Genomic DNA, 144,179 nt, shown 5'->3' on the forward strand with positions numbered 1-144,179 from the left:
AAACCGCCGGGTAGATCTGTTATGTCTGCTCATTAATCCCCTATGCCTTGAGTGCCTCCAGAACGCTCATAGCAACTGAAATACCAGCAGCAAGAGCCCAATGCCTGATGTACCTGTCAATTGCAACGACTAGAGGAAGAGTTCAAGGGAAAACAGCAACATTTAGATGGATGGCTCGAGCAACGTTCCTGTATGAAGATAATTACATAAAGACTCTCGACATGATGAACAACTACTGGCAGTTAGACAAAGCAATATAGTACATAACTGATGGGCCTCAGAAAGGGCACACACAGACTATAATGTTAAAAGAACTGCCCTTCCCATGGACCGGGGTGAAGGAGATAGGAGGAGAACCTGGGTGCTGGGAATGACAAACAGATGCTAGTGTATGGTCAAGTATACAAGACGGGGTGGATGGAAGGATGGAGTGGTTGGAAGCAAGGTGCTCACCCTAGCACAATCGCCAGTAAACAAGGTACAAGAAAAAAATGACAAGTGCCTGCAGGAGTGGGATGCGAGTGCAAAGTTGCTCACTTGTGTGGAAAATGAAGCTGGACCAATGCCTATAATACCCCTTATAATGTCAGCACTCTGTTACCAAAATGTTGGTGAGGTGGGAGTGGGAGAAAATACAGGATACCAAAGCAAAGAATACATGTGGCGATGAAGACAGGCACTGCAGTTCTGATGGATCATTACTGGACATGCAGATCCAAGGCATACGAGAAGCTGCCACCCAACTGGGCAGGGGTTTGCTCATTGGTACACAACAATATGCCCTCAGTGGTCATGCCACAAAAGGATGTGAAGCTTAACGACTTCCTGAAGATGGACACTAACAAAAGGAAGAAACGGTCTGTGGAAGAAGAACAAACAGGCAAGAGGGAAATGCCGGCGTAAAAATGTAGAGTGAAGAGAAGCAACTATTTCTCACTGAAATCAGAAGCAGCTTTGGATGAACTGCCAGCAGAACACAGGATGTTTAGCAGAATGGTAATGTTCTTTGCATCATTTGGTACAGCTGTACAGACATATACAAATGCGAAGGGGCTGCAGATTACCCGATGGGAGCTGATGATGACGATACATTCCACAGTGAATGGGTTCAACTCAATAAAGGAAGTGCTCCGAGCAGTAAGGTTGATGGCGCTACAGAATAGATATGTTCCAGGTTTACTGACAGCAATGGAAGGAAGAGTTTGCGTCAAAATTGGAAGTTCCTGTTTCACAGTTATACCTTCCAATGACAAAGATAAGGGCACACTGACAGAGGCGGTAACCATGCTGTCCCAGATGCATGCAAAGATGGAGGAAGATGCCAAAGGGACTGGAAAAGACCATAGCTGGAGAGCATACATATGGTCATGGATGCATCATGGCTATCAGACAGACTAAAGGTGATGCTGGGAGCACCAATATTGGCAGGAGTGACACTGTTTGTGGTGAAGATTTGCATCGCCCAGTGTCGAACGTCAGCAGAAGAGACCATTGGAATGAAGGTCCTGATGGATGTGAACATAGGAGGAGCAAATGACAAGATAGTGGAGGAGAGAGACAAATTGAGAGAACGAATACCAAACTGTCCACTATTCCCACGTGAGGCAATGAAGCTATATAACCCATTTGATGCAAAGTACTACGAAGGGCAATGGGTATGGAGTAACTTGGAAGGAGTGTGCAGCTACATGGAGTGGAACTTTGACGATCATGTGAGTTATTATGGAGAGTCTTTCCCTCTCTCCCCACCAGCGCCTGATGCCTTTCGATCTTGCTTGCACTCTATAAATCCCAGTACAATACAAGACCCCGGAGGAATTACACAATTATGGCAACCAAGAGCTAAAGGGCTAACATATAAGGATGTGGTTGACAGGTCGATCAGAGGATGGAGTGAAGACAAGGTCCCGAAGATGCCCCTCCACACCCCCAGGCTCATGTCAGGACGAAGAGCCAGAAACACTCACTGCTATTCATCTTATGCTGGACAAGTCCCACGTGTACCAATGATTGACAAGTACACAGAAAGTTATCCTCTCAGCCAGCCATATAGGCCGAACGCAATGCAAGTGTTTACGTGTGTAGGAGAAGAACTGGAGATCGTGGACAGAGAAACCTATATGGACAGCCTTGAGTAAGCACCAAGAAGCCATGGTGTTGATGTCACTAGTGACACCACGACGTAACAGCGTTAGAAATGAAGCACACTCGCAGTCCTGCACTGCTTCACACAAACACAAACTCATATACATGAATAACATAATTGCACAGTTCTATAGCTAGAGGACGGATACATACCCATACTGTCAATGCTTTTATTATTTTTGCCATTAGCCAAATGCAGCAATGCAGAACCGCAAGGCACAAGAGATCCTGAGTAAACTTGCTGATGCTTAAAGCCAATAGCAGCGTGGACTTACAAGAGTATATGCGGAGCCTGATCAAACCACGTACAACTAACCTATAGGGAAGGTAGCATAACATGGACAATGTAGAAACAACATTATAAGGTTTAGGCAAACTACAGCAGGCCTCAAGCCACAGAGCATGAGATGAGGAGATGCTGATTCAGGCTGCACAGAGAGCAAGATGTGGTGCAAAACAAGCTCACAGCCAAAGTCAGAGATACAAGGACACATTCCAATCTCCAAATCACAAGGGGACCAGCTGCAGAAAACCAGAATAAATCCTCATAACGTGAGCTGAGGAGCTCCAATTTGTGGTCTCTAAACACCTGGTACAACCAAACGAGACAATGGACAGTCATTCGTGGTGGGAAAGCAGAGCCGATCCCAGCAAACCAGATGCAACTGCAACAAGTGTTGCAACGTGAGGAGCATTGTCTAATAGGTAAAGGTGGTACACACAAGTCACAATACAGACACATAATTATTCACATCACCTTGAAAAGGTGCACAGCGAGCTGAGAACTCGATCGAGTCCCAGGCCTGGGACAACAGCTCTAACTAATCACATGTCTGGTGCAATTAAAGGCCCCCTAACAGAAGTACCTTTCACATGAATAGCAACATTTTAAACACTGAAACAAAAATGGCCTGGCATTTGTTTTCGTTTTTTAAGTAAAATTAAAGAGCAATGCGGGAAGGGTCCTACCTGTCATTACCAATGGATAAGCAGCATTTTAATTTACAAAGTAGGAGGAATCAAAGATCCCCCTCACATGGAAAACAGCATTTTTAAACATTGAAAACAAAAACGGCCTGCACATGTGTGTGCAAGTAAAAACGTTTTTCGAAAAAGTAAAAGTGAAAAAAATATCACTGCTCACAGAAAAATGGGTTGACAAAGAGGGTTCTAGGTCATATGGTCGAAAACAAAAGGATCGAATGCCTTTTGATCGACAGTAAAATGATCGAAAAAAAGGGTCGATTTTTTAAAAATTATTTTTATTTTTTTATGGGGGTTCCCCCAACCCCCTTTTTTCTTTATTAAAAACATTTTTTTACTAACTCAAACTAAAATATATATATAAATAAATAAATTAAAAAATTCAACCTTTTTTTTCCGACCATTTGACTGTCGATCAAATGGTCATTCGATCCTTTGTTTTCGACCATTTGACTGGACACCGACAAAGAGCAATGTATATTATGTTTCACCCACAAAACTCCAGTGACATTTGAAGAGCCACTTTGTCTTTATGAAAAAATGTCAGCCCAAGGCAGACCCACTAACCTAGTGGTTGTGGGCAAAGCTTCACAAGGACATCCCCCACTTCCAGCCTGGATGTCACATCTCCCATCTAATGACCAACTGCGATAAAAATGTCCTGCTGAAGGTGTCGAAATTCAGGGTTCTCCAGACCTACTGGCTCTGGAAGCAGGGAATTCAAGAAAAGTCATCATTGGCTGGAGCACGACTAATATGTGTGAAAATGGGTGCACCCACTTCAAAGAGCAAGCTTCCAACACAACGGAGACTGATTAAGGTACAGGCTGACCCAGTGAAAACAAATGGTCAGACGCAGGAGCATTTGTCCCACATGAACATTCACAATTTATTTAAAAGGACAATTATCATTTAGGCCTTTTTCTCAGCCATCATAAGGTGGATGGATTTCATCTGTGTACCATTTTTTATGTAATTTCCGGGCGATTTTTGGTACATACAATTCATATTCTTGTGACTCCAGGAACTGTAAGGGTCAGTTAAACTAGGTTTCTGGCTGTTCTGAACATGTTCCAAATGTGAGAGTTGCTGAGTGGTGGAAAATGAAATGAGGCATATGCTTAATAACTTACATATTCATAACTGTTGTGCCTTTTATGGAAACGGGAGAAAGGTGCAACATGACCGTTCTACATGATACAGATATGGAGGTTGGCTTATGTCGTTCCCCAATGATTAGCTGAAACAGAAAATATGTTTAGTCTGGCAGTGACTAGTAAAATTATGATGTTGTGATACATAACTAGTTTATGCCAAAAAGGAGAACAAAGGATGATGACAAATGGGAATTGCCATGTGTTGCTCCCAACCCCTAAACCAATCCTGACTTGGATGCTGGGTTTGGGAGGAGAGAAAAAGTTAGCTGTCCAATCCTAGTGGCAGGAATTATTGCAGAGTACTTCCCCAAGATTGTAAAATTGGTTGCGTCACTGCTGCTCTATAAGGGGGACTGCACCAGGAAAGATGGACAGAAAAAGGAAACACAAAGACAGGACAGAGAGAAGAGACAGATCACCGGGAAGGCTGCTGAAACTTACCATCTGACAGCTGTAAGGAGACACCAGAGGAGATTGCTGAGAGTGCACCTGGGTGGAGCTATCTATCCCTAGGAAGGCCTCAAGCTGACTGGGTCCTATGGTGGAGAGTGGAGTCACCGGACCCCTGCCCTATCTATCCAGGGTGTCCAGAGATGCAGCTGGCATTCGTGAACCTTGAACAGAGACGTGCTATGTAAGTAGAATTGAGCCCTGGGAAACCAAAAGGTGTGGAAGTCTGCTTGCCTTGAATCCTTTCCCTTTATAGTGGGAGGGGGCGGGGGACTGTGTAGATCCTTAGCCTATGTAACCAGCAAAATATTAATTTAATTCATTCCCCATTTGGCAGAACACTACGGGGTGAATTTTGTTAAAATTCTACATTAACAAAGCACACTATAGCCTATCATTTAATTGGGTAATCCTTGTTATCCAGCTGACCTCGACTTCTTTAAGGAAGAGGGGTCTCTTTGTTCTTAAATCAGTGCAACCTTTTTATCCAGCTTCACCAAATCAGGTTTTTCAGAAAGAGGGGTCTGAAATCCAAAATTCCCCAAATCATTCCAGTTTTTTTGTCTGACTTCCCAACATAGACCAAAGCAAGGGAGGGTCTGAAAAACAAACCACTAAATCACCCTCTGTTTATTTTAAACCAAAGGTGTGGGCGAAATTATAATTTTCATATGTATTTTTACCAATCTTGAAATCCTACTGCTACCCTTTTAAGCCTGCAGGAAAATCAGAAGCTCACAACATTACATAAATGCCTTTGTTATTGATCAGTGTAATTATTTTGTGAAGTGAAATGTACAGAAAGGGAAGAATTGTGCTGGTGTTCTTTTTAACTCATTTTTTTGATTTGTGAGAGAGGTTGATTGCGCTGTGCCACGGATATAGTGGTGTTTTGAACTTATTTATGACAATTTCAATTACTTTTAATTTCAATATATACCAATATATTTCCCGTACACCGGCCTGGCTCTTGACTCATTGTTAGCTCAGGGGAGAGGGATCCAAGCGGCATGATATGTGTCTGAGATGAGGCTTAAAAAAATAATCTGTTAAACAGTTTGTTGCATAACCACTTAACTTGGGAGTGATGGAACTCCCTTTGTTGAGGGTGGCTTCTCAATTAACCGTTACACACAGCTTAGAATCCGAGGAGTGGATGGCAAGGGACACGAACCAATGGTAATCCCACTACTCTGAAACAATGTAATAGATAGTTTCTTGGAGATGGGACAGGCCAGCCACCTGACATGCAAGAGCCAGTAGAATAACATTTGTAGGAGACTGTATAGGTTATAGAACTCTCGATAACCAATCCCTCGTTCCCATAGGTTTTTTGGGGAAGGACCCAGGTGATGATGCAATATCACAACAAAACTGAGGAGCACACATTGTAAAGTTAAGATGTACCAGAGAATTCCTGTTTTCTTGTATTGATCTCTGTTGGTTTTATTTGTAATTAACCACAGTTTGCACTTGCCATTGGCTGAGTCCTCTGTTTGTTCTGGGGAGGCTGTTGGGCCCTCAAAGCAGACCCCCAGCCTCGCTGTGGCATACCTAGGAGTCCCTCCTAACAGCTGTGTCAGCTCTCCTCCCCACGTTGGACAGCACGGAGTAAGGAGGTCCCCGTAGACAGGATGACACTCTGGCTCAGGTTCTAACAAAGCAGTTCAAAACGTGGATCGAGGCTCGCCTGGCCTTCCATGTTAAAGTCACTTTTCCAGCATTCCAACGTTCTTTCACAGTTCAACAAAAAGGTTTGCCATTCAACCAAATGTTCACGTAGGTCTCCCTCGATCGGGCTTGGACCTCTCAAAGAAAAGGTTCACGCAGATCTCCCTCAGTCGAGCTTGGACCTTTTTAAAGTAAAAGTAAAAGTTCACATAGGTATCCCTCCGTCAGGCTCGGAGTTTTCAATCGTAACACTTGCAGGAGTTCTCTTCCCAGAGCTTTCTCCACATACGTTACAGGTTCCCTTCCCCTAACTTAGCACACTTCCGGTCTCCCTCAGTCAGGCTCAGCCCTTTTCCTGATGTTGAAGACTTTTGTATGTGCAATGCTTTTACTATAGACCTCAGCAGGACCACTTTGACTTTCCCTTCAGCTCGCACTCTTGGTTTATTTTCCCCAGTGTTTCTTGCTCTATGTAGTTCAATATCATAAGCACAAGAGTTCAATGTTCACTTTCCACTTTCCCTCTGCCAGGGTCAATCTTGATCACCATGCTTTGTTGTTTTACAACCAAAAACATTGAACCATTGGCGGAGGCTTTCGAGTGGGCTTCTTTCTTTCGCTGGACCACTCCGCTACTATGTATCACTGGCTTCACAGTTATCAGTAATTTTAAACTTCACCACAGCTCTGCCTTTCTTTGTTTGTCGTCCACATGCGTGAAGCCTTCAATTGTTTGATATGTTGTTCAATCTTTTCTTAACACACACCAGTCTTTCATCTCGCTCGCCAACTCACCATCTGTGTGCATTCCTTTCTTGTCTTTGTCATTTCTCGATTCAAGGTTAATACCACAGGCTTGGCCTCGCCTTCCTAACTCTGTCGTTCACCCGGGAGGGTCACTGGTGCATTTGAAACACAATGCAGTCTTCTTGTCTGGGATTTGGCCTTCTCCATGGATCTCTTGTGATTCTTTGGAGGCAATGACCTCCTGTTGGGAACTCCCAAGTTTCTCTACTCTTTACTCTCGTCCCTCTACGCATCGCTCTGCTCCAGTAGGTTTGCCTTCACCCCGGAGGTTCTGCTTCTCGTGTACCACCTTGCTCAGAGTGTGTCTCTATGTTCTACCTTTTATCAGTGCAGGGAGAGATAATGGCTATCAGATATATGTGATTAAAGTCAAGTGCCTGACCCGAATTGTGGGACATCTCCAATTAGATATGTACGTGTTAGCCTTTTTTCTCTAAGTCACCCTCTTCCTCAGCCCATTGTTTGTGTAGAAGAGGGGGGATGTTGGGACAAATCAGAGAATCCTATGAAAAAGGGGGGCTCATGAGTACAGGAAAGGGGGAAAACCGTGTCTCACATTCAGTCGCCTCATCCCCAACCCCCGAAGACCCCTCACCCTGGTGATCCTCCCACACAGGTCCACCTCCAGGGTCTGGATCCAAAGGCGATGGCTGTGTCCTGGCCACCTGAGAGATTGTTCCCCTGGGACTAGTAGGTTAGACACCCTTTGGTTTCTCACACAGAATATATATATATTTTCCAATTCATATAATCAGGGGGAATTTAATAAAACAGCAGCCGGGTCCGCACCATGTTGCACAGCCGTTTGGCAATTTTCTGCCATTTTTACAAAAAGCATGACAGTTAGGATTGAGCACGACATTGGGAGCATTCCTCTCAGAGTTAATACCAACTGAGATGTGGAGTCTCCCAAGGTTCAGCACTCTCACCTTTGATCTTTATCCTATATATTAGACCGCTGTTTGATATCTTGAGGAAACACGGTCTGCGATTCCATTCGCACACTGATGATACTCAGATCTATGTGGAGACAGATAATCTGCCTGAGCCATTTGAAAGGATAGACCGGTGTATGCAAGATATAAAAAAATTGATGGCTTGCAACCAGTTACAGCTTAACGCAGCCAAAACAGAAGTAATACTATTTAGATCAGAGAAAAAAATAAACATGAGGAAGAAACAAACATAATTCCACAGATTCTAGGTGTAAACATCCGGTTTTCAAGGAGAGTGAAAAATCTCGGGTGTATCTGGCAAGAAAATCTGTCCAGTGAAGCCCAGGTAGGGGCAAATGTAAAAGCAGTGTATTACTCCCTGTGTTTGCTTAGGAATGTACTCCCTTTTTTAACACCTCAAGAACATCCAGTGGTTGTAGGAGCTCTGGTAAACTCCCATCTCGACTACTGTAATAGTCTTATGTCAGGGATTCCAGTGAAACAAATATCGAGACTACAGAAGGCTCAGAACGCAGCATTTAGGCTAACTGCCCATCTGGGTAAAAGAGGCCATGTTGCCACATCCCGGAAAGCATTCCACTGGCTGATGGTGGAGGATCACATCAAATTTAAGGTGGTGTGTCTTGTGTACAAGTGTTATCACAAAATCGCACCCAGATACCTGAATACGAGAATCCACCAGTACTACCCAACCAGAGACCTCCGATTAGGAGACAAACTCTTAGTATACGTCCCCCGGACAAAACACACTTCTCAAGGTGACAGGAGGTTCTCTGTGTTTGGTCCTAAATTGTGGAATCATCTGCCCATTGGTATACGTTCATGCACTACATTGGCAAGGTTCAGAAAAGAATTAAAAACCTTCCTATTTAAATACATCTAAGTATTCAGGGCGATTATAGGCCATCACAGCAAAATATTCTACATTTAGTGAACACCTGTGCTTCAATGCAGTTTTCTGCCTGGTGCGCGTATGAAATTACTCAAATCAAATAAAATCAAATTAGGATGGAACACAGAATTTATTACCCATATTCCTAATTTTTCTCTCCACCAGAATGCCAACTCTCGAATTTGGGACATGTTAAAAGCAGCCAGGAACACATGTTAGCTTGCCATTACAATTCCCTAAAATGCCGATGGAGGAATTTTATATCACCAAAATCACCTTGAAATTATAGTTTCTGAGGAAAAGACACAATTGTGACAGTCCATTTAAACAAAGGGAATCTTCATGTGTGCAAATATGAGGTTCCCTTCCTCCAGGCCATTTGTCTCTCTGGGCCAACCTGTTTGATTAGTCTCTTTGTTATTTGAGGTTTAGGGCACAGGTCGTAAATGGGGGCTGCATTTGCTACAAAGAGATTCCCCACTGCAGACATCTAGCATCCTGTTCTCTTATCTGAAAAGCTTCTATTTTCCTGTATTCTTTTCTCCACAGATCAGCCTTAATTATAGCCCATGTGTTCACACCTCCCCTCTACTTTGGCCATGCGCCAGCCAGAGCATTTGGCCTGCTCAGAACTGTCATCAGACACAGTAGGTCCACTGAAATTCTGTTTTCAACACCTCTTAGCATCAACACTTTATTGCAGTTGTAAATAGTTGGGATGCACAAACCAGGCTCGCAGTGGGGGAGTTCTTTGTGAATTCTGCCCAGAGCCCCACCATTTGCACTTGGCTGAAATTAACTCACATATTACATTTTCTAACATCAAACTTGATTCCTTGACATACAGTGTTTTTTCAGGGTCTACTTTGCGTTTTTGCTGAAAGTACAGGGCTGTTTCTTTCAGTCATTAATAAAAATAACTTTGAATAATCTGCTGTTCATTTTCCTGATGAAAAGTGAGTCTGAATTGTCACAGTGCACCACCTTTTGATGGACGGCAGTTTTAGTGAAAATGCTGCATTTATTTCTCACCCAATAATGTGATGTGATTTTCCAATCTGCACTTGGATTGCATTTCATTTTGTTTTAGCCTTCTCTGCATTTCCCTTGCAGAAAGACACCCTCATAGTCTGCCTAAATCAGCATATAGGAACTTTTCATGGCAACCAAGCAGGCTTTTCTTTTCAAATGTTTGCCGGTATTTTGCATGTGAAGCATAATCTACCTTACTTTTTTGTCAACACACATACCATGGCTTTTCCCTGACTCCTTTCGGTTGACAGGGGAACATTTTTCTCATGTCTTGCTTTAACTTGCAAGCACACATGCAAAGCATGTTTTGGTGTCAGTGTTTAAAACGTCTGTTTTTCACGTGAAAAGGACCTTATAATCTTTTCTGCCTTTGTGAATTAAAACGCTGCTTTTCCTTTGATAATGACAGCTAGGCCTTTTTACATGGCGCTTTAGATCTGTTAGTCTGGGGCCTTTGATTACACCCCACAAATTGTGTTTGGGGAAGGAGTGGTCCTTTTGTTCACTTCCTACGTGCATTGGTTGCACCTGTGGCCTCATTTCCATCACCTGCATTTACCACCTGCATTCAGGTGTAGGTATCTCTGCCTTGCTTTTGCCAGAATTTCCAGCAAAAAACAGCAGTGTTACCATCATGTCCCAACTCTTAATTGGCCAGTAATACTGTGGTGCCAGTAATACCAGCGCTGGTTGTTCCGCCGTTGGATATTCCATGGCCGGTATTACCGGCACCCGTATTTCCAGAGCTGGAAATACCGGTACCGGTATTGCTGCCAACTCGTAATTCGCCAGAACGGTAAAAGTGCTGGTAACCGGATTTAACACCACTTTCAAAGTATAGCGGCAAACTCGTAATCATTGGGCCTCATTCCGACCCTGGCATTAACCAAGGCGCTAATAGCGCCTTGGTTGACGCCGTTATCTTTCCGACTCTGCCATGGTGAATGGCGGAATTACCGCCCCATTCCAAGGTTGGCGGGGTCGGTAATTCCCCATTCACCAAGGGCCCTTCCCCATTCCCATTTTTGCCCCATAGGGCTCAATGGGAATGGGGAATGCGCTAATTACGGCACCGTAAATTACGGTGCCGTAATTAGCTCCAAGGTCCCTTTGCGGGTTGGTTTTTTAACACCTGCAAAAAGCAGGCGTTAAGTACCAACCCGCAAAGGGAACTCGGAAAAGGGCGGCAAGGGTTTAACGGCACCGGTCTCGTTAACGGTGACCGTTAACCCTTACCGCCCTACTCGGAATGACCCCCATTGTCTGATAGGGTATGGGTATTTGTTCCTACGAATATCCGTGTCATACATGCCCCTTCCAAGGTGATAAACTTCCATTGATCAGCTGAACCAAGTAACATCAGAAATAGGGCATAGGTGGCATAGCCTAAAGTATGCCTTGTGAATGGAATACACCATGTCTTGTGTGTCTTTCACCCACACCTCTAGAAAAAAAAAATATTGTGAGAAAGTTCTCCAGAACCTGGAAAGCCTGGAACATCCCGGCAACCCTCTTTCAACTATGCATGGTCTTGCTGCCTGGTTTATTGCTGGTGTTGTGCCACTGCCAAAGGTAGGCAGGCTTCACAGTCGGTAAATCGGGATCCTAGCTAATCAGCTGTAAAAATCAGAGCGTGTTCCCTGTGGCAACACAATACCCAGGAATCAGAATTCCTACCATTGTACTATGAACAGCACAGGCTGATAGAAATGAAGGCATTGTTTGACAAAGATAAGGAGATTGAGTGCTGCAAAAGTCTCAAATGTCTTTCTTAACGACAAATAACATTTTGGCCTAGCTAAATGCCTTATAACAGTCAGAAGTGAAAATGGCATTAGAAACCATTTTAATGTTATTCCACTAAGGGTAGTTACAGCTAAATTGACAGAAGCAGCATCCCAAATGACATTACTTGCGTACTGTGCAGTGGAGGATCCAACGATTTATTGCATTTTATGTTTTTCTGCCCGGCATGTAAAACATTTCACAAACTATAATCTCGCTATTGCAAAACTTGAATTTCACACAGTTTAGACCTGCTTTGCATTACATCTTAATGGCATATACTCACACCTTTGCTTGGCCTCTTATTTAAGGGCCACCATTAGAGTCAGATGGACAAATGCTTCTTTTCAGTGTGTTTTTAAATATGTATTTACTTGATATTCTTCTGTATACCTGTGGTTCTTTTTCATACTAATTGTATAATCTCTGTGTATTTCCAAATAAACTATTGTTGAATCAACATCTATTTAGATATCTTTGTCCTTTTGTTCTCGTTGTTTAGTTCTTTCGGTTTACACCAAAAGTATTAAAGAGAAACATCACCTTTTAATTAAAAAAACAATCCTGAGAAATGTGAATTAACTGAAAACTTGAATGGAGATATAGTCCTGTTCACCTTTCCAAAATCATCCAAAGGTCTATGCACTGATTGCAAAGTTTGTAACAACAAAGGGCATTTTGTATATATTAAAAGGGAAGTTAAGTGAGGTTCAGTCACTTTGTTATAATGAGCCATTGTTTATTCTTACAAAAGTGTTGTCTCTCGATTGATTTTCATCTTGTGCTTAAATAATGCTAGATTACATATGGTGATATTTTTTTCATGTTTCTGGTCCAAGCCCTCGTGATTTCACAGAAGGAGACATCCATGACTTTGATGAATGTTGAGCATTGTAGAAGCGGTCTGATGAATTTACAATTTTTGGGCTGCCTGATGGGGCTGGAGGAACTGCGAAGGCCGGAGGCCTTCACACACTATGTGATGTAGGACTCTGAAGAGAAAAAGGTGGGTCTCCTAGATCTCCCAGCCTCACAGCTCATCACCCTACTAAACGATATGGCTGCACCAATCCTAAGGATCCCAAGATAGAGAAGAGGGACCCCTGATAGGAAATGCGACAGATCAATAAACAGAAGCCGAGGTTGCAGTTAAGGGTAACAATCCATTGACTAGGGATCAAGGGAACAGCCCATGGGTTAGAGGGAATCAAGGACAGCCTCGTAAGCCACCTCGTCCCCATAATGATGTTCCCTAAAACCCCTGGTCACCATGAAAAGTCCTTTTTGTTCAGAAAACCACGAGAGCAATAAGGTTTTTCCTAAGGCTGACCCTTCCTTTAATGCCCATTGCTGACAAGACATGCTAAAGTCCCTACCTGCCCAAAATCCCTTTGTTTGTCAAAGTCTGCAAGAGTTACCATGCCCTTTTCGAATTCGGCCAGTACAATTTGATCGATTAAAATCAATCAAATTGGGTAATCACTACCAAACATGGGCAGCGGTGGTCCCCCGCTCTTCATGTTCGGTATTGATTACCTTTGGGGGCGTTGGGGGTTTCCCCCGCTTCCTGAGGATTGCAGGCGGGGGACGGGGAAACAAAAGAGAGAAAGGGGGACCCTGCAGCATTGGATCCGACCCGCATAAGAGGGACGGTACTGATGCTGCAGGGTCAGAACGAGACAGACATGCAAAAGGCAAGTAGGGTGGGGGTGGGAGCATAGATTTGTGGAGTTTGGCCATGGAATATTTATTTTTGTGGCAAAATTGACTTTTCCGCTGCAAATGATTCTGCCACGGCCAAATCACACAGATCCTATTTATTATATGCTGACACGAGTGTGGCAGAGTCTGATGTCATTATTCCAAGGCCCGAATACGAAGCTTTCTGGCTGTAGTGAGATCTGGTAACACATGAGACAGTTGTGTCAAGACCTGAGGCAAGCCTGGGTCCCACGAGTCTTTTGGGTGGAGAGGCCCCCCTACAGAGAGAAATCAACATCCAGTCTACAGCAATGACAGTGTAAACCAATCAAGCCAAGGGAGATGTGCAGGTGACACCTAAAAGCCCATTGACTGTGGCGATTGTTTGACCGTCAGGAGATGCATCTTAGGGAAGTGAGGGACGCACTAACGAATTACGCTCCTTAAGCAAGCTGGAATGGCACCCTTTTGATTTATTTTGGAAATCACTCACTCCCTCACTTACCAAGCCAATTGAGCCCGTTTGTGTTGTAAAATAAACCTGTTTGAACCTCATATTTTCGGTCCTGAGCTATCTGTTGATCTCCAGACTGTGATGAGTCTCAGACTTAGACTTCGATAATGCGCCAATGAAGACGGAAATATTACTTTATACATGAGTCCAAATGCTGATAACGAAGATCTGCTGTGCTGCAACTTGGAGCATTTCCCACACTGTATTCAACATTAATGCATTTGCAAGGGGCCGCCAGACGTACCGTCAAGTACTGCAGCATGGCACTGATGAGCGGCAGCTGAGCATGGTGATATCAGTGGGCGAGTGGGATAAAGGTCATTGTCCTGTTTTTAGGCCTATACTCCCTATCCACCGGACCGACTATTCTCCTAGTCATCTCTCTCACCACCTATGAATGCAAAAGATAAGCAATACCGATTTGGCAGTGATCCTCACATTGCAGTACATATGTATTGCAAGAATGAACCAAGAAACATCTGCTTCATGTGGTCTGCCTTTAATTATGGCGCAGATAAAAGGGGGGGAGGGTTGTTGTTTGATTGGTTCTTATCTGCAGTGAGACATAGCTGTGCCAAAGCAGGCTGAAAGGGTGGTATCAAAAGCCATGGTATCTGCAGAGAATACATTATGCTGAGGATATCTGCTCCTAGAGGGAAAGGCCAAGGAACATCGCTACTGCTTGCCCAATTGGGCCAAGGTGGATTACTGAGAGGACGGACACGGGTTGCTAGAGCCGAGGGCCGCTGCATTAAAGATATTAAGCTGATGGACAGCCAAATATGGTTGGCCATTGTGTATTGCTGTAGACGTGTACATTACTCTTGAGTATACTACTGCTGCACTGTTTGCTGACGCGAGGCATTGCTTGCAAAGAAGGTGACTGAACCCAACGTTGCAAAGAGCAAAGTCATTCCATTAGTTGAGAACCTTCACATTTTCAGGAGCGGTGTGGCAACAGACCTTTCTCACCTTGGTATGAGCCTATTTTTGAGGCAAGAAACATTTTCTTTGCTAGGTCCACCCGCGCTCTTGGCATTCACAATACCCAAGAATCGAATTAATCCAGATCAGGGGTTTTTCAAATGCCCTTAAACAATCAGTAAACAAGCGAGTCAAGTCAGTCTATCAATCACTCAGCCAGCTAAGGAGATTGTGTATTTCTTTGGAGTGTATGGCATTTCACTAATCCAATCCTTAAAGATTTTCCCAGAATGCAGACATTTGAGCTGGCAAGACACACAAGCACTGGGTGGGCAGATGGATTTCACTTTGACTGCTCGAATTTAAAATGAGAGCTTAACCCGGGTCGCTCCCAGCCCGTTTTAGATTGTAAAGGTTCTCTTGGCTAGCAACAGGTCTAAGTTATCCCCACTGTGTGTTTGTTGTGCGGTGTTGGAATGGCCGCCAGGAAATTTTGAAGATGTCCTGGTGGGCATCGTTGGTGTGGATACCCTGGTTCCCTGCTCCCCTTTCCCTCCCTCCTAGTACCCCATCCTCTTCTTTCCATCTCTCCCCTTCCCCCAAATCCCTTTGAAGCCATTCTTTTGTTATAAAGTTTCCAGTAAGTTATTCCTCACTCTCAACACCTGTTGTATGTCTTTTATGTCCAACTACTTTCTAATCCACTTGCAGGGCCAAATGTGCTTAGAATTGACTATTTTTACACATTTTTCTTGGGTGAGGAGCTCCACAAACCCTACTTAGATGGGCTGGGTCTGCTTGCTTGCTTTGTTCCCGCAGTGTAAAATAGGGGGCCACTTTGAAAAACATTTCCAAGACAACGTTTGGTTCCCATTCGACTCCTGGTGCTGTGCTCAGCAGCAGCATCGTCTGACCTACCTCTCACATGCCAGAAGTCTGGACTTAAAAAACGTACAATCTACCACAAGATCACCGTACAAACTATCACGGGACAGGCAGCCCTCCTCGTGGACTGTGGGAGCAGCCCTTAACTGTACTCTAGGTTGGGGCAGCTCAAGGGTAACTTAAATGCGTAGCCTCTTTCACCCTGTCTTGTTGACAAGCAAATATAGTTTAGTGATCTCTGCTGCATTCCCCTGCACGTCCAGCCCTCTGGTCCAAACTCTTCCAAGTATGAAGGCTAAAGGTGGGAAATGGTTTACTTTATCCAAAGCAGTTGACATTCACTACTAAGACAATCAGGTTCAGTTCAGGAAATCAATTAAAAGTTGCCTCTTTAGTTTCGGCTATTAGGTGGCACTAAAGTACTACTGTATGCCAAAACGCTTGCAGTGGAGTACAGCTATGGAGGAATTGCATATATGGGGGGGGGGCACAATGCTTGCAGGTGTTGTTTGGCTATTTACCCATCCATTGACTGCCCATGGCCATGTGAATGAATACCTGTGGTAATTCCCACTCACAAACTGCCGCTCGCAACCCACAGCATATCCTCTTCGGATCTCTTTGAGCCAGGGACGTCATTTGGGAGTTGCAACTGTGACCCCTGTGGTCTCCCTTGCTACCCCTAAAAAATAAAAAATTATATATATATATATATATATATATATATATCTTTTTTTTTTACAATTGAAGTTCCTGTGTTGTGTGTGGCCAGTGCCATGTGGCTCTTTCTTTCTGGAGTGGCTGGAATTTATGTTGAGGCCTCTTAAAAAACAGGGGGTTCCACAAGTGTAACACTTCGAGCAGTGACGCTAAATATGAAAGAATAAGAATAAAAAATAATTTGTCTTTCTGGAATTCTATACAATAATTTCTAGACTTATTAAAGGGGTGAAAGGTCATGATCTATCACTTCCCATGTCACTTCAGGGTGGGGTCAAATAACATCACTTCCTGTGATGTCACCTGAGATCAAGGGTCATGTGATGTCACTTCCACTACCCTTGGCATTTTGGTGAAATGGCGTCCCTGCTTTGAGCGAGCTTTATTAAGCCTTACCTGCTCAAAGTGCTTGCCAGTGTTTTTCCAAAGCAGTCTTCTGGGAGTTAATGACTTAATTCGAGCTGTAAACATGCTGCTGGTGTTATAACAATGTCTTAACCAGGTCTGCCTTCAGCCACAAAATGTAAAAGCACTCTGCCTGTCCTTCACCAAAGTCCTGTTAAAAGCATGCATTGGCAAAGCCAACAGGTTTGGCTTGTTTATAAGTATTCAGTATGTGCCAGGCACTGGTAATTTATGCCCAGGTACTTGCACCATTTTGCAGATTCTACCATTGAGGACCTGTTAATACCACTGCGTCATTGCCTGGAGAATGCATTTCTCATGCTTGCACAAACGCCAAAATGGTTGCAGTTTCTAGTGACCTCTTTTTTTTTTTATCCTTGTGTAGTTTTGCAATGTGTTCTGTCAGTTGTCACTTTCCACATTCCTTGTGTTCCTCCTTCATATGCTGCTCGTACGTGTGCGCGTGGGTGGAGTGGGAAGCAGAACTAAAGCAAACAATCCCCACAAGGAGTAACGTGGCCATTTAATAGCCGAATGCTATTCAGATCGCCTGGCAGCTCGTTCCTCTCGCAATCTGAGTGCAAGCCATCCATTGCACTACATTCCACAGCTCCCCTTTGACACAGAAGCAATGAGATTCGGATAAAATAGTAAAAACATCTTTTGTTGATTTATTGATTTAAAAATATTCTCTACAGGCGACAGGAATACATTAGGAATTTACTATACAATACGTGTTTCCCTTTGAAGTATCGAAACATATCTACGGTGTAGAATGTCTTAATTTTAAAATGAGCCTTGGCACCTTGAAAACACATACATGTACAAAAGGCCGAAACTCAGAAGAAAACACTGGCTACCAGCAACAGCTCGTTGTGTCTGCAAGAATAAGAAAAATGAAGACTTAAGACCTTCAAACTTGCCCTTTTGGGTGCAGTATATGCACATCTGCATAGTCTCAGAGGAGCATTTTAGGGAGGGCTATGCCATGAATAAGGGCGATGGGCTAGGTTTCTGAAAGACTCTTTAGTGTCCCCTCTCCCAGTGGCCGTACAACAAGGAAAACATCTCCAGCCTAAGGAAGTTTGGGAGCCTCGTTACAGACAGCAACACACACACACACACACATACATACTCTCTCTCTCTCTGTTAAATGTGAACGTACGGTGCTCTTGTTCTGCTGGCTCATTCTCGCTGACTGCTATATGTATTTGTAATCAGCCGTGGGGGGCATTGCCCATCTTATCTATTGTTGCTTCCTGATGTGCATGGAGTCTATCCTAGCAAGCATGCCACTTTATGCATGCATGACACATCTGTGAACTTGAACAGTGGTGCTAAAAATGGCAACAAGTGTGCTTTGGAGCCATACTCATCACTGGCTGGTATCCCCATTGCTAGAGGTCGAGAGAGCATGCGATAACTTTGCCAAATCATGCTGCCCTAATGAATCCTCTGAAAGATCAGCGGCTTGGTGTGCCACCCGCTAGGGCAGAGGAGCTGCATGGGGAGTGGAAGTTGGTGGCACGGGCATGGAACCTAATATGTTCGCCCTCTCGCTTCATGGTGGTCTAGGGTGTGGATTGGTGAAAAGGCCTCTTCCAGGGGACTTAGTCTTCACCGCTGGTGTTCTGTGGTTTACCATTGGCCTGTATGCAGGCGCTGCTTTGTGCCCGGTCAGCATTTGGAAGCAGCAGGGTTTGCCCAGATTGATTTAGCACCAACTGGCATAACTGCCCTAATGTGCTACAGTTGATTGACTTCATGCCTTGCCAACTGTGTAACCCCAATGCCCTGTCCCTCCGCGTTGACCACAAAGCTGCTGTTTGCAGAGGTTTCATTTCAGACATCCAATAAAACAATGAGTTTCCAACAAGCCTCCTCACGCGCCAAAATAGCCAAACGCGAGCCAGAGATAAAGGAGATGGCCTGCTTTCAATATAAATACATCCCTTTATAGCTCTCAAGCCCGCGGAATGGCAACGATATTGACTCCGAGTTGTAATCAGACTTTTGGACTGGCACCAGTTGGATGAAGGAGGCGGGACACAAGTTGCCCATTGTGATTGTGCCACTGGAAGGCTGCATGAGCCAGGCTGTGGCTCCACAGCCTGCCAATGCTAAAACATGAATGCGTTTTGGAGGGCAGGAGACGTCTCAGAAGCATGACCACTTGGTGACAGTACCATGTAAGCACTCACTGGCCAACGCCACACCATCTGGGCCAAGCCCACTCTCCTGTGAAGACCAAACAAGAACATTTATTCCATCCCTTCTCCACTTACACTCAACGAGACAAGCAAATCTCATGACGAGAGTCAAGAAGGGCCCACCATGTTGTCCTTATAAAGGTTGGTGTCGCATACATGAAACTGCTTGGATTGCATCAGTCTCCTCAACCGTACATGAACACACAAGCACAGTAAAGATATAGGGCCTCATTACGACCCTGGCGGAATGGGTTTAACGGCGCCGGTAATGGTGCCAGCGCCGTTAAACCCATTCCGCCCTATTACGAGGTTCCCTCGCGGGACCCGCCCTGGACGTCTGGTCAGACCAGACAACCTTTGCGGGTCCCGCGAGGGAACTAGCATGCTAACAAAGGACCCGTCATTAACGGGCCCGTTGTTAGCATGCTCCCCATTCCCATTGAGCCCTATGGGGGCTCAAATGGGAATGGGGATTGTCCAGGTTCCCTGAATGGGGAAATACCGGGCCCTCCAAAGTCGGAATGGCCCGGTAATTCCCCATTCAGGGAACCCGGACACGAGTTTGGAGGCAGCCATGCCCTTATTATGGGCACGGCTTCCTCTAAACTCGTAATTAGGCCCATAATATTTTTAAACATGCAGAACAAAAGTACCAAGACAGTAAAGCAGATCATAGGACATTAGATGCTGTGACGCTGCAAGAGGAGGTACTTATTAGTCTGTAAAGGAAACATCGTCGTACATCAACTGATTTTTTCAAAAACAGGGCAGGCACATCTTTACCTTAGAGGACTCGTCAAGACACTGTATTTGATTTTTTTAATGCAGATTGTTGTTTTCGTGTTTATGCATCAATGATACCTTCAGTTGGGCTAGCTCCCTATTGTGTATGCTAGAGACACTTCCTCAGGAACTGCGCCGCTTGGTTGGCTAATACAATATTCCCAACTCTTCACTTTAAGCACTCGTGAGGTTTCAAATGCATCACCAGTTCTCGCTGCAGCTTTGCAGGCAATCTTATTCCCTGTAGGAAATACTTTGGTAGAGAAGCCTTAGACACCTCTGTTTCTACGGCACAAAGCAAAGCATTTTTTAAATGCATTTTAAATAACTATGGGCCTGATTTACAAAAGTGTTTTGCAAATGGCACAATCCCATTAAAAAAGACTTTGTAAACCAGGCCCAAAGGGTCTTCAAAACATCCAATACAAAAGGTGGGCCTGTGGCCAAAAGTATCCAATGTTTGGCTTTTAGCTGTAGTTCCCCTTTAACTTGTGTGAGTGCAAGGCCAGAGTGGCGCTCGTCATTTGTTGCAGGAGAGCCCAGCCAATCCTCACCCAGGGGCGGGAGGAGTACCTAGACGCATTCTTAACCTCAGAAGAATTAGAGAGGGAGGAGTAAAATGGGCAGGTGACTAAACAGGATCTCAATGAACTACCAATGGAGATGCGCGCAAAGGGGGGGGGGTAAATATAAAATCCAAGGGGCGGAGGGAACGACGGCACGGGGTTGGAAGGATAAAGGAACGTTACACATTAAAAAAAATATATATTAGAGAGATGTATGAAAGGAGAATTAAAACAGAAAACAAAAAACAGGGGTGACAGAAACTACATGGAAGGGCCACGTGAATGTCTATAGAGGGATTAGAACATATTTTGTTGGAGTTAGAATTTAAAAGATTTGGACCAGTTATCATACTCACACATCTCCCAAAGAAAATTCGAGCTAACAGTATACGTTTTCAACATACAAATAAAAACACAAGTATATATATATATATATATATATATATATATATATATATATATACACACACACCAGATAACAGAAGGTGGAAGAGGGCCGCAGAATTATAAGAGAAACATACGGCAGAATGCTCAGAACCTTTTGCAGAAACTCTGTGTGAAGTGCCGCAGGATTAGCTGAGAGCCCGCCTACGGCTGTGTCGCAGTTACACCGGGAAATCAGGTGAAATACACCGCTTCCCTACAGCAGAATGGCTTCTTACGAAGGCCCCCAACACAACCTGCAAAGGTACATTCGGACGACCTACTGCGCCCGACTTTGCGCCATTTGCTGGCCTTCCAAACGAGAACCACGCAGCAGAGAACATGAACACGACAGGCCTTCTCTATCAAAAATAATAAAATAATAATGTGGTTTCTGAAAAGAACCATTAGATTTCAAAAGCTACATGAAGGCCACGAGGCCTTGCAGAATGATTTGCCATGATGGTAGAAAATGCCCGGCAGACAGTAAACGATGCACTGTTTACCCTTTCACGGGGTGTATATTTATGTTTTAAGGTGCTTTCTATTTCTAGGTGCCATTATGGAATGTTACTGTACTACATATGTCCAATATATATATTAAGGTAACATTTTCCCATGTTATTCATTTCTTGGAGTTCTATATTATTTTTCAATTGATAATAATGTATTAAAAATAATCCATGTAGCAAATATACAAAAATATATTATACAATTTACATACAATAAAAATATTGCCAGGCTTTTTGTTTTTTACAATGTTCCTCTCAATCTGGCCGCACTGGCGTGTCCCGACTTTTTCATAAAGATGCCATCTGTACCAAGGAAAGTTTGAACAACTGCGCGTGATTGGATAGTTCAGTGACTCGGTCCACCATTTCCTGCAAGGCTACCGTGCTCGGGTAGTGCAGAGCGGCCATTTTAGTGGCAGCAACAATAGTCTTTAGCAGCTCACACAACTGGTTGCTGGAGTTCATGACCCGGTTGCGAATGTCTTGGGTGACCACCTGTCGCGAGAGGGTGTCCCCGATGAACACCAACTTATGGGCACTTAAAATTACAAATTTGCTGTGCGCCACAAAGATCCTGGGGGGCTGCGACGTTCGGACGCAGTTGAAAAAAGCATCAATGGCGTTGAGAAGGCAAATGAAGTGGGTTTCGCACTGGTTGGAGTAGAAGAGGAGCAACTGCTTGTCCTGGGACGCCAAGGAGCTGCTGTTGCCAGGGTGGAGGAGCTCCGGCGACTCCCATTTTGAGATGTCCTGTTCCACGGGTGCGATAATTTCCTTCTCCAGCTGCTGGATCTGACTGACCTAAAAGACAAGGAAGAGAAGCCCTTGAAATGTCTGCACGCTGTGAATGTTTAAGAAGCCGTGCCATTGGCAAGGGGCCGCTCACCGCAAGCTTCTCCGCTGCAACGCTCTGTTCATTGATAAAAAGGCCATTGTCCTCAGATGCCTTCACTTCAGCCCAGCCAGTTCCAGGCACTCTCTCTTTCTCTATCTCTCTCTCTCTCACACACACACACACACACACACATTCCACACGCGCGCTGCCACGCAGAGGAAGGAGACAAAACACAGCCTCTCGAGGAAGCACTGCATTCATACGAGGCCACTCGGAAGACAGTTTGCGCATGCTAATAGAAACTGTACGCAGCCTGTGAAACCTGGCAGAGCCCCCCCCCCCCTCAATCATGATTTAAAAAAAAGCCCACCAATGCAAGCGCCGCATTCTATAGCAGGGGCTCTCAGGTTGCCCGGCAACTCTATAACTGGGTTCCCTGCTGGTTGCCAGCGGCAGCCGCCTTGCACAAACTCCCTAGGCATTCTGCATCAATGGCAACACATTTCAATGGAGTTTTATCAAACAGGGGAAAGGCACGCCGAGCAGAAGCCACCAACCCAACCCAGAAGCTACCTGGGCAATGGCCGAGAAAAATTCAGCTCCTAAAATGTGCAACTGCTAATTCGGCATTTTTAAAAAAAAATATTTCTTTTTTTTTTTTTACTTCTGGCGGAGGCACTGCTTCGTTTAAAAAAAATATATGTTCATGGAATTCCTCTCATCCCACGCTTCTTAAAAGGTTTTTCCGGTCACGCGAGGAGATAACAAGCTTGGAGTCGCCTTTGAACACCAGCTGGCACTCAACATTAGGCCTACTTAGGCATTCTTCCTTGTCTGTCTCGCATTAAATCTTGTGGCATTGACAGGGGGGGGCGGGAGTGGCAGGCACCAGAACGCACATTTTTAATGTGAGGCAGAGAGAAAGATGCCCCTAGGGAGCCCCGGTCGTAGCAGCTGTTCACGGGATGGTTCCTATATGATTATTCCCTCACCAAGACCTCAGATACTTGGGAAAGGGTCCCATGGTGGGCGTGTGATGGGAGCTGTAGCACTTTTTTTTTAATGTATGACATAAGATTAGGTCATCCTAGGTTTCTGAAACTCAAGCATGGTCGTGTGCAAGGTTGGGTGCCGTTTTGTATATGTAGGTAAGTAAAATGCAGTATGATAAATTATTTAAAAAAACATTTAGACCCTGCGTAAAGCTTTGTTTTTGTGTTTGCTGCAGGCCATGGACCACTGACTGGTGACTGGTAGGCAGCTGTACTTTTTGGTACAAGACAGTTAAACTCCTCGAGCTAAATTTTAATTCAGATTTAAATCATCCAATAGACTTAAATTTTACAACGGGAAGAAAGTTAAGTGGCACTCTATCCGGCATGAATAACTGCTAGAAGCGGATAGGTGTTCAAAGACTGGCGCGTGCCCTCAGTGTTCAAGAGTCCGCAAGCTCATGGCTCAGTTCTTTGCTGCATGAAGAGGAGTGGGCGAGGAGGCCGCAGAGGCAAGGAAAGGGAGCGGGAGGGTGTTTGACCAGCAATTTCTCGCATTTTTTTCACCTATTTTGGCTAACTCGTTCATGGAGGCAACTTTTGTTTAGTTTTTGTTTCCTAGACAGAAGACGACATTGGCCAAGTAGATCGTTTCTGCCATGACATGGGATTATCTCCGAATGGAAGAAAGGGGCAAAAGTAAAAAAGAACAAGAAAGAATGCGGGCACTGCCGTTTCCCAACCACCAAAAATGACCCTATTGCAGATCACGGATGCAAGGACAAGCAGTCTGAGCACGAATGCCAGTTGCTGTGGATTTAGGGTCGTGCAGTCCCCCTTTTATACAACTTTGAAAAGACGAGGCTCCTGGTTGAGATTCCATCCACAAATTAAAATTCTGTTGCATTAGAATGAAAGGTGAATTCCCGAATTCTGAACACTATAAGACCCAAAAACAAACTTGGAGACTGAAGGAGAGCACACCCGTCCCAGATTCTAGGATCCGTACATGGAATAGATCAGGAGATTTGGAAGCTACAATGGTTTGGCACAATTTCCTTCTGTGGCATTCAAATACAGAAGAACACTACTGCCCTGCATTGAGAAAGACAGCCACCTGGTCAGATCTCCTCCTTCCTCTCAGAGTGGGCAGACCACTCCGCTTCCCTCCTGGTCTCAACTACATCAACTCCTCTTGCTTGGAGATTTCAACATCCACCTGGATGCCTCCCGTCCTTCCACTGGACTCTTCTGTGACCTCTGTGATTCTCACTCTCTATACTCGCCTCTGGCCCGACTCACTCTGCAGGGCACACTCTGGATGCTCTGATCTCCTCAGACCATCCCCTTTCTATCCCTCTCAGCACTCCTCTCTCTTGGAGTGATCACTTTGTCATTTCCTCCCACCTCACACTTTCTACCCCTCCGGCCAAGCCAACTTCAGCACTGCCACCTACCTTCTCGGTTATCCAACCCATGGAGCGTGTGTCAGTTGAGGCTTTCGCCTCCACTTTCTCACCCCCCCACCACCCTTGGCTGACTCACACCCTGACTCAGTCCTTTCCATGCTCCACTCGGCTATATCTGATACTCTCGATGTTCTTGCCCCTGTCACGAGGATGCACTTGAAGCCCAAAGCCAAGTGTAACTCTTAGTACAACTCAGACCTCATCACTCTTAAACACAAGTGCAAGGTGGCTGAGAGGAAATGGTTTGCTTCCGGTACATCCTCAGAAAAACTGTCCTGCAGCCTGCTCCAAAGGCAGTACTTGCTCTCTGTCCGCACCAAGAAGAGAGCCCACATCCAAGCATGCTTCTCTGCGGCATCTAACAACTTGGCCGAACTCTTAAAAATCTGCAAAGAGCTGGCCAATCCTGCTGCAGTCTCCACCTCTCCTGTTGCTGCCCAGGCCCTCTGCACAGTCCTGGCTTCTCATTTAATCTCTAAAACGCAAGATAGCCTGTCCTCTCTTTCTTCCTCTCCCCCACCTCCCTCTACTCCCTGCTTTTCCTCTGGCCCTTCTTCGGCCACCTATCCTCCCTCCTTCCCTGCCTTTCCCCTGTTCTCTGCAGATGAGGTTGCTAGACAAGTCCGATCTATAAAAGTCTTGTCAACACAGGTTCACACCTGTTCCTTCGAAACCATCAAGGACACATTGACACCCTGGCTCCTGCTCTGGCTGACTTCTGCAACCACTCCTTCTCCTCTGGAGTCTTCCCCTCCCCCCTGAAGCACTCCCTTATACACTATCTTCTTAAAAAGCCCTCTGCCGATCGTTCCTGCCCTGCTAACTATCGTCCAATCTCCATCACGGTTTTCCTTGGCAAACTCCTGGCAAAGCTGGCTATCTCTCAGCTTAATCTTCACTCTGAATCTGTTGGCTGTCTCCATGACCATCAGTCTGGCTTCAGAGCCGACAAACACGGAAACTGCTCTCCTGAACATCCGTGAAGATATTCTCTACAACCTCGATTCCAGCACCCCTGGGGTCCTCATCTCACTTGATCTCTCTTCTGCTTTTGACACAGTCAACCACGCCATCCTGCTCAACCGCCTTTGTGATAACCTGGCAATCACCGATCAGGCCCTGGCTTGGCTGACCTCCTTCCTTTCCGATCGACCCCTCCCAGGTCCAACTTTGGTCCTTCCTCTCCTCTATCTCCATCTATACCTGTGGTGTTCCCCAGGGGTCTAACCTCTCTCCCTGGCTGTTTAACCAATACCTGGCACTTCTTGCCCACTGCATCGCCACTCTCTGCCCCAACTCTCAGTGCTATGCGGATGACACTCAACCTATTTTCAGGCTCCCCTCTGCCACCTCCTCACCTTCTCTCAACTCTGACTGTCTGTCTGCCATCCAGGAGTGGTGTGCCGCCAATGATATCTGCCTTAAGGCTAGTAAAACCGAGATTCTCCTCATCGACACACATACCCCCACCTTTCCTGTCAATCTATGGCCGGCCTCTCTTGGCCCTCTTCCTGCTACCATGTGTGAGGCTAAAAACCTCTGGCTCATCTTCGACTCCACACTTTCCTTCTCTCCTCACATCTCTGACGTCTCTAAGAAGTCACACTACCAGCTGCACCTCATCAAAGGTCTTCTTCCCTTTCTCTCCTTGCTCCAGAAGCTCATTGTCTCCAGAGCTCTGGTTCTCTCCAGGCTTGACTACTGCAACAGCCACTTTCTAAATCTGCCTGCTTCTACTCTTTTCCAAAACAGGACTGCGATACTTGTCCTTGGCCTCAAACCCAGGGATCGTATCTCTCCAGGACTGAAATCTCTGCACTGGTTCCCAGTGGTGGAGAGGATTAAGTTCAAATCTCTGCATTGTCCACAAGGCCTTCTGGGGCCTGGGACACCAATACCTCCAACTCTCTCTTGCTAAAAATCTTCCTTCTCGAGCTCTCCGCTCATCCGCCTCCAACTCCCTCGGAGTTAGTTGCTTCTCCAAGCAGCGAGTTGGTGGTAGATCTCTTTCTTCTGCTGGGGCCTCCCTCTGGAACAGCCTCCCTACCTCTCTGAAACTTGAGGAGAGCCATCTCCGGTTCCGGAAGCAGCTCAAGACCTTCCTCTTTGCTTCTGCTTTCTCTCCATCCCTCCCCTGCTGATCTCCTGGCTGAATCTGAACTGGATACCTGGCTACACAGGGCTGTGCCCCTCCAGTTGCACACCTGCACTGCCCCCTGGCAACCCTTTGACTCTGGGACGGATTCTGTATCCTTACAGCCCTTACCAGCACTTGAAACTGATGCCTGTACTTACCCCTGCACTGCCATTGGCTGGCACACTTTTATTTATCGCCTTTATTTATTTATTGTCTTTATTTCTTTCACTATTACCTTATGTACTGCACTGTCCCTCCCCTTTATCCTGCACTTCTCCCCTCCCCTGCACGCGCGATCTTAATGTCACTTGGACTAGTAGGATCGTTGTCTCTGTATCCCCTCCGTTTCCCCTCCCTTGCCTCGTTGCGCCTTGAAACACTTGTGTATAGGCGCGTTATAAATGACATATCATATATCATTGTGGAGAGTTAGTGAGGATGCCATTTTCCAACGCTACAAAAGCATGGCAGTGGTCAGAGCTAGAATCCGAATTAATTTTAATTCATCTTGAGCACAACACCAACACATCAAAGGACGTTACTGAATAGAATTAGAAAAAAAGACACCACAAGTCAATACCTTGAAGAACAGGCTGGGGAACTTACGTTATGAGTGGAGTTTCAACCAGATTGGAAATATGTTTTAAACAGGGCAGAAGGTTGCAACCTCCAGCTCTCCATATGTTTTGGACTATAGCTACCATCAGCCTTAGCCTGCATAGCCAACAGTGAGATATCTTGGGAGTTGTAGTCGGAAACATCTGAAGAGCCATAGGTTACAGACCGCTTGCATAGAGGAAAGGCAGATCAGTTTCTTTACCCAATACCTTTTAAATACCCCCTACCTTATACTAATGATCTATTTGAAGATATCAGAAAGCAATATTGGAGTCTTCAACCCCTTTCAGGAAAAATGTTTGCAGTATGATTAGGCAGGCTAAGAAATAGCCTCTCTGAAAATGATACTGTTGCAGCCGCCATTAATATCTTTAAAAGGTCAGTTGGATGAGTTTTTACAGAGACAAGGCATTGGTCGATACTATATTTAGGTTGGAAGGATTAGAAAGTGGAGATGCTGGGATTTCTGTAAGAAGGCTGGCTGAGGATACAACAAGAATACAATATATTGCCATCCGTGCACCTGGTGCGGTTTTCATCATCTCTGGCCAGCGTTTGACTATGAATACTGTTTAAAAAGCACCACGTGTTTGTTCTGGGACAATTTCTTGGACCAATTCTCTGCCATACTTGATGTGATCTAGCTAATCAGCGGCAAGATTTAAGCCTCACATGGACCTTCCAAACTAATCTTTTTCTTAATTGGTAGAAGCTTCTAGATTACATTTTGTAATATTAAAAGATATAAGTAACCCTAAAAAATCAATAAAAAAAAAAGATGTTTTACCTTCCCATAATCCAGATTGATAATTAGAAGTAAATTGATCAAGATGTAACTTCTTCCAACTATAAGACATGCATAACTCCCTCAGAATGTTGTGTCATGTCGGTTTATGGTATTGCACTTATGAGTGAGTGCTTGCGGTTCGTCCTGCTGCTCCCTCACCAATCTACAAGCACCATGCAAAGCACCAGTTGGCCATGCATTGCAAAAGAAGGGCAGGTCCGTGTGTTCGAAAACAGCTGACAGAAAGCAACAGTGACACAGGGGTAAACATGCACACTATGTAAAAGGACCAGCAGGTAGTGACTGCTGTAGCAGGTGTTTCCATCCAGCCTCTAACACTCACACTTTGCAAAGAGAGCTTTTTTTCCCCAACTATGCACCAGTTGTCCAAGCCGCGACACTCATCTCCAACAGGGCAGGGGGATACATATAATTACAGCGCATACTCTAGTGAGTGATCGCACTGATGATCTGTATCGAGGGCTTTGCGTAGTTTTCTCAGTTAAATGCAACTGTGAATAGGATTCAATGTATTATTATTATGTACAATCCTGTTTGGAGTTAGGTATTCCTTTCATTGGATTTATGTTATGTTTGTACTGGGTCTTGCTATCTCACAATTTGTTTTTATTTGAGCCCTGCAAATAAAACTGACTGGGTTATGGGTGAGTTAGTGGCGACAGAGAAAGTTTTGCTTTATGTGTGAGCTGTTTGAGACTGGTCCTCTGTGGGTATTTCTTTGCATGCAATAGTGTGCATTAGGGGTTTGCTGTGTGCTAGTGTTCAGATGTGCATATTATTTATTTTTTATTTTTAAAGAATTGATAGAATTTTTTTAAGAAAGAGGATTATTTGAAGATTACATATGGCATTTTTAATGAATTATTTAAAAAAAATTTACTTTAATCATTTTTGTAGGTCACATTTTGAGAAGGCAGGTAGACAATACAAAGCACATTTGTAACCAAAATCGGCCCAAATCACCTTTGAGTGAATTACATTTATCAATACGTGATGGTGATATGAGCTCTCATAGAAAAATGGGATAGAAAGGATTTACCCCGTAACATATAAAAACTCAAGTCGGTGTCCAATTAAGACATAAATATTGAGATGGTTTGAACTCCATATGAGAATACAGGGCAAGCAAATCTTACTCCCTATTTTGGGAAGCTGGGAGTAAACGTACATTTTAAGAGGAATAAAACATTGCTCTCATTTCCTACTTCTGTAACTTTATGCACATAAAAATCTTATATTAATTTAAAAAACAGGTATTTTCTTGTAATCCAAACCTTCCTTTTAGTTAGCAATTCCGGTCAACAAACACAAGAATTGATTATTGTTCCCTTCTTGGGCAAGCTCTTGGAAAAATCAGTACCTGTTCAGCTGAGCGATTGGATTAGATCACAAGACTTATTAGCTGCCTTCCAATCAGGCTTCCGACCAGGACAGTACAGAAACCGCTAGAGTGCAGATTTTAGATGACATTCTGAGGATTTCAGATGAGGGGGCCCACTGTGCATTGGTTTTATTGGACTTCACAGCAGCATTTGACACTATTGATTATTAGGCCTTCCTAGACATTTTGCAACAAAGATTGAGAATCAATGGCACAGTACTTTTTAATGGAATGAGTCCTTTGAAGAAGAAAAAAATAAGTTACTAATACATTTTAATAGATCAGGTACACGCATCCTGTGCTTTTTGGAGTATTGCAGGGGTCAATGTTATTATCAAAGCTTTCTACCCTTTATATAAAGCTTCTAGAGGATAAACCTATTGTCTAAAGGCATCAATAGGCAGACGATACCCAGCTTTACTTGACATTATCATCCAATGGAGATCTAACGAGATTGGCCATGTGCCTACGGGATATTGAGGCGTAGATGGCTTTTTTTTAACGTTGAATCTCCTAAAAACGGAATTTCTTTTACTTTCATGTGCAGTTTGCAACAGTAGTAAAATCCTTAGGTTTTTATCTGGATAAGCCGCTGTCCTCCTCTACGCACATAAATGCTATGGTAAAATCTGCCAATTTTTTGTTATTTTTGTTAAGAAAAGTGAAGCCTTTTATCCCGGAATCCCACTTTCGTATATATTAGTCCAGTCGCTGGTGCTTTCTCGGATTGATACTGGCAACTCCTTGTAGACTGGACTTCCAAAAGAGACCTTGCTTCCACTAAAATCAGATTTTAATGCAGATGCCCGGTTAATCTCTGGGGCTCGAAAATATGACCTCATTTCCCCGATTTTAATTAAATTGCACTGGTTACCCTTGATTTTGATTTTTTTTTTATTTGTTATGCATGGTACACAAAACACTTTATGCTCGATCACCAGAGTATTTGGCGCGAAAACTAAAAATCCATGGGGTCCTAAAAGGAGTGTCTGCAATTGGAGGTTCCAAGGTTCAAGTGATTGTTCACCCCAGAAAAGATAATTTTCTGGGGTGGCCGTTAAATTCTGAAACTCACTTCCCAAACATATTGCCTTAAGTTCAGGAAGAAAGTAACAGCATGGTGCTGGGTACAAGCCTTTTAGATCTGTAGGATGGTAGTTGATGCCTTCATGAATTGCGCTATTATAAATGTGTATAAGGTTATTTAAATCCCCATCCCTGGGACCAGGATTCGAACTTGCGTTGCTCTGAATTGTTTTGCTTGCAAGATAGACGCGTTGCCCCTGACCTATCCTCCCGGCCCTTTGTTTCTTTCAATTTTTTTTCTTTGTTGGGAGCATTGACCTGATTTTATGGAATAAAATAGGCAGGAGGTGCACCACTAATCTGAAGCCCTGTGTATGTTATTAATTACTCATCAAAAAAGGCATACAAACTGCCAACTAATTGTTTACTCCCTTTGAGGTAAACCCACAATCTCTATGTTGGCCATTTGTTGCGTACCAAAAACGTACTCAAAAGTGAAATATTTCTTTTAAATGAGTACTGACAGGAGTTTCATTCATGCTTTTGTGTCCATTGATTTCTGTGGTCAAATGGGTCAAATTTGTAAAACCCTATTTTACAAATGTGAATTTGTATTTACTTGTATTTTATTTATTTTTATTCAATTGGTTTTTTATAACGCGCTGAATGCAGAGTCCGGTTTCTAAGCGCGGATCCGGGATTGGAACTTGCGTGGTCTTGCTTCCAAGACTAGCACATTGCCCATGTGCTATCCACCATTCTCTAACATGTACAGTTGATGTTTCAGCGTTCCCTGTACGCACCTGATGCTGCTCCAGCAGAGCTTTGCTCTGCTTGACGAGGTTCTCCTTTTCTAGAAGCTCTCGCTGCTGCCTTTCGAAGTCTTCCTTACCCTGTGTGCAAAATATAAGAGAAGCAAATGAGAAAAGCTTCCATGTCACCCACGCATGAGCAGACAGCCCAGGACAAAGATTTGATATCTGCACCCCCAAAGAAGGCTAAGTGGTAAGACTGACACACCGAGTGAGAACTATTCCAGAACGTGCGTGTTCACATACTTCTCGGAAAGACCAGCTGTGCCTATGCCGAACTCACTGGAGCAACATTCCCTGAAGTTAGCAATGAATGTTCCAGTGACATCACAGTGCAGGCGTGAGTGCTCAACAACTATGCATACATAAACTTGACTTACCCACTCAAGCATCATAGGTACCCAAATGTGCAAAATAAGTTTTTTCTGAATCACATTTTGCTATGTATACTTAATAAATGTGTTGGCGTGTGTATATTCCTTTTTGTTTACGTGCATTTTGTTATTACTGTTAAACATAGCAAACGAAAATGAACATAACATTCACGTAAGCATGGAACCCGAGCATAAATCGGTTCCATTCATTAAAGGATCTGGATGATCTCTCAGACAACCAGTGCATCCCTTGGCCAAGGGAACTCTGTAAAGCCCCAGCCCCATTGTCAACCATAAAAAAATCTGGGAGTCCTGATGGACAACAAACTTACTCTAGAGCCACAAGTAAACGCTCTAATCAAGAAATGCTTCTTTCTCGTGTGAGTGGTAAAAAGGATTGTACCATTCCTGCCATTCTCCAACAAAACATTTACCGTCATCGCTCTCATCATGTCCAGAGTAGACTACGCCAATAGCCTTTATCTGGGTATGCATGAACGACTTCATACAACGCATACAAAATTCGGCAGCCAGACTGCTCCTCAAATTACCCCGAAGAGAACACATCACACCAGCGCTGAAAACACTACATTGGCTACCAATAAAACAGCGAACCAAGTTCAAATCAATGTGCATCACGCACAGACCAATCCACAACCAAGACGCAGAGTTCCTGAGACACAAATTAAGCCTACATCGCCCAACAAGGACGGTCAGATCAAGCAATGACATCCGCTTAGAACCAAAATCCTACAACAAAAGAAAATTCGGAGGATCTTCTTTCTCTCTCCTCGCACCGAAAACCTGGAACGATTTACCAAAGAATATATGTAACACAAGAAATCACATACTAATCCTGGCTCTTCACCTCATAACTAGAAGAACGTCCACAAGGGCATATACACAGCTGAAATTATAATGATTAAAGAAACTGATCCCCAATCCCCTAAGCCATTGTCTATAAACAAAATCTAAGGAAAACAATCTACGACATACCAACGTATCAACTGAGGGACAGATATGATAGGACAAAACTATGGGTTAAACATAGCTAGATCGGGACGGAAGGACAAGGACGATTCATCAATAACACCCTGCCCCCAAATTACACACAAACCTCAATAGACCACAGACGGAAATAGATAGCAAGGGAGTAGGTGACTACAAACTTACAACACCAATACTAGAGGAGGGACTAGACACACCCCGACCCATTACACTAAGTGCAAATACAATACAGCCAGGCAACGTGCTGCGCCATCACTCCTAACAATTATAGGGATTAGAAAGAAAAGTGGAAATCAATCCTACATACAAGGCAACTGAATACATAGAACAAGATCTGTAAGTACTAGGATATATAACCCACTAACCCTTAACTCCATTTCTTCATGCCTAATGCACCCAAAAATGTACACAACCATTTTCTTGCTCAGCAAACCGCACGCACTTCACCACACTGCAACAACAAAACACATCAACCGCACCAATAGCACACGAGGTCTCGCATCATTCCGATAACCACACGAAAGCTCAGCAACAGCCAACAACACACCACTTCTCTCACTATCCTACGCCCTCTTCACCGGACTAACCTATACCACCTTCTTGTTTACAGATCCGCCTCAGCACCTAGGGATCAACTCCATTGGTGACGGTGCACGTATAATACCTTTAACATTTAACATACATAACACTTTATGGTAAAATCTCTGCGCAGGCGTGTCTTGGTCCAATTACAACCAGACTCCTTAGTCTACTAGTCCCACCCCCACTGAAGAGTACAGTGAGCCAGTTCTGGGTTTCCAGACCAGGGCGCTGAAGAGCATGGCCGGCTGTATGTTCACGTTAGTGCAGACTCGCGTGTAGGGTGAGGCGGGGGGGGGGCTTTTGTGCAGAAGTGGGCGATAAAACTGGCATACGCTCGTATTATCTGTTCCTCCCTATTAGTGGGGTACAGACAATCATTTCTACTGGAAAGGGAAGACATTCTGGCCACCAAATCCCAGGAATTGTCAAAGCTCATTTGGGGTAGCTGCTCTATTTGTGCATGTATAGTATGCTTACCTAATTCTCATGCGCCCCACATACTCATGATGCATCAGGAATGTTTAGGAATGCACGCCCCCAATACCCATGGTGATCAGAGATGCTAACTAAACATTTGCTCAACATATAGGACCCGATTCATGGAATTTTGTGCACGGTTCAAAGTGACTTGGCAGCTGCTGAAAAGTGTATTTTTGCAGTGCAAAGTCCATGCAAAGTCAGTGCATAGTCATTTTTGCAGGACAAAATGACTTTGCACTGCAAAAAAACAGTTCCACGAATGTTGGTTTGTGTCGGCAGTGCAAAGTCACTTTTCAGCAATGCAAACTCACTTTAAACGGTGCAAAAAATTCCATGAATTGGGCCCATTGTGTTGATCTACGTTTGAATTCATATTTCCATATGCTAAGTAACACGGTTTGCAAATTGGACCGATTTTATCAAGCAAGACGACTAAGGCACGTGAAGATAAAGTGATTTTCAAAGAGTACCACTCGGAATTATGTTCGCTGGTTTTGCTATCTAACAATGTATACATGCACCTTTTACGTTAGACTACGACATGTGAATGCTCAGAAATGCTGTGGGCAACCATTCGCATGCTAGCCGCTATTTCTGGAATATGGTGGACGAGAAGGGGTCAACTCAGTATGACACTCAAAAAGGAAGCCCCTGTTTCATCATTTGGAATCCCAGACTCAAATTTGCTTTGCACACTTACCTGTAAATGGACATAATCGTAGTCGTCCATCCAGCTTTTCTCCGAGCTGCCGTTGCCATTGGAGTGCGGATACTTGTTCAGTGGCCTCAACTGATTCTGAGGTGAATCTGTGTGTATCAGCTGGGTTTGTGGGCTGTTGTAAATATAATCAACACGGCCCGGCGAGTTTTCCAACGAGTTCTTCAGCCCTAAACTCTCCGGAGTGCGCTTGAATAGCAATTCTGAATTGGCACTAATTGTGGTGGTTAACTGCTTGGCATCGTCTGGGACCGTCCTTGCCACCATGACAGATCGATCCAAATTGTCACTTTTTTTGTGTGTGTTACTGGCAACCAGGACATTGAGGGACCAACTACAACCGCTCAGCTCATGACCAGTCTGTGTGAGAATCTGATGGGAGTCCTCCAGCCTCTGCAGTTCCCGTCTCATTTTATTGTGGAGGCTGGGCTCCGACAGGCTGCAAGCGTTCACTGTTGCCCCTTTTGCAAAATGGATATAGTCCGTGAGGGATTGCTCCACCTTGTCCAATGCCGCGTGGATCTCGTTTACATGTTTTTCCATGTACATATACGAGCGCCATTCGGAGTTGACAAAAGCAATAAGTTTGGCGATGGACGCTTCCACTGCCTGCTGCAGCCCATACAGCCTCACTATGGCGGTGTCAGGGTCGAGCAAGAGCATTTTGTCCGGGGATAGAGAAGCAGACAAAGAGGACTCCTTTGATGTTGTGGATGATGTCGACATGTTGCTCCGGCTACTTCCTGTGCTGGAGAATGACAACCTGTTCATCCCATCAGTCACATCCTGGATCCCTGCTCTGCCTTGCAGAACCTGCTGCGGCACGTCATACACCCCATCTTCTCGTTCTGGTGTCAACCGTTCGCTGGTGCCTCCTGGGTGCCCATGAAGCTGAAGACCTCGCGGGATATCGTACACGTCCTTCTGGGGAGAATGGTCTTGCTCGAACAATTGCTTTCTTGATGCCCAGTCGACAGGTACCTGTGTTTCAAAACTGTCTCTCCGGCTCTGTTCCATTCCGAAGCACTTGCCAGGGGAAGGAGAGACATCGTTTACACAGTCAATCTTTTGCTTCATCGACGGTAGAAAGTCATAGGCCTTTTCCTTCATCGTGAGGTCTTCTCGGAATGCAGGTGGTGGACTGGCATATATCTGCAGAATACAGAGATGTGTCACATATCAGTAATACAAAATACACACTACACCAACTAAGGGTGTGATATAGCAAGATTTATGTCTATTAAAGAAAGAGAATTGAGGGAAAGCAAGCAGATCCATCATTGACACAACAAAAAGACTCTGCGCGCATGTCAGTCTGGAGAATGCAGGACTGGTTTCAGGAAGAAAACGCTGTCAGAGGGATGAGATAAGAAATAATGACACAAGGGATTCACGTCACATCTTTTTTCTTATGGCACATGCATTGAGATGCAACATAAATGGATCGGATGAGAGCTTGTGATAAACCCCACGGCCCGTTACTGAGGGTTGGAACATCCTCTGTTGTGGTTTTATGGCAGCAGGTGAGCAGGGTGGATGCTGAAAGCAGAGACTGGACACCATCTCACTACCTGCAATCAGATTACTTTCTCTTGTAATCAGGATTATTTTATGTGCGGAGTAAAGGACTTCCCTGGATTACTTGAATGAACAGTGCTCTGTCAAGGAATAAATCATGAACATTACAATCTCTGCCATTTCTGCCACTTGTCCACACAAATACCAATGAAGTCGCTGGGACTAGGATAACTGTCCAAACATATCTACCCAAAGGGAACTGGTTGGGCACTCTATCAGATTCTCATCTGCAAATGAAGTTAGTAATGATTTTGTAAATTATTATGTCAAATCTGCTCAATCAGTGGCCTGTTCCTGAAGAAGAGCGCCTGGATGTCCGGAGCTATAATGCAGACAACCGGCATGGGATCGGGAGGCCGGGCACTTTTCACTCCTTTCTGGTTATGGCTTTAAGGTGCTGCTTTGGACCCGTTACATGCACCCGTGTATCCTTATTCCATGGCACAGAAAAGACACAGAGGGTCAAGAAAATGGCTTCATGTTTTCCTAGGCAGATTCAGCCCGTATTGCGCCCCAAGACCCGTCGTTTAGGTCCATACAGCTGAACATTAGAAATGTTTAAAAAGAGGGACTGAAGCTGTCCCTTGGATATTTAAGAAGGATACAGGAGGATAATGCACAACAAATAACTACTTCAGTCCACAAAGATATGTCAATCCCTCTAAAAGAAGGACAGGGCAGCGCTAAGGGTGTCACTCTGGCAACGTGGTCTGTCTGAGACCCAGAGACCCAATGGTAGTCCATGCAGGCTGCACTGCCTCAGAGAATTACATTGACATTTGGAGACCATCCCTGGCCACAATTAATCCTTACTTCGAGTCGCGCACACGCACGCCCGCACGCGCACACGCCGCCCGCACACACACACACACACACACACACACACACACACACACACACACACACACACACACACACACACACACACACACACGCCCGCTCCCCCCCTCCGCCCTCGTTCATTGGCATGGAATACTTCACAAACCATGTTTATCGATTATAGCACTGGACAAAAAAGAAGTTCTTTGTGTTCGATTTTGGAAGAATTATGCATGCAGAATAATCAGCGCCCGTGTGCAGCACTTACCCCTTGTAAAGGAGGGATGTCGTAGAGCCCTTGAGAAGGAGGGATGTCATACACGCCTTGGGAAGGAGGAATATCGTATACTCCTTGGGAAGGAGGTATGTCGTAGACTCCTTGCGCTCTGGATTCCCCCACAGGGCTGGAATACCGGGAGCCCTTGACCGGTGGCATGTCGTAGACCTGCTGGGATAAGATGAATAGTTCAATGAGCCCCAATGTGTACATGCTAGCGGCAGCTCATTTATAGGAGCAAACATGTGTAGACCATGACTTTAGTGGCATTAAGGCATGACCCGGGTATACACAAGTGGAAACAATGGCAGCATGAGTCTCTGGGCAAGGCGCGTTGCTACAGTAGGTACATTGACAGGCGGTGGCAGTCCTGCTCGGTCATTAGCAACAATGTCGCGAGAGTGTCAGGCTTTCAACAGAGCAGAACAGAATTCGGCCCTTCCTCCCTAAGGACTTTTTTACTTTTGACAGATAGGCGGGGCGCTCCCCCCAATTGCTTGTGGCTGTCTTGTACATGCTAGTGGGCCGAGTAGATCGACTGAAATCTGTGATGCAGTCCGAACATTCCACGCCGTGCGCATCCTTTGGCTTGCAAAGTAGGGTGTTGCAAACCGATACACACCGCACAGAATGCTGTGTGATGCGTGCTCCCCATGGTGGGATGGGAACTATAGGAGCTCTTACAGCAAAAAAGACAGAGGTGTGCTCCAGCTGCTAAGGAACTCTTTTAGCTGGCCGCTCTACTTCACAATATGAGTATCTGGGCATGGAGTAGCAATAGCTGGCAGACTGTCACCCTCATTATGAGTTTGCCGCTCCTTACCGTTACGGCAGTAAGTTCCCATTCCATGGAGTCGCATAGAACTCCATGGAATGGGTTTGCCCCCATCACCAGCACCGCTAGTACCGGCGCCTGTGATGGGGGCAATTCTCTGCCAGTAGGGGCATGAACTCCCGACAGGTCAGACCTGCCAGTAGTTCACTGCCCCTACCTGCAGACTCAGAGGGAGTTGGTCTGGAAATCAGGCTGGAGCCAGTAGTACCGACATTATTCCCGGACCGGCTTACTCCTAATGAGGGACAATGATGGCCTGTAGTAACACCGAACTATGGACCATGCAAGTACTTGTCTCTTAATATGAATGCTTTTAATGAAAGGTGTAACGGAGAAGCAGATAAGGGATATAGATTTCTTGTGATATCCTTGGACCAGGGATCGGTTTACAGTAGTTTTAGTGGTGATCAGCTGTGGTTGGTCTGCAGTGAAAAATTGGCCTACGCTCCAAGAGCCCAGTGGCAATTGATTGATTGATATTTTATTTCTATCGCGCTCGTACACAAGTGTTTCAGAGCGCGACAAGGCAAGCGATCTTACTAGGCCCAGTGACATTGAGAACGCGCAAGTACATGGGAGAGGAGGGGAGGGGAAAGTGCAAATCAATGCCACAGTCCATTACAAAAACCTCTTAGTCCTTTGGTAGCTCCTGCTTCCCAAAGGGGGTGAGAGAATCTGGACTCCTATGGCTGGCCCTGGGCATCTTCGCTGACATGTATTGGCCTTTACATCACATGTTCAGCATGTTGCTCTGGTTGATTTGACACATGTTAATGCAGAGCGCCAGCTGCTAGGTTTCCTCATAACACCACGGATGATATGGAGGCAAACACACTTTGAGGAGCCAAACCCATGCCCTTTTGCGCTAATCATCTGACACCTGGGGTCCCATGGGAGTTGGGGGAGGGAAGGAAATAGTTGTGTACCTCTTTATATTCTTCCTGGATGCAAGTGGAACCAACACACACGGAACCGTTCTTCGTGTCAAAGGTGTTATTATCTGTTTTCTGAATCCTCCATTCCACTAGTGGCAAACATGCCATACTTGCCACTTCAAGCCAGTCCACGTTTTCATTGCCCATGGAAACCTATTCTTCATTTCTATCTTCTACTCGGAACAGTGCAAGTAAAACAATCCTGCCCTGAGGTAACCAGGCCAGATTACATATTGTGAAAAAGAAAACAGACACTACTGGACAAAACCATGTGTTTTACTAGGTGCGGACTTTAGAATGCAATAGGCAACCTCACGCGCCGCACAAGGGAATAATACATTAACAGGGGCCAGTGGCTTCCAGGGTGGATTGCCTTACAGCAGGGTTCTGCAACCTTTGGCTCTCCAGATGTTTCGGACACCAACTCCCATCATCCCTAGCCATCGGTCAACGGTAAGGTGTAAGGGGAATTGTAGTCCAAAACATCTGGAGAGCCAAAGGTTGCAGAACCCTGCCTTGTGGTTTACAGTACCTACCCGCAGAGGACGTGCAGGGGGGATGTCGTAGGTGTCTGCTGGGTGCTTGGATGGGAAGTCGTAGGCGTAGCCTTGCCCTACCCGCATGGGAGTCACCACCTACAGTTTGAAAGAGAACAAGGGGGAAAAAAGAAACAAAGAAAAGGGTCAGCACTTGATGCACTATGACGCTTGGAAGCATCTTCTGCTAGCGGTGCACGTCCTTGCATGGTTACAACATAAAAACAAGCCTCCAGACACAACACTGGGCCACCTGCAGCTGTACACCAGATTATAATTAAAGGGTGCTTGTGTTGACATCTGCTGCGCAGCCATGAAAGGGTGGAGAGAGAGAAGAGAGGAGAGAGGAGAGAAGGAGAGAGAGAGGGAGAGAGAGAGAGAGAGAGAGAGAGGGGTGTGTGTGTTTTTCCTCCCAGCCTAACCAGTTCGGGAAACCCGATGCATCTTTTCTATTATTTTAGGTCGGTCACACGGTTCAAAGGAATGCAGCAAAATGCTCTCCCTTGCATTTACTCAAAAATGGCAGCCTTCCTCAAGAGGGCCTCTGGCGACTGATGGGCGCGCTTCACTGGTACACAGGGATATAGGCCGATAATTGACTCCCACATTCTTCTTTTGGATCTGAACTTGGCCGGAGTTAACTGTGCCGGGCGGTAGCCCTTGAAAGTTATTTGCCTATTGGCTATACATGCAAATTCCAGATGGCTATTGAAGTGGCGGGCAGTGACATTGTGGCAGCCAGCTCTCCTACATCCATTCATTGAGCACCAACTATACAGTAAAGAGATAGGATACTTTCATGTGTTCAGCAATTAATCTCCAGCTTGGTTCTTTAGGATACGTTTCGGGAGGATAGCTCAGGAGCAACGTGCTCGCCTTGGAAGCAAGACGACGCAGAGCCCCACAGGTTGATCCCCGGGTCCGTGTTTAGAAACTTTTGGGTATTAAGCACGTTATAAATAACCTTTCATCATCATCATACATGAAGTGGCCTAGCGTGACCCAAGTTTTAACCCAAATAGAGCGTGCGGTCCTTTTGCTTTGGGTGGCGGGAGGTGAAGCGGAGGGGTGGCAAGCCGGGGCATGACACAGAATAAGGGGAACACTTTTAATAAAACAAACACGCAAGAGAAATGGGGCGAACGCCCGGCTTGAATGAGTGCGGCCTGGGGGCAGGCTGCTCACGCAAGGCTCAGCGCGCACTTAAGGGGTAAGCAGGTGGTGCGAGAACGTGATGTCACTGGGATTTACACTGCACGTGGCTGCCATTTGCATGAGGTGGGAGACACGACAGAAGGACAATGGGAACAAGAAGGACAGCATGTGGACTACAAGCACAAGACGAGGAAGGGACCCGCTCAACGGCCAAGGTGTCTCATCTAGAAGATGGAGGACAGACAGTGGCTGCGTCCAATCAAGGGAACGCAGACCGTTTAGAAGCAACTTTTTAGGCACGCACCTTTGCTTTCCTGTGCCGACTCTGGGCCCAAGAGGTAAGCGGTTAAGGGGTCTCTGGAGCTTCTACCACAAGACCCACGTAAACATGTGATACAGAAAGCCCACTATGTACTTTCAAAAGCGACTCTCCTTGTCCCCTGCCCCCACATCTTCCCTCAAAACGATGAAGGGACATTCCTGTTGTTGTGCTCGACTCGCAATGTAACATTGAGCAGAGCTGAGGAATGTGTGCCAAGAATGCGCAGTGTGGGCCCAAACACTCTCAATGCCAGAAGGCCCAAGCAACGGGAGGAGAGCAAACACTCCCACGACGACCTTTGCACATTGCGGATTATTCCCGCACGCGCCCTCTTGCACGTAGTGACGGCGGAGGCGTGACGACGCTGGATGAAGGCGCGCTCGCGGGGGCTGGTTAGAGAGTGAGGGCAGGGCCGGCGCTACACTATGTCAATCCTAGGCGACTACCAGAGGTATCACCTGTGGGGCTAGGGTGGCAGCAGGAGGAACCGCCATGGCCCTAAAAAAAACCAACTCTTGCCTGTATGTATGGGGGAGGCCGAGGGAGATGTCTTCTGGGGTAGGACAATCTCCTTGCACCGCGTCTGCGGGCTCTGCTACCCTGCCAGGCAACGATGCACACAAAAAAATATATATTGGCACGTTCCAGTTGTTAATATGTTTGAAGACACCCTCCTCTCCTTCCTAACCGCTAATTCATGTTCATGTGTAATAGGGGCATTTCCCACTGCCCCCTTCCCCCTTTTATCCTGCTTTTCCTGAAAACATAGATTTCTTTTAATATTAAAACAACGAGGCATCCCACCCCCATCCTCACCTGACCGCTTCCTCCTCGTCATTTTACTGGTTGCTACTTTTTATTCAATGGGCCTGATGCACAGAGCTTTTTTCAATGGGGTTGCACCATTATAAAATGCTTCTGTCAATCAGGCCCACAATGTTTCCCCACTTTTTTTCACTTTCGTTTTCCAAACATTTGCATTTTACTTTTTGTGTGTGCAAAACTTCAATATTTCAAACTTGTTAACGAAATTAGCTACATAGACCTGCAGCTGGATTTGGCATCAAGAACAGCACATTGCGGTCTTGTGGCTCTAACTCACTGCCAGGCTGGGAGTTGCAACTACCACCCAAAAACCTGTGGCTATAGCTGAACCCTCCTTTGCTACCAGGGCCTGCTTAAAAGTACAATCTGGGGACAAGATAGACATGTCATATCAGACATTAACTTGCTGTGTGGTGCTATGGGGTGGATTTCTGCAGCAGGGCGTTACTGACAATAGGACTGATCGTTGTTCACAGCTGAAGGAATACACAATGCCTTTGCCTTTCAAGAGCACGAGTATGTATACCGATTATGCCAGAGGCCGCGGCATAGCACTAAATAAGAGGGCCCTCCAGCAGAATGTGGCGAGCTACGCCCCTGAGCAGCGGCTGCAGAATCAGAAGATGTACAGTTAAAAGCCACAGTAGTGCAGCTAATGATACCCTGAGTGAACTTCTATTTACACCATCCCTTTGTAATTAGATAACAATAACAGGCTACAAGTTTCAGGGCAAGAGGCCTAGAGATGGGGTCACATCCTGGAGGGAGGGGTGTATTTACGAAATAATTAATACGTCGCAAGAGCAGTAGAGAGTAGTTGCGATCAGAAGGGCCTGGGGCAGAGCTGGCTCAAGGGGTGACAAAGTCGTGCCGTCACACAGGGGCGCAGCAAATAAAGGGCGCCACCAGCTCACACAATGTAAAGTGTCAGTCAATGACTTTCTATTAGTGAGTGAAATAGGCGCGGCACAGGCGCCTATTTAAGAATCATGCCGTCCCGGGCACGGCCCTAAACACACTTTCAAGAGCAGCAGGGGGCTTGCACAACTTCTTTTGTTCAACTTGTTCTTGATAGGCTGGCTTTATTAGTGCAAGGCAGTGTTCAGCGGGGCCCCGACGGCGGTGACCCTCCAGTCCCTGACACAGCCAGGTACCGAGGCCGCGTACCCGCCTTCATCCCAGCAGGCAGCCAGCCGCGCACGCATCCGGCACACATTAGATCTCTAGATATTTTGGACTACAACTCCCATGAGCCCTCACCATTGACTATGCTGTTTTAGCCTAATGGAATTTGTAATCTAAAACATCTGGCTAGACAAAGGTTGCAGATCCCTGACCTACTCAAAGGTATACTGAAACCCTGCGCCAGCAGTAACACACTACCAATGTTCCCCTCTTAGATTTGAAAAAGGTCTTCAGTAGATGCAGCCCCCATGAAGTTGTGCCGCTGGCCAGGGCATATTGCGTCCACCAGGTACATTTGCCTTCACCCGACATCGCTTACATGACTCACTTCTTCCCCTAGGCCAAGGTTTACTGTAGCCCTAGGCGGAGCAATAACACGTAGCCATAATACCACACTCAGGAGTCGAACACGCATGGAACTGCACTATTGGGCAAGAAACCTTGCAGTCTATCAAGCGCAGAACTTTCTTACTTCCTCTGACGTATGGTATGATATGTTTATTTGTAAAGCGCCTATACACAAAGCAAGTGGTTCAAAGCGCTCAAGGAGGGAGGGAACAAGGGGAAAAACAACTGTCGTTCAGAGCCCTTGAAATTCTGAAACGATAATAGTCTGCACAGGCAGAGTAAGTGCATATAATACAATTAACAGTGTAGATATCAGCATGTAGGCCTGACAACGATTCTGCAGTTTTTCCAAGTGCATTAAAGCGCCACCATGCAGGGAGTGAAGACAAGGGGGAACAGACAATCTTCAGGCATGGTGCATTTGGATTGTGCAAGTGCACAGACAGTTGCAGGGGAGGGGGACCTGGAAGGGGAGGGACAAGTTCTTGGGGTGGTGAGGGTCCAAGTGCACCCAGTCGGTGGAGGCTGGGGTAAATGCAGAGAGGTACTGTACACCTCCCTTTTTGAACTCCTAGACTAGACCAATACATAGTGGGACCTGGACCGGCACGAGTACACACTCCCAGCTATGCAATCACGCAATGAAGCAATTTTTTGCTATCAGAGGGCGCTATAGGTATCACAACAACATCACACTGAACATGTATGCCAAAAGATGAACCTCGTGAATTTCACCAGAGAAACTTTGCCTATGTATTGCTCATTCTGAAAAGCGCACTAATTTCGGTGGTCCGGCGCCCGCAGCGCAATTTACAGACATCCATGTTCTCCAAGAGCCGAAAGCCAGAACTCTGGGGAGAACTGGGAGAAATAATCCGAGAGCCCTTTTCCCAGGAGCTGCCAGCTCTGCCTTTGATGTGTAAGAAGGGCGTGTCGGACTTCGTAGAAAACAATGAGAACACATTTTCCCCGCAGCAGATTGGAGGAGGCCTGGAGCCAAGCCAAACACACAAGAACTTTACTCACTTAAACCAGAAGACACAGCGGCAGCAGTGATGGCGACTGGGCTGTTTAGCAGGAGGAAACAAAGCGCCGGTTGTCTCGAGTCTGGTTTAGCCAAACGCAGGCGTTCCTTCATGTTTTGGACTTTGGGCTGAGCAATTTCACCAGAAATCCACGACGCCCCTGCTCCTCGGATCGGACTCATGGAAAGTATTGAACACGTTCCGTGTACATCAAGGTCGTGGCGTTTTCGAGTTTGTAACAGTTCACTAGTGTTCCAGGCCAGCCTTGACATTTCAAGTGGCCGCTTTGCACTGTTTTTCATGAGGGAAGTGGTAACTTGCACATACAGCCGGAGCCTTGCGAAGTGGCTTTTTTTCAAAACACCGGTGTCAATAAGGCCGGCCGAATTTGGCCGTTGTTGGTCAGATCGTGGCTGGAGCAACGGTGCTGGGTGGCGTCGGAGTGGCCAATGAGGATATAAAGTCCAGCACTGGGTGATGATGTGATGGTGCCGTCATCAGACACAGCCATCCGGAGCCCGGCGCAGAGTGGTGTTGTGGGGTCCGATGCAGGGTCAAAAGGAATAAAGGGAAAGAGCAGGAGATGCTCGCCAAGATGCCTCCAGGCCATAGCGGTACCCCACTCGTTCTCATTGAGATCCCCACTCTACCCTCCCCCAGGCCCTAATAATTAGACTTAAGGGGTAGGGATAGCGGGGGGGAGATGTTAACATATTGAAAACAGCGTAGCCTGAACTTGGAAGAATGGGGGAATTTTTAAGCAGGATTTGTTTTGCTCGTAGTCGTGGACCGAACAAGTTGACATGGTCAACATGTCCACAGGGGCAGAGGGTACAGGTAGGTCTGATGGATCGCAGGCTCATGAAGGTCTCCTCATCTCCCATGGATCATACCCAGGTCATGGAGTGGTGCATGGCAACATGCAACCCTTACGTCCATTTTGAAAATTTACCCCAAGCGTCCAGGGCCTACAGAAAGATTTGTTACATGTGCAGCAATGTTTCGACCATACATTTTTCTTATTAACTTTTTATAAGCTGTCATTCTTGATCTGTTGCATTTTTTGTATTAGCCCCCAGGGAGGGGTCTTGTGTGGCATCTCAGCCAATCAGGAAACTCGGAATGCAGGCTATACCCCCTGCTATAGCCTGTGTTCCAAACTCCTCAAAAGTGGGAGGTCGACATCTTCCTTTACGGGCCGCAGGCCCTTGCTGCCTGCCCCATGCCTTCTTACCCCGTTTGAGCACCCCATCCATCTCATCCCCTCACCACCTGAGCCCCACTTACCTGCAGTTACCTCGTACCTTGCTAGCTCCAGGAACACTTGCTGTTTTGGCCCTTCCCCTCCGCGGCAATAGCCACCATGGAAAGGAAGAGGGGACTACATGTAGTTAGTTCTCTTCTCCCGACTTCCACGGCTGTCATTTTGTCTGGCTCTGCATCCTGTGCTACTTATTGTTTCTTTTTTTGTTTTGTTAACCTTTTCCCTTCTGATCAATATGCTTTTTAGGTCCACCCTATAGAGAAAGTATTTTTTCACATGTTACCCTGTCTCTAAAATAGGTGCATGTGACATTCAGGCACCAATGTTTTAGGTCATGTTAAAGAAGGTAATTGTTAAAGAAAGTCGTCTGTATGCCACCTAAAGGCCACCTTGGAGCACCAAGTGCAACTTTGAACAGGGAGGGGAGCAACTTTCTCATTTTGCTTAGTTATATTTGCATTGTTATATGAAAGCATGGCATTGAGGTGCAGGCAAACAACAGTGTGGATCAGAGCAACAGGGGCTAGTGGAGAATCCGGTAGAAACCAGTGTCATTGCAGAGGTACCTGAAGTAATGTCTCACTGTTGTATGGAGCTATACACTAACCAGTGGTGTTACTGCAATTTAGAGCGAGAAAGGTTCATCCACAAAACCCAAGTGGCTATGCCTTTAATGTAGCACATACTGCAAACTAAAACATGTCCAGACATTCGGGCATTAGAGCCAGTAGAGATGAAAGTCCGAGGGCAGAGAAGCATTCAGTTCCACGTCAGAACATGAGATCCGCCAATCAATGTTCCACCTGCTCCGACAGGTGACGTGTGTATATAGTGCTGAGTCACTGTCAGCAAGAAAGCATTAGAAAGTATAACTCTGTCCATCCAGGAGAAGGCAGTGGAAGCCGGCTGCCCTCTCTGGCCGCCTCCCACGTGTTCATAAATGCCCAAGCTCTAAAAACAGGCTAGCGGGCGGCTTTTGGATCTAGCCGGAAACCGGCATTCCAACATGACCAATACTCATGCAGTACGTGCCGCCTCTGAGAAACACAGATTCCTCTGTACATTTGCAGCACCTTACTGCTTCAGCATCTTCATTGCAGCAGATAGAGGCGCAGGGAAGACCCAGGTGTTGAAGACACCCTTTTAGGGCAGGCTTTAACACCATGTGCACTTAGCAACTGACCACCCAGCCCGCTTCTCTCGGCCTCCCTTTCCCTGTAGGCCCTCTCACCTCCCTCTCTTGTGGCTGCCACCTTTAATGCCTGCCTCTCTTGCTAGTCTGCACCCCCCCCCACATCCTACTAACCTGCAGCCGGTGCAGCTTTCCAGAACTTGAACTGGGTCTGAAATTAAGATTTTAGGATCAAGAGCTGCAAGCACCTTCTAGCTATAAGGCGTCACCCAGTGAGCAGGAGGCACCCCTGGGACACCAGGAGCTACTACAGAGCGCACCCCAAATCTGCCGGGCTTCCCCGATTGCACTAGGTCCTTGCCCCTCCAGCCAAAGCAAGCCCTTCGGCCTGACCTTTCGCTTCACATCTGGGCTAACCTTTTTGAAAAGTTGCAGGCTTCTACTTCCCAACTTCCCATGGGAGGAAGTTGCGGGTTGGTTATCCAGGAAGTTGTGGCTCTGGGTAGTCAACAGCATTTGGTCAATACACTTTAAGATGTCCTTTCACTGACTGGGCGGACTTCTGTATTCCCCTCTGTGCACCCTTTCCTTCTTTCCCTCATGCAGGACTGGGAACCAAAAGAGGCCCTGGAAATAATGTTAATGTTAAAGAAGGTGGCCCATACTACACATTTTAAGCAAGCCCAACCATTTTCCTATGGGAAAAAAAACACAAAAGAGAGGCCCACGGGGTGCTGAGGCCTATGGGGAAATCTTCCAAGTCCCCTATAGGCCAGTCCACCCCGACCCTCATGCAGTGTGAAACTGACTTGTTTGCATTTGTTCACTTTTACAAAACACCAAATAAAATAAAAATCAAATTGAAGCCGGTGGGAAAAAAAAACAACTCATACATATAGAAACCCCCTCACACTCCTCCAGCCCAGAACTGGCCCACGATGACTCTTTCGGAGGCCATTTCCTGGCCAGTCTCAGAAAACTGCAAGGCAGGCCTCGCTATGTTTGTCTGTGGTCACCATGCTTTGAATAAAACCCAGCCTTTCAAGCTTAGTAATTTTCCCTTGTTTATGCATAGCAAGAAACAGATGCTGTGCCCGCAGAAACACTGCCCATCATTCCCAGAAAGGCCAGTGCCAATGTTATCACCGGGGAAGGAACTAACAGGAAACAGCGTCTCCTGCCGGAAACTATAGCCCAGACGCCACCACCTCACCTGCAGGAGCAAGGGGCGTCTGCTTTCAGCCTCACGTGGCTTCAGCCGTCTCTGTTTTCGCACTGCGCTGTTGATGGCTTGTGTCATCGCGAGCCGTTATGAGAGCAGGCGAAACATGTCGGTGCCTGGAGGTATCCTTAAACGGCCACTGCCTGCCCGATCCTAGCGGCAAGGCCTAGGAGCGGGCATCTGCTTCCTCGGTTGCTTCTTGCCCCGATGGAGTGGCCACCTGTTCTGCCTTTTCTGCTCGGCTGGGGTCAGGGAGAGCATGTGCAGGGGCCAGTATTGGGTTACCCATTCGGCGCGAGCTTCGTATAAAGTATGGGTCAGGCCTTGCCTGAGCAAAAGGTGAGAGGCCCCATCTGTGGTGACGCTCCCACCACATCGGCTCCGCACACCGCCCAGAGGAGTCGCCATATGCAGCCCGTTCCTTCCCCCACAAGCCGGTGCCATTGGGGGGTACGCACAAAAGGACCATACCAGAATGAGAATGGAGCACACACGTGGGTATCGTAAGTGGGCGACGAAACAAGAGTCCTCTGCTCCCTTTTCCTTGTAAGAATACACAGTGCACGAGGCAGGTTTTCGGGGACACAGCTCCTCAGGGGGGGCACCAGTAAGAACCATTTCAATACTTTGTGGTGATGGGAGGGGCAGCGATGCCTGAAGGGTGGCCCGGAGATTGGTGGGCAGTGTGCAGCTGATGGTTATACATTGGGAGCCATGTCATTATACGTGTTAACCACACTAAGTGGAATACACAAACCAACAAAGCGAATGCTGTGTTGAGAAAAAAGAACAGGATCAAGTTACCAAGCAACACAAAGAACAGCAACAATAACAACAATGTCCTGCAGCACACAAGTGAAAGAGAATGCACAAAGCAACAATCAACGACTCTCTGCCCACCTTAACTGGCTTACACACAATTGCCAAAACAATGACAAAACGTTCAACGTGCTGCCTGCTTTCTGTATCGCAGAGCAGACGATGGACACCGGGCCCTTCTACACGCCACGCCAGACAGACGATGGACACCGGGCCCTTCTACACGCCACACCAGACAGACGATGGACACCGGGCCCTTCTACACGCCACACCAGACAGACGATGGACACCGGGCCCTTCTACACGCCACACCAGACAGACGATGGACACCGGGCCCTTCTGCACGCCACGCCAGACAGACGATGGACACCGGGCCCTTCTACACGCCACACCAGACAGACGATGGACACCGGGCCCTTCTACACGCCACACCAGACAGACGATGGACACCGGGCCCTTCTACACGCCACACCAGACAGACGATGGACACCGGGCCCTTCTGCACGCCACACCGAACAGACGATGGACATCGGGGTCCTTCTACACGCCACACCAGACAGACGATGGACACCGGGCCCTGCTACACGCCACACCAGACAGACGATGGACACCGGGCCCTACTACACGCCACACCAGACAGACGATGGACACCAGGCCCTGCTACACGCCACACCAGATAGACGATGGACACCGGGCCCTTCTACACGCCACACCAGACAGATGATGGACACCGGGCCCTTCTACACGCCACACCAGACAGACGATGGACACCGGGCCCTTCTGCATGCCACACTGAACAGACGATGGACATCGGGGTCCTTTTACACGCCACACCAGACAGACGATGGACACCGGGGCCCTTCTGCACACCATACCGAACAGACGATGGACATCGGGGTCCTTCTACATGCCACACCAGACAGACGATGGACACCGGGCCTTTCTACACACCACACCGAACAGACGATGGACACCGGGTCCTTCTACACGCCACACCAGCATCTAAGCTTAAACTCTTAGCCAAAGCTACATACGCGCAACCTGCCCATTTCAAAGGATGACTAAGAGCAGCACACGCCTCCCCTTGTTTCACAGTTGCCTCAAGAAATAGGGGGATTTTGGAACCTTTTTCTGTAGACTACATCTACAGAATTATGATCGCTTGAACAAGACTCACTAAACGAAATCCTTTCTGCTGTAAAATCTCCAACTCTACTTATTGCCCGGCCAGTCCAGAGGGTGGCACCATTTTACTGACTCTCCTACTCCTCCCGTACACTACTATTGCCTTACTACTGCTCAGTGACTCCAACAACATGCAGAAGGTGGGGGGTGAGGTACAGGACAACTCACCTCACTAATCCAGCTTGACTGGCTGCCTTTTTAATGCCAATTGTTGGCTGCGTGTTTTATTTACTTTAGTTCTTATCCGACCTCCAGTCTCAGGAGCCACTATGGTCAAGAAGTGCTCCACAAAAAACAGCTCTCCAAATAACATCCGCTCGATTGTCTGTTACCCTTGTGGTTTAATTTATCAACGTATATAATAACCCATTAAATGTTAAGCCTCGTGTAATGGCCGCTGAGGTGAATGGCCTGAATCGCCCGGCGAAAACAGCACATGGGTGGAGAAACTGGGCTAACTGTGGCGGGCCATTATTGACTCTCATTTAACAATGAGACAATACGACTAAGGGCCCGATTCATGGAATTTTTGCCAGGTTCAAAGTGAATTTGTACTGCTGAAAAGTGACTTTGCACTGCCAACACAAACCCTGATTCATGGAACCGTGCAAAGTGTATTTTGTCCGGGCAAAGTCATTTTGTACTGCAAAAACGACTATGTGCTGACTTTGCACACCAAAAATACACTTTGCACAGTTCCAAAATGACTATGTGCTGACTTTGCACACCAAAAATACACTTTGCACAGTTCCAAGAATCAGGGTTTGTGTGGGGAGTGCACAGTCACTTTGAACCGGGCAACTATTCCATGCATCGGCCCTGTGGGTCTGTTGGAGATGTCAATCACTAGGCATTTCAGGGTCCCGCTTCCCTTCAATATGTTCTATCAAAGCAGGCAGCCATACTTTGGGCAGTGGGCACCCAACTGCCACATTTTATTATCCCGTGAGCGAAATGCTGACTTGCTGAGCGAATTACTTTCCCCACCTTAGGTCTGACAAATGCCTTTTGCCTAGAACCCACAACAAAGCCGGGCAATGGTATGTTTCATTTCCATCTCGAAAAAGTCACAGATCGCAAACGGGGAAGTGAGGTATTGAGCAGTCCGAAGGTAAGAATAGCATTTAAGCAGCGGTGAGGTCATTGTTATTTTGGGCGGCATGAAAATACCTTTCGGGTGATGCTGGCCTGCTTCTCTGGCGCGTGTGCCTTTTACAGGAAAGATGCTGTGTTAACTGGGCTGCGAAGCGTGCACTGCAGTGACTCAGAGACCATCTCCATTAGTAGAAATCCATGCCCCAACTCCTCAAGCCGTGCGCCAGTACAGAGGGAGCGGGGCGTGGGCCTGGCGCGGTAAAGGCCCGTGAGTCAGAGCGAAAAAAATACAGTAGGACTGTCTCAACGTGTTACAAACCTCTCTTTTTTTTGCAACTTTACACAATATGTAACGTCAAGCTTTGGAAATTGACAACTTCTGTGTCTTGAGGAGCTTGAGCCTGTCACTTTCCTGAACGCGGCGGGTCTGTGTGTATGCATGCATGTGTGTGTATGCACCATGCATGCGAGTATGCATGTGTACCAGTCAGAAAGGTACAGGATGTGTGTGCGCGCGTGGTTAGGTTCTTTTTGCACTTGGGAGGCACCGATCATTCTTTACTGGGGCACAGTACGGGGACGTACAACAGAGCACTGTCTAATTAGGCCTCTGTCCCAGATACTCCTGTGAGATCCTGTTTTCCTGCCTTCTCATTGGGTTGGTTTTGTATTTTCCACTGGTGGCAATGCTGGTCATTGGCCGGGATTTTCCCGGATCCGAGATCCGGCAAAAAAAAGTCTCCCTACGTCTCGGATCCAGAAAAACTACTTGTGCCCATTAAGGTAAATGATCTGCTTTTGCGCCAGGGATTCGAACTCGGATCACGTCGCGTGACTTACCCACTACGCTACAGCAACTTCTGGGCACACTGTGTGCGAATATTCCTGTCAGGAGTGTACTCTGCAGAAAATGCTCAAAACCAGCTTTGTAAAGATGCGCACCTGTTCGAATTTGCTCGCAAATTTACAGGAAACTCATGCTTTCTTTAAAAATGTAGTCATTTCCTGAAATGTAAATGTTCAAATATGGGGGCTGGGGCGGTGAGAAAAATCACACGAGTTCTCCCTCGCCTTAACTTAGAACCCCCACGCGTGCTCATAACCACCCCGCCCTCCCTCTCCCCTGACCACACCGCAGCTGGTGGGATCCCACAGTTAGTCATTTCCAGCACTGACTAGTGGACTTGCACTTATGCCGAGCTCGCATGTGTCACTAGACCATGCGAGCAGGTGCAATTCATGTGCCCCTTGCACACATGTGCTAATTGCACCGGTGAACCTCCAACACCAATACCAATATACAAATATACACTTCGATACCTGGACAACATGTTCCCGTTTTCCAGAAGTGTCAATATATTTTTGTTTAGAAATCTCCGTTTTCTGAATTGCACATCAGCAGGTTAGCCCCGTCTACTGTACACTCCAGCAAGTCCCTCAACCAGGCCGACCATGCCAAGCTAATGCCAGAAAACAAGCATCCAGATCCGTGATAAAAAAAAAAGAAATGTCCAGTGTCCTGGGTATGGTAGTATAGCTAACACACGGTGGCATTGGAGTCCTGGGTTTCCTTCCACTGTACCCCAATCCCGTGTAAGGAGGCAAGAGAGGGGCTCAGCCTGGCTAGACCCGGAACCCTGCAGAGTCTGGCAGCCGGGGAACCGGCTGCAATGGCTTTGAGTGGCTTTGAGAAGAGCAGCATATGGCGGAAGGAGTGCAGCAGTGTACACTAGGCAGCGGAATAGTCCGATCATTTCATCCTAAACCGGCAATGGTCCTGCTGTCCCGGGCAGAACTCAATGTACCGTAGCTCCGTCCTCAAGGTGTGTGCGCGCTTTGACACTAGTACTATGGGGGTGAGATGTGTGTGGGAGGTTTGAGACCCATGCCGTCTGGGCAGGCAGGGTCGACACATTTTCCCCTAGAGAGTGTACACAATTTGTAAAAACGACAGACTCATCCCCTAGGTAGAGTAGATATCCTGGCCACAGAGAAAGAGCACATTGTGGCATTTCACCAGTCTTTGATCTTCAGCCGTTCTTTCCCACCCCTGCCCCTCCTGAAGGTTACAGCCATGGTGCCACCCCGAGGGTCCTTTCTTTCTTTTGGAAGAAAAGCCCTAATGGGAAAAGGGGCCACACGATGCGAGAAAATTGCCATGACGCCAATTCTTTCTTTCCACCCCTTAACTCTTGTTTGACAGGATGGCGTGAGCCGTCAGCAGGGGCCGGGTATGGAGCATGCACTGCTGGCCGGGCCTCTATTTCTACCCCCATTATAGACAGAGGCAGGTGGACCTCGGCCTCGCTGTGGACAGATGTCCCGCTAGTGCCCAGGAGAGGATCAAAAAAGGCTTCCTGGGGCACACGTTTCTTATTTAACCTGACCTTTGCTTTCACGCACAATATTGAGAGTGTCCATTGGAAACAAAATACTTTGGAAAGCGAAAACTGCACGTGACTGACCTCTGACATTTTCTGGGACTTATTTAGCCGAGCCAGTGAAAATGCTCAGGTGGAAAAGCATATAGCCGGTGGAAAGAGGAGGGTGTGTGTTATAGCCGGCGGAAAGAGGAGGGTGTGTGTTATAGCCGGTGGAAAGAGGAGGGTGTGTGTTATAGCCGGTGGAAAGAGGAGGGTGTGTGTTATAGCCGGCGGAAAGAGGAGGGTGTGTGTTATAGCCGACGGAAAGAGGAGGGTGTGTTATAGCCGGCGGAAAGAGGAGGGTGTGTGCTATAGCCGGCGGAAAGAGGAGGGTGTGTGCTATAGCCGGCGGAAAGAGGAGGGTGTGTGTTATAGCCGGCGGAAAGAGGAGGGTGTGTTATAGCCGGCGGAAAGAGGAGGGTGTGTGTTATAGCCGGCGGAAAGAGGAGGGTGTGTGTTATAGCCGGCGGAAAGAGGAGGGTGTGTGTTATAGCCGGCGGAAAGAGGAGGGTGTGTGTTATAGCCGGCGGAAAGAGGAGGGTGTGTGTTATAGCCGGCGGAAAGAGGAGGGTGTGTGTTATAGCCGGCGGAAAGAAGAGGGTGTGTGTTATAGCCAGCGGAAAGAGGAGGGTGTGTGTTATAGCCAGCGGAAAGAGGAGGGTGTGTGTTATAGACGGCGGAAAGAGGAGGGTGGGTGTTATAGCTGGCGGAAAGAGGAGGGTGGGTGTTATAGCTGGCGGAAAGAGGAGGGTGTGTGTTATAGCTGGCGGAAAGAGGAGGGGGTGTGTGTTATAGCTGGTGGAAAGAGGAGGGTGTGCGTGAAAATAGGTTCTTCTCACAACGCATGGTGCCAATATCATGTTCCTTTGCTGCTGGCAGATTTTTACAAAATGTGTTAATTGGTCGTCGGTGTTAGAGGGGCAAACAGACCGCCGCCACCCTCAGAAGACCTCCCACCCGTAATGATATACCCACCATATTGGCAATCACGGGATCGGTTCCATTCCTTTCGAGGGAGCGCCCTCAAAATAATCACTTTGCATGCAGATCCACACCTATCTTAATGAATCAGGAAAGTTTAATGCCAATGACAAAGGTTCCCTGGATAGTGTGGAGAAACTTACCACAACACTGTCCTATAACACAGGCCCCTGTTCCAGCACCGATAACTCTGCCAAAGCGCCTTGCAGTGGCCTACAGCTCCTCTGATGCAGGCCCTCAACTCTCACTCACTAAGCGCATGGTCCATGGCAGCAGAGAGAAGCCGGAAGCAGTCACTCTGTGAACCCACCCACTCACATACACGCTCGCTTACAGTGAATCAACACTGGGCCTGGAATGCCAACACATCAAAACAGAAGAAAGACTAGGAAAAGCCCATTGGCAAAAAGACCGGCAGCAGCGCCACGGCAGGCATATTTAAAAAGGGCCATTTCCATTCATTCCAAAGTACCTTTTGGACCCATTTTCTAAACACAAATTCCAACGCTGTTCAAATTGCTCTTCGTCGACTGGGGAGACTTCTAGGCTGAAAATTGAACGCTTACATTTCTATCAGCAAAGTGTAGCGAGAATTTCAAGAGCGAGCTTGTATACAGAGTATGTATGTACATACATCAATGTCCGATCAATATCAACGAGCTAGTGAAATCAATCCTGCAACATCTAGTAGAAGGTTTGCAAGAAGTTTTATTTACTTTTTAAGAATGTATTGTATTGCATTTAATGCACTTAACTTCATGATTTTTTACCTCTTTTTCATTTTGTGTTTTTATATCTCTTATGTAATATTTATGTATGTTGTTTGTGAAAAGTTCGGTTTTTGAACTATACACAATAAATAATAATAAGCAAGACAAGAGAAATAGTTGATCATTTGCAAAAATACTTTTTCTGCTTTACTGTGTGGGGGCAGCACGCTTTACTGTGTGGGGGCAGCACGCTTTACTGTGTGGGGGCAGCACGCTTTACTGTGTGGGGCAGCACGCTTTACTGTGTGGGGCAGCACGCTTTACTGTGTGGGGCAGCACGCTTTACTGTGTGGGGCAGCACGCTTTACTGTGTGGGGCAGCACGCTGTTGATATTGATTACAGAGGACAGGTTTACATTTTCCAGTGTTACACATGGAGGAATAATGATTCAATTAACTCTTCCCCAAGAGTAGCCCACTGTAATTGGTTACAAAGGAAACTTCGCTAGAAGTCTGAAGGTCCCAATGGATCCCCTGGTGGTGGTTTTGGGGAACACGGGGGACAGAGCACTCCTGTTGTCAGGGTCTATGGCATTTTTAAGAAGACACCTCCTGGTGGCGGCTAAGATTACAATCGCCGAAACTGAAAATCTCCCGCTGGGCCAATACTTCATATGTGGTGGGTGAACGTATGGGACATTCTGGTGGCCGACAAGATTACTGCGGTGCGCGAAGGCAGATATGTAAAATATGTCTTATAGAATATGCAGAGCGCTGCCCAGCTAGAGTCGTTAAGCTGCCATTGCTCAGACGGTTATCGCTGCTATAAACAGGTGGGGAAGGGAAGTGGGTTTTAACTGGCAGTATACTTTTTGGTGATATAGGGATTTGTCCTATTTCTGGTCCAAGGGGGTTTGGGAGTGCGAGATTATTTGTACCTAAGGGGCTTCACCCGGAATACAGTGACACTGTTATTTTTGTTGTGCACATACTGTTCCTCCCACAGGTCATTAAGGGCCTAACTCACAGAAGCGTTTTCGAATGGCAAAACGCCATTGGAAAATGCTCTGTGGATAAGGGCCTAAGTGCTTTCTGAAACTTCACAAAAAACGTGCTGCTGTTGCATCTCTGCACAATACGACCAAGGAGATAATCGGTCACTGCAGCAGTTGTTCGATTTCTTACTCCATTGCAGAAGACGATCACAAAGTCAGGGCAGAAAATGTGCAGTCGCCACTAGCCATTTGCAAGTGATATTTGATCTTGGCGAGTAAGAAATGGCGTGCTGTGTGTATGTATAGCATTGAGGGGGCGAGTCGCTTTTTCATGGCTGGCTACTGGCGTGCAAATTGAATATTTGCCCCCTGACCAAGTTGAACATTGTGTTGCATACTTTTCCATTGGAAGGATGAACCTGAAGGAAAAATCACGGTAGCCTTACACAAATTCACAAACCCCACAGACAGTATCATTTTGGCCGGCATTACAATCGCTTAGTAAAAACTGAAAAGGGTACAAGCCAGACTGCCCTCATATCACCCACCTGACATGCGTATACGGACTGTCCACCTGTGGCACAGAGGCGCCGCAAAGGGATGTGTGGGAGGGTGGCTATTTTATCAGCACAATACAGAAAATGGAAGATCAGCCCCAAGCACACCTCTGCAGATGAAGTAAGCAAGCAGACTTGCAGTAGGAAGCAGCCTGGGATAACTTGCTGCCAGTACTTGAAAGGTCTTGCCCTATTAGTGCATGGCAGCAGCATTTCTAAAAGAAACGATCAGATCAGAACCACCGCAACACAAAAGAGAACACCAACAATCCACGCAAAAATATGTTATTACGCAAAAAAACAATTGAAAAGGATCTTCTCCAAATGTGACCAGCTGGAGCTTCAGCAATTCTCAAGGTTCACTTTTCAATTTTCCAAGCAACCGGTGGGCATGCAGTACTAACGTTCATGGGACTTCTCACAGCCACATACCCCCTCCTGCATTATTTATTAATCTAACAACCATCCTTCGATCACTTCGTTTATGAAGGAACCGCTAGCTCAATTAGTAACAGACCAGTTAGCCACAGTCGGGGTAGGCCAAAATGACTGAGGTCAAAAGGACCGAGTACCAAAAGTCCAACCCCCATTTGTTCGCATATGTATATGTGGGTGTGGGGGGGGTGAAGTTAATAGAAAATGTATAGGTGTAAGGTGGAGGAGTCTGAGGGGGGTCTCCCATATATATATACAAACAAATGGGGTGGGGGAGAAAAAAAAAACAGACTTTTGGTAGTCAGACTTTTCAACTCTGTCCTTTCATCCTTTCACGCCGATCCCCCCCAGTCACACTGATATTTTCTTGTATGATTCCAAAGCCATAGCAGCACATGGCACAGGACACACAACCTGACCTCGGAAAGCGGAGTCCACGCTGCAGGGAGTCAAGCCTTTGGAAAGCAGATTCAACACGGATGTCTTTGGTTAGGGCTTAATTTGTGCTCTCTCCATCATAAGTCTACCAAGTGAGAATGAAGTCCTGTCCCTACTACAGACACACACCAGAGTTGCGCCCAAAGGATAAGTGTGTTATTGTCAAAAGAAGTCTGGCAGTGTTTCTAATAATAGTGGCTGCTGCTTCCTCTGGGTCCTCTGCAGCTTCCACTGCCCAGCACCCACCACTTCTCAATCGTTTTATTTTGAAAAAGAAAAAGTATATGTCTTTCTTTTCAAGGCAATGGAAAGGAACACATTGGGGCAATAAGCGATGTGATTTACTATATACAAAACACAGTCAAGGGCACCCTGGCAGTGACATCTTGAATGAAATAAAACTGCCTACCGCCTTTCTTTTCATATTTGTTTGTTCCTGTGTATTCCATGACATCTGCCGTTGCAATTCCTCCTCGTGAAACCTCAAAGACCATATTTCAGTATTTTACATTACAAGCCAGAGCTGTTCATAACAACATTTCGGCTCTGCCCTTCATTACAAAGTATGTGTGCAGTGCACAGACTGTGGGTTTTGCTTTATTTTGGAGTGTGGCTGGCCCATTTTGGGGGGTGCTTGGACTTCTGTCCTCTGATGGAATGCATTTGGCTGTACGGATGGTTGGTCCACTTGAACGATTTTGTCCCCTGCACTGCTAAGAGCCTCCCCACCACACATTTTAGGATGGATATTAATTACTATTCTTACTCCAGTCCTAGAATATCTGCTGACAGTGATTGATTGTCCTGGGAGTGCATATTTGGGGAAATGTTGCTGCCCCCTCACCAAACTTTTCCCCAGGCGACTTTATCATTGGATATCACTTGAACCTGCTCGGACATTGTCAACTAGTGTGACATACTTAAAATTCACAGCACAAGACTGATTCCAAGACTTCCTTATTACAAGTAGAAACAGTGAAATTGGACTGGGATCTTTTACATCAGAATTTCAATTGCTTTTTCAGAAAGCCAGTTGCATGTTTAGTTTTGCAAACCCCAGCTCCACCAGTGCAATTTCTGAATTCGATGCATCAGGGATGCCGGCGTATCAATTTCTCAGGGGCTGGGAGGGGGCCAGTGCACAGAATTTATGAATGTATTACAGGGATCAGGGTGCATGCCTGGCTCAGGATTGCCTGCGGGGTGCCGCGCACCAGAGCAACCGCGCCCCCGCTATGCCCACCTTCAGGGCTATGGATCCTCGCCAGCGGTCTGTGGTAGGCAGAAGATTTCATTGGTGTGACTAGATGTGAAAGTTAGTCACTGTTCGGTAAGGCCACGCTGTCTAGGCAGAATTCATCCTTTCTAAAAAAGGAAAGTGCAGACAGAGGCCGCGTGTCAGCGCTGAGCTCATTTATTTACGTGCATAGCAACCGCCTGATGAAAAGGGGAGCATTGGCTTAAGGAGAGATTCTTCCAAATCACTTCCAGGTCGGCGCTGGGCTGGGAGAGATTCTTCCAAATCACTTCCAGGTCGGCCCTGGCGCTGGGCGGGCTTGCGCCGGGGCCTGGGGTGTTGTTCTTTGCTCAGTGGCTTAACTCGTGGAATGACGGGTCGGGATTAGCCGAGCAGCAGCCTGAGAACTGCTCACGGGCTCGGTTTTACAACCCTTTCCAGCAAAAATAAAACTAAAAATGCGCCATCCTCTCAATGCACAGACCAGTTTCATCAAGAAATGGAGCAATGATCATAAAAAGCAATTGGCCGTGTTTTTGGGAAAGGTCTTGGCAGACTGTTTCCGTATATTTGGCGGGCCAACTCTCATCTTTTATTAAGATGGAATAATAGAGTTTTGCGCCTCACTGTAGGGCTCGGCCCAGCCAACGTCACGATGGTGGCTGGTGCCTTGTCCTAGTTTAATCTTAGGTCTCGGTCTCTCTCTCGGTCTCTCTCCTTCTCTCTCCTTCTCTTTCTCCTGTGCCACTTCCTGCCCAATGCCAGTAGTGAAGAGAGAGCAACCGACAGCCAACGGCAATGAAATGGAATCTTCCCCATCCTTGTTAGACAACCCTGTGCATCCTACAAGGCTTTACATGGCTTCTGGACAGAGGAATTAAAATATAAACAGCCAAATATAAGGTAATAGCCAGCCCCACAGATAAGCGGACACTAACTTCTAAAAAAACATGCTAATATCCCCAGCATAAAAATAGGGAGTAAAACTAGTCGGCTTAGGATGCATTGAATGCTGCCCAGGGACAGCATAACCTTACTCGGCTTAGAAGGCATTGACCTCCAGCCCAGGGACAGCAGGACCTTAGTTGGCTTAGCAGGCATTAACCTGCAACCAAGGAACAGCAGGACTGTAGTCTGTTAAGGATGCATGGAGTCCTGCCCAAGAACAGCAGGACCGAAGTCTGTTAAGGATGCATGGAGTCCTGCCAAGGGACAGCAGGACCTTAGTCGTTTTAGGAGGCATTGACGTACAAACCAGGGTTTAGGAGGCATTGACCTTCAGCCCAGGAACAGCGGGACATTAGTCTGCCTAGGATGCATTGAGACCTGCCAAGGGACAGCAGGACCTTATTTGACTTAGGAGGCATTGACCAGAAGCAGGTGTGATGTAAGGAGAGATGTGTTGATGTAAAACTTGGTGCGGAGCATGAGAAGGTGTGAAAGCGAGTGATCGGTAGGTTGAAATTGCTGTATTGTAAATGAACATTTGTAGAGTCTGGGTGTGTCAGGGCCTGTAGATGTGCTCATTCTATCCTATGTTATTGTGGGCATGGTTGGCCAGGGTCATCCCAACTGATGGGCGGCTCTTTTAAAACATCTAGATAAATAGGCTGCCTAAGGCCGAGGAGAAAACTTATGTACACGGGTAATCAAAGATGGACGATATAAGGAAGGAAAGAGGAGTAAGGGTAAAAAGTGAAACCTTAATTAAGGTTAAAATGCACCTGATAATTCATGAAATTAAAAGATGCAAAGAAGAATGTATTACTGAAAGAAATCTCTTTTGAAGTATATTTTTACTTTCCTAAAAATACCCCATTTGGAATGGGAATAACTATTCCACTCCCTAATAAATCCTTTTGCTCCCAACTTGAAAAAAAAAACAGGGAGTAGTTGACAATTGCAGCGTGGTTCAACCCCTCAGAAAGGAGAAATACCAACCTCCATCCTGCAAGTACACCCCAGATCCTTCCACAGGAAAAGCATGCGGGCAGATGTAGATGAAAATTAGAAGCCATTTACTGAATATAGTCCGAATCTCATGGCTCATTAAATAATGCTTGCTTATGATAAATTATTTATAACACGCTTAATACCCAGAGGTTTCTAAGCACAGACCCAGGGATTGAACCTGTGTCGCTCCATGTCGCCTTACTTCCAAGGCAAGCACGTTGCTCCTGAGCTATCCTCCCGAGGCTTACCACATGTAGGGGTCCTTGGACCACTGCCCTCCCCTCTAACGGCAAGAAAAAATGAAATGCTGCGCTCCAGGGCCCAAAGCTCTTGAACTTGCTGACTTCTGGTCTGATAGACCGTGCGCTTAGCAATTAAGGGTTGCTGTGGGTTGTCTGTTCTTGCCCAACACCTGGAATGGCCTACCTTGACACATTCGCTGGGAAAGGTGGTATGACAGGTTAACAAGGTTCCCTTCTTCCCCCGGAAGCTTGCACCGCCCTCTGGTTGCCAGGAGCCATCTAGCAGAGTTGCTCCCACAGATGGCTTGCTCAGTTCAGGGCGCTGTGTATTTCCTCCTACAGGGCAATCCCTGTGGTTGAAAGCACGGAGAAGCCACAGGTTTGCTTGAACTGGGCCGTTCCCCCTATAGGAAGACGTCAGAGATAATAGGCTCGCAAATGATAAACACCTCGGTCTGCGGCCTGCATGTCGTCTGCGCCAGATCTTGCTGTTGCAGCACGGGGCTCAGCGATTATGACATCTTCCCTAAAGACCGAAATGATCAACAAGAGAGGATATTTGGGATGGCGAGCATTCTTGTGGGTGGAAAGGGTGGGATGGGAAGACGGAGACTCGCCTGAGCGGCCAGACAGAGCTGGAGCCCGAGCCAAGCACATCGGGCCACATTGTCTCCAGCAGGGAGCCAGGAACAAGTGCAAACCATATAGAGACACGACCACCAGGAGATGCGTAACTGTCTGGATAGAGCAGCCGAATAATGGCCGACTTGTTTTTTAACAGAGGCTAACAAGTTGGGCACATATTCCAGAGTTCCGGCACTACCTGATGGGGTGGTGCACCCTGCCATTCTGCCCACTCTGGGGGCTTTTAATGAAGACTTTGAAAACCCACCACTGAAGTGTTTGTGCACCAGCATTTACGAAACATGACTTCCTCTGCCATGCCATGCCAGGGCTTAATGGAAGCCCCAGGCCTGCCGGCCATCTTGTTTGAAATGCTAAGGGGGTGGAAGCCACACACGAGTCCTCCCGCCGATTAAAGAATTCTAACTGAAGGCCATGGCAGAGCCAGAAGTCAGAACAGAGGGCAGCGCCCCAAGCTCCCAATTTGAAAATAATTTTGAGGAATAAAAAGTCAATTGTGGAGTTCATAGATCCACTTTACTTTTTATAAAAACGAAGATTCAGTTCCTCTTTATACAGGGTGCAAAATGTGCACTCGCCACAATAGAATTGAGGTGGTGAGAGGCCTTTTTATGGCAGGCTACTAGCGTGCAATGTGATATTTTTCCCATGACTTGAGTTACTAGCACACAGACCTGTGTTGCGCCTCTAGACAGAAGAAACGTGCGCGTTGTTGTGAGGAGGGCGTGCAGAAACTGTGTTTTGGAACTGAATTACAGGTCAGGCTTATTAAATCCAGACTTCGCGCCTGCTTGTCGTGGGGTAGAGAGCGCCCAGTCCCACATCTTGGTCAGCAGGCATCACGTCCACGTGCCTGGCCAGGGTCTGTTCAGTCAGCTCCAGAAGTGAGCAAATGAATTTGAAAGCCGTTTCCTTCCCAGAAGTGGTCTTTTGCTAAGGGGAGAAAAGCTGACGCAGCAACGTCCTGGCGTCCCAGGAATGACTGCGCTGGCCATAATTACCTGCAGGCCGCCACAGGGATGCTTCCGAGCCCACTGTGTAATTTCAATGGAAACAACATGCTACCTCAGCAGAAGGCCTGTTGCTGCACACGGATGGAAAGCAGAGGAAGAGGCTTGTATGTGTCCAACAGCCGGTCCCCAAGCTCCAGGCCAGCATTCCTCCATGCTACGCTCAACATTATGGGTTCCTCCACTGCGACGACGTACATAGATTTCCACTGTGGATCCAGAAGCCATGCGCTGCAGTGCCGGCCTCTCAACTTGGCCGCATTGTGTGATTCTGGCCAAATTACATCATATCTCTTTGTTGCTCAGTTCCCAGGTCTGTTGCCACTGAGAATGCTCAGAGACAGACTGCATGCCCGTAGAGGGCATTCTTTGAGCAACTGGATGTTACTTTTGATAAGGGGTCTCCTGGTGCAAGGAAAACATCTCGGAGCACAGAAAAAAAGTGATTGTCCTTTCCTAGAAAGAATAGAGAAGATTAACCCTTTACTGCTTCCCTAATTTCCATTATATTTCAGCCATTACCACTGGAGAGAGACTATCAGCCTCATTGCGAGTTTGGTGGTAATTGGCTGTAAATCTGCTGAATTACCACCAAACCTGCTTAGGCCACATGATTACAAGTTGTGCACAGATGGTATTACTCCCCATTTTTGGACTGTAAGGGGGATTTCGCAAGCATTGCTGCAAACGGCAAATCCACCTATAGTTGGGCTTAAAGTGGTGGATCTCTACCTCCAGCATGATGTGGGGGGGGGGTCCTCCACTTTAAGGCCAAACTTGCAGTACGGCGCTGCAGTAAAAACAGCAGGTATTCTGTTACTGCCCTAAAAAAGTGGGGGTAACAGAATTACCACTTGTTTTTTCCAGCACTGCCGAACTTGTAATGAGGCCCATATGTGATTCACAAAAATGTTGCCAATGGTAAAAGTTACTCACCTCTTTTCAAGAGCAAGCTCCGGAATAAGCCAAGAGTTATTCCGGGTAACATTTCGGTGAAGTGAATAGTCTCTTTACAGGAGTAAGCAAAGAGTAGATCAGAGCCACTACCTCTATGTAACATCTCTGTGAATAAGCTCCAAACTCTTACAGGGTGACTTTTTTACATTTGAAAGGGACAAAAAATGTAATAATGTAAAACAGTGTGCATTCCTTTGTAGAACCTTGCTTCCCTAACCTAAGCAGCTTGAAAGCTCGCGTGGCCCTCTCAGCCCAGTGCTTCGAGGCATTCTCTTTTCCACAGTGTGATATATTTAAGCACTTGCACGGAGCCAATCACACAGCTTTTCTAAGATGTAGGTTCTCCACAAATAGCCTCGCATGCAATGCTTGAAACAGGTCTTTGGGCGGCTTTGTGATTGGAAGGGGCTATACAAGATATCTGTGGGTGTCCGGTGTAGGATCCCCGCCTCTAGATCAAACAAGAAGAGCCAGAAAAGAAGCACCCTCCATAGGGTGACCAGATTTCCAAAACGAAAAACCCGGACGACCAACAACATAAAAGAGGGACTACCCATAGCAGCCCACCAATTACCACACCTCCCAGAACACGCCCCCACAACCACCACCCAATCATATTTCCAGCACTTCTCCTTTCTATAAACTGTATATGATCTCATTTGTGCAGTTTTGTCTGTGAATCTTGGCATGTTAATTCAAGACAGGTGTTTGCTCTAATTGATATAACAAGGCTTGCTGTACACTCGTTTCCAAACCAGCCTCTGTGGCACAGCCAGTAAGGGCTGTGACTTGTACCTGATTGGCTCGAACCCCCAACCTATCCCCCAACTTCAAAATTCTGAAACTGTTGTGAAAAAAAAAAATATCAACAATTACTGCAGCCACCCAACCCTGCAAACCCCGGACGGGGTTTCTAAAATGAAAAAACTCCAGGGACCCTGGGACGGTGGGTGATTTCCCCAGACTGTCCCGGGAAAACCAGGACGTCTGGTCACCCTAATCCTCTATGACGAGCTACAGATGAGACGGCCCCCTCCGCCATTACCCCAGCCTGTGGCAGGTTTTTCACAGCAGCCCATCCCTTCAAAATGTAGGCAGAAGCTGTGGTTTTGCAGTTCAAATTCAAAGAGGCAGCATCCAATATCGAGGTTTAAAAAGACTACAAGTAAAAACGCAAAAAAATGTCTCTGCCAGTCAAAGACAGACACATTTCAAAGATTTACAGGGACTCCACATAGTATAAGTCATTCATAACGCACCTGTAACAAGTGTTTTTTAGGCACGACAAGGCGGGGGGAGGGGGGTAGAGGGAGGACAAGACACACGATCTTACTAGGCCCTGTGTCATTCAGATCGTGCAAGTGTGAGAACGAGAAGTGCAAGGGGAGAAAAGGGGGATGGTGCGAGAACGAGAAGCGCAAGGGGAAGGTGGGTAGAAGTGCCAGAGGAGGAACAGGAACAGGGCAGAGTTGTTTGGAGCAAGTGCAGCACAGGGGCAGCACGGCTCTGGGTAAGTGCAAGGAGGCAAGGGACTGTAGAGGTTACAGTTAGAGCCCCTATGTGCGTGGGAGCCCGGAGGCAGTGCAGGGGTGACTGATCAAGAGAGAGCCTTGTACCCAGTGAGACTCTGAGCGTAGCCAAGCAACCAGTCAGTGCAGCAGACAGGTAGGTCAGCAGGGGAGGGAGAGAGAGAGAAAGCAGAGGAGAATATCAAAGTTTTGAGATGCTTCCAGAACCTCAGGTGGTCTGGCTCAAGTTGAAGAGGGGCAGGGAGGCCATTCCAGAGGGAGGCACCTGCAGAGGAGAGAGATCTACCCTCCACTTTCTGCCTGGAGAAGCGTCTAACCCTTAGAGAGTTGGGGGTAGCTGAGCGAAGGGCTCAAGAAGGAAGGCATTTAGGAAGAGAGCATTGGATGCAGTGTGGGCTCCGGCCCAAGAAAGCCATGTGGAGAATGCAAAGGGTCTCGATTTATCCTTGCAGCCACCGGGAGCCAGTCAGTGGAGGGATTTCAGGGCTGTAGAAATACAGTCCCTGGGCTTGATGCCAAGGATAAGTCTCACAGTCCTGTTCTGGATTAGTTGCAGAGGGCCGAGAGCAGCAGAAGACAGTTTGGGAAAGAGGCTGCTGCAGTAGTCCAGCCTAGAGAGAGCCAGAGCTCAGGAGACAGTGAGCTTCTGGGGGAAAGTGAGAAAAGGAAAAATGCCTCTGTGGAGGTGCAGCTGGTAGTGGGACTTCTTAGAGACGTCCGTGATGTGAGGAGAGAAAGAGAGTGGAGTCGAAGATGACACCAAAGTTTTTTTGCCTCACAGGTAGGTGAAGGAAGCAGGCCCAAGGAGGGAAGGCGGGAGCAGGGGTCCCAATGAGAAGGATCTCCATCTTACTGGCATTAAGGCATAGATCATTGGAGGTACACCATTCCTGAATCACGGATAGATAGTCAGGAATGAGCAAAAGAGGGGAGGAAGCCGAGGGGAGCCGGAAGGAGAGCCAATTGTCATCCACATAGCACTAAAAGTTAGAGGAGAAGGTAGAGATTCGGTAGGCCAAAGGGGCCAAGTAGAGGTTGAAAAGCCAGGGTGAGAGGATAGAGCCCTGGGGAATGCCACAGGTGGTGCGAGAGGTGGCACATGGCTCTGTCTAGGTCTTTTCCTGAGATGCAGTAGACATGTTTTAAAGGTGAGAGCACACGTCAGGCAAAAGTCAAACATTTAGAATATATCCACTGTAGTGTCCAGTAATAGAATATGTGGGGCTTGGCAGAAAGTGCACGCTGAAGAGACACAAACATGGCACTACACTGCTATGGCATGTTCATCACAAAATCGCAAAAGCAAGCGCTCACCAAAAGACGTTTCTTGGCACTATAAGACCACTTCCAGGTGCACTCAACACCAGAGCTGGTGCCGAGCTAGGGCCGTGGCTTGGAAGCACGTCGACAGGACGAGGATCAAGGGACACCTAAAAGGGGGTGATCATTTGCCTGGTGCTGGAACGATGTCACTGGTGGGGACCGCCGCTCAACCAAACAGCGAGCTGGAGAAGCAGCCCGTTAAAAAAAAAAAAAATTGTGCTGTGGTAGCATAGCGGGGAAGGCACCAGTCAAGCAAGCAGCAACATGGAGGGTTACCGACAAGGAGGAAATGGAATGAGGACGGCTGAGATTCATCTGGTCCCACGGTTAACTTTCTGGGGGTGGCGCACCGGGCGAGCTTGGTGCTTTATCGTGTCTATCGTGTGGCAGGTTAAGTTTCGATTTTTCACTTTCATACCTCCTGGTATCGCCCTCCAAAAAGTGTGCATGGGTGGGAGGCTAGGCCCAAAGAGAGGCCTCACCACCATGCCAGTTCAGTAAGACATGGAGTGGGTCATACTTGAGCTGGAGGCAGTGGTATGCCTGAGCGCCGTTGCACAGACTGGGGTGTGTGTGCGGTCACCGGCTCGCCGGGGGCTGGGGGTGACGTTCAGAGTGCGTGGAGTGAGGTTGTGGTGGGGCATATCTATGGCATGGGGGCCCTTGCCCCATGCTATGTAACCGAGCCTCCAGTGATGGGGGGCGTTTCTAGTGGGCTGTAGGGATGGAGTTTGCCCTTGGCGGTAGGCAGGTCTTGGTGCAGTGGTGCAGCTAGAGTATGCAGCACCATTCTGGGGGTGGCCAATGGATTCTGGGGGGTGTGACTCCTGGTTGTGGGTTGCCAGTGCCCTGGTGGTTCGGTCAGGGCTTGGCGTGGGTTGAAAGAAGACTAGCATGTGATATGTATTAACATTTCTTGTATTTTATCTCTAGAGGATACCCTGTGATGGAGGAAGCTGCCCCGGGGCATACTGGTGGGTGGATGGTCACCAGTGCCAGCCAGGCTGTTCCGGATGGCGGGGGGGGGGGCAAAAGTGGGCATCGAAGGGTGTTAACATCTGTGGGCCACACATACGGTGGAAGAGGAGTGCAGTGCCTGGTCCAATATGACAGGGGCAAACAAGAAATTACTGGATGGCTTATGCCACGGGCACCGGTTGAACTTTTTGGGAGTGGATTTCTGTTATGTATGTACAAAGTAAGGGTTGCAAGATCCTGCCGGCCACTGCCACTGGCCTGAGAGTGGGCGTCAATTGAGGCGACGATGAGGGTACCTATGGTGGACAATTGCTCAATGGTACAAAGATCAATGCATGTAGCCTTAGCATGTTTCGTGAGACGGGCATAGGGACTGAGCATATAGTGGGAAGTGCCCCTGACCGATTGCTCTGTGGCCCTGTAGTGATAGGATGGGGCATATTCCATTGAATTGAGTTATGGGCTCAATCATTTAGGGTCACTATTGCTGATCTATGTTATGGTCCAAGGTTCGGAACAGTGAGGAGTCATGCCAGGGGCTCAGCGAGCGGTCCTCACCGCTCTGTGAAAAGGGGGAGGGGGGATGGGGGGCTGGTCAGTTTCGGTGGCCACGTATTTCCCTCTGACCCATTCCAGGAGCATGGGGGGGCGGATGGCCATTGCCACCCCCCCACGCTAAGTAGTTAATAGATGATTAATGACAATGATGTAATGATGACGTATGATGATATTGATGACGTAACAGTTAATGTCGTTGAGCATATATGGCTTTGTCGCATTTTGGTGAATGTAATAACTATAATAAATGCGGTCTAATGCCTTCCAGAAAATATCTGTCTGGTGTCCCTCACAAGGCACGGCGGGCGAGTGTACAGAGAAGTGACTCATCCAACGGCAGCGAAGTATGTATCGATACTGCTGTTTTCTTATCTAGTAAGGGAGAAAAAATACTGAGCTGTGGCTCATTCCCAAGCTGCCCGCCATGCCTGAGGGTGGGGAACAGATGCTCAGGGCAGTGAGGATCATTCCTCTGCAAGGCCACGGAAGACCACAGGCTTTGCAGTTCTCTGCTCAACAGACCCCGAATTGCTTTCTACATTTGCAGCACCAATAGCCCTGCGTCCCAGGATCCTGCCCCAGACCATGGAAGTCTCCCTTCAGCAGAGCGAGCGGGCAATGGGGGGGGGGAGTGTACCAAACCACTGCTCCCAGGACGCAGGAGGAAAAGCGGAATTCTCAGTGACAACACGACTACCTGTAGCAGGTTTAGAGCCAAGCTTCCACCCGCCATCTAGTGACACCTTGCACACAGCGACACTGGGCCCACCCATTGCCGGTGCATGGCTTTGCCCACTGGCCCCAGCCCCTCTGCGTGGCTATTAAGTGGCACCATGTCATGAGCCAGATCTTCACCCTCTCCTGTTCAGACCACAGCCAGCTTCATTCTGGGATTTGCTTGCAGGCTCATATATAGAGTGGGACCATCTAAAGGTATAAGTCCGGGAATGCAGGGTTAGTGAAAGTGCCACGCGGGTGTTCCATCCACTGAGCTAACTTACTGGCTATCTACAACATTGCTGACATGGAGGTCAGAAGATCACCGCTGATCCGGTCTCTCACGAAGCAAAGGCCTGACTGTCTTCAAGCAAGATGGCAAGACTTCAAAGTGTCTGAAAATAAAAACCGGCCGTAGGAAACACGTCTGGACACTTGGGCAGGAGCACAAGTCTGCAATGAAACCTTCTGAAGTTCTGGAAAAGACAAGGCCGGAGTCGCTAAGGGGAAACATCTGCCCTTTGCGGCCAGTATAAACCTGCAGACAAGTTTAAACTGCCGCAGAGTGCCTGCCAAGTGCTTCCAGCAGTGTCCTCCCTGGCTCTGCAGACCCAGCCTGTGGCAAGGGACTTGCAACATGGAATGAACTCGCCCGAATGCGCCAGCAGCAGCCCAAAGGGCCGCTCCCCTCCTCTGCCTCGAGCTGCATCCAATCAGGTGAAGCGCTCAGCACTTTACCCGGTCGACAGTCGCACATCCACATCCTGCCTCCCCATCTGCTCTGCGAGTTAACACAGCGTTGGACCTAATTAGATGAAGGTCTTTTTCCACTGGTTCTCAGGTGATGCAGTCTACGGTGTAACCAATCCTGTATCAAGTTTATCAATGAGCATCAGTAGTATGGGTACCCAACAGAACCTAACCCAAAGTAGACACCTCATCAGACCTGTTCATGATATGTGAAAGAAACGCCCACAGATAGCGCTGTCAAATAAGCAACTACACTTTTAGGGAAATATACCAGCACCGGCCAAGACAAACTCGAGGACCCTTCGTAACACGAGTGCAAAGTTGCTGCCACAAAGAAAGGGCGCCCATGCCAAGGAATAACTGTGGCAGGCTGCCCATGCGCTCCCTCCTTTTCCAATGTCCCTTACGGTTGGTCGCAAGCTGCTTCTGATCGGGGCTATGGGTTTATTCACTGAGACCACCACACTTCATTTTTGAAAAGCAGGCATAGTTTGGAGGACAGCTAGACGGCAGAGTTGATGCCGGTCTTTCGAAAGCAGGCAAAGCGAAAACCTAGAAAATAAAGACTTATATAGCTAGCACCTAAATGCATAATTTATCCACTTCTTATTATTAATGGCCTCCTGGACAGTGGCTAATCAGGATTAACACCCATTAGTCCTTGAAAACGAACCCGCTTAGTTGGCCGAGAAGGTAAAGAAAAATGCGGATCCTGAAAAGGTGGCTATTTCATAGATCCCACGCAAAATTCGTGTGTCGCCAAGGCGCAGGGGTGCTGATTGTTAATGGTGGCAGCTGGGATCGTCTCGGTTTTGTTTGTCGCAGGTGCTCCATCTTTATATTTTGCCTGCGTACTCCGCTGTATCTGCCACCTCACTGTCCCTGCCTTGCCGCCGCCTGTCTAAATCCTCCTGCACTCACTGCCCTCCACTCCAGCACTCCTTCTACCTAACCAACCATCACCTTACGGCCCGGCCAGCGTAAGTTTTCTTCTCCTCTTAACAATATTTCTCAATAGCTTTAATATTTGCATGATGCTCTCAAGGGTAACAGCACTATTCAGCCAGGCATGCATTCAGCACAAGCAACTGACATAGCTAACCACACACACACACACGACACTGCAACCATGCACATCTCCATCAGCAGCATGACTCTGCCGCCACGTGCCGGTGGGGCAGGAGCGATGACCATGTATTTGCCACACGTGGACGTTCCTCGTTAAAAGTTATGCTAATGCCTACTACGTAATCAAAAAGGTAATTGTTTGAAATTTACACTTCTCTGCAATGTATGATGCACAGCCATTTGTTATGCACCGTCAGGTAACGGTGCTCCAAAAGTTCAGAGACGCGCAACACTGCACACCTGAACTGTCCAGAGCGCGCTACAAGGACATACTAATGTCTGAGGAGTGCTTTACGAATGCCGTGCAACAGTACCTTGGATTTAGGTTGGCAACTGCTTAAAACCGATTCTTCCTTTGACGGCCATTAAAGGGAAACGTTCTAGTGCCCTGGGGCACAGAAACGGGTACTCATGGTTCCAAAGTGGATCCCCTGTTCTTTAACGTGTTCGTGGATGAAATTGAGTAGGATCTTACATAATGAGTAGCCTATGCTAATATTCCAAAGCGGTCCAGATACCTGGGGAAAAGGCAAATGATTGCCAGAGGAGGATTAAGCAGGAAACCAATATAGCAGTCTATATGGGTCATACATTTTCTCGTGTATCAGTCGATATTTTAGTGGACGAGAAAAAGAGCCTGGCAGTGTTTACTGATGACAAGGGAGACGTGGGTACACCATCGTACAATGCAGCTCGAAATGCACCGGGCGCTTTTTCTGAACATTAACAGAAGCATCCAAAGAAAAGGCCCACAAGATCGTTCTATCACTGTGCGCAGCTCTTTGCAGGCACCAAGGAAGGACATCAGTGAATTAGAAAGTGTGCCAAACAAGGGCAAAAAGCAAATTAGAGGAAGGCACGTCAATTATGATGAAAGGACCAAATCTCTAGGGAATATGCTTCGAAGAACAGAAGATCAGATCTGCTTATTCCTTTGGAGAAGTAGAACAAAGAGTAACATCAGGACTTGGCAGAGGACCTGCCCAATCGGGGACTAATGGACAGAGAGAATGGCCATCGATTAGGCCTGGAAACAGAGATTCATATAATGACATCAGGAAGACGAGCATAGACCGACACCATGAAATAAGCTCCAGCCAGGCGGTAGCAGCAGCATCCATCAATGCAATGAAGCCTGGGAATGATGGGCCGTAGGCTTATTCCAAGATCTCCTAGGGACCACGGATACATGATGCAATGCTTGTCTATGTTACAGATGTTGAAAAAGCACTGTTAGGGAGAATTCTCTGTTTAGGCTGAATTTCCTAACCTAGTGAGTCCCCCAGCAGCTTTGCTGGATTTCTGGAGTTTGTTTTTTTCCATCCTGCCAAGAGTGAGACTCTTTTCCTCCCACTCTTGGACATGAATGTGTGTAATTCCTTTGAATGTCAATGTGTTCTATGGGCTTTTACTCCATAGGGTCTCATATGTTTTTCTATGTGTGTTACACCGCACCCTACGTGCCATAACACTGGGGCGTCCTAGCGGACCTCCACCATAGACTCCATACCCGGGGACTGACTACTGTCTCCCCGGGCATGTAAAGTCACCATTGGCTTTACTAGACCTAAATTTACTAACAGGACTAGTACAAACCATCTTATTGTGGACGTACTAGTAGGGGTAATTCGATTACTCCTGGATCTGTTACTCGAGGGGGCACTGTCCCGTCCCCCCTCGTCGAGTTTTGGCTGGTGGCAGTGGAAACTACTTGTTATGTTCGACCTCGAACATAACCCTATGGGATTCGTCCCATTGTTGGAGATTGATACTTTTTCTCGTTAATCTCTAACGTACCACCGATCTACTTATCTTAAATAAGTTTATCGGATGGTATTTTCTGCCAGAACTCGGTTTGTAAAATGGCGTCTGTGTTCGTCTCTGTGACTCCTAAACCAAAGGTCGAGCCCTTTGTTCCACTTTTGGTGGGCTCTGTACAGAGACCATCCAAAGTGGTGCCATTCTGTCTGGGTTACCACAGGGGTGTGGGAGGGGGTTTAGGCACCCTGGACCGAGTTGCCTTGCCAACTCCGGTCGCACTCTGGAGTGATTGGCCCAAGTGGTGAGCCTTCCCGCTCACCACTTAGCATGTGTTGATTGACAGCTAGGCTGAATGAATGGGGGTTTTCTGCATAAAAGCAGGGCTTTTGGGACTGGATCTTCAGAAGTCGCCACAGGACCTAAGAATCCGACAAGGGTAACGCTGAGCCGACCTGCACGACGACACCTCCGATGGAGCCCTGCGGAACCGACTCACCACTTCCCGACGACAGAGGAGATCTCCCTGCCGGAGAGTCTCTTCCCCTGACTGGTGGGAACAACCAGTCCCCTTTGCTTTTTATTCGCCTCAGGACGCAGTGGTCGAATTGCCTGTGCAGAGCACCTCGGCAACCGGATAGCCACTACCCCTGTACCGCGACCAAAAGGTGGTGCCTTGTGACGGAGCACTCCGCGGCTGGTCTCTTCCCTGGTGGTGCACCGGACTTCACTTTTCTTCGACGACGAGATCATCTCTACTCTTGGCAAAGACCCGACGTGCATCCACCACCAGGAACAACTGCCCCCGCGGGAGCTTCCCTCCACAACAAGGTACCGTGTCCGCCTGGCTTCCCTTTCGATCGGTTCGAGTGAGGGGTCTTAATCCTCTCCTTTCCGTTGGGTCGCCTCCAAGCTTTTCTCATTTATTGTTCTGAACTGGTTCAATCTGCTGATAACAATTTGCTACAAAGACTTGAAAACATCTCCACTAGAGACTTTTTGGGACATATCGCCTTGCCTCTCTCCGAGTGGGCCTGGCCTCTGAACCTTACGATCTATTGTGATTCTTGCCTTCCTGCCTTGCATTTTATCTGTGAAGTATTGAACTGTGTTGATTTCGTAACCGCCTATCTTTTTCTCTCCCGTCCTAACTAATATTAGAGTGCCATCTAGGTTGAGGTATACACCTCTGTCTGTAAATAAGTGGTACCGGTAGAACCTAGACTTGTCGAAATATTGCTCGGGGGATTGATTGTTTCTTCTTCGTAGAGTAATTGTGTTTGATTTGTTTGCCGTGAAAGTGCCATAGTGTTTTTGATAGCTGTTTCGCTATAAATAAATACCTTAATATCTTTACACTAAGCCTTGTTGCGTATTTGCTTGTCTTGCCGTGAAGAATTGCCCTATTTTGTATACTCCACATACTTCTCAACTCTTCTTGAGGGACTGACTGCTCAGCCACAGCTACCAAGTGAATCTGTGTGGTACAGACTGCTACCAAGTGGGTTCACCGTCAAACACCTGTAGTCCTAAATCTTTTGCAGTGGTCCCAGAGGGAACTGCACAGGTTTCCGCCTAACAACTGTGACCAAGAATGGTAGAGATACCACCCAAAGACCTTGTGTTGCCTTTCTTATGCGGTGCCTTGCTTTGAAATGCTATGTTTTCTAGGTCAGGTATACTATACCATGTTTTGTTGAACGGCACCATGTCATTTTAACCTGCTAACAAATGTCCTGCAATGTTGGTATGATGTGTTTTGTTCCCAAATGCACCTAAATGAAGCCTAACACCCTTTCTTATTGTATCTATACCCTCCTTCCTCCAATGCTTCGCCCCATCCCTTTCTTCTGCAGACTACGGTCTAGAGTGCCGAGCCGGGGGATCAATATGCCACACTTCGAATAACCCTTGGTTCTGTAAGACCATAAATGGATATTGATGCGGTATAAAAGCTGAATAAGATAACACAACATTTAGCCATATCTATTACACGTGTACCCTAAATGATTCCTTAATAGGAAAGCCCAGATTAGTCCGCCATCACACTGTTAAGGGGTTAAGACTAATTGGCTTAGCAAAAGCCATGGGGAGTCGAGGACAAAGTCCTTGTGGCTCAACAAGGCTGTACCTACAGAGACATAAGAATATTTTTACAATTGTGTTTTGCCCTCTCAGCACTGCACGAATACAACAGCCAGAGGAAGTCACGACGATCAGAAGTTTCTACTGAAAAAGACGATGGCCTCTTATATGAACACCCGCAAGGGAAAAGTACTTCCTGGGTTGGAAACAGTCAGCCTTGAGGATTTGTTTTTAGAAAATGTACCACATTTTCGATATTTTGCCAGAAGCGAAAACGGCCACTGAACTCCTTCCTGCCTGCAATGTAAACGGCAATCATCAGAACGCCATCCGCTTCAATGAACTCTTCAAGCGGCGTTCCCTGCCACTTCCGGAACACATCATATATATTACACAGACGGGCTGGGCATAGCAAAAAGCCACCTCTGCAGAAGCATCTTTTCTGCAGCTCTCCGTGGCCAGTTTATATTTGGACAGCCAGCAGTTTGCATGGAACACGGCCTCTATCTGGCAAAAAGGATACTCGAGGGCCTAGTAGGCCATCAACTCGGGTTGCAAAAACCCCATGGCCTGCAACTAGCAAAATGATAAAAACAACTTCAAGTAGTGTGTGAGAAAGGGAGAACTTTCTTCACAAAAATACAGGATTTCCCCTCTGAGGACATTAAAGCCTTGATGCCAATTGACATATTTACTCAATCTGTTTTCCGAAGGCAACGTTTTCAAATAAACTAAAATGTATTAGAAAAATGTGGGCGACTGTTGTTCGGGCATTTGTTTTCAGTGTGTCAAACACTAGCGAGCGGTATATACCATTCGTTGTCAAAATGGTCCATACATTCTGCACACCCCAGTGAATTCCTTTCACTCCATGAGGCAATGCATGAACAAAAACTTTACACAAAACACCATAAGCTGAATTCAAGCAGCCTGCACTCACTTTGCCTTTCATTGGAGGACCATCCGTAGCAAGTGCACTTCCCGGCACAGCCGCTGGACCCTGCAGCACATCTTGTCCCTGCACAGCAAGGCCTCGTGGCACCTGGTAAATTCCATTGTTCTGATGGGCAAGAGGAACCTGATACACACCATCCAGGTAAGAGGGAAGTGAGTTTGGCACTTGATAGACCTGCTGCTGATGAAACACTTGAGCTGCTGCGCTTGTATTGGACATGTTATGGCTGGGCGACATATCCACCGGGCCAATCAGAAGTTTCAAGCGATTACCGGGGGCAATGCCCTGCCGACCGTGCAAAGAGCAGAGCCACCATCCTTCCAGCCCTTCTGTATTCTGCTCAATCACCGTCAAAATGTCTCCTTTTCGGAATGCCAGCTCCTCTGCACTCTCGGGGACATTGTCATACAATGCCCGGGCCATGAGATTCTAAAAGAGAAAATGGATAAACATTACTTATAATGATAATTGTTTTTTATAACACACTTAATACCAAAGAGGTATCTAAATATGGACCTGGGATTCGACCATGTTTTGCTCTGCGTTGTCTTGCTTCCAAGACGAGCACGTTGCCACTGAGCTACTCTACCCGTGCCAGAGATCAATGTACAGCCACATATACTGTATGTGCAATAACAATATTTACAATACAGTTCTACTCTGTACTACTTATGTGTGTAAGCGTCATTCCAACCTGCCATTCATCTACCTATTTCAGAAGAACCTAGACATGTCCACTGGCTGATCAAGCAACTCTTAATTGACCGGGTCATATCCAGTATCAGTCATATGTCGGTAAAATGTTATTCATGACTTTTGACGTCGAAGAGTCATCAAAGTATGCTATGTATTATCATGGAAATGGAAAGAGGAGTCGGTCTGCACTAAGAAACAACAAAAGAGAACTATGTGCTTTGCCAAAGAGGTCACATGTGATTGTCCGATCTTGCCAACAGATTGGCCCACAGCAAAACGGCATATTATTCATGAGGGGCAAACCGCCCCAACGAAACGTGGCAAAGCAAAGCCATGAGGTGGTTCCAATACATTAATTTGCCATCGCTGATACCTTAGAATTACAGAAACCAAACACTCCACCCCAGGGCAGGGCTGATAATACAGGGATCGAAAATGATGAGCAGGGATTAAAAGAAACAGCTGGTTATCTGCCATCACATAGGGGTATCAGCCCCCATTGGCACCCCCCACCCCCTTGTCGTGTGAGGATGACAGATCTTAGAAACCAAAACCTGAGCAGTCAGAGAATAATAGTCCAACAACCTTTTTTCATTTTTGGAAACACAGATCACAGATTCGACAGAGAAGGACTGCAAAAGAGGCCCTTCTTGCAGTCCTCCTCTGTATTTGTAGGCCGTCCCTAGGGATGGCCGGAAATGCCGCCTTGGGGATGCCCGCCCCCACTTGTGCTAGAGCGGAAGGGGTGGGAACCTCCATAGCGGGGATGGGGGCTGCCAGAGGGGCGTCTCACTATGTGGGACGTCCCTCAAGCGCCCCCTGCAGGGGCTGGTATTTCCCCTCAGTTAGCTGGGGCTGCCTTTGAGGAATGGAGGGCTAATAAATACCATATAGAATCTAACTTCAGCAGGGGACACACACTATAGCTCGTATTCTATACATGTCCTCTGGAGGTTTCTCAAACACACTGAGACATGGTCGCATAGGCAGGCTTCTATGGCACTCACTGGCCTGCAGGGGGGTTAATGGTAGTTCCTGGTAGTTGTTGGTGTCAAGCCAGTCCCACTCTTCTAGGCTAATCTGGAGCTAAAGAGCTTCCTGGCATTTTTGATCCCTTTCGTAAATATTTAAATCAGGGAAATGTTGTGATTTGTAGTAAATGTATGGGCGTTAAGACTGTTACACTGATAACAAAAAACACAATCCCATTAGCGTGTTTCCTTTTGCATCACACTCCATGCACTACTGTTGCACAACTAAGCAAATGAATACACTTATTCTGGTGTACTCGTTCCCTCCCTATGTGCAGCCTTTTTTTAAAAAGTAAATTTAAACAAAAATAACTAGATGCAAACACAAGGAGTCAATGAAAGCCAGTGTGCTGGCAATCCTTGGGCATCGCACATTGCGGTTCGGGTGTGCTTCACAGTGTATGGCCTCTCCCAGAAGTGATCATACTGTGCAGGCTCTTTGACGCCACTTTTAGAAGCTTGGGGGGGGGCGGGGGGAGGTCGTAGTATAGAAGGATATGTATACAGGGCTGAATTCCGCCAGCTTCCAAATGCTCTAATCGAGCAAACATCTCACTGGAAGGCTGTATTTCAGCCGTTCTCCTCACGAGACTGCTGTGGCGAAACCAGTGGTCAAGCGACAGACCACCAAACAAACTACAAAGGAAATTGCACGCTACGTTTCCTACTGAGAAGCTTGGCACACAACTGAGGAATTAAATTAGTGGCGCTGATTAGAGGTATATAAATGACCCAGGCCCAGGCCGAGCGGATCTGTGAGGCCGGGCCAGAGAGGCGCAGCCTTCAGAGGTCTGCTTTTCCTTGAAAGGCAGCTGCAGGAGGCAGCGAGGCGCGCAGCGAGGCCGGCCTGCTGACGTCACCGCCTGCGCCCGGCGCAGCTGAAATCCAGCCATCTGTGGCATAAACAGGGCAGTGACGCAGGTAGCGGGGCCACGTTACACAGACAGGTACCCGACGAAAGCATTCGACTGCTTCAATAATTACCAGAGCTTCTCGTGCAAACAACACAGAGCTCTGTGCTCTGCCTCAAGCAATAACCGGCAAAAAAACACTCTTCCTGGTCAGGAGAGTTTTTAGAACTGTATTCTTCAGCCTTTGAAAAGGCTGCATTCAGGCACGTACTCTCCGCCTGTGTGTACCTTGGGCCAGGCCGCCTACGCAGGGGAGTTTATGACGGCAGCGGCTTAAAGGAAACGAGCCCCCCCCCCAAGAACAGTAGGGCGTAACCTCTTATTTCCATGAGCGAGCCGTCCACTTCAAAAGCCACAAACAATGACGCTCTCTAATGTTTAACTAGCAGGCTGAGCAGAAATGCACTCCCCTGCACCCACCCTTCGCTCTGCCACCAAGACAAAAAAAAAAGCGCTCCATGTACCAAACTATATCTGAGCTCTGCTGCCATGTGCATGGTCTCCCGAACCGGTGCTCTGGCATAACATAACACCTTCCTGATGAAGAGCCATCATTAGCTCTTCAGTGGCCATTCAACATTTCAGCTCCCCCACTGGTTGCCTGCTCTATGGTAATCTCCAGCAATTAACATGCCTACCGCATTCTTGCATTCTTCTGTAACTATTATTCAGGCACCCCACAGGTGCCCCAGACCATTTTGCAAGGGGATGGGGGCCCCTAAAACATATTGAGATGGGATCCCTCAAGCCCGGACAAACCTTCAGGCAGCCCTGACTGTGTTCCGGTCAGTTGGGCAGAGTGACGTAAATATGTCCTGCTACTTCATGGATCTATGTGATTTCATCTAGTTTTTTTAATTGAGGCAGAATTCATCAAATTGTAGGACATTTAACTGTTAATGTATGTAGGGGAGACACCATGCAGCCCCACCAATCCCCTGCTAGCTTTATCATTACCCTAACCCACCCACCCCCAAGAAATCCCTGCAATTGAATCTTCCTATGACCTATTTCATAATATGTTTCTTCCTATTTTATAGACATTGATGGCACAGGAGTGGAATATCTGGCCGCACTCATGAAGGCTATCACCATACAACACAAAGACCACATTTGATCTGCATTTTTTTTAAGGACATGTTTAACAAGCCCACTATGGTGGTGATTGACACTATATGAATGTTGACTGACTTAACATAAAGAAGGCAAACAAGTCATCAAAAAGGGATGTGTTGAGAAGGGTTTGGAAGTCAGAGACAGGCAGCCAAAGAAGGCATAATAGGTGGTGAAAGGTTGAGAATCTAATAGTGATTTTGATGAGAACATAGCTTCCATAAGGGCATAGCTCTCAACCTGTTGAGTCTTGAAAGAGGGTAAAGTCATATGGTTTTATAGAGTAAAACCATATCAAGTCAAAAGAGACAGATATTTTTTCAGATGATTGGTGTGTCCAGTTCATTTTTGGATGATGGTATGTTATGGAAATATGAAGTATGACACTCCTATATTGAAGCTTTTTCTATCATGTAACTGTTCGCAACAACGCTCCGATGCCTCAGGGTTCAGAAGTTTTACAAATGTAAAAATGACTAAATAAATAAGTACCCGCTGAGAGCATTGCTGGTGATAATAGTGTGTTGTGATTACGCTATGCTTGGCATATTTGTATCTAGAACCAAAAGGTAATCTTGAAACTCCAAGAACTCAAAGAACTCTAGTATTTCTGCTGTTGATTCATACTTGATGAACTGATAGAATGCCTCAAGGATTTTTCGGGCTTTGTTATGTACAGTTGCTTAGAACATTATGTTAGCTATCGTCACGGAAGTTTGAGGCTCGTGTTTAGAGAGTGATGTAGGTAACAGACTTTGCAGAAGTCAGGAGAGATGATATCTGAGTTGCTAAAATTCCACTACCCATTTGCTGCCACTCAGCCAACCAGCAGGTGTGCTTTGGCCCATGTCTCCCACCTTTAATACTTACAATATCGCCTCAGCGCCAGGTCGGTCTACACAAGCCAGGGTGGACAAGTATGGAACAGCATCCCAACACCTGGAAAGTAGACAGGTTCATAATCTCGCAGGAAAAGCACTGCTGGTCATCCCTTCATTTGGGCTCATCAACAAGTTGAACAAACCATGTTTGTTAGACATAGTCTATGAATATGAAGGACAAAAGATAGGCAAACTCAAATTCAGCTGTGATTAGTTTCCAATGTGTTGATCACTATATCAGCAGAGAGTCGTGGTGCTGCCCTGCTGCCTCCGGCACCTTTATCACCATGTCCTTTGAGATTTGATGAGCTCTAGTTAGAAGAAGCTCCATATTGCGCCAGTGACTGCTTCCTTTGGCAGTGCAGGCGTCTTCTTTTTCAACTAATATCCACCAACTCCGTACATGCTTCAAATGGCATGTTTTCGCCTTTAATTTGAATCACATGTTATTCTTTGCTGCCATCTATGATGGGGCCTGCTTGTATTATCTGCAGTCGCTTTATGCAGTGGGTCGTGTAAGCCATTTCTTTGCTATTGTATTAGCTTAGGCACATAGGTTTGTTTTACTGAATGGGGTTATTGTGCCGATTTTACGATGGCTGACGTGTTTTGCCAGTTCCCCAAAGGCATCAAAAGATGGCCAATGCCAAATGCTTTATGTGGCTTGTTGGACTGTTTCAGTATGTCCACCGTATATGATGGGTTATTTATAACGCGCTTTATACCCAGAGGTTTCTAAGCGCGGACCCGGGGATGGAACCTGTGGTGCTCCATCGTGTTGTCTTGCTTCCACTGCTTTTCATGCAGAAAGATACAGACTGCATGGCATGTATGGCATGAATGCTGTCTAGTAGATCGCCTCAGCCCTCCTCCTTGTTGGAAAACAATTGGAAAATGTGTGTCTTTGCTACCAATCAGTGAACTCTAAAAACGAATCATTGTGGTAAAGTCCAATTATCCACTTGCATAGTATTATTTTTAAATACTGACAGGACAGCAACAAAACTCAAGTTACCTATGAGCCACTTAATATCCTGCAATCCCCCTAGTCCCTGACACTTCTAAACAAATCTAGCAGATTTGTTATAAAAGCTTGGAAAGATGGTCTGTCCCTGGATACTATAACGCACACAGCATAGGCACTGTTATGTCATTTTGGTGCTCACGGTGCAGTAAGAAAATAAATGTGTGTGTGTACATGTATATGTATGTGTACATGCATATGTTTGTTTGTATACATGTGTGTGTATATGTGCATCTATGTGCATGCATATGCATAATCTATAGAATGGGCTGGGTAGTCCAAAGGAGCTCTTACAGACATCATTCTGGTCCCTACCCGCACAGATGCTTCTTTTGCTCAATTTTCAGGGAGATAAAAAGCTTCTTTGTATTGCACATCCCCAGTCTACAGTTGTCAGCTGGCTAGAGGGAGGGAAATGCTACATTGCTTTTTGTGGTCACAGAAGCAACACAAAGGAGCTGCACAGTTTAGGGGCAAGTTGGGGGTACCTGTGATGTCTTCTCTGGCATTTTTCCTCAGACATCTTTTCAGAATTGTGCAAACGTTGCACACGCAAGAGCACCATTCAGTCAACACCCCACTTGCTTAACGGAGGTAGACTTTCTCCTCCTCCCTCTCGAATGTAGTGTAAATAGCTGTTAATTCATTAAACAGTACCTTTACGGGCTCCTGGAGACACCCTGAGGGAGAACAGCTCACATCTTGTACATATGCTCATCCCAGACAGCCCCTCTCTACCCTTGAAAGTCAGCCCTTTAAATCTGGATAAAGCATGTTACATCATGTAGTTGTGGAACAAGCAGACATCTTTGTAAGAGGTTCCCTGTAAGACCCATGGGTAGCAAGTGGCCACAGAGATAGTCATCTCCCCCAACCAAAATCCCTTTCTGTCCCATCCCAGACAGTGCTCTTCACCATCCTGCAGCAAGCCTCTTCCTGTTTTTTTAGGCCAAGATGCCCCACTTTGAGGAATCTGCACCGCACCTTCTACTCCTCATTTCATTGTCAGGAATCCCCCTGCAGGCTGGGTTGCAGCATCACTCTGACATACTGAACATATTGGACAGAAGAAAAAAAAAGAAAAATCACTCTGGCACCAAAGTCCAGGTGCCGCAATAAAAACCTGGTGAGTTGTAGCCATTGGGGGAGGAGGGGAATTTCCTTATGAACTGTGTGAAAACCGCCTGTCGGAGACAGCAGGCTAGACCTCTAGGAGAAATGAGTAGGGATTCTGCTCTCTGCCCCAACTAAGGCCTGACAAACGCCTTGCCTTCCCTTGATGGGCAAAAGGTGAGAACAGCACCTGAGCATGTCAGAGTGAGGTTTGGGGCATAGCTCAACCCACCAACCAACATACTAAGGAAGGTGAAATGGGTGACTGTGATCTTCAAATTTCAAGTAGCCCTCCCTCTGAACCAATAGTTCTTGCCTCCCATAACCCTTAGCAGGAGATTAGCTCATGTAGTTTCCAGGCAATCTCTTTCTCTCATCTGCCAACTCGCAGATGCTTATCTTGTTCATCATAGGGTACAGCGTATCCATATCTGAGAGAGAGACACACACACACACACAACACACACAACACACACACACACAAAGGTAGTGGGATTGACAGGTGGCATTGTGAGCTAGAGAAATGGGACCTGCGTGTAAATGGTTTGGGGTAGGAGTGCAGGGCCGCAGACTATTTTGCCTGCAAGGCCTACTCCCCTCCACTGACTAACTGACCCCCCCTCTAAGATTTGCGACCTTCTAACACTACACGCACAAACCCCTCGTAGATGTCTGCCACAGGCACAGCTGTAAGCACATCAACATTCACCAAACCAAGTCTATGCTCAACGGCTAACCAGATGCAAAGCGCTGCTGTCTATCAGATCTTGGGCGCTTCCCTATGGGTAACATACTTCCAAGTTCCTCTGTCAACCCACAGAGAGCATATTGACAAACAGACAGGTTTCGCACCTGCCTCTCCCTCTGCTCCACTAATGAACCCCACCTCCCTTTTTCTTACAGATTCATGTGCAGCGAGTACACCAATCGGGACAGAGGGCGCTTTGGAAGACCACTTACATTACATTAAATTAAACAGCGCTTCGGGATCATGCAATGGCAGCAGTGGGCGGTATAAATCCCAGTAACATAGCATACATACTTTCTTTAATTTAAGTTGCGGTCGTTTGTGCCCCTAAATCTCAAACCCTATATTGGAGCATCGCCATTCCTTTCACATTTAATTAATGCTGGTAGTAAGGTTCAGTAAAACACCAAATGAAAGTCCTGCTGATAAACAAATGCCTTCAAAAATGCAAGAGATCTGATGAAAACGCAAACTTTAAGATGTTGAAAAATGGAAGCAAACGCCTTCTCGCACTCTCTGCCAAAAACAATGAGGTCAAATATGCACAATAGAGTCTAGACCTGACTTACCATAATACTCCAGTGACTCTAAGCATGCCCACTTGTCACAGGCAACAACCCACAGAGCTAGGTTTGCAATGAAATGCTTAGTTGAAGGAGACTGAATGTTTGCTGTAAATTAAGGGTGTACCGAAATTCTACTCCGAGTAAGTATTCGGCTTCGGCAGAATACTTAGGTCAACTATTCGGTATTCGGCCTAATAGTAAATGTACTATTCGGTACACCCCTACTGTAAATATGCCTGGTGCTTCTACGCAATGAGCGTTGGCAAAGACGGGCATAACATTGCTGTACGGTTGTGTCCCTTAAAATGGGACAGAGCCAGCACCCCTCAGCAAGATTTCAAAATAAAGGGGACAACAGCTATGCATCTCAGGTAGACTGAAATACTGGCATTGTGACAGCACTAGCACTCTCAAAAGGGAGGTCATTCTAAGCACTTTTCAGCAAGGCGGATTTCCTTTAATTGGGGCAGTGCCAGCCCATTTAATTTAAAGGCTTGAGTGAACCAGCTCTTCATGATAGGACTATAGAACATTAAACCATGCACTTCTCGGCAGCACAGTCATTCTTTAAATTGCACAGCACCACAATCATTGGCAGATCCAAAATACTTAAAACTAGCCCTCAGAACCATAACTCTCAAACACAACAACACAAAGAGACAGCGACCTAATGCACAACACATTCATCCACCTCTGGGTACACTCAGGCGATGCCTAAGGCAATACGCACCAAAACACCTGGGGCCGATTCTCTCGTAAGCGTTTTTCAATGGGATTTTCCCATTGAAAAGATATTTGTGAATCCAGCCCCTAGAAGCGTGCACACGCACAGAGCCGGTTTATCATCTGCAGACATTAACACAATGGCAAATCAATCTTGCACGCTCTTCCCATACTAACCTATTAACTATTTACAATCCGTTCTCCCACAGTGCCCAAAGCACCAAGAGACCATGCAAATGGCAGCAATTGCGCTATAAAAAAAATGCAATGACAGAACACAAAAAGCAGAACTTCAGAGTAAAAACCAGTGAGATGAATACACAGGGGACCTTGATTTACAAAAACATTTTGTTACACGGGAAAGTCCCATTGAAAGCGTTTCTGTAAATGAGGCCCAGAGTATCTACACTTTTCCCGATCATTGCAACGGGGAGTAACATGAATATGAGCGGCTCACAGACGAAAGGCTTTTCTGGCACTGTGGGCCTTTGGTTTTTTTCTCCTTTTAAGATGTGGTCACATGTGTTTGTCAAGGCAGCCTGTTCTAGTGGGCAACCTTTTCTTGTAGGTCTGTCTGTAATTAAGAGCCAAGGTTTTGCCTACTGTATACATAATTAATGTCCATCGCTAGGTCCTCCCAGACAGGGCCTTTTGCCATTAAGGACATTAACGTTTTCAAAAGTATAAACGAAGTGCACCCCCACTGGGTGCCATTAGCCTCGATTTGGGGCAATTGCAAAGGAGATGTTGTAGATTTTAGCACATTAGGAGCCCACACATGCTTTTGTCCAGAAGTAAATTGGATTAATCTCGGGCCAAAAATAATGTAGTTGGATCCACAAAATCTGAAACATGCCGGTTAACATGTTGCGATTCCGATCGCTACAAATCCACCTCAACTGCTTTGCGGGCGCAGCAAATTGTCAAATCTGGGAGCAATTTGTATGTCAATTGACTGATGGGAAAATACAGATTTCAAAATAAGATCAACCATCTTTCTAGCCTGACTCGTTGTGACATTGCAAAAGGCACACCGGGGAGAGCTTTTCAACGAATTGAACACTTGGCCTTTTTCATGGCTGAGCGGTTCACGGCCTCTTTTAGTCCTATCCCTCTTCCCAGTAGCAGTATACCTGGGTGCATAATATAAAATGCATGCTTTTACTGTATTGGATCACCCTCATTACAAAAAAGTGAGTATAACTCTCATTACCATGGATAATTTTGGTCTTTGCCAGGAAATTGGCCTAAAAAGAGAATTAGAGTCCTAACAGCACCCATAGCCATGGAGGACAGACTATAGACCCCAGATTGACTGCTGATTGGCTAACCTGAGAGAAAACTTGAAAACATTGTGGAATGAAGTAACCAATTTAGTGCTGATCCACTGACTTGCACCTTGGAAGAAAGGATGTGATTTGACTGTGGTTAGCAGTATTGGTCTTCAACGGAGGTGCATGGACTCAAGAGAAGAGGGGGAGACGAGGCAAATGAGCCTGCTCGTGGATTAGCATCAGGGAAACTGACACTGTTTCCGCTGTGGATGTGGGAGAGTTGAAGATGTTAAGGGGCCACAAGAGGACTTGGAAGCATTCTGTGAGGGAGAAGGACTATTCATTGGAGAGCTGGGAAGGGCTTTGTCTCTCACACTCGCCAACAATGCTGCCCGCATGGGTCTGATTCCTTTGCTGGTCACCTTAGAGAGGGGCGTCCCTACGTAGCCATGAAGTATTAGACAACCGGCTATAACCAGAGCTGCAGAGGCATGCTGTAGCTCCAAAGTAAAACCTATGTCTCTTGTGGGCCAGATACGACTTTGGGGCCAAGATGTGTCCTGCTACATGGACTAGACATGATGGAGTCCTGAACAGAGAAACATACCAGCATACCTGTATTTCTGCCAGGATATGTGCTCTGCGATTCCAAAGCCCTTTACAGACCATGATCTCCTGTTAACTTCCCATTGGGGTCGCTTGAGCGCTTAGGGGCCACACTCATGAGTCTCTCTCTCACACACACGCGCGCTCCTGCGCGCACCTAAGTCACGACAAGACCTCTGTGATGGGGCCGAATCTCACATTTTTAGCACAGTCTCAATTTTGACCAGTTCCAAGGGCCTTTAATTTTAAACCATTACAGGCCTTTTAACCCTTTAAGTGCCTACTCGTCCTTTTTACATAGACTTCAATAATAGCCTGGCACTTTTAAACGAACGTGCACCCGAGAACCTTTATTTTCTATCCAGAAATTCTGCATGTTGCCCCAAAACTTCCCAAAGTGTACTCCTGTGGACACTTGGAACGTTAGATTACGTCCCTTCCCCAGGCCCCTTCAGACGCTGATTAAGTGCCTTCCTTCCAGAGGAAAACGTTATTCATTTCGAACAAGATTTATTCCCAGGGCATGTTAACATTCCCCGGGCCCCCATTGTCTGCCGGGGATTCACAGAACAGTAGCATTCCAGGCTCCCTCCAAATGGGGCACATATTTTGAAAGGGCCTCTCGTGTGCTGATTGCATTCATGCCAGTAACTCATTCTCATCTCCCCCACCGCGCCCCCTCTCACGGCCTCTTTCAGGCAAGGTTTAGGCGGGCCCGGAGCTGTCTGAATGAACTGCGTCACACCAGAAACAGGCCACGGCGCTGGCTCGGGCCCATGGGACGGCGGAAGCAACGAGGGGAACTGGCATTTTCTGACATTTGAGAGCCCAGCCCATGATCCTCAGCTGAGCCGGATCCGCCAAAGTCGGTGGCCCCACCTCAGGAAGCAAAACAATGAGAAACAATAGCAGCAAAAATATACAAAATATAAAATAACCCTGAGCTATTGTCGGTGGGGTGAGGACAGAGGCAATATGACCGCCCATTACAATTGCAATCACACGGCCAATCGATTTCCGCCCACTCTGGATGCAACATTCTGCCTCCATACTATGATGAAACTTGCGATAGAGACTGTGACGAAGAGAGGTGGAGGAGACACAGAGGTGAATGGACATCCTTGAAACACTTTGTGTATAGGCGCTATATAGATAAACTTTGCAATAACGTTGAAACGCTCACCCACCATGCACGTTCTAGTGCAAGGCGGTGGGCTGGTCATTTTTTTTAATGAAAATGAAAGTAACATTAAGTCAGTGGTCGAAGTGTACGAAAAGTAGTAGTGGAACTATGCTCCCTGCTGGCCTGCACCCACTCCCCACAGACCCCATCACCACACCCTCTCCCACACACAATACAAACCCCCAAACACTTGCACCTGCTTTTTAAGGGAACGTTCAGTGCAGTGCACTGAAAGTGCAAGCTGCAACGTCTTCCTACACTTTTATTTTAAAACGAAACCATTCCGGAACGGTTTCTTTTTAAAATAAAAGTATAAGAGCAGTAAAACGTAATTTAAAAAAGTAGGGGAGCACCGCTCCCGACCGCTCCCCCTCACTTCGACCACTGCATTAAGTGCCTCGTGCCCACCGTCCCGTTAAGTGAATCACTCGAGGGCGATGCATGCATCTTCCACTGGAGTAACTTTGCTGAAAATGTTAGGGGTACCTGTGAAATGAGTGGTAAAAATGGTGTGCAAGAAAAGTAGGGGGAGACAAACACCGTTGTCTAATTGAAGATAGCACCCATGGTATCTCTGAGTCCTGCCTACTTAAGATAGTGTGGCGGCACTCATTCTACTTCCCGTTTGCAGCAGCCTCTGTCTGGGCCCAATGACACGGAAGTGACCGTGTGTGGCAGGATGCCCCCCTGCTGCAGAGCTTACCACTGTGGCTCTTATCCCTGTCACACACGTTTTCGCACAATAGAGTCCCTTTCAGCCACACAGCAGGTTACACTGTCTCAGGGGCTAAACCAAAGGCAATGCGGCCGGGGGCGGAGGCGGTGGGTTCTGCGAGGGGCGCACCTCATCACAGCACGTTCACTCTCTAATCCAGGCCCGACTAGCATGCTTAAAAAGGTGACCGCAGTGAAGCAAATGGGGGATGGGCCCTTTTCAATGTGACGAGGAAACTCTGCGAACAATGTGGCACGCGCGGTGGAGACATAGGGCAGTGCTCCCTCTGTGCCTGGACTGCTTCCTAGCGCCTGGGGCCCTTGCCGTCCTGCTTCAGGCCCGATGAAGCTCTTGCGGTGCAAGCGTCATAAGGCAACCATACTGTAGAAAACATGTTCCATAAAAGCTCGCACGCACTTCGACCACCATCTTATAGACGTAAAAGTCTTTTTTGTTTTTACAGTGTCACGATTCTCTTTTTGGTGCATGAACAGCCATGACACCTGATTAAAAAGACCATCGCCTCCGTGTTGATCAGTCGCCCGCCCTGCGGGCACCACCCCAACCAGGGGTTGGCAGGAGCCCATTCCATTCAAGAACCAGTCTTCTGGGGGGGCAAGCTTTCCGTCGTTCCAGCCCCAGCATGCTGTCAAAAGGGCTGGGTCAAAAGTCCAGCACTTGCTCATTTTATTTTGTTTACACTGGGGCTGGCGAATGGGGGCACAGCTTGGCTGTCTGCTGCTGGGGCATTAGGTCATCCAGTGACTGGCCACTTCTCCGAGGGACGTTCGTGCGATAATATCAGGCGTCTGCAAAGTGTGGCCCTCCAGATGTTTTGGACTGCAACTCCCAACAGCCTTAGCCAGCATAGCCAATGGTGGGGGCTCATGGGAGTTGAAGTTTAAAACACCTGGATAGCCAGAGATTGCAGACCTGTGCAACAGCTAGTCCTGGGAATTCTGAGCATATCATTTACTTTGTCTGAAAAGCTTCTTATATAGTATTATGCGCTCCACAGTAATTGCTCCCCGCCTAGCCCCCCCCCTGCATTATCCTGACCTAACTGTCCGTGTATTGCTCACTCCATCGCACAATAATCATATCATGTTCCCTCCTCCAACCCCTATGTATTGGGTAGCAACTGTACTGGGTCAAGAGATGACATTATTAGAATACATTTACCTTAAAAGTGTGCATTGCTATATTAGAAGCAATTGTATATATAATGTCTTACATCCCACACTCCCATTCCAAAGCTAGTGTCCGTCAAGTCCCCACCACGGCTTCATTGGAAGCCCTGAACAAAAACTCTCTCAGCTGATGGGAAATATTAGCCTCCACGTTTATGATGGATATGCGTTCCCCTATCGTCGTGAGGGTTTATCTTGGCTCGCCCTCCTTGTTAGCTGCCCAGACCCAGTCATTTTGAAGTTCTTGCCTGCACTTACTTTACAAAGCCACAGGCCCAAGCTGAACAAAGGGCGCCTAAAGGGCGCCGAGCGCTGATAAGCCAGGATCGGGGCACGTGTGAATTCCAGTGGCGTGCCACACCCATCCTGCTGCTCGCGCGGGGCCGCCTTTATCCATTTCAGTCCGCATTAAAAGGAGGGAGAGCCATACTTAACTAAATGAGGGGTTGCAGTTGTACCTGAGATTGCAGACTGGCACAATAGAAGCCCCAGGATATCCATTTTCCCTTTGGATAATGGAAACACCTTTTCTCCTCCAGGCTTTTTTAGACACCAAGATGGTATCAGGTCGCCAGCCTCACACAGCAGGCCCGGCACTGGAGTCGGTCTGTCTCACTGCCTTTTGGGTGCACTGAGTGTCTCGATCTCTATCCTTTCTAGATTTCTGTCTTTTGAAATGTGTACCCCCGTTTAGGCGGGAATTCCCACTTTTGTATAGCAATGTTCTGGGGAATATGCCACACTGACACCATCTGGAAAGACCCCACCCCCATGAAAACAAGTGCCGAACCAGTCGCCGGTCCACAGTTCACTCTACATTCCACCCTTAGACAGTCAATACTAGCAAGAGGAATGGAACAGGATTTGCCAAGTGCCGCAAGCTCCTATTGCAGAATCTTCCACGCGCTTCAAACGTCTGAGGTCCACCATGACCGAGGAGCGGATGACCACGTCACAGCGATAGTGCTTCTGCGCCATTTCCCAAAGGCTTGACAAGCAAGGGGAATCTACACAGCTCTGAGGCGATCAACACAAGCTGCTTATCCGCGCAGATGCACAAAAACGCTCCTCCGTGGTTGGGCCCCGGCCACCCTGTAAATTACCTTAAAATAATGTGGGACTTGTACAAGAGTCACCAGAGGGCATATTTGATGGACTAAATTCTGTAATTGATCCCGCGTTTAATGTGGGCCTGATTTGTTAAAGAGTCCATGACCCTAGAAGGGGATCATTAAGAAAGGATGACCTGGTAGGCCTCAAGCCCCAACCAGATATCAGCACTAAACAGCGCCATTTTGGAATCCTCATTGGTGACTAAGGGCGCTATGCCACTTGGACCATCGAAAAAAAGTCTTGTTTTGTGCACTGGGACAAAGACCTTACTTTCAACTGGTTCATGAAGAAAGCTACGCTAGAGCAGAAGTTGTGCAGTTTGTGAACTGTCGGATATGCTTGCCAAGTAGACAGCATGCTGGATTCGACATAGTAGCGTGCATTCTCAATTGGCTCCTGTCAGAAATCCCTCAAAGGAGAAAGGGATTTAGAAATCTTTTGAATCAACTGAAGCACACGTCTCTATTTGCAGAGCTCACACTTGCAATCACTTGCACCAGAAGTGCTAGATTTGATACAAACTATCACACTCGCGGATCATTCATTAATTATCCTTTTATAATGCGCTGCTTAATACTGGAGACCAGTCCAAGCTTGGTTCTTCTTCGTGCTGGGCCCGGCTGGCATTACCCATCTACCCGTGCACTGGAGAGGCGCCGAGTCTTCCCAGCCCTTGCTTCCAAGAGACTGGGGGTCTCGTCGACCAATCTCAGCCTTAACGGGGACACACTGTACGAACGGTGTTTTTTTCTGAAAGTCAGCTTGTTTACATTTCTCTCAAGTTCGCCCAAGGACTAAAAATAGAACGCCCGGCCCCTCCCTCCAGCCCCCCCCCCCGTCCTCTACCCGAGACCGCACAGGCCATGTTTGTGTTCGCTTCTACGTCACAGTAATTGGCAGATATCTCGAGAGGACATGAGGTCACCCACCGCAGCATTCCAAAAACAAAAGAAGGTTGTTCTTTTTTTAAATCTGATGGTGAAAGGCGCGCCCCCCATCGGTTCTTCTCCCGCTTCTGTGCATTATTCCAGGATGCTGAAAGAGGGTGGGAGTGTTCTGAAATGGGCCAGAAAGCTCAGAGGGTTGCGCGCATGCCGACCGTGGCTTTGCTGTACCCTTGGGTCACAGGTGTGAACACCACGAGCGTCCGCCGACTCACCCTTTCAACCTCTTTTAACTCTGATGAAAGGAGAGCCATCGATTTGGCAACGGTAACAGACACCTGTTATTTCAGGTTTAGCAGGCAATTCATTTCAGCCAGGTGAACGAAAACAATTAACTATTAGGTTATGCAGCCTACCTCTCCTCGCCACTCCGAGGAAAGGGTAATCACTCTTGAAGCGGAACTCGTGTTGCATTCTGGCTCCTACGGGATAGCAGTTTCGAATCCACCAGGATGTTATAGATCTAAAATGGAGATGGTTTGTGAGGAAAGTATCCAAATTGCCCAAAATGACCACTGCACGGTCGAAATGGAAGCCAGAAGAGATGCGTTTCCGTGCTCATTCCATCCGTGGCCTCTCGTCAGCGGTGAGGTCATTTCGTGTGCAGTGTTGAACCAACCATTACAGAGAGACCTCCCGTTCTCCCTTTTACACCCAGGCCAGTGCCCAGCCCAGAGGGAACCATTCAAAACACGGTTCTCCGGGGCTGATCCAGTCAGGTTTGCAAAACGCCCACACACAAATATGAACGCTGGCCAGGTATCTCAGCGGGTTGAGCGTGCTCAGGCCACAGCCTGGAATCCTGCAGACTCCGCCTTTCATCCTTTCCAAGTTGATACATTAGGAATCACGGCACTGGGTATTAATACCACCAGTTATTTACACCGCCAGGTAAAAAACTGCTGTAGCAATCGGTCTATAAATATAAGTGACTGTTATATGTATACGGTCATGCACACGCTGTGCATAGTTTTCTGTTATTTGGGAAATCCAACACGATATATATCTATAGGGTGGTACTATGAGCCCCAGCCGCGTACCCGTAGCCCCCCGCGGGCTGCCCACGGCACAGCAGGATACCTTTCAGTTGCTATGTTGGCGACTTTTCATGCCAGCGTTTCCGTGTGTAGGTAATTGTTTCTGTCCATGATACAGGAAGCGCAGCTCAAAGTCCTTGGAAAAGCCACGTTTACAAAACCAACACTTGGAAGTGGCTCATTTGCAAAGCCAATATTGACACCATCCACCCTGCGCCCCCCCCCTTGTAGTAAAGCTTGCAATGCACATTGGGGCGCCGGGTGAACTTGGCACAGCAAAGAAACACAAGGATGCTTTTCTTGAATAGGTACTACTCTGGAAAGTGTGCTTCGCCTTACCCTGGTACTTCCCACAGATGTGGCCTAGTGCCAGGCTCTGCGACTCTCCAGATGTATCAGCCTACACGTTCCATGGCCATGCTGGCGACAGTGGAATGATAATAATGTGTAATTTATATAGCGCCTTAATCCAAACCGCTTTACAGAGAACATATTTACAGACAATATCACCCAACCGAAATCGGTACTCATTTATCGACCTCGGAAGGATGAAAGGCTGAGTTGGCCTTGCCGGGATTCGAACCTGCGACCTACAGATGACGCTCAGATCGCAGCAGCGAGCGCTCAACCCACTGAGCTATCTTACTGGCTAAATGCTGCAAACCCCTAACCAAATGCTGCAAACCCCTAACCAAATGCTGCAAACCCCTAACCCTAGTAGTTTAACATATCTGACTGTTTCATAACCGACTTCTCCACTTGAACAAAACGTGTGATCTTGTCCAGGGCACATCACCACGCATCTGCTCTTCTAGCTGCCACAATTGGCGAAGCTAGCAAACAAACTAAACGCCAGAGCAGCATTACTAAAACAAGAGACCGTTTACGTTCACATATGGCTCGAACGAGGGTGGGGGAGGGGGCACAGAGTGTGAGTCATTATCTCACTCACCAGAAAATGTAGCCAAGACCAGAAACTATGCAGAAATGCGATATCACTCTGATAGATTGCAAATCTATGTGTATCTGGTGTATGGGTTCCATGTGTTAAAAATCGCTGCAAAAATGTCTTTACACAAACAATTGAGGCAAAAAGGCTGTGGTTTTGCTGCTGCGTCCATGTAATGGATGCGGGGTACACCCCTGCAACCCCCAATCCCATTGTATCATTTAAGGGGGCGGGGTTAAATGGGTACACCTTCACAGGATCAAACCACAGCTGGGCAGATTTTCTTTTTTTTTTACAGACCACTTTTTTTCCTTGATTTTATTACTGTACAGCGCTGTATGTGTGCACCCTGCAAGTCTAGGGAGAATAGCTGAGGGGCAACGTGCTCGCAATTGGAAGCAAGACGACACGCAGCAACACAGGGTTCAATCCCCGGGTCCGCGCTTAGAAACCTCTGGGTATTAAGCGCGTTATAAATAACATATCATTTCGTAAGTTACATGCTCTAGAGCGTCCTGGGATAGTAACAGTTGCTTGTGAAGGCCAAGGAAAGAATAGCCGTTTCATGCCAGTTTGTTACAGAGAGCCGAATTTCCAAAGCGTTTTTCTATGGGATTGCGCCATTGCAAATCAGACCCGGGGCATACTGATCAGTATACATGCAGGGGCAGCGTTATAACAAACATCTTTTAAATATATGTTTTTACAGAGGGAGGAGTCCCTCCCGCCCCAGTGCATTTCCCAGTCAGCGGCTCCATAGACTTCTGTAGCTGGGTCCCCAGACGGGATCCTGCAGCAGAACCCCAGGTGCCACCCCCATACTAGATTCACAGGGTTTCTATTGGCTTGGCCCGTGGCTATTTATAGAAGCCCTCCTCTCATTTCCAAATGCTTTGCAATAATCTCTATTCCCGCTACTTAAATAAGTGCTTCGCCGGAGAGTTCCCTTCCGATTTCAAACAAGAAGCGCCACGTTTTCTCCCCAGTGCCTCCCTGCACAGAAAAGCAAGCACATAGAAGACACATGCGGGCCGCCTTGCGCTGAGATCACTGCAAACGTTATGTCAGACGCTGGCAAAGGACGTGGCCAGCTGGCTTCGCGTGGCTTTGTCGCAGCGACAATGATGAGGGTACGCTGGGGCTCGGAATGCCACAGGAATGTCCCACCCCCCAACACCCCCCTCCCAGCCACCCTCCCGTGCCCCACCTCGAGCTTCCTCTGCAGCCACAAGCCGTCACAAAATAGAACTTTTGTGCACGTGGTACCAAGTGCAGGGGGCGGCGGGGGGGTGGGGGGGGCAAAACAAGAGGACAGCGATCTACCAGACAACTTTTCCTCACAGCTCACAGTACCGGAACTGGGGGGGTGCTACCTATCCGATTAATTAATGTACCTACAACATTTTCAAGTTATCTATACAGGCCGCACTCGGTTTCTTGGTGTATTTTTTAAGCTTGTTGTTCAAGTAAAAAAAACGCAGCCTCTGGGCGTGTTTGTACAGGTTTAGGCCTGCCAAGGCTTATCCATAGGTGCTCCTCCCCCCTGCCTAGACCACAAGCTAGCAAACACTTATAACTAAACTACTGAGAGCAGAAACAGGGACAGACACAGCCACACTGGTGGTTCAAAACACCTTTCACAGAGGATTGTTGGCAAGCAAGGGTGAAGCTGGAGACCAAATACCCCCGGCGGTGTCAAAGTACACACTGAACTTGGCAGGCTGGTTCCAATTGTTCCATGATAAAGCAGCCGTACTGTCAAACTATTGCAAGCAAGCCCCAACGCTGGAGCCTAGGCATTTCTCATGCAAACCTGCACATGTACAGTTTAAGTTCTTACAATAGCTTTCTTCGCTGGCAGCATCTCGGCAGCTTGCTCAACCTCAGAACCCACACCGCGGAAAAGACAAGGTTCTGCCAGATACACGGCCTCTACGCGTGGGAGTAGTGCTAAAGGTCGAAGGAAACATGCCATCAATTAAACAGGGGGAGGGAAGCAACGAGCGCACAGCATTCCACAGAGTTCACTTAACCAAGAGCAGACCCCTGCAAGTCACCGGGCCACATGCACGGCGGAGCTATTCCAAAAGGTCAACACAACCACACACACACACATCTGATGCTCTCCACGTCTTTACATTTAACAACCCAACAGACCCACCACGACCAACCAGACCCGCATGTGCTGTTACCCTTCTAATCATGGAGTGAAAAAGAGTTTCTCCTCCCAGAAATGGGGAGAACTCATAAGTACTAAGGTAGGGCTTTTCAAAGTGTTTATGCGCCCCCGCTTGAGTAAAAATAATGTTGGCAGTGCCCTGCCGAAGGGTAGAACTTTGTATATTTTCTATTAATAGCAGTCACCGTCACATCTTTAAACAAAAAAAAAAGTGCCCCCGTGCCCCCCTTCGGAGCACCGCAATACAAGTTGACCCAATGGTGCCTGCGTAAACGGTGACATAACGACACAGACATTCTTAATGCCTACACGAAACGTTTGCTTTTGTATACGACCATGACATTTCGCTGCCAGCCCGAGTGTGGGAGCCTATTTAATAGAAGCCATTGCAAAACGTGCCGTTAAATAAATAACTTGATAAACCGGGCACAGAATAGCCTCTCTCTTTCTCTTTGGTAAAGGCGTGCTGGGCACACCACAGAAGTGGCTTCAGAACTTCGACAGCAAGACCAACATCACAGGTCTCTGGAAACACAAGTAAGCAAAACTCCATACACCCCTCCAAGACACACCACCGTTGCCTACCTTGTACTTCATCATGGAGGGCTCGGGTGGACGGAACAGCCTGCGGAACTACGTATTACTGCACATGAGGTCCGGGCAGGAATGCGTACCCTGGAGCCTCTGAAACAGATCCGGAATGCGCGCTCCCAAAGCGGCCAAGCTCTAGCGGTCCCAACGCCAGTGGCTGCACTGAGCGCCTGCTCTGCTCTGCAGGGCGCCGCCACCCAGGCTCGTTTGCATAAGTCTCCGCCATTGGCGGAAGCGAAACACTGACCCCGCCCAGCTCCTCAGCCGCGCCCCCTCTCCATCAAAATATAATAAAATGCACAAAAAGAGCCGCCCTACGTTTGAAGAGTATCGAGGACAGCGCCGTTTGCGCATCATCGGAACAATGGAAACAGAAAGGAGGCTGAATTCTTTGAAAGATACGCTCTATGTTTTTTGTTCGCTGTTAAACCCGTCAGGCCTCAAAGCAGGCCTCTGAAAGTCCTCCTTCCTGTGACCCTGGTCCCACGGGCGGATTTCATTTCAAAGCTTTGCCCCATGAGATCTGCCTGGAGAGACAAAAACGTTTCTGTCTGCGTCGCTTTCTTGTCAACCGCCTCCGCTTGTTGCTGATTTTTAGTGTGTGTACCCCTGTTTTGTTCTTACTTTTCAAAGTCCGAGAGGGCTGACAGGGCCGCGCAGTCACACGGAAGCAAACTGGGGAGGACTAAGAGGCCAGCTCTCCGAGTCCGACATTTTTTGGTTTCAGTTCTCCATGTTTATACGTGCATTTTAGTGTTCATTTTGGACTATCATTGTAGTATCTTGCAACAGGTCTCGTCATTGCTCAAGGAGGAGTGCAAGAAGGCTGAATTCGTAAATGCCAAGTTTTGATAAGGTGCTCGAGGGATTTTTGACCCCCAACCCCCTTACTCTTCCAGTCCAGCATGCTGCGTTTCATGTAAAGGTTTGCATATTAACATATCACACAGATTCGTGGAGGTTGTTTGTGCCAAGTTTTAATGCAACGTTTTTTGGTATAGCCAGATGTGTCTTTAGAGAACAGATGACTACTTAGCAGTAGTCTTCATTACTCCCAATCTCCCCCGTCACAGTACTTACTTTTGAGGTACTTACCTCCATCAAAGAAACCCTATAACAGATCTTTGCTTGAACGTGCGCACCGCCCCTAACCCTCATGGAAGTATTAATACCGCCAGCATCCCACAATGCAATGGTCAACTATTTCCACAACAATTTAAGGGGACGTGGACAGACTGGGAGGCCACCAGCAGCACATTCAGTACAGGACAGCAACCCAGTTCAAAAACCATAGTCCCTTCCATACATCACTCTGAATGTCGCTGAGCTCACTGCAACACAAAAGTCTAAACCCATTGCTATTGTGGCTTTGTCAACAGATATGCATTGATGTTCTCTCTCAAACTCTTTGCACTGGGAGTGTTAAAAATAAACAGAACTGATAAACGTTTGTTTAATAGTGCTTCGTAGCATGCTTCACAGCACTGGTCTTATCACACATTAATATCAAACACAGAAAGAAAAAAAATGATTTCCTCCTTAAAATATAAAAGTACCTTTCCTCCTTAAAATATTCTACAGAGCAGCTTGTCTGCAAATCCAAAACTATTTGGAATCTAACGCCCTCCTAGGCCATTGTCTATCAGGCTTCCACCCAGGGCATGGCACTGAAACAGCCCTCCTGGACTTAAAAATACAAATGGACAAGATTAAAGATAACGGCAACTAAGTGCTCCTTCCACTGTTGGACCTCTCAGCAGATTTTGATTTAGTCAACCACAACATACTCTCCTCGGCTTCCCACTTTTCAACCAAAGCTATACTTTGGGCACAGTCCTTCCTGACTAACAGAACCACAAGGGTCTTCTCACCTACCGCAGCAGCATTGCCAGTGCCAGTCACCTGTGGAGTTCTTCAAGGCTCCTGCGTCTCCCACACACTCTACAATATCTTTACCAAGCCTCTATTTAACCTTCTCAATGACTTGGGTATCACCTATACGAACTATACAGACACTACCCAAATCCTCATCCCTATAACAGGTACGTATGACACTGACTCAGAATCACTAAATCAAATCTATCAAACCATCCAGGCCTGGATGGCCCAGCATGGCCTTTGCTTAAATGATGACAAAACAGAGTTACTCCCCATAGGCTCACAAAGCCGTCTAAACAAACTCTGTGACTCCTTCAAATCCTTCGTTATTGATGGGATTATGATTATGATCAATGTCTCCAAGGAAGTGAAAACCCTGGGTATTTAGCTTGACTCAGCACTCACCTTAACCAGACAAGTTAACGCCATGGCCTCGGCTGCAGCCTACATTTCAAAACTCATCAATGCCTGTAGATCTTCCGTGTCATCTGACAGCTGTATTACGCTTGCTAGAGCTCTCTTGTGATATGATATGATAGTTTATTTATATAGCGCCTATACACAATGTGTTTCAAAGCGCTTCAAGGCAAGGGAGGGAACAAGGGAAAAAAACAATGACATTCTTACAGGCCATGAACAGTAAAGATGTGAAATTAACTATCGTACTCGGCCTGACGACATTTCAGATAGTGCAAGAGCTAAAACATAGAAAAGAAAGGGAGGGGGAGAGTGGGAAGGAAATGGAAACAGACAGGCGACTACCGTACTAGGCCTGACGACATTTCTGGTAGAGCCGGAAAAAAAACAAGAGGTGAGGGAGAGGGGTGCAGAAAGGTAGGGGAGGAACAAAACAAGCGACTATCATATTAGGCCTGACGACATTTCAGATAGTGCTGGAGGGGGGTTCGGGAGGAAAAAACCAGTAAGGGGAGGGAGGAGGAGACAGACGAGGTTGCTATCATACTAGGTCCAGGGACAATTCTGATAGAGTAAGTGCATAGAAGAAAGTAAGGGGAGGAGATAGGAAAAGGGAGAAGGCAAAGGAGGAGAGAACAGAGAGTAAGCAGTCAAAAGAGTGGAGAAGCAAGAGGGGAGAGTGAATACAATTGCAGAAGTCAGTAGTAACACATAATGTTGCAAGCCAGGATACAAGATGAAGATGGGAACAGCATGATTCAGGGCCACCATGAGTTCAAGATGCAAAAGAAGTTCAGCATGAGAGTTGAGAAAGAGTGACATCCAGAATAGACTATTGTAATGCCCTCTACGCAGGTTCTAACAACCACAATATAAAAAAACTTCAGGTCATTCAAAAAAATGCCCCAAGAACAGCACTCGACATCCCAAAAAACAAACACATTACCATGGTGGGATGGAATGCCACGGCCTGCCGGTCCATGGACAAATCTTCTTCAATACCCCCTCCTTGACACACAACTGTCTGTCCAACTCAGCCTCTAAGTACTTATTCAACAAATTCACTAAAAACCAATCCAATAGACCCACTCGCTCAGCGCACTCGCACTTACTCACCATACCTAGATTCAAACAACAGAAAGCAGGGGGTCGCAGCTTCCCAGTGGTAGCTGCCAAACACTGGAACGCTTTTCCATCACCACTAAGACCTGAATCTTCCTACAGGTCCTTCCGCAAAAGCTTGAAAACCTGACTATTCACACAAGAACGGCTAAAGTCGCTCTCTTACAATCCACCTGAAATATGACTAATACTGTTAACTGTATGCATTACTTTGAACCCTCAACAGAATTGTTAGTGATATATATTACTGATAATCGTTACGCATGTATGTATGTACTTTATTTATGCTGTATTGTCAAAAAACCAGCACATAGATGCCTCAGGGTTGGGTTCGCTTTACAAATGTCAAAATGAATAAAATTAACAAATAAATATGGCCCTTCCTGCGCTAAAACATGTTCTGTACAATGTGCGAAAAGACTGTCCTACAGGTGATCATGGGGAAATTATCATAGGCCACCCCTGTATGGGGTCTTCCATTGGGAGATGGGTTGTAAGAACTGTGTCGAGGAAGAGTAGGACTGAGAGTAATGAAGATTACAGTAAGTAATTTGGGCATTATCTCCTTGTCCCGGTGCTTAATTTTGCACAATGCCAAAGTGTACGCAATTCAGGAGCATACAGATCATCATGGATGCCTGACAGAATCCATACACCTTTTTTTCATGCTGCAGAGCAGAGGCTACGACCCACTCAACCAGTGCCTGCATTCAGAGCTCTAGTACTGAATGCACTCTCAGTGAGACCTCCCATTCAGTCGGATCCACTCATGTGGCAGCCCTGCAATTGTCCACCATGGAAACTCCCGGAACTGCAGGCTGTATTGTCAAAAAGGGTGGAACAGCTAACAGAGCATCTATGTCTCCCAAACTCCTAGCCAAAGTCATAGCCACCAAAAGAATAGTCTTACAGGTTAGTAGCTTAAGATCAGAGGAGCTGTTAGTCTTGGAGTGGGGAGACTGTAAGATTTTGAGAAATACAGGGGGGCTCCAAGGGAACCCTTAATGGATCTAGAGGTCAAGATAGCAGGAAACCCAGCAAAAGCAGTGGACAAGAACTACACCAATTAGGACCCCTCCCCATGGGTCATGGAAGGCTTAGAACAGACTTCTGAGCTCCTGGAGAACTCTCCTGATTAAACTGCATAGCCACTAAGACACTACAAGAGGGTTAGGGGATGTTATTCTTGATCGACCACGTCACAAAATTATCCCAGTGATGGCTGTAGGATTTTAAAGTAACTAGTATGATATGACAACCTGCTCCGAGAGGCCTCGGTTATAAAGGCTCTACAAAATGTCCGGACCAATCTAACACCAACTGCGCTGAAAGAGGGCCTCCCTCTATCCTGACGCAGGATGAGGCCTCTGGGGAATTAACCAAATTTGATCTACTGCCAACTGCAGGAGGAGGGAAGCTATGTCTCCTCGGCCAACCTAGAACCACCAGAATGACCTCCACCCTGGATTTCCTTATCTTCTGAACTAATTTGGGAATAGGAAAAAGGGCACAGAGATAGTCCGACCACCAAGCAACTGACATTGCATTATCTGGTAAAATACAGCCATGGATAGTAGCCACAAAAATAATGTGAACTAAGAAAGGTCTTTCCTGAAAGAGTGAGAGGCAGCATACACAAATGTCATTTGTTGGACATTTCTGCTTCTTGCTCGCTATCATGATGAAAAGGATGCCCCTGTTACTAAATGCAGAATGCAAATGCATGCACTGTTAAGAATATTCTTCAACATTGTGAAAATGTGCAACCATTTCCAAGGCCTTGCATTGAAGGTAGGGACTGGCTGGGTGATGCTAAGGACATGCACACAATTCAGAGAAATCATAAAAAGACCAGGCCCAGAACTCTGGAGTACAGTTGTATATTATTAAACATGTGTTCCTTTTCTTTCAAAGGTGAACTCATGTGAAAGGGCTGTCTTGTATCCACTCAAACATTGCCTAATCAATATACCAGGACATAGAGAAAAATGCACAGGTAAGGCCTCAAGAAAATTGATTCAAACCCATTAAAAATGAGAAAAGAAGGATTCAATTGTATATGTGTAGTACCCCTGTATTCTACCATTTTGTTAACTTAACTTAGAATAAGGCTGTGATTTGTATAAGTCAAAAAGATTTGCTCAAATGTATTGCTGGGTGTAGTTTTGGGGGACTTGAAACTGTCAGTGAGTTCACCTTACTCCAATTGCCCCCACCTTAGGAATCCAGTCATGAGACTGCTGAACAAATGCTAGGCCTGTTTATTGTGTTTATGGACCATTTGTCCACTTCAATCCTGTTATAACCAGTGTCTAGCTAATGAAAGTCACAATACAAAACCTTGAAGGCATTGCATTCAAAACTACAAGTATTTGAGCTTTCTAAACCCTTAATCTAATGCCCTATTAATGTGGGACTAATTGCAAATGATATACAGAAAATGTCTTTTAAATAATTACAATCCGCCTTGATTGTATGGAAAAATGTGGAGATAAATGGAAAAATAGAAAATGTCTGCTTATAAGCATTATACAGAGACAGGGGGTGCTTGTAAATATGTACATTGATCAACAGATTACAGTGATACTGATTTTACTAATCCCACACCTTCGCATCAGTAAACGTAAAACGAAAAAGCCATTTTTATAATGGGAGTGACTTTTCCCTCCCCTCTGTGTCATGAGGCTGCTAAAGCCATACCCTGCACACACATTTAGGGAAAGAAAACAAAGATATAAACTAAGCATATAGAGTTACGCAGGGATTATTATTGGAAATTAAGGGCCAGATTCATGGAAACAACTGGAGAAGGCTGGGGCGAACTCAAACTATTTGGAGACTGGTTTACAGACAGGCAGGCTGAAGAGCTGTAAGTCATTCTTACAGAGACAGATGAGCTGCCCATATTGAACACTTGGATCGAGATGGCCAGCTGACTTTGCTGAGGCAGTAATTCCAGGTAGAGAGGGTGCAAGCTGATTTTCCCAAAATGAGAGGCCACATTTGAAAAGGAAAATAAAACCCCAATGTAAATCCAAATTATACGGAGTGTGTTTGTATGGAAAAATCCCAGGAATAGAGGACTGGAGGAAAAGGGAATGTTAAAGTGACAAAGATACAGGGTCATTCTTAAATATGGTGCCTTAAGCCTCTCATTTATATTGAGTACCAAGTGAGAAGTAATCTCTTAAAAACACAATGCATTTTTTTTGAGAGACGATATTTAAATCTGGATGCAAGTTTGGTCCCACTTCATAGAATCCTTGGCTCATGCTGACACAGATGTACAAAGGTCAGAGAGTATTCACGACACAGAGTGTATTCACGACATGCTATCACCTTGTGTGATTTCATGAAAATATTTGTATGCTGGATTGAGTCTAGTTGCAAATGAAATGTGTGTGAAAACCGAAATTAGGGCAGATAATGCATCCTATTCTTAGAGAATTCTGAACATTTTTAAACCCCTGCAGTCCCTTATCTTTTTTTCAAAACAAATCTTTATTAGGTTTTGTACAGAGTTAGGCTTGCAAAAGATAGTGTCATTCAGTACAACATTGAATTATCCAGATGTTTTTCCTTTGACCCAAATCCTCCACCCCTTCTCCCTCTTCCTGTCTCCCTCACCACTCCACTCACATTTTTCTTCCCCACCCGTTCTTCTCCCTCTAGGTCCCTCCCTTCTGTGTCGCTATCTTCCTCCCCTACCAACATCACCCTTTTTATCTCAAGGTCCCTCCCGCCCCTCACCCCCATCCTCCCCAAATCTTCTGGTGTTTCTGCGAGCAGCCTCTGTTTTTGTATACTACTTGGTCCCATCTCTTTATAACCTCCATCCAAGATCTCCATGATGCGATGGTCGGGGCTTCCTGGCCCACCCACTTCTCTGCAATGCCCGCTTGACCACTCTGCATGTTATATTTAGGAAGCCCCTGGCATATTTGTCCATCTCCTCATCTCACCAGATGGCAAGCACAGCCCCCTTAGGTTCCAATCGTGTTGGTCTCTCCCAGGCCCCTTCTACCTCTTTTTGGACCCTCGCCCAGTATCTCTGCAATGTCAGGAATTGCCATAGCATGTGAAGTCCCCCTGTGGATTTAGGGCAAGTGTCACCCTCCCCTCTGTCCATCCTCTGCAATTTGTCCCTAGAATAGTAGACCCTGTGCAAATATTTGAATTGTATCATCCTCAAGTGGGACGCTATTGCCAACTCCCTGGCTTACTGTATTGCTGCTCTCCATTCGCCCTCATCTATATCTCCCACGCCCTTCACCCATCTCTCCTTCAAGTCCTCTAACTTTATGGCTGAATTAGGAATCAGTGCCATTTAGCGGGTTGATATCTGTTTTAGCGAATCTCCCCATCCAGTGCATTGCGTTCAAATGGGGGGGCCTGTGGGATTTCACTCACCCTAACCATGTGTGGTGCCAGAGCATGCCTAAGTTGCAGGTACCTGTAGTGTTCCTGTCTGTGCAGCGCCCATTCTTCCCTCAGCTCTTGGAAAGACCTAACGCCCTGTGGTGTCGCTATGTCCCCCATCACCCTAATCCCCCTTTTCTTCCATTCCCCTTCCCATCTCGGGTGTTGAATGCCTTTGATTAGGCTATTCCCCCAAAGTCTGGTTGCCAAAGTAATCTGCTTACCCCACCTCAGATGCCATTGGGCCTGCGTCCAGGCAAGTCCCACCGCTTTTATTAATCAGAAGGACTGCAGCCTTTTGGGCCTTCTCGATTGCCAATACCAGCGGGAGCCGTACACTACAGGAAGAGGCAATGCGTGGTCTGCCTGGCTGACAGGACGCACACTGAGTCAGTGAATCAGATAAAATAGAGAAACAGAGACACGAAAGATGTCCGGTAAGCCCAGGGAATCGGAATGTGGTACCGGAGTGCCTGCAAGTGAATGCTGTGTTACCTAAGTAGTGCATGGCAGGAAAAGCAAGACCTTTGAGGAAATTGGTATCTTTGCAAGTAATACTGAGAAAGGGTTGTTGAACCACTACATGAAAAGAGACGTTAATGTGAATGTGAATAATGGTGAAAAGGGTGCAGTAGCCCAAAACCTGAAAAACGGTGTAATGCACTTTGGTAAAATGGGGTCTGAACCAATATTGGACAAATGTAATATTGTGGATAATAGAAAGACTCATTAGAGAGGACAAAAGCCCTGGCAGGAGAGTAAACCAGGAGTGAGAAAGAAAGTGAACTTGCATTTATGAAACAGCAATATCCTGGCAGGAGAGTAAACCAGGCGTGAGAAAGAAAGCAAACTTGAACCGTCTGAAATAGCTACATCCTGGCAGGGGGAGTACACCAGGAGTGGAAAGCAAAGTAAACACGCAAATGTAAAATTGTAAGTAAGTATTGAAGGGAGGAAGCATAACCCTTTTTTGGAGGATAAATGAGAAAGTCATAAATATCCTGGTAAGGTAATATGCCAGGAGTTTCAGGAGGAACCCTTTAAACCCAATGGAAATATAGAGTTTGAGAACATGAATGTGAACCACAATTGAGTGACATTTTGATTATTATCCTCTGAAGATTACCAGAAGAAATGCAGGGGAAGGGAAAACCCACTCCACGGTGGTCAAACTATTCCCCTGCAGTCCCTTATCTTTGAATGCACAGGCAGACCTATGCATAATGTGAAAGGGCAATCATATTCGGTTGACCTCTTTGAAAAAAATGTTTAAAGTCTAACTTTATGGGGATAAATATGAATTTCAGTTTCAGCTTTGATCTCTGTGACTAATTGGGTTGGTACAAAGGTAGTTCCTTATTTTAAACTTAAAGATGGCTTTGTGACATAGGTAAAGAAGAATCATTGAATTTAGGTGAAGTTATCTCTGATAAACTCTCCTCCCTTTCCTGAAACTGCCTTGTGCCCTTTGGTTAGGATATTTGTTTGGATTGAATTGGCATCCACCGGGGGGTTGGCCACTTTCTAAAAGTCTGGTTATCTGTGCCTCTGGTATTGTGTATTGGCCATTCAGAGTTATTTCTTGAGATACTAGGTTCAGAAATGATTACCCAGCATTTTAACAAGAGTTTATTGTAGACCCTCTTCCCAAGAAACTTCAAAGGTTGGTAGCAGTCAGATGACAAATATGGATACACTTTTTCTTTATAATAAATTAAGATGTCTTTCTTCAATTTCTCTGTTTCATTTTTGAAATTCCTAAATCTCCCCTGTTCCCCTCCCTTGCCTTGTCGTGCTCTAAAACACTTGTGTACGAGCGCGATACAAATAAAATATCATATCATATCTTTATTGATCATTTGTAGTTTAGTGGAAGACTCAGTAATCAAATGGTTGTTCAAAAAGACTGCAGGCTCGTATTATGCTTTACTCTTCTTTTTACTTCCTGAGCATCCTAGTACAAACAACAAATTGAACAGGAACAAACTACAAATCCCAGCCAAAACAGTGTTGTTGTAGTTCAAAACCGATAGATCATGTGCTGGATCACATGCTGCTCTTCACTAATCACAATCCCTGTCTACACATAACAGTCTTCATTCCGACATCCTCTTCTTCCTTCTTTGCTGCTCGGGCAGCAGAACAAGTCCACACTTTATTTCTCTATTAATTGTACAGCTTGTATTTTAGCAGAGATCTACACAGAGCGTGATCAGGGTAGACCACCCTCCTTCCACAAAACAGGTAGGAGCTTATGAGGATACAGCTAATTAGCGCACCCATGGAAGATGTGTCAGGCAGGAGGGGGAAATGCAAGGTTGGGCCGCTGCTTTCATGTAGCAGGCAACAGCGGCACACCTGTGCGTGTGGAAGTGAGGGCTGTGAAGCGAAACAGGACCAACAAGAGTTTCTAGATGCATTTTAAGACAGCACATAGTTGCAGGGTAATCACAGGGAGCAGAGATTAAGGCATCAACCCTTTGCACATGGCAGAATATCACTGCCTACAGAGTCATAGCACCCATCCTTTGTGGTAAAAATATAATGGAATGCCACCGGGCAAAGCCTAGTTCTGGTGGGCATTATAACTGAAGAGACAGCACAGCTGATTCCTGGGGGCACATTTTATATGACTGTGCCATATTTTATGAGTGCAGGCTCTAATCATACCTCTAATCATTCTTGCATTAATGGCCCACATGGCTACCTTGGGTACAAGCAAAGGCCCAAGACTGGTGGCAGTTCCCAAGCCTAGATGGTCAGCAAGACACATACCCCATTTACCCAGGCAGCAGGTCCCAAGGCAAAGCTGCACCTACATACATTCATGGGCTCCAGGGACCCAAAGCGTCCCTCAAGCTTGGCGCAAAGCACCACTGTGAGCAGGTGGGACCCCCAGGATGACGACTCCAAGAATGGACTTTGATGATATTGAGCTTTAAAAGAGTCCTCTTGGCATCATCTGTGGACGAGATGGCCAGGACGGTACTATTTGCAGGTCTGGTCCTACTTAACAGGAAGTTAAACATCATGGAGGAGTGGATGGCCTTCACCGAGGGCATACGGTCCAACAGGAGCTTGATTTCCATGAAGGAAGAGCTTAGTACCACACGGCCAGTTGGCAGGACGGAAGGTAGTGGTAAGATCCACAAGAAGAGTGACTCGCATATCCTCCTCAGCTCTACACAAGAGGTGTCAAGGATCTCCAAAAGGTGAGCTAGAGAATTGGGGCTTTGGGAATCGGGTAGATCAGCGAGAAATGGTCAAAACGGTCTACAGACTCAGACTCTGAGGAGGAAGTTCTCAGGCAAGAGAGGCAAGAGAGCTATAGATAACGGTACCAACAAGGGTGCGACTGACACATTTGATCTGGACTTGCTCCTGCATCCCAGATCCTCCGAATGGGAGCCCCCCACCAAGGTGGTGGAATATCTCAGAAAATGGCTCCACACACCTGTGGACTGTGAACCCAGGAGTAAACCCAGAGACAAGTGACTGATGCTGTAGGATAAGTTAGCAGAGATGCCAGGGATGGCCCCGTGCATGCTAACCTTTAAGGGCAGGTCTGACCGAGATGTCAAGAAAGCTATTGATTGGTCCTTGAAAGCATGCCAGGAAAAACTACTAGACATAGTGAGGCCTCTCGCAAAAATCTTGCAGCTACTTGCAAAGACGAAAGAAAATGTGACTCCGGTTGATCCTCATATTTTAGGAGGCTGCAGACAAAATGCAATCTGTCTTCATGGAAAATGTATTTGTGCAATTGGAAAGTTTCAAAGCCGTGATGGCAGCTAAGGGCATGATCTTTTAAGAATCCTCTGTTAAGGATATGTCAGGGTTTGCCAGCACTTATGGCACTCTAAACTAGGCTCAAGCATCACTGAAGAAGGTTTTCATGCCTACGGTTTTCAGCAGAGCCGGCCAAGAAAGGAGCCACTTGGCCAGCTGATACTTTGGCCACAGGTTCTTCAAAAACAGAACAACCCTTTGAGTTCAAGAAGAGAGGAAGCCACATCCCTTTTCCCCACCAGGGGAAGGGACGGAGCCAGAGGCTGGAGAGAGGGACAGCCAGCCACACTCAGCTGGCTCACGTGAGAGCAAACACAGCAGTGCCTGCTATAGAGAGAATTCTGTCCGCATGCTTAGAAAAATGACAAGAGCTAACTGTGGACCCCTGGGTTCTAGAAACAGTGCATGGCTTCTATCAAAAAGAAGTACAGCGAGCACAAGGTGGGCCAAGAACTTTCAAAGTGACATAAGTGATCAGCTGTGGACCAAGATATGCAGAGGAGCAAAGCTGTCCACATTGTCACTGCAGTATAGAACGCAGGCATTCAAATTAATTCATCGTTGGTAGTACGCCCCAGCCGCTTTGGCTAGAATGTATCCAGGGGCAGACTCGCACTGCTGGTGCTGTAGGCAGCACAGTGATATAATATGATCTACTTGGTCATTTGTAACATGCTTGTACACAAGTGTTTCTAGGCTCGACAAGACAAGGAAGGGGGGAAAAGAGGAGGACAAAATAACGATCTTACTAGGCCTTGTGTTATTCAGATCATACAAGTGCTGGAGGGTGGGGGGGCGAAGTGCCAGGGGGCAATGGGAGGAGGAGAGTGCAAGTAGCTTGTAAGTGCTTTAGTTGGTGACTCATAAGTGCAGAGAGTCAGGGGACTGTAGGGTTGCAGATACAGTCCCTTAAGTGGTTGGGGCCCAGAGGCAGTGCAAGGGCAACTGGTTCGGCAGGAGCCTGGACACAGAGACTTTTTTATGGGAGGACAAAAGGGGCACTTGCCCAGGGCCCCTTCTTTGGAGGGGGCCCCTCAGGGTTGCCTGATGTGAATAAGTAAGATTCCATTGTTCACCAGACTTAAATAGCACACGTTAGGATATTTTATGGCATGCTGCTGAGGCTCTAAACCCATTGCCTTTCTGTTTTGACAAGTACATTCTGCCCTGATCAATTCATCATGTATTCCTTTCTGTGTTCACTGTGGTATACATAGTTTGTGTGTTCCTTACGGCACAACTATGTAGCATTCTTTCCTTCCTGTGGGAATTATGTTGAACTTGTGCAATAGGGAACAGTGAAATGCATATTGATCAATTGAGTGCCACAATGGTTCAGAAGTTAGCTCAGAGTGAGAAGCACCCATTGCAGAGATATGTGTTCATATGCAAAAATAGAATATCACATTCCAGCAAGCCTAGCTGAGCCACTCCTATGTCTGAAGTTTATAAACCTGCCTGCATATGTACTTGGATTTACAGAACAACATCTGCTATTATCAGCAATGTGCCTGCACCAGATAGGGGTTGTTTTATCATCCGTATGGTGAAGGTCTAGAAATTGGTTTGTTCAGATGCAGTGTTGTAAAACTTAGTCAATCGCCTCCAACAATGGCATAAACTCTTAGTCCTAGAGGTGAATAAGTATCCAAATTCAAGACTATGGAACTAAAGCGTTCATGATTGTATCCTGGATTTGCCAGCAGACAATACAGTGATCCTGGTCAAATCATCTAATATATTTTACATTGCTGTGCTGTCTTCTGTGAGGTTTGCCTTCTCTCATGCTGCTGGTATCGTTTAGCCCATTACTTGATCTTTCTTCTTATGAGGGCCATTTGGGTGGAAGGGATGGTAGACGGAAGAGAGTGGACCAGATGTTGCAGGCCTCAGGCAAGCATTTTTCAATGTCTGCTTGTTTGACACAAAAAACGGTTTGCTTTTTCGTAAAAGTCAAAGGTTTTTATGCACGTTTATAAATGAAAATGTCCCAAGCCATTGTTTTGTAAGTATTTAAAGCTTTAAAATACAATAGACAAACCCAGATAAAATTTATTAAATCACATCGATTGGTATGCTGGTACTTATATACTTCCCTTGATGATTGAGAGAATGAAGCTAAAATCATTCCCATTTTGCATAACACCCTTCTATGATATTTTGTTTAAAAATGGTCATGTTTGGTAATGTGATTTGTGTACTTTCCAAGTCTGTTTTTTTAAAATGAGATTGTTTTAGTTCATGGTAATAACTAGAAAAGAAGTCGTTGAAATGCAGAAATTGCAGAGTTGGCACAAATCCCAGCTTCACATCTTCACCCTTTAACCAATGTGTGATCCTAAGCATCTCATTTAATCTTGTATTGCCTGACCTCTCAATGATGCCAGTCCCTAAACCTTTCAAAATAGCCATCCCTTCAGAGTGATTTCCTCATCATGGTATGATCTTCATAAAAGCCCTATTCATGGTTTCACTGGTTATAGGGTTTCTTCCACTTTAATAGCGAGCATATTTATATTGCACACCACAGGCATTTGTTCCTTTGATATCTAATGGCAACACTATTTGAAAACCATATCCCCTTTCTAATTTCAGTCTGACTGGATAAAGACACCTTCCTGGTAGCTTCTAATCTGCATCCACTATCCATGCTACAGTATGTGTTGCTTTCTCCTTCCTTCCAATTGGTCTCCTCTATCCATGCATGAGCCCTTTTGCATTCTGTGAGGCAGATAATGTGATTTCTCTGCCTTTTATGTGTTACATGTACCTTTTACATACGGTCCTGCATTACTACTACAGGCTGCATACCTTCCTGGATGCTATTGATAAAACGTATACTGTATGTACTAGCACAGTAACCTCTTCATAGACTGCCAATGTTGGTCTTCAAATGCTACTTGTTTATCATTCAGATTAGAGCAAGAACGAAGCGGGTAAGGGGACTTAAGGGGAGTAAACATGCTTATTATTCTGCAAGACAGCATATCAACCTATAGGATGTTAGCGCGATAGGTGATGGGCAGGGGGGCACAACCAGTTTTCTTGAACCCTTAAATCCTTTGGTTTGGTGGAGGACGACCCCAAAGATGTCCGTGCCCAGGGCCCCAAAAGTGCTTAAGATGGCCCTGAGTGCAGCCTCTCTAGATGGAAAAGACCGTTTTAGCAGATTTAAAACTGCAAACATGCTCAGACCCTCTGAAAGGTATGTTTCATTTCAGTAGCTGCCATGTGTGGGCTGGGGAGGCTACCGCAGTTGCCTGCTTGTATGCATTTGTCAACCGCCTCTCTACCGTGCAAGTGAGTAATAAGTGTTCTTGCTTTGCCAATCTTTCCCGTTATTTTTATGAAAACATTCTTCTCTCATTTATGTGACAGAGTCACGTGAGCGCGACGGCATGGTTCAGTGTATGCGCATAATAAATTTGCGGACCGGTGCTCGGCAGAGCTCGCTGAGAACCCGTATGATGCAGACCTGTGTCCTGCGTATGCTTTCAGGTATGGGAGGCCAAGGCCTGATCACAGGGGTCCCCGGGGCATATTAATGACCATCACACTGGAGACGAGGACGCCACTGTGAAGGGGGTTCATAATCTGAAACCAATATTAGCATCCGCATTATCATCCTGACACCTGCCTGGAGCGTTACCCGCGCGGAGAAGTTCTGACCGCCATTTTGTGCTGTGGATGGTTGTGGCCCCACCCGTGGGGTGCTCGTGCGCCATCTACTTCAATTTTTGGAGCCTTCCAGGGCTATATCTTGCCAGAAGACCACTGGAGCCACCAGGAAGGGTCTGTGGGGCACTGGGGAATTATTTGTCTCAGTGTCTCTAGTACAGAGAAATATTTTTCTTCTCCTCTTTGTCAATGGTGCCAAGGAAGAGACGCATCCTATGCTGTGTCTTCCTGAAATATCTACATCAAAGCACACTGCAACCCCAAGGGTCCTTCATCTCAGTGGACTTGCAGCCTTGACACAAGTGATAGGTGCCTGTGCGGTCTGTGATCATGAGTGACCCTGCAGACAACACTTAAGGGGTGGGTGCACTGCCGCAGATCAGGAGGGTGCCCAGGCAACAAGACATGCTGGCCTCCATGCCAGAAATTGATATGCCGGGCCCACCTTCGAAATTGGGCCCAAAATGGCTGCTGTGGCTCAAGAAGTTGAAGATGTATTTAAAGGCCAAGGGGGAGACGGACGATGAGGTGAAGGTGGCTACGCTGCGTGATCTGAGGTAAACCGCATCTTTGAGTCTCTCAACCCCACTGCTGACTCATATCAGGCTGTGAAGGATGCACTCAAGGAGCACTTCCTACCTCTTGCGAGCCAAGATTTTGAACGCTTTGTAATGTGTTGCGAAAAGCAGCGTGAAGATGAGTCGCTAGACCAGTTCTCTGCAAGGCTACGTCACCTGGCCAGCATGTGCCACTGGGAAAATGAAGAGGGAATGGTCCATAACCAGATCCTGCTCAGGGAAGCTACGTCGACAGGTACTCTGGGAACCGGGGCTCACGCTGATACAAATCCTTGACATGGAGAGGGCCTATGAACTGGCTGACAGCAGCGTCACCAAAATGGACACCGCAGTCAAGTCGGTGAAGGGTGAGGTGTGTGTGCGATAGGACAAACAGCAAATGCCAGCCCGTCACATCCACGGTGGCCCCAGAAGACACATCACAGCCCTGTCCGAAGTGTGGGTACGATCTCCCACACTCCAGTGACTGTGCAGCAAAAGGGAGACATGTCCCCCAAAGATAAAGACACTCAACGTGAGATTAAGCTACTGTAGTGAGTCCGACACGAACTGTCAAGGTCAGATGAAGGCCTGCTACTTCGAGGGAGACAAATCGTAATACAGAGGAAGCTGATCGGGCAAGTGACAGAATTAGCCCACTGTGGTCAGCAGGGCACTGTGAAGACCAAGGCAAGGTTGAGATCCAAGGTGTGGTTCCCAGGACTGGAGGAAAGGGTTGATGACTATGTAAGCAAATGTGTTTGGTGCCAGGCGGCCGCCCCTATTAACAAGGAGCCGTGCATTGAGTAAATGGAACGAAGCAACAGTCCATGGGGCATGGTGCATGCTGACTTTGGATTGACTGGGAGAGGGATGTAATTTTTGGTGGTAATCGACCAATGGTCACGTAATCCAGAGGTGGAGCTCGTTGACTCCACGTCATGTGAACAAACCATACAGGCAATGGAAAAGATATTCACAACCCATGGATTTCCTCAAGTCATCTGCTCGGACAACGGGCCACCATTTCAAGGCAGGTAGTTCGTGGAATTTGTGAGCGACTATGGCTCTACGCACCGGAAGGTGGCCCCAGGCTGGCCAAGAGCCAATGGAGAGACAGAACGCTTCATGCGCACGCTCAATAAAATATTCCGAATCTCAATGGGGCAAGGAGGTGAATTGAAGAGAAATCTTTATCAGTTCCTCTGGGAGTATCGGTCAACCCCCCACCAATCTACCAGCGAACCCCCAGCGGAAGCTTTGTTTAACAGGTGCCCGAGAAGGACTGATTCCGGAGACAGACGGCCGACCACCGGGTGTCATCGATGACCAGAAAACACTTGAGGACAGACGGGTGCACAATTAGAAGGAAAACGCCAGACCAGGCTGAGGTCCCTGAACATTAAAGTAGGGGACACAGTCCTAGTGAGAAACAGACACCCGGAAGGGAAGTTATCCCTCAAATATGAGCCTAGTCCCAGGGGAGTGACCCACGTGAAAGGGTCCATGGTACCTGCTGCTGACCAGCGGGGATCAGTAATAAGGAACTCATGTTTCTTCAGGAAGATTGCTGGAGAAGATCAACAGCATGAGCCTGCAGTTGGGATATCCCCAGCCCGAACGAGACAAAGGGGGCCGACTCGCAAAGAAGATACAGGGGAACCCGAATCGGGAGGACACAGCCCAGAGAGAGAGTGAAGTGAAGTGAGATATCCCCGCCGAGATGGCCGGAAATGTCCAGCTAGGTTCCAGGACTACATCATGGACCCGAGTTGAAGATGACCACAAGTTGACGGTATCTGCCCACGTTGGGCCTAGACACTGTTTGTTATACATGCGCATGTTTGTATGTCACGTTGACATTAAGTTAACAATAATGTATGATAAATGTTTTGGTATGAAAAAGGAGGGATGTGACAGAGTCACGTGAGTGCGACGGCACTGTTCGCCAACACGCATGCACATAATAAATGAGCGGACCGCAGCTCGACAGACCGTGCCCGGGACCTGTATGATGCAGACCTGTGTCCTGCATATGATTTCAGGTATGGGAGGCCAATGCCTGATCACAGGGGTCGCAGGGGCATATTAACGACCTTCACAATTTAGGCAGAATAATATCGTAGTGAAATAGTCCTCCTAATCTAGGGTGACCAGATTTAAAAAGTAAAAAACCGGGACAGGGCAACTAACATAAAAGTAGGACTAACTCTTGAAAGTGGCTGTCAAGGTACTAAACTTCAGTAGCGTTTGGAGGAGAAAGGAGGTTGTGTTATTGTTCAAAGAAACACATATTCTAATATATTTATCACAAACTAACACTATCTTAAATTGTAAAATGCAGCATTTCTTCTGTGCGAGATTGTGCATTCCTGTCTGCCAGCCATGAAGACCTACTACAAAAAACTGGGACCACTGAAGTTTCCAATGGGAATATAATCTCTAGAAAGGGGAACAGAGCACCAAATACCGGAACAGTCCCGGGAAAACCAGGACATCTGGTCGCCCTATCCTAAACTGCATCCTACAATTTGAGCAAAGCCTCGTGGGAGCCTTCACCGTAGAAAAGTCGAGAAGTCTAACTCCTTTCCAGAAATCGTAACAGAGGTTAAGCCTGGACTGATACACTCCACCACTTAAAGAGGAATTCTAAACCAATATTTGTTGAAGAAATTGAGATTATAGATTACGTAATGTAATATATCCTAAAAAATCCTCCATAAAATGTCCTGACTTGCCACCATCTTTTATTGTGGGACTTCCTGTGTCATGAGACACATGCACGATACAGGAAAAAAAGAGACCTCCTACCCCATTTAAGCAGTTTAATACAATATGGAGGCCTGGGTAAATCCCTATAAAGGTAACGTATTTGTATGCTGTCTCACTCAAAATAAAAAAAGCAGCACCAACTTTTCCTGTTTTTAAAAAATAAAAAGTGAACATTTCTCTCCACTGAATACCAAAATCCCCCAAAAGGTCCCAGTGAGTTCTCATGGCTTATGAAGCGACTGAAGGGAAAGAGGTCGGGTGGAAATTTACTTTAAAAATACATGCCCTATTTGTGGCCTATGTAAAAACTTGGATTGGATAAAAGCTATTTAAGCTAAAATAAAAAACTATATTGAAAGGCATGATGAGACAGCCCTGGTCCTTTGGAAGAGCTTAAAAAAGACGAATAGGCTCGCTGATGTTCAATTGTACAGCATGTGTGTGTCATTTGTGTGATATACCCCATCACTGTGAACCTTCAATTGACATATGACTATGTACGATCATTCTTGTTTCTTTCTCCCAGCTAGATAAGTACCATGAACGTCTGGGTAATTACGGGTTAAAGTGAGCTTCATGGACAGCCTACTTCCTTGCACCCATTACCAGTGCCCACACAAAACCTGCTTTCACCCTGTGCCGGCTTTCTGGTCTGCACACTAACGCGGTTCCTTGTCCTTTGTCAACGATCACGTGGTAGACTTTACGACCCTGTTTACCATTTGACGTGGAACTGCCTTATACTTAAATTCCACACTGGTGACCGCGTGCGTTTGATCTACGAATACACACTAACTGCCGTTTGCGTTCGGAACGTGATCACACAGCAGGCAATAGTCCGTTGCTATGCATCCTGAACAAAACAGTGTGGTGGGGAGAAGCAAACAACATGCATGCATGTGAGCTACCCGGAGCTTCCTTGGGAATAGTGTATTAACGAGAATGCATGGCCTGATGGAGGATGGCCTATGAAATAGGACTTGGCGTGAATGTAGCACTTAAGCACTTAAATACTTGCGTGGTGCATTTTCTGGGGGAAGCCAGCTTTTAATACTTTGAGTGCCTCTTGCCTTTATGTGTACACCATCAAAATGTGGTTTCATTTTGTTCTTCGTATCTAAATATGAATTCGTGGGGCGAGGCATTACATGCAATACACACTGAAGTCTTTTTTTTTCGTTTTTGGCCTGGCATGGGCCCTCATTACGACCCTGGCGGAATACGAAAAACGATGGCGGAAATGTAATACCGCCATCGAATACCGCCCGTTGCGATCATGACCCGTCACCGTAAAGTACGATGCGATTAGCGACACCGTAGTGAACGCCAACGCTAACTGCACCAAGTACGCGCACGCGCGCCGTGCAAAACCGCAATATCCGCCATGGCGCAACGGTACGCGAATGCTGACCCCAGCGGACATTCACTTAACGCCATCAAGCATGGCGGAAAGTACCATTCCGCCATGGCGAGAACTACGGCATCGCGAACCAACCGTAATGGCCCTACTGAGTGCCTGTACTCCACTCCCTGGCCACATTGCACAACTCCTCGTAGGCGCAATGCAATCACACCATGCAACCAGTGAAATGTACAAGTCACCCATGCATGCCAACGAACAAATGCATGCAGGGGCCCCAAGTGCCCTGTGAGTGGCCATCCACAATTGGCAACACACCATTGCCGTACTGATGCAGCACAGGCATCTGAAGGTGCAAGTACACCAAAATGAACTGAAAATTCCATGACACAAAACAACAACAGTCCCCCATCGCTTGCCACCAGTGTAAATCAACATTCAAAGCAGTAACCTGAGGGAGACTGCACCAGCCCTGTACACATGCCAGTAGTCAAACCAACCATCAGCATAAGCACGTACCACACAACTGTACCCAGAAGCCGGAACCCAATGCAGAACACCTCACAATACATCGCGCCACAAATCGGAATATGCCACATTACTAGCAAAGAATAACGCTACACGGTTAATATCTGAAAATAAATTTAATGCACATCAAAATCACCAAGCCCATACAGCCATTTGAACATAAACTCACAAATGATCAGCATTACTGTGGGCTGCATCCACAATAAATGACCAGCTTCCCCATGTGTGACCCCCTGTACCTTCATGGCACACAGGGGCTACATCAACGTCCAAAAAGGCAACATGGAAGCGCCTAGGACCGCAGGGCCGTCCCATGAAGTAGGCACTAGTCCAGCTGGAAGCTAGGTATGCTGCACCTAGCCACTAGTACTGCGTAAGGGCATGTGGGCCATTGGCGATCGTCCCATAAGATCTTAATGGTGCTCCACTGATTAACTCGAAGCTGCAGGTGTCGACTGTAGAAGCCATCTGCAGGAGTGGCGTACAGATGGCAGCGGCAGAAGGGGAGGAGATACCTGTCACCCAAATGAAAAAAATGATAGTATGGGCATCCGAACTTCATATGTATTACTCACTTCATTCAACACACCAAACCTACAACCATATGCATGCTAGCCCACTCATAAGGATCAATTGCACCCAAAAATCACTTGCGAATCATTACGACACAGATCGAGGTGAATACACTATTTCAAACGAGTGTCTGTGTGCATGCGCCTGTCAGAACAGGATCCATCAGATGGGATCATCAACGTGCATAGACACAAGTGATTGAAGGCGCGTTGAGACAGGGAGGGTTCAACAAGGGCAGACAGACGATGGTCCCACTATGGCAGCCATGCATCACATAGCGCAGGGGAAGGGGATAGATTCCAAATAGCCATGTACATGGCAGACTCCCAATTAAATCATCTTTCCATGCATCCATTCATCATTCCCTCATCCCGTTATGAAAACGCCTGAATATTCACTCACATAACATTCGAAATTTCCATTGAGTCTGTGCGTAATGCAGCCTTCAAAATCCACTGTGCTCCTGCCCGGATTCCTTGTGTAGTGAAGTCACATGTATTTGGGAACGTCCTGCCTTATCGTCCACTACGCTATAGCGCATCCCATTCCAATCATATCAATCATTGCATTCCCGTCATGGGCCCTGTCCCAAGGACATTCAACAATAGAACGTTACATTTCCAGTCAGACCTGTGGGCGTCTCCACGCCGCTAGTTGAAAACCGAAAGCGCTGTCCTTCGAATTCCTAATTTGCAACATCACGTTTAAAAGGCATCTGTGAACGCTTGTATTCACTAATACATCTATGCAGTGCGGCTGTGTGTGAAAATGGTAACTGGCCCCAATCACTGATGGGACTCCCCGCCGTCGGTGAACGTCGGTACAGTGCTGCATGAGGGTCCACCGTTGATCGAGCACTACATTCCACTGACCCTTCACAAGTCTGCTCGCGAATGCAAATATAGTATGTGCAACAATGGGACCATAGCAGAATTAACATATAAACCAATATTCCACAGCCATCGGGATTAAGAACATGAATGCAAATGCAAGATGCCATGCGTCGAATTGCAGCGTCGTGTGCGGGACGTGCTCGCACGAAAGGCATTGCAGCTGACACAGGTGGAATGAATCACCACAGGTGAAGGCTATACAGCCTGAAAACACATAAATTGCACACCCAACCCCCTCCCCCAACCACACCCACTCCAGAATGCTACCGGCAGGACTAGCGATGTTGGGCCTGGGGGACCTGATTGCACTGCAAGTACTCCAACTTCAAGAAGAAGACGAACGCCAACTACTACAACAACCGGCCGCACAGAGGAGACGCAGTAGGAGGAGGAGGAGGAGGAGGAGGGCAAGGCATGGCCAGCAAGCCCCACCAGCACAGCCACTACCACCACGCAGGCAGCCCGCAATCCCATGCCTCCGAGCTAATCCGTTCAACCTCACAGCTGAGCAGATCCACACCCTCTACCGTTTGGACCGGGACACCATAACCGCCATTGTCGACATGACACACGCTGACCTTGTCAGCATGATAGATAGCCCAACCGCTATCCCACCCCTACTGAAGGTGGTGTCTGTACTCCACTTCCTGGCCACAGGCACCTACCAGCACACAGTCGGACAGTTGCATGGCATTTCACAGCCACTATTCTCACGGACACTATTCCAAGTGCTTGATGCCCTCCTGAAGCACTCAGACGACTACATCTCTTTACCACGCTCGGAGCAGGAGCTTACAAACACAAAAGTGGGATTCCATGCACTTGGCGGCATACCGGGTTGCATTGGTGCCATCGACTGCACCCATGTTGAATTGGTTGTCCCACATGCCATGGAGGCCCAGTACCGCAACCGGAAACAATATCATTCTATCAATGTACAAATGGTGTGTGACTCCAACAGGATCTTTACACATTGTACTGCCCGATTTCCAGGATCAACACATGATTCCATGGTCTTGCGGAACTCTAGAATACCACGCTACATGGAGCGACACGCAGGGCGCCGATCCTGGCTACTCGGTGAGTCTCATTTAATGCATGAGTATGTGGGGTAGGTGATGCGTGAATGACCTGGCAGGAAGGGGGGGGGATGCGTACGTAGCAATGACATTCCACAAACATCCTTTGTTGTCCACATACAGGTGATGCCGGGTATCCACTGAAGAGATGGCTCCTTATACCAATCCGGAACCCACAGGACCAGCATGAGGAGGACTACAACCATGCCCACTCACGTACCCGTGTGGTCATAGAACAGGCATTCGGCCTACTGAAGGCTCGTTTCCGCTGCCTCAGCAGGTCTGGCGGGGCACTCCTGTACCGCCATGAGAAGGTGGCAAAGATGGTCATGGCATGTGTCATGCTACACAACATGTGCGTACGTAGGAATGTGGCCATGCCCCCCGACGCAGAACTGCTAGCACCTGAAGATGGTCATGATGAGGGTGGGGATGTGGCAGCACCTCAAGGGGTCCGCGAGGCACAGGAGGCCCGTGAGATTCGTCAGTATATCATAGATGCATGCTTCTAGCACTCACGCCTGGTGGCTGTTACATGGACACGGGACTTGTGGCACTGTGTGTGTCGGGAACATGCACAATGTGGCCTGTACGCCAAGATAGGCCTCATACACAGAGATCAATGTCCACACATCTCATTGGATGAATATGAAGAATTGTATTGCAGATGTGAAATGACATTACACACCCAATCGACCCGCCACCCAAAGAAGCACAATACACCCCCTCCACCCTCCTACCCCCCCCACGAACACCAGTGTCCAATGACGCTCATTGTCAGTGGGCAGACGCTATTGCAAGCCCCCTCTCCGGGTATCAGGGGCACCCCTGCCTGTGGAGCGCCGGTTCCTCCCAGATCTGTGTTGGGGGCTGCCCTGGACGGAACTTGCAACGGATGATGTCTCTGCCTGCTCACGTCCATGCATGTCCCTAAGGGTTTGTGAGAGCTCAGTGAGCACACGGCGCACAGCGGCAAGTTCACCACATACGTCTTTGGACGTCGCATGCAGTTCCCCCCTCAGGCTCTCGGTGCTTCTCTCCATTTGTCCCCTCAGGCTCTCGGTGCTTCTCTCCATTTGTCCCCTCAGGCTCTCGGTGCTTCTCTCCATTTGTCCCCTCAGGCTCTTGGTACTTCTCTCCATTTGTCCCCTCAGGCTCTCGGTACTTCTCTCCATTTCTGCCCTAAGTGTCTCAGTAGATGTTTCAATGGCTGCCTTAGAACCCCCACATTCATCAGCATGCTCCTTGAGGAGCGTGGCCAGTTGCTGCTGTTGCACTATCATCTGTTCGAGGGACTGTTGCCTCTGCTGGGCCATGCCCATTTGCGGTGGTGTCACAGAGGGGCTGGACGCCTCATGTTGCCTTGCAACAGGCCTTGTGGGGGTTGGCCAGTCGTCGTCTTGTGGGTGCCCCTGCGTGGTTTCCTCATGGTGTACGGGATGATACAAACAGGGGGATTGAGACAGGTCATGGATGTGTCCTACTTCGACAGCACCGTTTTCTGTGTCGGAGCATGCTGGCATGAATGCAGTGTCACCTAGGGTGCTGCTGCCACCAGAAGCAGTGCCTTCTGTGGCATCCATTGGGGGGACCTGTGGTGCTGCTGTTGTGGACATGCTGGCTGCTGGGGTGCCTGTTGGAGTCCCCTCCAGTGTGCTGCCACTCGATTTGTGCAGCTGCCGTGTCTTGATCCGTGCAGCTGAGGTGGAGGGTCTTTGGCCGTTGGTCTTGGCCCTCTTTGCAGGTGTGCTGGTAGGGGTGTCCTGAAGCTCGTCGTTGGAATCGGACCCTGTGGTGGAGTAAAGGAGGGCGAGCGTTATTCATGGGTCTGTGGTAATTGTAATGGCAATTGTATCACATGCATTGGGGTGGTACCTGGGGGTGATTTGGGTCAGGGCCTTGGAGGTGGTCTCATTTTTGTGTGCATTGGGGATGCAGTTATTTTGCAGTCTGCAGTTAGGGTGTGCATGCTGCACATGTAGAGTGTGTTTTTGGGATTTTTAAATATTTTTTTATTTAATCTGACTTTTAAGGGGCGCTGTCATGGCAATGTATGTGGTCGTTCTCCTGGACATGTGTTTCTATTGCACTATGGGGACACATGGTACTTCACATGGTTGGCAATTGTGGATTCGGCATAGTTTTATTTGGGCCACCTACCTGATTCTTCTGATGTCTGCACTCCTTTCTCCATCCCTCCGACTCCCTCTATGCTCTCCATTCCAATGGTGGAGGCACAGATTTCTTCCCAGGGGGTCAACTTGATGGGTGATTCCGATCCTCCCCCGGTAGCTGTGGCAATGTTCCGGTTGGCAGAGAGTATGCTCCGGACGCGTATCCGTAGGTCGTCCCATCGCTTTCTGCATTGCTGTGGGTTGCGGGGTGCGGTCCCCACCGCACTTACCCGCTGTGCCACCAGCGCCCATATGGCCTTCTTGTTCGCAAGTGCCGTCCTGGTCATTTGCGTAGAGAAGACGACGGCAGCGTTCTCCTGGAGGGTCTCTTTGAGCACGGTGAGTTCCTCGTGGGAGAAGTGGACCTGCCGCTTGCAGTCGCACGCTTTTTTAGCAACTTTTCCCATATTTATTTTTTTGACTGGGGTGGCTAAGGGGTTGGGATGTGTCTCAGGGTCGGATTTTTAATGGTTGTGTTGGGATTCTGATTTTATAGGTGTACGGCGTGCTGTTTCCCGTTCCGGCCCCATGTTTTTACTTCCGTTTCCGTATATTTACGGTGACCGTATTTTGCGCTGACCGCTCATTACGGTGACCGCTAAGATGGGTGGCGGAATTGCACCTAGGGCGACGTACGACGGCGGTAAGTGGCGTTTTGGGGTCATTTCCGCCATCGCACACTTTGCACTTCCGCCATGGCGTAATGCTCGTGCCCGATGGGTCAGAATTAGCCGCACTTTCCTCCATCGTGCAGTGGCGGAAACGCTATTTACGCTATGGCGGTCATGTCGGTTACTTTCCGCCAGGGTCGTAATGAGGGCCATGGACTTGATGTGCACTGTGCAAAGTGCATTACACCAGGCCCGCTTCCGTCATCACCGTTCACTTTATTGAGGCTCTCTGGCTTTTGTACTCCATAGAGCCCCTCCTAAATCTTGTGCTGCTCCACTACACCAGCCCCACCACATTCCATCTCTTACCAATGGTACTTTAGGCTGGTGACGGTTGGGTTCCTTATGCTATTGGGCTGAGCATAGGGGCATGCCCCAGTGGAGAGTGACACATATCTTTTTGGATTCCAAACCTGCTGCATTTTACTATCTCAGCAAACATAAATGCACTCCAAAAATGTGACACAGTTATCCAAAATCAACACATCATTTTCAACACTTCCTACTGGAAAGTGGTCCAGACGGACCATGACTCTCTGCCCTGCCGGGGCATCGCATGGTGATGAGCCCCTGTCCCCTCCCCACCATGCCCTTCACGGGCGGTGTTACCGGGCCCAGATGCCCGCAGGTCCCGCCGCACCCTCCTCCCCCTGGCCGGAACCTCCGGATGCCGTGGCTCATTCCTGCTCCGGAGTCCCCAGAAAGGGATCACAGTGCCCCCATGGTCCTCCCCCACCTGTCACAGGGGTGAGGACCCACCGGTCAGTGCCCCCCAAACGCACAAATGTTCTCATTTTGGCTAAAAAGTTTGGCAACAATTGTTCCATTCAGAGCTGGGATAAATGCACCCCGTCCTGGTGACAAGTTCATGGGCCCCTCAATAGGCCGTTCTTGATGACTTGAAAATGCCCTTGGCAGGCGGCCATCCAGGACAAGTTCATTGTTCAATTTTCGTGCCGACATGTTGAATGAGCATGCCGGGCCTGGGCACCCACAGTAATTGGAATAATCTGAGACCAGGCGAGCAATGCCCTCGGGCAGGCCTGTCCCAACCAGGAAAGCACAGACAACAAGTATCTGATCAGCTCCTTCCTTCCCAATCTCATCAGGTAATTTCCCCCAATGCAGAAAATCAGCAACACGGGACTCGGCAGCCCTTTCCTTATTTGCCCTTTCACCAATGAAGGCACCTAGCACACTTTCAACCCCCCGTAATAGATCCAATAGATATCAAAGGCTGTCATGTCGGACAGCAACCTCAGCCATTCTCCCACTCTCTGCTCCATCCTTCTTATGAAAGAGTGTCCCACAACCCACGCCACTGGTTTTGTCATCTCTTTCCTCACTAAGTGACACAAGGAACAGCACGTTAGTTGTCTCACAGTATTTCAACACCTTATTTACATTTTTTACATAGCGCCTCCTTGCCATTCTAACACAATAGGTGTGGCCTGATGTAGCCCTTGTATGCGTGCGATTTCTACCGCCCCATTGCCTTGATCTGTCCTTCACCGTATCCATAGCCTGCGGCTGTGGTGGCTCCCCCAATTCTAATAGAGTGTGTGGCAAATCCTAGCCCCCCAAACCCTGCCTTCTCCAGCGCTTTTTCAAAAATCTTCCTGAACTGGTACCTAGAAAGGCAAGACCTGTCCCTGTGTAAGAACAGCAGGCCCGCCTGGTCCCTCCTGAACCCCAAATATTTCCGTAGCCTCTCCACTGTGCAGATGAAAGTCATGGTATGTACCGACATTGTCACCCTGGCCCCTCTTCCCCCCGTCTTTGATTTCCTCAACCATATGTAGGCCAGGACCCCTCCTTCAAATGACAGGTCTTCCTTGGACAGTCCTCCCACCAAGTCAGTTGTGTCTGCCCCCACCGCCTCCCCAATCCTGAAGGCACCACAAAATACAGTGACAAAGACAGCCCTGAAGAGTGCAATCTCCCAGTCATCTCTGCAGAGCCCCCCTATCACCTGTACTATTGCTGTAAACCTGTCTGGGTCTAATGGCCCCCTACTACCACCCCCTGCTACCACCGCCCTCCTCCAGCTGGATAATGCTTTTTTATGGCAAAATCGGCAGATGGCGGGGACCTTCCCTGTAATCCTGCGAAAAAACCCAATGGCATCTTTGTTCTGGCCGTCCCCATTGTTATCCCCTCTATATGCAGTTGAGCCAGGAATTTCCTCATTGCACTTTTATGGAAACTGTCTTCCACATCCTGCTCCTCACAAAATTCCCTGAATTCCCCAAATGCTCTTTCGTAAGACCTCTATCAAAGATGCTATCTCCAGGCAACAAGTTCCTATAGTGTCTCTGGGAATGATGACATTGTTAGGTCTGCCCCTGGTAACCATCGCTAGAACTCCTGCAGTTTAAAGCAGGACAAAGCATCAGCTGCATTGTTTAGGACACCTGGTACATGTTTAACCTGAAAGCGCCTGTTGGCCTTCAGACACAGTAACTCCAATCTCTTCACTAACCTCAGCACCATTGAGCATGTCGCCCTCTGGCTGTTTATTGAGCAGATCTCAGACATGCTGTTTCTGCACATGCCCTACTTCTTCCAGCTGTCCGGCCACCGTTGTGCACACCATTTGTTGTACAGGATGGCCCCGAAGCCCACACTCCTTGCAGCATCAGTGAACAGGCCCAACTTGCCGTTGTTCTCAATTTTCTTTGGCCAGACCTATAGCTGTTAAAATCTTCCAAAAAATGGTCCCAAATCACCAGATCCTGCTTCTGCTCCTTTGACAACTTGGTGTGATGATGTGTTATTGTCAGACCTGACATAGCCCCGGTGATGGACCGAGAGAAGGGTCTCCCCAAAGGAGTAATTCTGAGTGCAAAATTCAGCTGTCCCACCAGACTCTGAAGCCACTGCCTCCCTGAAGTCCTGTACCTTGTCCCCCGGGTGCCGACATTCGCCCGCTGCACAGTCAATTTTAATGCCCAGGAAACATAGGGAGGTGGTGGGGCCCTCCATCTTCTCTGCTGCCAGTGGCACCCCCATTTTCTTTGCCACCTCCTGAAAAGTTATTAGTGTCCTTTCGCATTCATCTGTGCTCTTTTGTCCCATACAACCAATCGAATTTAAACACCATGCTCTCCAAATATGTGAAACTATTGTATAAATAGATGAAGTTAGTTGCCCATTCAATTTAAGTGTGTGTGAAACTGATTTAAGGTGCAGAGGAGAAAAGAAACAACCCTGGCATATGGGTTGTCAATACAATAGGACAAAAGTAAGTTCCCTGTTGCGATATTGAACAACGTAAAATAAGAAAATTCCGCCGAGACACACTTGACTACGCACGAGATATCGTATACACATGGCAAGAATTCTATAATAATCCAAGACCAGGACCCACAAGACCACCTAGTCCATCAGGACCGACAAACAATAGTGATAGCAGTGACCTGACTAGCGGCGAACAAGAGACTCCGAATATATCCTTCTCAGGAATCATCACAAACACATCCTCCTCAGGAAGCAATAAAAACACCTACTCAACCGGATATAGCAGCTGCAAATACAACTGCACCTGTTTTGTTAGGAGGAGGAAAACCTGAAGTTGGAAAAAGAAAACCGAGGCAAAAAAACAAACATTAGATTCCATCATTGTGAATATCTCTTCTAAACAACTTACTATGTCACAAATGGACACCCTAAATCTAGGGTTATCCTTCATCCTTACTACTAATACTTCAAACTTTGAAGAAGAAGTCAACCTGTTCAAATTGATAGGAAAAATGGAACTCAAAGTATTCTTTGATTCACTTGCAGAAACACCAGACCAATGGAAAACACATGATTACTTAGAATTAAAGAACAAGAGCTCATTTCAGCCCCAGATAAATCACCCGATCATCAATCTATTCAACTACATCTAAAGAATTGAAACGTCGTAAATACAGTTCCCCCAAGAACATCAACATTAGAAAACATCAATTGAAATTGATAAAAGAACTAGCGAATGACACAACTATCACACTGAAACCAGCGGATAAGGGTGGAGCCATAGTCTTAATGGACACTGAGTTCTACAATGAGGGTTGTTGCAACTTATTAAATGATCCAGGGACATATCTTGTCCTAGATACAGACCCGATTTCTCGATCAAAGAAACCATCAAACAGGTGATAGAAAAAGCTGCGGGTATGGATTGGATATCGGACAAGACAAGCGACTTCCTAATTAAAAAATTTCCGGTCACTCAGGTCTTTTATGCTCTGCCAAAAATACACAAAAATTAAAATAACCCTCCATTCAGACCCATTGTGGCGAGTACAGAAAGTGTTTTTCACCCTCTAGCAGTCTGATTAGACCAGGCTTTACAACCACTGGTCCAACAAACATCCACTTATTTGAAGGACACATCCCATTTCTTGAAACTACTTGAGGAAATACAAATCACTGATCCCTCAGTGATTTTATTCACATTGGACGTCAATAGTCTGTATACATCGATCCCTCACCAACAAGGAATTGAATCTTTAAAATGGTTTCTTCTTAAACACAGGGAGACTGCAATCCATAAGATATTTGCCATTGAACTGATTACCATCATTCTTTTTAACAACTATTTCCGATATAACGGCAAATACTTCTTACAAACTGCAGGAACATCAATGGGCTCACCAGTAGCCCAATCCTAAGCGAACATATTCATGTTCCACTTCGAAGAAACAAATGTACTCAACAAAGAACCCTGGAAGACAAAAATTGTTTTTTGGAAATGGTTCATAGATGATATCTTCGGGATATGGAATGGCACCATCGAAGAACTCCACCAATTATTTGACTACCTCAATAACTGTAATGAAAGAATTACCTTTACCCTTGAAATTGGGCAACCTGACATACACTTCCTGGACATCAACATCAAAAAAACAGGACTTACTCTAAATACTAGCATCTATAGGAAACCTACAGATTGCAATAGCACACTCCACTTTGGAAGTTTTCATCCCACCCATCTTAAGGAAAACCTTCATTTTAGCCAGATGTTAAGGCTCAAAAGGATTACATCTGATGCTACACGACTCCAAGGTGAATATGACGAAATGAAGTAAAGGTTAAAAAAAGAGGATTTCCAGATGAAACCTTGGAAAAAGCTGTGATTCGGACAGATTCATTTACCAGAGCTCAATTACTTGAAGAAAAACCTAAAAAATCCCCAACCAGACTCATTCACACCATGAAGTTTTCAGGCCAGAGTTATCAGATTAAAAAGATTATCACAAAAAATTGGGATCTCATAAAATCAGATTCGAATTTAAACAGACTCTTTCCAGAACCCCCGATGTTGGCCTATAAAAGAGGGAGGAATTTTAGAGACAGCCTCATCAAAGCAGAAAGGAAGAAAACCTTGAGTCAAACTACGTTGACGAAACAAAAACCGGGAACCTACCCATGTATGCAGTGCCAACATTGTTCCAATATCATCAAGAGAGATCACGTTCACCATCCAAGTAATGGCAAAAAAATCCTTCTTCATTACTTTGCCACATGTGATAGTAAAAACATCATATACGCCCTCAGATGCCCTTGTGGGAAGTATTACGTTGGAAAAACCATTAGAAAGGCAAAAGAACATTGGATGGAGCACAAGTCCAACATCAGAACCAAAAATGAAAGGTCTCCAGTATTTAGACACTTCAAAGAAAACGGTCATAACATCACCCAACTACGATGGGTAGTTTTAGAAACAGTACACTCATTACCTAGAGGTGGGGACTTTACTAAGAAACTAGCCCAGAGAGAATTATGGTGGATACACAAATTACACACAGTCAAACCACATGGTCTCAATGAAGAATTTTATTTAGGATCATTGCTCTGAATAATGCTATTGGTAAAATGGACAGATGTTGTTGATAAAATGAACAGGTCTTATACCTAACTTGGTTACTGTGGAGTTTGAATTTTAATTTGATAGATCTAACTAGATTATACACTCTATATTGAAGAGTCAGAATCTACCTGCATTATATATATCATAATTTGTACTTTGTGGTGACAGACCGTGAATGTCCAACCCGAACTAGATTGTGCACTCCATATTGAGGAGACAGGGTCTGCCTGTGCTATACACTTTACGTATCAAAGTATATTATCCCCACTAGTGGAATTCATGCCTCCACCAAAACTGTAAAATACTACACCCTTTGATAAACATCAGTAATATACATTCATTCTTCACGTATCATAGTACATTATCCCCACCTCCGGGTTTCATACTCCACCATTTCTGTAAAATGCTTCTCCCCTTGATTAATATTCATTATTTTAATTCATTCATTTTCTCTTATTTAGACCCTTCACAGACACATCTCAGTTTGCTCCAAACCCTGTTGATTTCTCAGTGAATGTGATTTTCATTTCACTGTATCCATGTGACATTCGCGAACTAATTCTATATTTTACATCACCTTCTTGAGATGTAAATCTTTTTCTACTTTAGCCACCGGGTTAAATTTAACACGCACGTACAACACATGTTTCTCGCACTCTAGAGTGTATGTTTCAACAACGTTGACAGGGCTAGGCACTTCTTGTCTATTTTATCTATCTACACATTTATGCTTTATTTCACATCTCTTATTTTGTGACTTGTTGATACAACAGTAACCGTACACACCACATGATTACGTTATACACATAGCCGGTAACGTCAGCTTGTTGACATTCGTGACGTCACACACGTTAGCAACGTGATGACATCATGTGTATGACGTATATTTAAACGGCCATGGTTTCTTGTTCTAAACATGGCGATACTCGAACGGCTTCTTACTGCATCCGCTTATTCTATTGTAAGTATCCTCAGGCTCTGTCCTCCCTACTCCTAAGCATGATATTACTTTTAGCCTGTGTCCTCATTTCCTTTTATATCTTGTTCCTTTACTGTAGGCACACGGACCTTCCACTGTGCGACTTGTTGAATTTATTTCAGCCTACTCATTCTTGCCATAGCATTTCAGCTGCTTTCTACGCTCACATCGTAATTTACCTTGAATTTGATGGGTAACAGACCATACTTGAGTAAGTGCTTTTACCTCCCACTTTCTAGTTATGACATTCATCCAATCTGAGGGACCCTTCCTTTACACAAACAATATTTGCATTTTCCTTAGGTTTGGTGGATATTAATTAACACCTTGGAAGCCACATTGTGAGCACACGGTTCACCTCCCATTAACAGTTTAGGAAGTCACATTGATCAGCACACGGTATGCTTCTATTTTCAAAATGTTTTTTTAAAAAATCTATTTAACGTTTGTTTTAGGTTGTTGACAATTTTTCCAAAATTTCTATACCGCTCCGACAGCCTATGAATTATTGAATATATATATATAAAAACCATAATTTAGGATTGGTACCAATGAATTTTTTTATTTTTAATATGTCACATCATGAGGAAATTGACCAGGTTTATTGGAGTGTATTACCACAAACCATTATTTAGCACAAAAAACCTTTTGTTTAGATGATTTGCACTTACTGATTTGCATATATGTTTCTTTTTGGATATCTGTAGATTTATGAAAATTTAATGAACTTTCAGCCCCTGATGAAGAGAAATGATCTCGAAACGCTTTGGGCACATATGTTTGGAATAAATCATTTTTTAGAAAAAATTGAAAAAAAGACTTCGAGAATTGTGTATTTATGATCTAATTTGTAACATAGACTTACAGAGAAAAGAGTGACTTCAACTGAAATACTTATTTCTACTACCCTAAAACTACTGGGCTTTTCTAGCCATAGATAGTGTGCAGGGGATGGGAGTTCCCCAACAGGGAACTTACTTTTGTCCTCTTTTGTCCCATAAGCAGGAAATCATCCAGGAAATGTAGGACCTGCACCCCCTTACATTCCCTCTTTGTCGCCCACTCGAGAAATGTCCTGCGTGCCTATTCATGATCCTTGCTGCGTTGGATGCATTTGGCTTCCCCGTGCCCCGACATCCTGCAGAATTAGCAAACATGCTTAAATGTACAGATCGGTCTTGCACAAGAGGATTTGTTGTATGCCCAACATGTCCCTTTTTTGTCCCTGCCTCCCCTGCTGTTCCGAAAAGTCTGAGCCGGCCTCCCCAGTGTCAACCCTTTGCTGCTGGATGGCTGTACTGCTATGCAACTTGCCCATAAATCCACTGTCCTACTACCCCAGTCCAGCGTAGCATTACCTGCTTTTGCACTCCAAATCTCTCATCATATACCAATCTAACGCCAAATATAAAATCATGATACATTGTCAAAACCAAATGATTGTATGAGTACAGCTTTTGGTGAAGCTCAGGTCATTTTTCCAGCAATATGGCTGCAAATATTGCAAAGCCAGTAACTCAGTTGGCCACAGATCTCTCTACAAAGACTTCTTTCTCTTTCCCCTCACTCTTTCCTTCCTTACTCTCTTCTACTCTTCTATAATCCAACAGTGAGAATATGTCAATATATTTCTCCTTCCATATTTTTTCTTTAGTTTCCGGAGGCACATGCCAGGTAAGTATACCGGGTACTGCTGCCTGTATTGGGGCAGAGGCTTGCCCTGCCTGCCCAACCCCCCCAGTGTAAGCATGGGCACCATGCTTGCAGCCGTTGTTTCTGCTGCCGCCGCTCCCCCTTCATTATTTGGCTTATTCCCCACCACCTTTGGGTTTTCATGCCTTTTTGGCTCACCTGTACCCCCTGCGCAGTCATCAGTGTTCCCGTTGAGATAACTGCACCTGTTGCTGCCTCTAGTGGGGCTGTGTTTGACACCCCCATGGCATGCTCACGCTTGGCATGCACCCCCCTCAGGAGCTGTCCCTGTGATAAGTCAGACCCGGCTGGTGCTGATCAGCGCCATATGCCATCCTAGCCCCTCCCCCTTACAACATGATCATTCTTTCCTTCTCTATAGGTGCTATCCAGCACTCCTTCAATTCGGGAATATATACCAGCATTACTTAACCGGGTAAGAACATGTCCACTACCTTTTCAATACCATAACACCAGTCAGTTAAACCGGTATCTAGTCAATTCATCTAAACCAATTCCATCTAATATCATTCTACCGAATTCTTTCCATCTAAAAATGTCCATCTAATGCATGTTTTTGGGGGGTCAAGGGTTAATTTCTGTTCAGGTGTATTTTAAAGGGTAAAAAACGGTGGTTGGGGTGGGGACCCGCACCAAAAAATATAAGAAAAACAATTGCATTTGATGGAAAATATTTAGATGGAAAAATGTCGTTGGAATGGCATTAGATGCAATGGATTTAGATGAAATGACCGTAAACCGTTAAACCATATCTAACCACAACTCTTATCTCCCCTTTCTCCCTCATCACCCATTGGTGCATCCTCCCCTTACCATGTCCCTAACTTGGGCCATATCTTCTATGTTAATTCTAATTGGATACTGTTCTAATTGTTCCATGCATGAAAATGTCACCTTCGCTCTCACCTCACACCACTATATAATGGCGTAATGGAGGAAAAAACAACCAGAAAAGTAATGGAGGAAAAAACAACCAGAAAAGTAATGGAGGAAAAAAACAACCAGAAAAGTGCCCAGTGAATAAGACCGAAGCTGCACCAGGAAGTGGTTCCTAAACCAATCTAATGAGAAGAGTAGGAGAACGAATAGGCACAGGCAAAAGACAAGGTCGTTAAACCCCTAGTAAAATCAACACCCAGAGCCACACTTTTCTTCTTGTTTTTCATCCTTTATGTTTGGTTTCACTACATGTTAGGCTACACAATGTTTTGGTTGCATATTCTGATATTTATTCATGTATTGATTTGCTTACGTGCCATTATTTGCCATATTAAACCATATACGTTTTTCTTGTATTCCCTGCTACGTCTGTCGACTCGTGCATTTAAACGTTGCACCATTTATTATTTAAACCGTCAACCTGTTTTTCTGTTGTTTTTTTGTGTTCTACAAAGTGAACACTCCAATGCAACTGCGCCAACCAGCTCCCGGGTGCCACATACTGCATGACTACTGGAGGGCAGCATAGCCAAGGACATTTCCAAAAGGGGGTGTCAGCTCAGTATGTGAGAGGACAACTCTGAAACACTTGTGTATAGGCTCATAATAAATAACAAATCAATCAATCAATCAGCTGGTGGAAAAGGCCCTTGGATCCACGGGCATGTGAAATGGCAAACAATGGTCACAGATTGGAGTTTCTGGTCAGTACCTCTGGAATCAGGAGTCCTGGTCACACAGATACTGAAGGACAAGACCAAAGCAGAGGCAATGGCACCAAGTTCTTAAGTTCAAAGGACCTCCTACCAAAGAAGTTGATTATCTTGATTGCCAAGCAGAAACAAGGCAGGGGATTTGTAATAATGATTGATCCGTAGAAACCTCGAGGTAAGTTACATGGTAAGTACTTTATTCCTGTTACTTTTACTTACATAGGAGGAAGCCACTGGCTCCCACCGCCCAGGCTACATCTTCTAACTGCCTGGGTTGGAATGACAGCACACTAGTAGTCTCTCACTCATACATCAACACTCTCACATTTCGACATTATCTCTGACCTTCATTGCAGACTAGTTTGCATGCATCTATGCAGCAAAGCACATCATCACACACCTCCTTTCCTTAGCAGTCTCACACACACACTATTCACCATCCAGTAAAGCACACACCATCATACATCTCCTTTCCTTAGCAGTCACACACGCACTATTTACCATCCATTAAGGCACACATCACCATACACCTCCCTTCCATATCAGACACTCACACATCATTCAACTTATACATCTAACTCCAAGCCTCACAATGACAAATCCATGAAATCTGTAATATAGAGATGAGACGGCACCGAGGCCAATGCAGCGACGGAGTACAAGCAGGGCTGCATGTTCTAAACCACATACACCAGACAGGAAGCACCTCCCAAACAACTAACCACTCGTCCCACATATACATATCAAGCGAAACAAGAAACCACTTATCCAAAAACCACACACCTACCTCTCCACATTTATACTTTTAAAGAGCAATGGTGCTCTGTAGATATTTCAAATAGGGGAAATGAGATGTAACCACCTCATAATTTGTGGCGCTCTCAGTTGGCTCAATCAGAGCAAATATATATATTTACATATGGTTCATAGTGATAGTTTTGAAAGCAAAATGTTTGAAATATAAAAGTTCCGACACAAAAGCATCGAAAAAAAAGTTTTTAATGCTTTTTCTTTTGTTTTGTTTTTTAAATGGGGGGGTTCCCCACCCAACCCCCTGTTTTCTTTTTTTTTTAACTTTTATTTTACACAAAACTAAAATAAAACCCATAAAATGCAAAAAAATGTATTAGAAACTTTTTTTTCCGATGCTTTGTATTCAGAACTTTTGCATGTCGTAAGTATTCATTCGAAAGTATGACTGGACACCTATATATATATATATATATATATATATATATATATTTTAGTTTTATCTACATTGTTCCATTCTTATCATACAGTTTACATTTGTTTCCTTCGTGATGTTTGTCAATCGCAGTATGCTTAAAGTTGTTCAAAGGAAGATCTCCAAATAAGAAGCAAAAATTCCTCCATAAAATGCAGGTAATGTTTTATTCACATTTCCTGTTATGTGTACTCAAGGCAGTCATTAAACATAGTGATCTATTATATACAAAAAGCTAATGCATTTCGGTGTGCAGCACACCATCTTCAAGGCTATGTAGACCTATAAAATCATACATTATATAATTTTCAACCAATTAGGACCAAAACATTTGTATATATAGAAACGTAATTTGTAAAAGTGAAGTACATACCCATGCGCCCACATTTTCTAACATTTCGCTACCCAGATCAGCAAAGAAAGAGAAATCTCAATCAGCATGTGTAAATATGTGTACAGTGAAAAGTTACAGGTCATTACTCCAATGTATTGCAAGATTCGTACCTCTGTTTTCTAGGTAGTCATCTGACTGCCACGTGTGTGGCGCTGCCCGATGATGGGGGGCATACGCGGCAGCGTGACGTTGCACGTCGCCACGTGCAGCATAAATAAACGGGGCATTTCCCGGCCACGTCAGAGCGACCGGGAAGCCCAAACCGAGAGGACGTGTGAGCGTGAGTCCTTGGGGGTCCGGGGCTTGCGGGCAGAGCTGGGGGGGCGCCAGTAACCCCCAACAGTGGCGACGAGTGGGGGAGACGATGCCTGGGTCCGGCAGTGAACATTTCTGCAATTTTTTCACTGAAACGAGGTCGGATTAAGACTTCATTTCAAGCCGCAGGCAGTGCGTCACCCACGCGGCTGGCTGCCATTTTGTCTATCAGGCCGTGGAACTTCACAGAGCTCCGGTTCGAGCTCTGAAGTGCATCCAGACCTAATTTTTGGTATTTCTGTCAGCAGGCAGCTATACCTGCATACACATGTGCCCAATTTATGATTTCTTCATTTTCTTGGGTCTCCTACGTCGAGTGCAAGCAAGGAGGAGGGCTAAAATGGCTGGGCCTGCCTAGCCCCTTATTCTTTCTTGTCTCAATTTTTGGAACAGTGGAGAGCTGGAGCCTTCTTCATCCTCTTCATCATCACAGAGGTGTGTTGCAGTGATCTTCTTCAGTGTGACTGCTGGTGGCCCTACTGATTTTCATCCTCTTCATCATCACAGAGGTGTGTTGCAGTGACTGTTCTCCTGCCTAGAGGTGGGTCTGAGTTTGAGTTGCGGCCCCCATCTTCCACACTGGGGGTGCCCGTGCGCTCGAGCTCATGAGTAATACTGAGGATCAAGACGGTGCACAACCAGCAGAAGCACAGCAGCCTCCACGTGCTCAAGTGGTGCTTCCAGCCCCATTGCCTCCGGTGCAGCAGTCTCCAGTGCAGCCGGCGGGAGTACCGGCTGTCCAGCCAATTCATCCTGCTATGGCCCAGGCACATGCACACGCGGCTCTGCAGCCCATCCCGGAGATTGATGTCTCGGGCCCACCTTCCAGCTTGGGGCTCAGATGGAAGAGGTGGGTCGACCGCCTGGACATGTACTTTCGAGCCGCCCAAGTGGCTGATGATGACTCCAGGCTGGCAACCATGTTATACTCGGCAGGGCCCTCAGTTCAGGAAATCTTTGAATCACTTCTGCCGGGGGATGGATCCTACGGTCAGGCGAAGACCGCCCTTCAACCTCACTTTCTGCCTCTAGCCAACGCGGACAATGAACGCTTCATGATGCTGTCCGCCAAACAGAAAGAGGACGAGACTCTGGACACTTTCTATGTGCGCCTGAGGCGCCTGTCGTTGGCCTGCGCATGGGGTGATGCAGAAGATATGATCAGGACTATGCTCATAAAGGCGTGTTCTTCAGGAAAGCTTAGGCGACAAGTGTTAAGGGAGCCCGGTATCACACTCCCTCGCATCCTTGAACTGGGGAGGTGCCATGAGGTGTCCGAGGCAAGTTCAGCGAAAATGGAGGCTGGGTCGTGCTCCATCAAGACCGAGGAGGTATGTGCAATGTGTTGCGGTGGCAGGGGCACCAGAAGACCTGGCGGCGGTCCCCGGGACAGAGCCGGGAGGGCAGGAGAGTCTTGGCAGAAGTGTGGATATGACCTGCCCCACCCAACAGCGGCCGGAAAGACTTGTGGACGGTGTGGGCTGCCAGACTACTTTCCAAGAGTGTGCAAGGCGGCAATGCCGGTGTTGGTGCCACGAGGCCCGGCCCGGCCCGGCCCATCTTCATTCGCCAGGGTCGACCGCCCAACGTCGCTCAAGTGGACCAGGGCAAAGAGGATGCCCAGTCAGAAGAAGCTGACGAAGAAGAGGAAGAGAACATTTTCTTTGTCTCAAGTGTGGAGGTCCTGAAAGGAAAGAACAGGAGACAGCCAAGATGCGTGGTGGAGGTAAACCTTTCAGCAGTCCCGGTCCTGGCCGACACGGGGGCGTCCGTCAATGTAATGGCCCGTGGACACTATGACGCCCCAAACCGGCCTCCCAAGTTGGTCGCACCCAGGGCCCGTATTTTCGCGTTTGGTGGTCTGGACCCTATCCCATTAGACGGTGCCTTTGTGGCAAAGGAGGAGCACGATGGATCCCAAATCACTGCATGATTCTATGTGACACTGGTGAGCACCAATACCTTGCTCAGCTGTGCAGCGGTGGAGGCCCTTGGCATTGTCAGTTTTGCATACTCCGTCTACCTTGAAGACATCAACGATTTGCTTGAGAAGTATGCCGCACTGTTTAAAGGGATTGGACAGATGGCTGGTGACCCAGTGAGGTTACACATTGACAAATCCATGCAGCCCATCGCCCTGAAGCAACGCAGGGTACCCTTTCACCTTCGTGAACATTTCGACAAGGAGCTGGACCACTTGGTCGATCTCGACTTCATAGAGAAGGTGGAAAGTCCGACTCCCTGGGTGTCCCCAATTGTGGTGGCACGAAAGCCGAAACAACCGGATGCTGTCAGAATCTGTGTGGACATGAGGTTGCCGAACAAAGCAATTAAGAGAGAGAGACTCCTCACCCCGACGATAGACGACATCATTGCCGAGGTACAAGGTGCTCGCTTCTTTTCAAAGCTGGACCTCCGAGCAGGCTACCACCAGGTTGTCCTCTACCCCGAGTCGAGGTATATCACCACCTTCACTACTCACCGAGGTCTGTACCGTTGTAAGAGACTGAGTTTCGGTGTGTCCTCGGCGGCGGAGGTGTTCCCAAACATCATCCGGGGCGCCGTAGCGGACCTGGAGGGCATCCTGAATATCAGTGATGACATCCTGGTGTTTGCCAGAATGGAGGTAGACCACCTGAGACACCTGGCGAAGACGTTTGAGAGGCTGCAGTCCCTGGGCCTCACCCTCCACAAGGAGAAATGTGAATTTCTGCGACCATCAATAGAGTTCTTTGGCGTCGTGTTTAACGAAGGGGGGTGTCACCTGATCCGAAGAAGGTGCAGGACATTAGAAGGGCGCCACCTCCTGAATCTGTGTCGGATGTGAGGAGTTTTCTGGGTATGGTTACATACTGTGGGCGATTCATCCAGAATCTTGCCTCCAGGTCGCAGCCTCTCAGAGCACTGACAAGAAAAGATATCACCTGGAACTGGGGCCCGCTTGAACAAGTGGCCTTTGATGATATCAGGGGCGCCCTGGCAGCAGAGGACACCTTGGCTTTTTTCGATCCTGCGTTACAATCAGAGATCATTGTTGACGCCAGCCCATTTGGCCTGGGCGCTGTGCTGACACAGATCGACCATGATGGGGGTGTCCACCCGGTGGCCTACGCCAGCAAGGCGCTGTCCGAGGCGGAGCAACGGTACTCGCAGATTGAGCGCGAGGCGCTGGTCGTGCTCTGGGGCTGCCGGCAGTTCCGGCTCTACATTCTTGGACGCCCGGTAACGGTGGTGACGGACCACAAGCCGCTGCTTCCCATCCTGGCGGGGCCGTCATCCAAGCCGCCAGCAAGAATTGAGAGGTGGATGCTCGCCCTCCTGGAATATGGAGTCACCCTGGTGTATCGGACGGGGGCGAACAACGCAGCAGACTATCTCTCCAGACACCTTGGGGCGCCAGGAGTGGAGGACTATGACACCTGTGTGGAGGAGGCCGAAGAGCACGTCCGGGTGGTGGTGGAGGCAGCCACGCCGAATGCCATGCCCTTGGGGGAACTTAAGACAGCTGCAGCGGACGATGAGTGTTTCAAGATCTTAAGGCACTCAATGCAACAGGGATCCTGGAAGTTGGTGCTGGAGGCCCTGGCGGGGCGCACTCAGGAGGCCAGAACTGGACTTGAGCAGTTATGGAAGGTCCGGGAGGAACTATTGTTTTCAACATCCGGCCTTCTACTCCGGGGAGATTGAATTGTTGTGCCCCAGTCGAAGGTGGGGGACGTGATCGCCCTTGCACACCGTGGTCACCAGGGCGCTGCCAAGACCAAAGCACGCTTTCGGCTGAAATTGTGGTTCCCGGAACTAGAGCGGAAGGTGGACGACTTTGTGGCGGCCTGTGTTTGGTGTCAGGCAGCATCTCCCCTGCAGCGTGAACGCGTACGTGGGAAGTCGTTCATGCAGACTTTGGCTCCACCACGATGGGCACCCACTTCCTCGTGCTGGTTGACGAATACTCAAGGTACCTCGAGGTGGAGTTTGTCGAGTCAGTGGCGTTTGAGCACGTTGTGGTGGCCGTGGAGAAGGTGTTTGCGGCCCATGTTTTCCCACACACGGTGTGCTCGGATAACGGGGCGCCGTTCCAGAGTGAACGGTTCTCGGAACTGATGGAGAGCTATAGGGTGGTGCACAGGAAGATCATGCCACTTTCGCCAAGGGCCAATGGGGAAGCTGAACGATTGATGAGGACTCTAAATAAGACCTTTCGGATCACCCAGGGCCAAGGGCAGTCCCTCTAGAGAGCCCTCTATCAGTTTCTGAGGGTGTACCGTACCACGCCGCATGCGTCCACCGGAGTGGCCCCGGCAGAAGCATTATTCAAACGGTGCCCTCGAGGGCTGTTACCGGAGGTGGGAGAGAAAGAACCAGGGGTGATCGACACCCAACAGGTCGAGACAGACCGGCGAACAAGGATTGAGCAGGAGAACCTCCGGAGGGGGCTTCGCCCGCAGCGGTTGGAGCCGGGTGAAGAGGTCCTCATTCGGAATAGACACCCTCATGGAAAACTCTCCCTACCGTATGAGCCGGAGCCGCTGGACGTCATTGCAGTCAAGGGATCCATGGTGACTGCATCGGATGGCCGGTCTGAGGTAACTCGCAACGTGAGCTTCTTTAAGAAGTTGCGGGATCCAAGGACTGATCCGCCCCCTGACCCGCATTTAGTGGTCGTCCCTGAGGACGAAGGAGAAACACCATGTCTGCCTGAGTCCCCGGCCCGGGGAATGCCTATGGACTAATCACCCGTGCCGGAGGTGAGTAGGAGGTACCCCCAGAGGGCTGGGCGAGGGAAACCTGCTCACCTCAGCGACTACGTCTTGGGACAGTTGTCTGATCATCCTGACAAGGGGAATTGTTAAGTAAGGGGACCCGGGTGGATGTCAATAAAGGGGTTATTTTCAGAATGGGAAATGCAAAGTTTATAGGTGTAGTGTGTTTTGGTTTGCAGTGTATAGTTCTTGAATGTTTGTTGTTTGTCCTCCCGAAAAAGGAGGAGTGTGGCGCTGCCCGATGATGGGGCGCACACGTGGCGGCGTGACGTTGCACGCCGCCGCTTGCAGCATAAATAAACGGGGCATTTCCCGGCCGTGTCAGAGTGACTGGGAAGCAAGAACCGAGAGGACGTGTGAGCGCGAGTCCTTGGGGGTCCAGGGCTTACAGGCAGAGCTGGGGGGGCGGAAGTAACCCCCAACAACATGTATTTCATATCACTTGTAACGATATGATCAGATCAGTGCCTAAAAATGTAAGCTTATGTCAGTGCCAACCTCGTCAAAATGCTTGAATGTCAAACTCAGACAGCAATATCAGCGTGTCTTACCTTCAATGCTCGTTTTACAGACGCAATGGAAGTGAAGCCGCGGCAACCTTGCATTTTAAGGTTGTCATGGAGACGGGGGTTGGCGTCGCGCTCCGGCTCGAGGGAGCCGGCGCAAGTACACCTCGCGTCCCACCCTTCCTAACAACGGGAGGGTGGGACTGTCTCCTTGTAAACAACAACGCGTGGGCTAATGGTATTCTGAATACGAACCCTTTCTGCCGGTAGCTTACGTAGAGTCTGGTTAAAAACAAAATGCGAATATTCGCACTGCAAGTGTCATACTAAGACTATTCATGTATATTTCTCAAACATGAAAAGCAATCTAACAAAACTCATGTGACTCAATCTTATGGGCACACAGCGCTATGCCTATTCGTCAATCTCCATCGCGGAACATTCTTACATTGTCTTCCAAACTCAGTAGCAGTAGCAGGTACCTGGTTCAGGCAGGCATCCATTGTGTGCCCACTGGCACCCATGTCACAAAGCGAAGAACATATCTGGATATTCAGCAGATGGCAAAGAAGACGTGCAAACATCTTTGCCAGATGTGCAAGCAAACATTTTCTGACAGTGAACTGAGTCGTAGGTAAGAGGAGATTGGTAAAGCATCCCTCATATTGGCATAGAATGTGTTTTAGAAGATGACTACACAAAGAACCGATGTCTTGCCAGTCACAACCTGGATCTTTGTTCTATTGAGAAATGACTCGACATGAGGCAAAGTACCCATTTAATTTTGTTTAATCAGAGATCATCTGAAGCGTGAGCCTCGCTTTGGAAAACAATAGACAGTTGTACATGGAAGAGTGGGTGAAAAATCAGTGGTTACTTTGGTAGTGTAAGGGGTATGTACCAGCCCTAGTTTACTTAGAGGAGGGGAGGGATTAAAGGGTCAGTGATTTTGTAGACTTACATAGCAATTAGGAAGGAAGTGATGACACGTACAAGGGTCCATCTATCAAAAATGACATTTGCAAAATGTGCACTAGCTACCAGACATTGGCAAGTGATATTTGACTCTCGGCGCCTGAGAAATGATGTGCCGTGTGTATTTATAGAATTGAGGTAGAGGGTGACTTTTTCATGGCTGCCTAACAGCTTGCAACTTGTATTTCTGCCCCCTGATAAACTGTTAGGATTGTTTGGGAAAGGGGAGTCAGGAAACCTTGTTCAGAAGGTATGAACTGGGTGATCTCCAGCCCTTTAAGATGAGTAGCAATACCCTGGAGATGGATGGGGATGCAGACCTTACTCATACATCAATAATCAAAACGACTCAGGCAGTTGGCAAAAAGGATGTATTTTAATATCAATTATCTAAAACAGGGAGTACAAAGGACATCAACGGACGTCTCAGCACACATTCTCTCAATGCAATACAAAAAAAGCAATCTTATGTAGCAAACAATCGTCATTGATGACGTTAACCTACGTATTGCTAACGTCATCCTACGTGGCAAACTACAAAAACCTATTTAAGAAAGTGATTGGTTCTAAGGGAATATCTAAGTATATGTTCTATACTAGTATGGGACTGTGAATGAAAGTAATTGGTTTCTTAACATCAGGTGGGGCAAGTAATCCCTCCCTTCAAAATGGCCACTATGAACGTCACTAAATACACGACGTCCCATTGGCTACACAAACTATAGGACCCTTAATTACGTTGTCCCCTACAATTTGTTGGCACTCTAACCTTCGTCAGTTCTTTCCCACCTACATCTAGCAGCACGCAGACTGGATCTCCAGGTGCTGTGAGCTCGTCTTGAACAGGGCTTCCCACCAATTAGCATATCCATTTATCATCACCTCAGTGGTATGCTCGCAATTAAGACTTTGAACTTGTCCTTGGGAGTGTTCTTAGCTCTGGAGAATTCAGGGGAGTGAAGGCTATGCCCTCATGCATAGGTGTGAGGGTCCTGTTCATCCAACTTCATCTGTCCACGTGATTTTAGATCATGATTTCAAGCCTCTAGTGTATTAAAATACTATTTTCTAATAGACCTCTGACGTCTTCCTTGTTTTGTTCATGCCTTCCAAACGGGAGCTTATTGTTTCACATGATTTTGTATCCAATGTCAGCTCACCCCAAACTGATAAGACCTTGGCTTCTTGGCCTGACTTCATGGCTCATCCAACCTCGCCTTTCTGAGATTCACTTTTAATTAATTTGTTTTCTTACTGTGACAAACTGAAAATGAGGCCTTCCTTTTTGAGTCCAGCTCTGCTATAACACGTAGTGGAAAAATCCATCTTTTATTCTGTATGCAAATATGTATATATTGGTGCATGCCACAATCTATTCACTATAAAGCTAGCCTCAAGAATACTTTGTCTGCTTGCGTTTCTCTGCATCTGTACATGTGTAAACTGATTTGACATCTTCATCATTTCTGTGGCATATGCGTCTTCACCTTGGTCCCAAGATGTCACTTATCCTTGATACCTTCTTGATGCCTTATAGAATATCTGCATTCTCTTGTCTCTGCATCTCTCCTATGTACGTCAGCTCGACTCTATATGATGTCACCATTTATCTTGGCCATTCATTTGTTCTGCTTCTTGCGGGATTTCATTCAAATGGCCATCATATTTTCTCGTATGCAGGTATGGTTTTCTCAATGGGAACCTTGCTTCCAGGATTCTCTTTGGTACCGGTATTCTCTGTGGTACTGCATGTGTCTAACACTCTGGCTCCCATCATATAGGCAATGTGGTCAACGTGGTTGAGGTGGGGGTACTTGGCTCCTTCTCTACACTCCCCCCTCTGGGCGATTCATCTACCACAATCTCATCATCCTTCATATCTAGACATCCTTGTCTGAAGAAATGCTTCTTAGGGATCCATATCTTTATGACTCCCTTCAGGCATCCAGCTGATTTCACATGCTCATCCTTTTTCCATGCCATGAGCATGCACTGTCCACTTGGGCTGCAATAGATCCATCTTCCCACATACTTCTTATGGTTCTTTGGATACAGAAATTTCGTTCCCTCAAGTGCATGGATACTGGCCTTCACAAAGTCTCTGATTTCTTCATCTGTCAGATCTCTGGCCTTCCATCCTGATTCAACATCGATCATGATTTCCATCCCTATGGCTTTCTTTGTTGTCTTTTTGCTTTGTGTAAATATTATCTTGATTACACAGAATCCAAGCATCACCAACACGATCAGGGCTCCAAGGAATTTGAACATGTCTGCCATCCATTGTGGAACCCAAGAAAAAAGTGATCCAAACCAACTGTCATCAGCCATGTCCTCTACTTCGTCTATCATCTGGACGTGTAGCTTCGTTAGCATCTCTATAGCCTCTGTCAAGGTTCCATTCTCGTCGTCATGAGCAGGTGTGAATGTGCAACATGATTCATTGATTATTGCACACACACCTCCATCCATAGCTGTGATCATGTCCAAGACATATCTTTTCTGAAGATTAATTTGTCGTATGGCTCTAATCTCCTCTCTGATAGCATTGAATCCCTTTATGGTTGTGTTGATCGTTTGCAGCAATTCCCATCTGGTAATCTGCAGCCATTTTGTATTTGCTCCAACCTGGATTCTCGGCATGAAGATCAATGTGAAGACTGACAAGCTCTGGCTAAACAGTCTGTGCTCATATGGAATGGCATCAAAGGCTTCTATTGATTTCGCTGAGAAGTAGTTCTCCCTCTTCATTCTTCTTATCTGCTCCACAGATCTCTTCTTTCTCAAGTGTGCGTCTGCTTTCGGGAGACTGTCAAGATTCAGGTCACTTTTAGGGATCACCAATGCTGGAACATATACATTCACCAGTGTGCATATTCCTCCCCAGTCTGAAGGCAATCTCATATAGGCTCTGGATCCACAAGCCCAATAATGATCCATGATCACTGCTGTTCCAAGTTTCATCCTTGATGAATCAAAGATCTGACTACAGTTCTGATTCTCTCCAACTTTTCTTGTGCCATTGTTTCTGAAGCACAGCTTTGAACTTTCCAAAGGCACTATCTGTAAGTGTCCTCCTTTGTCTTCGACCCAGGTCAGCAGTTTAGCAAGTTTTGGCCACAGTGGTTTGCACAGCACATATGCATTCCAAACAGTCGATTCAGGACTATCATATACCATCCAGGCTCTGCAGATAACCACTCCTTCTTCCCAGCCATCTGTTGACAACACTGAACCCCAAATCTGCACCTGGCCTCTGTTCTTCCATGTCGGATGGTTTCTTCAATTTTTCCTGGACTCTCAAGTCTTTTGTTTACTTCCCACCTGATTTCAGCTCCTTTCACTCCAGGCGTTTCATATCTGATCACGTGATTCTTGGTATGAGCTCTGTCTCTTGTCTTTGTGTCTTGGACATGGTCATCTTCATCTGGACCTGTTCATTCAGTTGCCCATTTGAGATAGGCATCTCGACTCATGAACTGGCCTCTTGTGCGGCAAAGTGCTATGTGTGATAGACAATGGGCCTCATCACGAGTTGGGCAGTAACGCCGGCGCTAATAGCGCTGGCGCTATCTGCCCTACCGCCAAACCCACCTGCGCTATTAGCGCTGGATCACGGGTTT

At 46.8% G+C, this 144,179-nt stretch overlaps 1 protein-coding gene across 4 annotated transcripts; it reads right to left on the reverse strand.

The window, feature by feature from the left end:
• Positions 1-17,671: 17,671 nt before the first annotated feature.
• NEDD9 (neural precursor cell expressed, developmentally down-regulated 9) lies at positions 17,672-96,442 on the reverse strand. Of its 4 annotated transcripts, none has more exons than XM_069620717.1 (7): positions 96,265-96,442; positions 75,669-76,112; positions 39,743-39,841; positions 37,428-37,604; positions 34,745-35,914; positions 31,592-31,681; positions 17,672-22,323 (listed from the first exon to the last, which is right to left on the reverse strand). In XM_069620717.1, exons 1-7 carry the CDS (start codon positions 96,277-96,279, stop codon positions 21,811-21,813), a joined length of 2,508 nt encoding a protein of 835 aa, XP_069476818.1. In that variant the 5' UTR covers positions 96,280-96,442; the 3' UTR covers positions 17,672-21,810. The 4 variants fall into 4 exon arrangements, with proteins under 4 accessions (XP_069476818.1, XP_069476817.1, XP_069476820.1 ...); XM_069620716.1 differs by having other exon boundaries at positions 37,428-37,607; XM_069620719.1 differs by lacking the exon at positions 75,669-76,112 and having other exon boundaries at positions 37,428-37,607.
• Between the last annotated feature and the right edge of the window lie 47,737 nt (positions 96,443-144,179).

This window comes from Ambystoma mexicanum, chromosome 5q (assembly GCF_040938575.1).
Source record: "Ambystoma mexicanum isolate Mex_15411 chromosome 5q, UKY_AmexF1_1, whole genome shotgun sequence".
NCBI classification, from domain to species: Eukaryota; Metazoa; Chordata; class Amphibia; order Caudata; family Ambystomatidae; genus Ambystoma; species Ambystoma mexicanum.

Coding starts and splice junctions, on each gene's coding strand:
- NEDD9 (XM_069620716.1), bottom strand. Junction 35,915..37,427: donor ACATCCCTCCTTTACAAGGG/GTAAGTGCTGCA, acceptor TGTATTCTGCAG/ATATATGCCAGTCCACCACC. Junction 31,682..34,744: donor ACGATTATGTCCATTTACAG/GTAAGTGTGCAA, acceptor TTTTGCACACAG/GGTAAGGAAGACTTCGAAAG.